The 144179-nt window shown below is 47.6% G+C and overlaps 2 protein-coding genes, 1 long non-coding RNA gene and 1 pseudogene across 16 annotated transcripts in view; 2 read left to right on the top strand and 2 right to left on the bottom strand.

Moving 5' to 3' along the window:
* The window catches only part of KIF26B (kinesin family member 26B), a 286996-nt gene extending 253755 nt beyond the window's left edge, over positions 1-33241 (bottom strand). Inside the window, exons 1-2 of the mRNA XM_036453379.2 lie at positions 32777-33241; positions 31276-31677 (exon numbers count right to left, since the gene is read on the bottom strand). Coding sequence (XP_036309272.1) covers positions 31276-31677; positions 32777-32839 — 465 coding nt within the window. The 5' untranslated portion in view covers positions 32840-33241. The remainder of the gene's footprint in view (positions 1-31275; positions 31678-32776) is intronic.
* A 7976-nt stretch (positions 33242-41217) lies between these two features.
* Positions 41218-43699, top strand: LOC118727600 (annotated as a pseudogene).
* Positions 43700-51215: 7516 nt separating this feature from the next.
* Positions 51216-95674, bottom strand: EFCAB2 (EF-hand calcium binding domain 2). Of its 2 annotated transcripts, XM_036453580.2 has the most exons (7): positions 95334-95667; positions 72789-72873; positions 66419-66491; positions 55873-55952; positions 55228-55270; positions 54997-55063; positions 51216-51629 (listed from the first exon to the last, which is right to left on the bottom strand). In XM_036453580.2, the coding sequence occupies exons 1-7, from the start codon at positions 95362-95364 to the stop codon at positions 51514-51516; spliced, it is 495 nt and encodes a 164-aa protein (XP_036309473.1). In that variant the 5' UTR covers positions 95365-95667; the 3' UTR covers positions 51216-51513. The 2 variants fall into 2 exon arrangements, with proteins under 2 accessions (XP_036309473.1, XP_036309474.1); XM_036453581.2 differs by lacking the exon at positions 66419-66491 and having other exon boundaries at positions 72794-72873; positions 95334-95674.
* LOC118727693 lies at positions 66928-85629 on the top strand. Of its 13 annotated transcripts, none has more exons than XR_006742631.1 (4): positions 66928-67023; positions 79063-79068; positions 83812-83815; positions 84719-84730. It is a non-coding gene; the product is annotated as an uncharacterized LOC118727693 (long non-coding RNA). The 13 variants fall into 13 exon arrangements; XR_004990628.2 differs by lacking the exons at positions 79063-79068; positions 83812-83815 and adding exons at positions 74286-74289; positions 82862-82867; XR_004990632.1 differs by lacking the exons at positions 79063-79068; positions 83812-83815 and adding exons at positions 74286-74289; positions 75054-75059.
* Positions 95675-144179: the final 48505 nt, after the last annotated feature.

Raw genomic sequence — 144179 nt, 5'->3', positions numbered from 1 at the left:
ATGTGGAAAGCTGTTCTCAAACAGTCCTGGGCAGCCCTAACCGGTTTGGCTCAGTAGATAGAGCATCGGCCTTCGGACTGAAGGGAAATAGGGCAGGGTAGTGTCCCCTCCAGTGGCACACGTAGTCTTGGAAACATCTTGCAAAGCAAGCATGTCAAACTCGTGGCCCGCGGGCCCCAGGCCTAATTTATTTGACCCGTGTTGGCCTCTGAGTTTGATGTGCTTGGTGCACACTGCGATGGCGAAGTCAGGAAGGCAGCGGGATGGGAAAGGCTCCAGGAGACCAGAGGAGCTTGTGGAAATGCGGGAACTGAAGCCTTGGAGAGCCAAAAACCTTGAGCACATCATTCTTCCCCCAACTCCCTTACAAGGGATCCTCCTGGGTGTTCACTCACGGGTCCAGAAATAGGAACCACCCCCGTGGCAGACGCATTGCCTGTTGGTTTCTTAAAATTCCGAGCTGCAGTGCATGTGGGAGACACGCAGTGACACTGTCCACCTTGAAGCTGCCCCCACCCCCAACCCCCAGCATGGCCCACACAGCCTCTTGAGCTCCAGTCAAATTTTAATAATGAAATAATTCAAAAAAGAAACTCCCGGAGAGAAACCAAGATGGCAGCATGGCTAAACATCTAAACTGCTGCCTCGCAAAACAATATCAAAACTACAACTGAAAGACAAAATGAACAACGTCCAGAACCACAGGAAGGCTGGCTGAGTGGAAATTCTACAACTAGAAGGAAAGAGGAAAGCACACGGAGAAGCAGAGGAGCTGCAAAAGGCTGAGGTACGGAGAGGTGTGCACAGGCAGCTGAGTGCCTGGCTGGCTTTCTCTAGCGGGAAGGAGACAAAAGCTCCCAACTGTGCTGAACCTCAATTCCGACTGCACTGAACCCCAGTTCCGGGCGAGACCCTGGGAACCCAGGTTTATACAGGGAGAATCTGGACTGTCAGGCAGAAATTCAGGGGAGCCGAGAAAGGCAGAGGTCTAGAGGTGCATGCGTGAGTGCTCGAAGAGAGACTGACTGCTGAGTGACCCGCTGGCTTTCTCTAGCGGGTGGAAAACAAAAATTCCCCACTGTGCTGAACTCCAGTTCCAGGCGAAAATCTGGGAATCCAGATTCATTGGGGGAGAAACTAGACTGTCCGGCAGCGGGCAAAACTCGAGGACGGTTTACTCTTAGAGGTGCTATCAGCGATTACTGAGGGACACTGAGGAACACTGAGACTCAGGAACCTCATAAAGCAGGGCTAACAGGAAGCCAAGACTATCTGCTCGGCCCTGAGACTCCACCCCATCCAAACTGAGCACAGAGGCTTTTTCAATTTTGAAAGTCTTGTCTCACAAAGCTGTCTCCAGCACAGAAGTTCTCCCAGTTGGCTGATCCTCACAACCAACTGGCCTGGAGGTCAATTCTTCCCAGTGATACCAAGAACAATCAAGACTTAACTACAATAAGACTGTGCACATAGACCACAAAGGGTGCACCAAGAATGTCCACCTCAGGTTACTGGGGAGGCCAAGCCACTAGGCCATATAGGAAACCTAGCAAAGAAGGCCACTCTATCAACACAGGGAAGCAGTCAAAATTTGGAGACAAAGAAACAGGTCACAAATTAAAGAACTGGAGGAAAATAAATGACTGGAGATAGAGTTCAAAACCACGGTTATAAGGTTTTTCAAGAATTTCCTAGAAAAGGCCAATAAATTTAATAAGACCTTCGAGGATATGAAAAAGGACCAACTAGAAATTAAGCATACACTGACTGAAATAAAAAATATTATACAGAGACCCAACAGCAGACTAGAGGAACGCAAGAATCAAGTCAAAGATTTAAAATACAAAAAAGCAAAAAACACTCAACCAGAAAAGAAAAAAGAAAAAAGAATCCAAAAAGTTGAAGATAGTATAAGAAGCCTCTGGGACAACTTCAAGTGTACCAACATCAGAATAATGGGTTTACCAGAAGAAGAGAGAGAGCAAGAAACTGAAAACCTATTGGAAGAAATAATGACAGAAAACTTCCCCCACCTGGTAAAAGAAATACACTTACAAGTCCAGGAAACGCACAGAACCACATCAAAACACATCATAATTAAAATGCCAAGAGCAGATGATAAAGAGAGAATATTAAAAGCAGCAAGAGAAAAACAGTTAATTATCTACAAAGGAACACCCATACAATTGTCAGCTGATTTCTCAACAGAAACTATGCAGGCCAGATGGGAGTGGCAAGAAATATTCAGAGTGATGAACAGCAAGAACCTACAACCAAGATTACTCTACCCAGCAAAGCTATCGTTCAGAATTGAAGGTCATATAAAAAAAAAGCTTCACAGATAAGAAAAAGCTAAAGGAGTTCATCACCGCCAAACCAGTATATTTGAAATGCTGAAAGATATTCTTTAAGAAGAGAAAGAAGAAGAAAAAGGTAAAGATAAAAATTATGAACAACAAATACATATCTATCAACAATTGAATCTCAAAATCGAGTGAATTAAAAATCTGATGAACAGAATAAACTGGTGAATATAATAGAATCAGGGGCATAGAAAGAGAGTGGACTGACAACTCTCAGGGGGAAAGGGAAATGGGAGGGTGCGGTAAGAGACTGGACAAAAATTGTACACTATGGATGAGGAGGTAAGGGCAGAGAGTGGGATGGGAACCGGGTAGAGGTGAGCTGTGGGGGAAAAAGAGGAGTAATTGCAATAATTTGAACAATAAAGATTTATTAAATTCAAAAAATAATAATAATAATAATCATGACCAGGCAAACACTCGGGATTCCTGGGGGCCCAGAGGTGTCCCGAGATGACCTATCAGAAGTAATGTGGGTTGCAATTTTACAATGACTGCAGCTACAGAAAGAGGGTCAGAGTCACTCGTCCACACGTTTAAAGAGAAAATGTCAGAACGAAAACCATCTCTCCTCCACACCAGGCTCCCTGCTTCACTGCTCACTGGCTGCAGGTTATTGTTGTTTAACCATCTCTGTCTCCGGCCTAGTTCCATCCGCTCACAGCAAGCAGGGCCTCCATCAGGGGATCAGACATCATGCCCCCGTCCCAGGTGGGTGGGCACCATGGGACCTCCCTGCTGGGACAAACGTCCCTCCCAGGGGCCAGACTGGGCGGGGTGAGGACACACGAACCCCAGCGCTCTCGGAACCGCGGTGGGTACTGGGGGACGCGGTCTCCGATGGGCACCCGGCGAGGGGAAACACCCCATGTTCATCAGTTAAGTGAAAACTCTCCCTCCGGTTGAGGCGGGATGGAGTCCCCCCTGGAGATCACTACACCCAGCTGAACCCCTCAACTCCCTGGCCTGGTCCCCAGCGACCAGCCTGCCCAGCCCAGCACCCCACCCAGTGCTTCATCCACAGCCCAGCGCAGATTCCCGAGAACAGAAAGCACGATTTCCGAACGGCCGCAATCAATCACATCTTCCCGCCTGCGTGCAATCTAGATTTAGCCACTTAGTTCATCTTCATAAACAAGTTACTCATTCAAAGGAAAATAAATGAAATGTTTTGCCTTGAGGGACAGTTTTATTTTTAATAGTTTGGTGCCGTGGCGGCAGGAGAAATAGCCTGCGACTTGAATTGCCTTTTGTTCTTCCGGGACTCTGCGGGGCGGGCTCGGGTGGGGGTGGGGGTGGGGAGGGGGTGGGGGTAGGAGAGAGGGGGGTCGGTCTCTCTGCGTGTCCCTGCCAGGAGCTCACGCTCGCTCTCTGCTTCTCTCTGTGACAGATGCATCTGCTCTTGCAAGGAGCTTCCGCGAGAGAAACAGTGGCTTATCTCCCTAAAATATCGACGCAAACGCTGGGTGGCTCCGAGTCCCTGCGATTGTTATTTTTGAGCAAGCCGTGCCAATAAAAACGGAACTCGAGGAGAAGGAGTCTCTCTTAGAGAAGCAGCAGGCCACGCAGCACCCCGCCGAAGGTGGAAGGTCGGACGGAAGAAGAGGTCATGCCGGGTGACACCACGCTAAGCAAGAAAGCCGAGGGCCAACGATTTCAGATTGTTCTTGAGGCCAAAAGACACGGGTTAGGTAAGTCCCTGAAGGAACACACATGCAGAGATGACGCGCAGAGACGCCCTTTCTGCTATCCCACTCCCCCGGGGCCCAGATCCCTCCTCACAGGACAGGACGCACCTCCGGAGCAGGAACCAGGCCCAGCGACCTTCTGTATCCCCAAGTGAGCATATGCCTGGCACAGAGCAGGCACTGAATGACCACGTACTGGATGAAAGGATGGATGGGTGGGTGGGTGGATGAGCTGATAAATGGATGAAAGGATAGATGGACAGATGAGTAAACAGATGGATGGGTGAACTGATGGAAGGATGGATGGATGCACAGATGGATAGTTGAAATTGAGAGTGATGCAAATTACAAACTCTGAGGGAGCCTGGAAGATCCCAGGAAAATGGGACTCAAGCTATCTATATACATAAAAGCCCGAGCAACCGGCCAACAGGTTGACGGTTTGACCATCTGACTATGATGTGCACTGACCACCAGAGGGCAGACACTCAATGCAGGATGGATGGGTGGGTGGATGGATGAGCTGATAAATGGATGAAAGGATGGATAGACAGATGAAAGAACAGATGGGTGGATGGATGGATGGATGGATGGATAGATGGATGGATGAATTGATGGACAGGTGGATGGATAGATGGACGGACGGATGGACAGACAGATGTGGAGCCCTGTCTGGCCTGAACAGATGGACCCGTATCCAGGAAGGAGAATGCCCCGACTGTGAGGAGACACAGATCAACGGCAGAGAACAGTGTCCTGGGCGTGGTCATTGCCGTGGCTCCTGTGGTCCTGACACTGCATGTGTGAGAACACGGAGTCTAAGTCTCAGAGGCCCTGGGTGGGCGCTGGACGGTACACCCAGGTGTACCTGGGACCCTCAGCCACGGGGTACCTGTCTCCAAGGGCCTCCCATTTATCCGGTTTTCACCAAACAATAAGGTCAGAGTTCACGTCCCACCTCCGTGTCCTTCCTCCCCGGGAAACAGACTTCCCTGCGAACAACATTTCTCCTTCTGGCCCGGCCGGTGTGGCTCAGTGGCTGAGCGTTGACCTAGGAGCCAGGAGGTCAGGGTTCAACTCCCGGTCAGGGCACACGCCAGGGTTGCCTCGATGCCCAGTGCGGGGCGTGCAGGAGGCAGCGGGTCCATGATGCTCTCTCATCTTGGATGTTTCTGTGTTTCTCTCCCTCTCCCTTCCTCTCTGAAGTCAATAAAAACATATATATTGCCGAAGCCGGTTTGGCTCAGTGGTAAGAGCGTCGGTCTGCGGACTGAACGGTCCCGGGTTCGATTCCGGTCAAGGGCATGTACATTGGTTGCGGGCACATCCCCGGTAAGGGGTGTGCAGGAGGCAGCTGGTCGATGTTTCTCTCCCATCGATGTTTCTAGCTCTCTATCCCTCTCCCTTCCTCTCTGCAAAAAAAATCAATAAAATATATATATTTTTTAAAAACATATATATTTTTTTTAATTTCAGCTTCTGGTCCCTCTGCAGACAAAGGAGGAAAACGTTGCGGGAAGGGGTGTGAAGGCCTGGAGGTCTCCAGTCTCGCTGTACAGAAAGCAGCAAACAGCAGGTCCTTTTCAAGCTTCAGAAAAACGTGCGCTCCAGGTGCAGTGACCACCCCATGGTCCCCGGGAGGCAGCCCTGCTCCCTCCTCCCTCGGGGAAACCTGCAGCCCAGTGGAGGGGCCGCATCCTTCATCGTCTGCGTGAGTGAGGAGGGGGCCATCGGGAGGCCCGGAGCAGCCATGCAGGCATCCCCGCTACATACACACTTCTTCTTCTTCTTCTTCTTTTTTTTTAATATATTTTATTGATTTTTTTGGGAGAGGAAGAGAGAGGGATAGAGAGTTAGAAACATCGATGAAAGAGAATCATCGACCAGCTGCCTCCTGCACACCGCCCACCAGGGATGAGCCCGCATCACTCGTGGATCCGACCCACAGCCCCGGCCACGCCCGGCGCTCCGACTCAGCCCTGCGGCCACCGCAGGCCCCTCGCCCGCCCCGACCCCCGGCTGCCTCGTGGGTAAGATGCTGCGGTGGCGATGCCCGTTCTCAGGGTTGTTGTAGAGACGATACTGAGCACATGGTGTGGGGTTACTAAACGTTTGCTACAAACCCGTTCAGTTACCTTTTCCACAAACAGGAATGGCCAGGGTTCCACAATGACCTTCACCCTGTTTGAAAAATGCCTCGCCGTCTCACCAATAGAGCCAGGTATGCCACACCACCTATCCTCTGCGATTTCAAAAATGCATGGGAAAGCCCTGGCCAGTGTAGCTCAGCAGGTAGAGCATCGGCCTGCAGACTGAAGGGTCCCTGGTTCGATTCCCGTCGAGGGCATATGCCTGGGTTGCAGGCTCGATCCCCAGGAGGAGGCGTGCAGGAGGCAGCCGATCAATGATTCTCTCTCATCCTGGATGTTCCTCTCTCTCTCTCTCCCTCTACCTTCCTCCCTGAAATAAAAGCATATTTTTTTTTTAATAATGCATGGGAAATCCTATTACCCACCCCCGTCCCACCCCAAATCAGCCCCGTGCACATTTGAAATTCAACCATGAAGAGAGTCATTCCTTTGGATGAAAAGCTTTGGTTTCTAGGAAAAGGCACGTTCCCCTGGGAGAAATGACAATAATAATCCGAGCCTGTGTCGGCTGGACGGTGATCATTTTCGTCCTTTTCCGAAAACAAAGACAAAAATGTGTGTGATGGCAAGCAGGAACTGAATGGGGGGAAGCTGAGGGTAGCCCTGGAGGGGAGAGGAGGCGGACCTGGGAGCCAGAGAGATGTATGCGTGCACATGCCCGTCTCCATATGCAAGGATCTCGGCCCCTCTCTGGGGGTAGCAGCTGTGATGAGCATCTGCATTAATTATATTCCAAAATATTTGGGATTTCAGCCACACTGTTCCTTCCCCAGAGCCCCTAGAGCTGCAGGAGATTTAAATATTTTGTCTGGGAGATTATCAGAGCTCTAGACAAGATGAGCCAGGCCCAGGAGACCGGAGGGGGTACAGACACGGCTCCTGCCATTCTGCTCTCGGCGGCGGCCAGTCCCTCTCTGAGCACCGGTGACGGGGAGATCCGAGGTGTGGGGGTCTCAGTGACCCTGTATCGGAAACTGAGAACCAATAAGCCAGAGCAGGAACAGCCTGGTGGGCCACCGAGACGGCCCAGCCCTGGTGGGGCTAGGACCACCTCTGCTACTTGTTTGGATCCCACACACGGAGAGCACGTGTGACGTGTGGACACGTGACAAGCGGCTGTGGAGTTGTTGCCGATGGGCTGTACGCTTCATGCAGGCAGAGAGCAGGCCCGGTTAGGTAGGTGACTATCAACAACACCTGCACACGTGCGTGACTTACAGTGCCCTTCAGTAGCTATGTGTGACGGCACAGATAAGTGAATGAACAAGTGGGTGGGTGGGTGGGTGAATGGATGGATGAATGGATGGATGAATGGATGAGTAGGTGGGTAGGTGGATGGGTGGGTGGATGGATGGATGCATGGATGCACCGGGGAATGGAGGAAGGGATGGAGAGATAAAAGAATGGAAGGAGGGATGGAGGGAGAGAGGAGCTGGGGGAGGGAGAGATTGAGGGAGTGAGGGACGGGTAGATGGGTGGGTGGAATGAGACTTACCTAAAGAGACACAGAGAACAGATTATTTAAATCTGGAAACAAAGGAGCAGCCTGAATTCTCCCCTGATTTAGCTGGTTACCCACAACCACCCAGCACACACCTGAGCCCCACGGCCCCGGAGGAAGGGCAGGAGGGAAGGGCAGGGAGAGGAAGGCGGTGGGGTCTGTGTGCGCCCGCACAGGGCATATCCCAGTCACACCACTCTGCCCCTCCTGGTGTGAGGCCCGGCCCCCACCAGGCTCACGTCTGAGACACTTAGATTTGCAACAGATAAGAACCGAAAGCGGTGAAAGTCTAAGGGATGGGGTTTCTGGGTGTAAGGACACGTGTCTTGCTGTGCCTCGTCGCCAGTCCTAACATTCAAATATTAAGAAAATCAAGTTCTAAAAATAAATCCTTAAAAATGAATACCGCGCCCAGCCAAGGGGCTCAGGGGTTGAGTGTTGACCTACGAACCAGGAGGTCACAGTTCAATTCCCGGTCAGGGCCCAGGCCCGGGCTGCAGGCCGGATCCCCGGGGTGGGGCGTGCAGGAGGCAGCCGATCCATGCTTCTCTCTCATCATTGATGTTTCTATCTCCCTCTCCCTCTCCCTTCCTCTCTGGCATCAATAAAAATATGCTTTAAAAAACAAAAACAGCCCGTCCCTGTCCTCCCTCGCCTCTCGACCCTTCCTGCCCCTGGCCGCGAGCAGTGTCTGCAGAGGGCGTGTGCGCGCTGGGAGAACAAGGTGACCGTAATTACATCGCTCTAAAAATCAAACATCAGCCTTCCCGGCTCTTCAAAGTCCAGAAGCAGTGCCCTGGGGACCGGCAGGCCCGCCCCGCCTCTGATCTCCCCGCCCGGTGCCTGCTGCTCCGGGCTGAGTGCGGAGGGATAATAAATGGGTTTAAACTATGCCACACACCAGTTCATTAAAAATAATAACTGCTCTCCGGGAGGCCCGCCGCTCCGAAGAGCTCCAAGGAGCCCGCTGTCTCTCAGGCCTGCACCGTCTTGAGCGTTTCAGCTCTTTGTTCATTCCACAAATATGTGCGAAGGGCCTGCTACGTACGGGCCAGGGACGAGTCAGGGGCTGCGGAGAATTCCAAAATGGACAAGACACACGCCTGCCCTGCAGGAGCGTCCGGGCATTTGCCAGAATCTGTATTTTTTTATTATATTTTTTAATATATATTTTATTGATTTTTTTTTTTACAGAGAGGAAGGGAGAGGGACAGAAAGTCAGATACATCGATGAGAGAGAAACATCGACCAGCTGCCTCCTGCACACCCCCCCACGGGGGATGTGCCCGCAACCAAGGTACATGCCCTCAACGGGAATCGAACCTGGGACCTCTCGGTCCACATGCCGATGCTCTATCCACTGAGCCACACCAGTTCTGGCTGCCAGAATCTTTAAATGCAGAACGAATGAGCGGGAAGCCAGGTTTTTTGTGTTTTTTTTTATCTCAAACGCAGTTTTGCCAGTGTTTTGTGCCTCACAAACAGGTCACCATGCAGACGGGGTAAATAAGATGACATACAGGTGACCACAGCACCTGGGCGGCGCTAATGGAAAGTACAGTTTCGTTGGGTGCGCCCAAAAGAGGGGGTGCTCCCAGTCAGCCATCCCACCAGAGGAGCCGCCATGGCTTCCCGGCCAGGGCGGCCTCTCTGATGGGTGCCCAGGGCCCAGGTGGGCAGAATGAGCCGAGGAGAGGATTCAGATGAAGGAAGAAGCACTAAAAAGAAATTCAAGGGAGAATGTGAGGTCTGCTCAACCACAGCTGTCTAGCTTGGCTAGAACCGTGGTCGGCACACCGCGGCTCAAGAGCCACATGCGGCTCTCTGGCCCCTCGAGGGTGGCTCTTCCACAAAACGCCACGGCCTGGGCGAGTCTGTGCTGAAGAAGTGGCGTTAGAAGAAGTTGAAGTTGAAAAATGTTGGCTCTCCCTTGGGTGGGGCCTGGATGAGGCTGGTTGACCTATTTGGAAATGTCTTTTGTGTGAAGTGTATCCTTGGGCATGTGGAGGTATTATTGATATGAGAAAATGCTAAGTAACTGATTTACTATCTGAAAAGGGATTTACTATCGGGGAAAGGGAGGGAGGAAGAGACTGAACATAAACTGTGCACCTATGGATGAGGACAATGGGGGATGGGGAGGGGGCTGAGGGTGGGTTGGAACCTGGTGGAGGGGGGAAGAAATGAGGAACCTTTGTAATAATATGAACAATAAAGATTGATTTTAAAAAAAATTTAAATTAAATTAAAGAAAAAAAGAGAAACGTTGGCTCTCCAAAGAAAAGCCAGTCGTTGTGCTGTTGGTATCTGGCTCTGTGGACTACAGCCCCTTCACTCTGCCCCTGGTTCCTGCTCCCATGTCAGACCCTCAGCACTCCGACAGGAGTTTCTCCAAGTCCGGAAGAGGAGTCCTCGGCCCCCGTGTTCACTGTCTCCGTCTTGAGCTCAGGAACGTGAATTCATTCCCCACCCTTCGCACCGGTTCCCCCCGGCCCCGAACCGACCCTCCCCATCACCTGCCAACACGTGTCCGAGGAAGTGTTTATTATCAGCCAGTGAGCCAGGAGAGGGAGCTGCCAGCGCGTCCGCTCCTAAATTCCCAGTTCCCTCCCGAATCGGAGAGAGAATGCCTGGGCCTCCTGTGGGTGGGCTGCCACGCAGTTAGGACAGGACCCGACCCGCTACGGACGCTCAGGCTGGTCCAGAGCGAGGCACCACGGAGACACGCCACGCCACCGGCCAGGCACCCCGAGGCCTTGTCCTCCTCTGGGTCAGAGAATTCAGCTGGCAGAAAGGGACCGCGCCTTCCGTTCAGCTCTGTCGTGCTTCTCTCGGGGTTAACGACCGTAAGGATGGCCCTGGAGCTGAGGACGCACTTCTCCTGGGGAATTTGATTTTTTGGTTGTCGGTTTTTGTTAATCCTCACCCGAGGATATTTTTCCATTGATTTTTAGGAAGAACGGAAAGGAGAGGGTAAGACAGAGAGAAACACATCGATGGGTTGCCTCCTGCACGGGGAGGAGCCTGCAACCAAGGTACGTTCCCTTGCCTGGAATCGAACCCAGGACCCTTAGGTCTGCAGGCCTATGTTCTATCCACTAAGCCACCCCGGCTAGGGCTGTTGCATTTGATTTTTGCAACAAAGGTAAGCAAAACAGGTATGAAGACTCCCACGATTCTGAAGGCCAAAGTGAAGGTGTCAATCACCACAGGTGACTCTCAGAGCAGAGGGCGGGACTAGAACCCGCAGGTGTTCCGACCCCTGACCTCTGACCTCGCACTCTCAGCCCTCCCGGGTCACTCTCTAAAAACAGCTCCTGTCAACAGTGCGTTATTGAAATTCCTTCCTCCTCCCAGTCAGGGAGAGGTGGCCTCAGCCCAGGGGAACTGACTGAGGCTGGATCACTGGCCTGGGTGACACCCACAGAAAGCAGAAAGGGCACCCAGGAAGCTGACCTTTCACCCGGGGCCGAGGAAGCAGCTGCCAGCATCTCCACAGCCCAACCCAGCCCATGACGTACGGACGGGAACTCTGTCCACGAAGGCCCGTGGTCGGCAAACTCATGAGTCCACGGAGCCAAATGTCAACAGCACAACGACTGACATTTCTTTGGAGAGCCACATTGTTTAAACTTAAACTTCTTCTGACACCACTTCTTCAACATAGACTCGCCCAGGCCGTGGTATTTTGTGGAAGAGCCACCCTCAAGGGGCCAAGAGCCGCCTGTGGCTCGCGAGCCGTGGTTTGCCGACCACTGACTTGGGAAATGAGCGTAGTTTGGGGGCGGGGGGGGGGGGGACCCATTTTGAGAAGAAGGTTAACATGAGATGTGCAAGTAAACTGGCAGCCAATGAAGTTCCTGATGTCGGTCACTGCCTGTGTCACCAGACTTGCCACATGCCACGCCCCTGCCACGCCCCCGGGCCACGCCAGGCTTTGCAAACAAGAGAGAGAAACCCCAGCGCCCGCCAGCTAAGGACAAAGCTGACCTTCCGAGGAACGAGACAACCTGGGACAGGTGTTTATTTTTTAGTTTATTTTTTAAAATATACTTTATTGATTTTCTACAGAGAGGAAGGGAGAGAGGATAGAGAGCTAGAAACATCAATGAGAGAAAAACATCGATCAGCTGCCTCTTGCACACCCCCCCACTGGGGATGTGCCCGCAACCAAGGTACATGCCCTTGACCGGAATCAAACCTGGGACCTTTCAGTCCGCAGGCCGACGCTCTATCCACTGAGCCACACCGGGGATGGATGTTTGGACTCCGAATAGACACACAGTGGGCCGCCCCGGAGCCTGTCCAGACGCCCTGTCAGCACACTGGTCTCGGGGTCTCACTAAGTGCCCCCCGCCTTCGCCCACAGCAGGCTCTCAGAGGCGCGGGCTGGGTAGAACCTGGATGGGATGGTCAGCGTAACCCCAGAGAGGCAAAAACTGGCTCTGAGAACCAGCGGTGGGTCTGAGCGTCTCCGGTTCCAATCGAGGATCCTATGGTTTCCCGCCTTACCGGGACGCGGATGCCCGGAGACAGGTTTGGGCACAGACGGGCTGTCGGGGCTGAGCAGGGACGCGGGCAACACACACACACACACACACACACACACACACACACACGGCTCCATCGGCTGCAGCAGCAGCAGTCTCTGTGCTTCCCCCCTCGCAGGCCCGGGAGGAAGCCCCCACAAAACCACCCGCCCCTCGTGGCACAGCCTCTGCTCCCAAGACAGCAGGGGCAGGGGCACTCCATCCTGTATAATAAAAGCCTAATATGCAAATTGTCCCCACCACCAGGAGTTCGACCAGGGGGCGGGGCCAGCAGGCCAGCGGCGGGAAGGGAGGTCCCGGCCAGCCAGCAGCCACTGGGGACCCTATGGTGCACTCATTCCGTGCCCTGAGCCTCTGGTGTGTAATAAAGGCCTCTGGAAAGCCCACTGCATCTGCGAGATGCACTGAAAAGCTGCCCACTCAGGATCAACCACAGGGCATCGTTCTGTGCTGAGAACAGATGGTCCATCTTTTTTATATTTTTTTTTTTATTGACTTTTTACAGAGAGGAAGAGAGAGGGATAGAGAGTTAGAAACATGGATGAGGGAGAATCATCGATCAGCTGCCTCCTGCACACCCCCCACTGGGGATGTGCCCGCAACCAAGGTACATGCCCTTGACAGGAATCGAACCTGGGACCTTTTAGTCCGCAGGCTGACGCTCTATCCACTGAGCCAAACCGGTTTCGGCCGATGGTCCATCTCAACGTGCTGCGTACACTCACAGCTCTAAATGTTGGCTCTCCCCTTCTCTATATGCAGGAGGAATTCATAAATTGATTTTTCAATCCTTTCCCCATGATTTTAAAATCAAACGGTGGATGGAAGAACAGTAAACATGAACCAGCTTCCACGGGGTCCGTGCACACACTGTCGGGGTATTGTGTGTGCACACGATGAGTCACGTGTGTATGGACAAATGCCAAGATCAGCAGCACCCGAGGCCAAGCCGCAATCCCTCTCCATTATCACTCCGTCCGCTGTGGAGCTGAGCTGTTTCTGGCCAGGCGCCCGCAGCGATGGGAGACCCGGCCTGGAGCTCACGTTACAAAAGTATTCAAGTTCACCCTGACGGGCGACCACTCCATTTGCTTTTGCAGTTGTGCCTCGAGAGGGAACAACATCCTATGAGGTCACTGCATCTAGCAACTTCCAGCTTGAGTTACGAGTCTTGGTTTGGGGTAAAAACTAAGCCCAGCATCTCTCCTGCCCCTGCTTCCCCCCCGATCCTTGGGGGGCTTGGGAGGAAAACCAGAGGGGAGCTTACGAAAGCTCCTATGGCCCTGGTGGTGTGGCTCAGTGGATAGAGCGTCGGCCTGAGGACCGAAGGGTCCCAGGTTCGATTCTGGTCAAGGGCATGTACCTGGTTGGGACGCGTGCAGGAGGCAACCAGTCGATGTGTCTCTCTCACATCGATATCTCTCTCACTGTCGGGGTATTGTGTGTTCTCCCTCCCTCTTCCACTCTAACAATCACCGGGAACCTGCCCTCGGGCGAGGATTAAACACACACAGACAGAGAAGGCTCCTTCGCCTGGTGCAGGAGGCGGAGAGGTGGGGCCTGGAACCCCAGGAGCAGGAACGGAGAGACAGCTCTATCAGATAAGGACGTGACAGCACGCAGTCAACCTCCGACAGCTCGCTTGGCGGGCTGCCCCGGAGCCACAATGGCTCAATTGTGCCCGCCGCCCGGCCCCCCTCGATGCTCGCCGGCTCTGTCACCTCCGATGCCGGTCAAGAGGCCAGGCTTTCCCGTGCTTCACGCCAAAGGCCTGGAGTCCGTCTCCCGCCTCCGCGCTGCCCGTGACAGCTCCCCCCGCCGCCGACGGGAGAGGTCTGTCGAGGGCCAGCTCTCACGTCCATCTCTGGCACCCTGACTCTGCCCAGCTTTAATGGCCACTCTGTGTGTTTTGTTAAAAAAATAAAGAGCAGCCCTAACCGGTTTGGCTAAGTGGATAGAGCATCGGTCTGCGGACTCAAGGGTCCCAGGTTCGATTCCGGTCAAGGGCAAGTACCTTGGTTGCGGGCACATCCCCGGTGGGGGGGATGCAGGAGGCAGCTGATCAATGTTTCTCTTGCATCAATGTTTCTAACTCTCTGTCCCTCTCTCTTCCTCTGTAGGAAATCAGTAAAATGTATTTAAAAAATAAATAAAGAGCAGAAAAGGAAGTCCAATGGCATTCCAAATCTATCTTGTTGAAACCTGAATGTGTCTGGGCCAAGGTGTTCCTACAGGAGAAGTGAGTGATCAGAGCTCAAAAAAGGGTCTCAGACTTAAGTCGGAGATGACACCGTGAAACCCTTAGGAGAAAAGGTAATAATCAATCTTCATGGCCTTGGGTTGGGCGGCGATTTCTTAGATACGGTGCAAAAAGCAAAGCGATTTCTTAGATAAAAGCGATAAAAGAAAAATTAACAAGTTAGACTTCACCAAAAATAAAACTTTTTTTTCAAATGACATCGTCAAGAAAGTGAAAACATAACTCACAGATTAGGGAAAACACTGGCCACTCCCATCCAATCTAATAAAGAGAGAATATGCTAATTGACCATCACTCCATCACAAAGATGGCAGTACCCACAGTGAGGCCAAGTTCCCAGAAGGAGCCTTAACGAGCAATCAGCAGGGCCCGGAGCTATGCCCTCCCCTGCCCCCCTGGGGCTTGACAGGGACCTCAGGCCACACATCCCGCCAATGTGCCAGCCAGGGGACCTGAGACCATGCCCCCGACCCGGCAGAGCTTGACAGGGAACCTCAACACGCACTTCCCGTCCTGATGCTGGGCTAGAGGAGCACAGGCTGCTCCCCCCACCCCAGCACCAGGCAGGGGGACCTCAGGTGCACCCTCCTGCCTAGCTGGGTGCCCCTGACCAGCAGGGCTTGACGGGGGACCTCAAGGAGCACTCCCAGTGCTGGGTCAAGGGAACCCAGGCCACGCCCCTGCCCAGTGCTGGGTCGGGGGGCCTGAGGCAGCACTTTCCCACCTGGCAGGGCTTGACAGGGGCCCTCAGGCTGTGTCCCCCACCTGGCGGGGCTTGATAGAGGACCTCAAGGCCAGTCTGGGCCAGGGGACCTAAGGCGACACCCCCTGCCTGGCAGGGCTTGACAAGGGTGGGACTGGCTGGGTCTGGATCTAGCCCAATGTGGGGGGAAGAGGGAGCCCAGCCAGGTCTGGGTCTCATGCGATTTTGAGGTACATGTGGTTGGGCGGGGACTTGACTCTGGGTCCCGTGGTGCACCCCAGACTCTGACAGGAGGGAGGTTTTCATATACATTTTACTAATTTTCTTTCATCTCTGACACTTCTATTATAGAGAAAGGGCAAATGGCAATATTACAATAAATTATTTTGTCTAACTAATCCCCTTTTAATGTGCACGAATTTTGTGCACCGGGCCACCAGTATCTGATAAGGGGCTTATATCCAGAGAACATGTGGGTGTGGACACATGGTGCATACACAGATCTTATAACACAGAAACCCACACCTGAAACCATCTGTTCATGTTGACCAAGGTCACCCCAGTCAATGTAATTAACAACTATTTTTTTAAATTTAAAAAAAAATAAAGCTTTTCTGTACCAACAAAACCCAATTTTAAAAAGACAAAGGATTTGGTTAAAAATTTCTCCAAAGGAAACACAGGAATGGTCAACACGCCAATGAAAAGACACTCAGCCTCATTAGCCATCAGTGAAACGCAAGTCAGATCCACAATGCGGTATCACTGCTCAGAATCCAAAGACGGACAGCAGCCACACCGGCGAGCAGGCGTGGCCAGGAGTCCTCACCCGCTCGCTGCTGGTGGGAGCGGACAGGGGCAGACACTTCAGACAATGATGCGGACATTTCTCAACGCGTGAAAAATCCCACTGCCGGTATCTACCCACGGAATGAAAGCTCATGTGCAGCCAGGCCAGCGTGGCTCAGTGGGTGAGGGAGCATCGACCTACGAACCAGGAGGTCATGGTGCAATTCCCATTAACGATTCTCTCGTCGTTAATGTTTCTATCTCCCTCTCCCTTCCTCTTTGAAATCAATGAAGATATTTTTTAAGAAGCTTATGTCCAGCCCTAGACGGTTTGGCTCAGCGGACAGAGCACTGATTGATCTGTGGACCGAAGGGTCCCGGGTTTGATTCCGGTCCAGAGCGTGTACACTCCCTCAGGTACACGCTTCTCTCTGGCCCTGGGGTCCTGGTCAGGAGGCAACCAATCAATGTGTTTCTCTCACATCAATGTTTCTCTTGGTCTTTTCCTCTCTTTTACACTCTCTCTAAAAATCAATGGAAAGCCGAAACCGGTTTGGCTCAGTGGATAGAGCGTCGGCCTGCGGATTGAAGGGTCCCAGGTTCGATTCCGGTCAAGGGCACGGGCCTTGGTTGTGGGCACATCCCCAGTGGGAGGTGTGCAGGAGGCAGCTGATCGATGGTTCTAACTCTCTATTCCTCTCCCTTCCTCTCTGTAAAAACAAAAATCAATAAAATATATATTTTTTTAAATAAATAAATAAAAATAAAAATCAATGGAAAAACATCCTCGGGTGAAGATTCACAACACAAAACAAAAAAGCTGATGCCCACACGAAGACTGTAACACAAACGTTCATAACAGCATTTTCGAACCCACTCAGACGGCCACTGAGGAGCAGACACGTGCCACGCAGTATCCACAGAACGCACGCAAGGCCACCTGCCAGTGAAAAGGCACAGAGGCTGCCCACGGACCCACGCCGTGAGCCTTAAAAACACGGCTTCGAGTGAAAGGCCAGCCACAAAGCCACACTCCGTGCGTGTGGAACGTCCAGAGCAGGCAACTCTGCCACAGAAGGTGGATTAGGGGTTTCCCATGGCTGGGAAGGGGAGGGAGGAGGGGTGCAGGGGGGGGGGGGTGACTCCTAATGGCCACACATTTCTTCCTGGAGTGACAAAGTATTCTAAAATCAGATGATGCTAATTGGCTGCAAAATTCTGGAGATAAGACAAAACCCACTGACTTGTACATTTTTTTTAATGTATTTTATTTTTTTTATTTATTTTTTTATTTTTACAGAGAGGAAGGGAGAGGGATAGAGAAGTAGAAACATTGATGAGAGAGAAACATGGACCAGCTGCCTCCTGCACACTCCCCACTGGGGATGTGCCTGCAACCAAGGTACATGCCCTTGACGGGAATCGAACCTGGGATCTTTCAGTCCGCAGACCGACGCTCTATCCACGGAGCCAAACCTGTTTCGGCTGACTTGTACATTTAAGCCAGGCAAATTTTGTGGCATGTCTCAATAAAGCTATTGCAAAATAAATAAATAAAACCTCCCATTTTTTTTTGTTTGTTTGTTTGTTTTAGTATATATTTATTGATTTCAGAGAGGAAGGGAGAAGAAGATAGAAACATCAATGATGAGAGAGAGAATCACTGGGCAGCTGCCTCCTGCACACCCCCCACTAGGGATCAAGCCAGCAACCAGGCATGTGCCCTGACCAGGGGTTGAACCATGATCTCCGGGTTCATAGGTCAACGCTCAACCACTGAGCCGCACCAGCCGAGCTACATTCTTATTCTTTTCTGGGCAACAGTGTGGCCTACACAAACCATGTCCACACGAAGACCGGTACACAAATGCTCAGAATTAGCAGCAGCTGGCGGGCGGGCCAGGCCCCCTCCTCGCCCAGCTCAGGGGTCCCGTCCCCTCCCTCCGTCTCACAGAGCTGAGAAGTGGAAAATACAAGTCTCACATTTCCCCTGAAATCATCATTTCCCAGGGAAATCAATCTTTTAAAAAATCAAGAGGAAAGCAAAACCAGAAAGCACTTTCAAACCTGTGGCCACTGTCACCATGCTTCCAACCAACCCACCTCCACCTACACACACACACACACACACACACACACTCACACACACTCACATATATACACATACACATACACATAAACACACACATATGCACACACATGTATACACATGTTCACAGAGCGACACGCAAACATGCACACATATACATACAAACACATATACAAATATACGGACACGTGTGCACATGCACACACGTATACACATATATATAAGCATATACACGTGCATGTGTATACACACGTGCACTCATGCACATACACACATGTATACATACACACACACACACACACACACACGTTTCTTTCCGGAACAGAGCCGTGTCCTTTTCACCGGGGTTATAATGTACTAAAAGGACCATTCCTGTTCTCGAGGCTGGGTGTCTGTTTTTCCCCTTTACTGCCACATGTTCCTCTCCCAAGTTCTCTGAGCTCCCGTGACACCATCTTGAAAATTCACACCATCATGAGCCCGGGCCGTCAGTCGGCATCGGCGCTCATCAACCACCCGCCTCCTGAGAAGGCCTGGCCCCTGTGTCCGCCTGCGGGGCCGCCTCGGGGTGAGCACTAATCGCTCCCCACAAAGCCAGGCCCGGGTCAGCCAGCGGGCCATTAGCGGAAACTACTAGAAAGAGGCCAGAAAGGAGGGAGGGGACGGCAGGGCGAAGAGGTTAACCAGCACAGAAGCGATCTGAAGGGGAAACGCGTTTGAATCTGGGTGTGAAGAGAGAGAGAGGAGAAACTTGGCTGCGGAGAGAGCCAGGGCGGTCTGAGAATCCCTCTCCCGCACCCCAGCCGGCTCTCAGGCTCTGCACGCCCACCGGCTGGGGGAAGAGCAGGAGAGAGCCAGCCGGCCCCACACCGTCTCACCCCCGCGGACAGGGATCTGCTGACACCCCAGGAGAGCGTGGACGGGAGAGGCAGAGGCAGAGAGAAACATCGAGGTGAGAGAGACCCGTCGACGGGCTGGGGACCCTGCCACCGAGGTACGTGCCCTCGACCGGAATCGAACCAGGACCCTTCAGTCCGAGGGCCCACGCTCTATCCACCGAGCCTGATCGGCGAGGGCTGGTGCGGACACCTCCTGGGACCGGCTCCTCCGTTTGCTCTCTTTCCCCACGTCCACAGCGACCCGGGACGCCCTGCCCCTGCTTCCGGCGGAAAACCAGCGAGGCGCTCAGGCCTGCAGGGCAGACGCCCAGGGCTTTCAGAGACTCAAATCCCCTCGCCCCGCCGCCTCCCACCGCCAGCACCCGAGGTTCAAGGTGCACACCCAGCAGACCAGGCTTAGAAACCGAGAACCTGGCACCCCGCATTTCCCAGGCCCGCGGTCGGCAAACTGCGGCTCGCGAGCCACGGGCGGCTCTCTGGCCCCGTGAGGGTGGCTCTTCCACAGAACACCACGGCCTGGGCCAGTCTGTGCTGAAGAAGTGGCGTCAGAAGAAGTTTACGTTTAAAACGTCTGGCTCTCCAGAGACATGTCAGTCGTTGTGCTGTTGGTATCTGGCTCCGTGGACGAATGAGTTTGCCGACCACTGGGCTAGGGAAACACAAGCTCCAGCCGCAGGGGCTGTCTCACAGGCGAGCTGCCCCTTTAAGCCATCAGAGCATCTCTTACTGTCTGGCTGGTGGCCTCCCTGCAGGCTGTCCTCGCCGTCCTCACTGTCCTCCCCAGCTGGTCTCCGGGCTGCAGTGCTGGGCCGGGAGGCGGCGGCCGGGCCAGGTGCACACGCACGTGCTCACGTGCTCACGTGCTCGGACACACGCATGTGCACGTGGCCGCAGGTGCTCCAGGCCCGGCTCCCAACAGCTGCGGGTCTGCAGGAGCCGCCGCCCTGCCCTGCTGTCCAGGGAAACACCTGCTTGTCCGTGAGGCCCAGGTGAAGGGCCGGCCCCACCCTTCTCTCCATGCCTGCCCTGCAGCCTGTGTCCCCCTCCCCGCTCCGGTCAACGGTGTCCCCCTTTACCAACGTTAAAATCTGGTCACCTTATCCACGGAGCACGGGGGGTTTGGCCAGAAGCCGGGGTGGCTGGCCAGAGAGCACCCCTGAAAGTCAGTGGGGAGATCCGGGTGCGAGGATGGGGTCAGAGCGAGCTCTGCATAGAGAAGCATTTGCTCAGACAGCCTTATTGGGGGGGTTAGATACGGGGGAGGCAGGGCAGGGTCTGTGGTGCGGACCTGCCTGTCTCAGAGAGGGAACGTTGGGGAGGAGGGTTGACATTTTTCACCTTGTTTTATTTCTCCAGTACAGAAGGAGAGTAAGAAAACGAGGCCATAAACGGAGTCCCTGCTGCTCGGAGCCCGTCTGGGCCCCCGCGTTGTGTTTAGACTCAGACATGAATATAAATTACCGCCGCTGACATGGGAGGGGAGCACTCGCAGGAAGCAGGCAGCTTAAGAGGCCACCTGGGCCGAGGATGAAGAAAAATAAAGTCGGTGAGAACTTCATCGGCCTCGCTGCCTCGTTCGCAGGCCACGGCATCAAGAGCCACAGGGTTCTCTCACAGCCACGTCATGGGCCAGGGAGCTGTAACTGTCGGTCTGAGCCATCAGGGCCCCATCCAGACACCGGGAGGAGGAGGAAGAGGAAGGAGGAATCACAGGGGAGCTAAAGAGGTTTGGGGGTTAAACTCAGAGGGAGAATTTTTTTTTTTTAGGAATGAGGAATACAATGCTCGGAGGTCTGGTGTTCCTGCACTGCTACCCACAGGAGCTCCCCACAAATTATTTCTAAGTCCTAATGAGTATGGCACATTTTTATTTTTTTACTTTTTTTTATTTTTTTACATATATTTTATTGATTTTTTTTTACAGACAGGAAGGGAGAGGGATAGAGAGTTAGAAACATCGATGAGAGAGAAACATTCACCAGCTGCCTCCTGCACACCCCCCACCGGGGATGTGCCCGCAACCAACCAAGGTACATGCCCTTGACCGGAATCGAACCTGGGCCCCTGTCTGCAGGCCAACGCTCTTCCCACTGAGCCAACCGGTGCTGGCTATTTTTATTTTTTTTATATAGATGTTTTTTATTGATTTCAGAGAGAAAGAGGGAGAGGGAGAGAGAGATGGAAACATCAATGAGAGAGAATCATGGATCGGCTGCCTCCTGCACACCCCACACTAGGGATCAAGCCGCCGACCGGGAATCGAACCGTGACCTCCTGGTTCCCAGGTCGATGCTCTACCACTGAGCCACGCGGGACGGGCAGCACATTGTTTAAAATGTAAAGCTAAGTTTAGGCTGTCGGAGAGGTAAGGCAATGCACTTCCTCCAGCGTTCCTTGCCAGACTGCTTTTTTTTTTAAACCCCATTGTCTCTTTGTTTGTTGACTTCTGCTTACAAACAGAGGACTGTAAAGTAAACAGCTATAGGAAGAAGCAGGAAGAATCCTGTCAGTCCATTCGGGGCCCAAATTCCAAAGACAGACCCTCAGCCAGGAGGGTGCTACTGGGACCCTCGTCCGGCACCCGGATGCCCAACCGGGGGACATGCCCGCTGGCCGAGACCTGCAGACCTGGCCGTCACGGCCCTGCTTCGGCCCCTGGGACTTTGTGAGGCATCCCCCTGGAATCTGGGGCTCAAATGGGGCCTTGAAGGTGGCCTTGAAGTTAATCAGAGACAGCACACAGGCCTAGAAGGAGTTTGAAGACCACTCCTCCCACCCTCGTGGTTACTAAAGAGAAAGAAAGTGCAAGGTAGCTGAAACCGGTGTGGCTCAGTGGATAGAGCGTCGGCCTGGGGACTGAACGGTCCCAGGTTCGATTCCGGTCAAGGGCATGTACCTTGGTTGTGGACACATCCCCAGTAAGGGGTGTGCAGGAAGCAGCTGATCGATGTTTCGCTCTCATTGATGTTTCTAACTCTCTATCCCTCTCCCTTCCTCTCTGTAAAAAATTAATAAAATATATATTTTTTTTAAAAAGAAAAAAGAAAGGAAGAAAGTGCAAGCCAGGGAGGCACCAGCCCAAGACCGCGTGCTAATCAGTGCTGGGACCTCTGCACCTCATCTTACCTAAAAGGTTCTTTCTTTCTTTCTTTCTTTCTTTCTTTCTTTCTTTTTTTTCAATGAATCCTCACCCACTGAGTTTTAGAGAGAGTGGAAGGGAGGAGGAGAGACACACAGAGAGAAACATCCATGTGTCTCTCTCACATCATTTGGTTGCTTCTGCACGTGGTCCCAACCAGAGCCAAGGATCGGGGCCCTCGACCGGAATCGAACCCGGGACCCTTTGGTCCGCAGGCTGACACTCTACCCACTGAACCAGACCCGCTAGGTCAGGACAGTCCCTTTTAACCTAAACATCTGGGACTGTAGACAATCTCCAGTGCCTATGAACCTCCCACCCCACCCCTTTACTTCCGTTCCTTTCTCCTGTCTCCTGCTTCCTCCTCCTCCTCCCGCCATGTTCTTCCTCTCCTTTCTCTCCTCCCCCATCTGCCCATGAGCCACAAGCGATGCTCATATTCACAGCTGAGGGAGGGCACACAAGGCCACTTCCTCAGCTGCCGGGTCCAAGATCAAGTCGTCTTCCTCCGGGAAAGACACACAACTGAGCCAGGCAGCTGCCTGTTCTTCTTTCTTTCCTTTCTAATATTTTTCCATTAATTTTTAGGGAGAGTGGAAGAGAGAGGAGTAGACAGAGAGAAATATCGATGTGAGAGAAACACATCGATTGGTTGCCTTCTTCACGACCCCAGACTAGTAGGGCCCAGGCCAGGGAAGACCCAGCAACCAAGGTACGTGCCCTTGACCGGAATCGAACCCGGGACCCTTCGATCCACAGGCCAACGCTCCATCCACTGAGCCACACCAGCTAGAGCTGACTATTTTTCTTAAACAATGGAGGGTGCTAGTTGTTCGCCTGAATTCAACAGTCCGTTTTCTGAATGACATTTGGTTAGGTAGCTCAACAGTGTTGGCTGCTGCTGCTGCTGGTGGTGGTGGTGGTGGTGGTGGTTTCTGATCGTTAATAAATCAGACTCGCCGAAACAGGTTTGGCTCAGTGGACAGAGCATTGGCCTACGGACTGAAAGGTCCCGGGTTCGATTCCGGTCAAGGGCATGTGCATTGGTTGCGGGCACATCCCCAGTAGGGGGTGTGCAGGAGGCAGCTGGTCGATGATTCTCTCTCATCGATGTTTCTAACTCTCTATCCCTGTCGCTTCCTCTCTGTAAAAAAAAAAAAAAAAAAAAAAAAAAAATCAATAAAATATTTAAAGAAAATAAATCAGACTCGATGCCGCTTGACACCCCCCGTTAGGGGGCGAGGGGCGTGGGGAAGGGGTGATCACGGCGCTAAAGAAAGCTCACGGGAAGGCTGATTACAAGACGGAATTACGGCCCAGGAGCAGCTCAGGGAAAAATCCGGAATCAGCCATTACCAACCCCAGACATCGCTCGGTTAGATCCACGGTCGGCAAACTGCGGCTCGCGAGCCGCATGCAGCGTGTGAGCGCGGTTTGCCGCCCTGTGGACTAACGAGTTTGCTGACCACTGCCCTAGACTCTCGATTCCAATCATTACAGGCTGTCGTTGTTCCTTGTGATTGAGCCCCTGTCCCAGTGGTCGGCAAACTCATTCGTCCACAGGGCGGCAAACCGCGGCTCACGCTGCATGTGGCTCGCGAGCCGCAGTTTGCTGACCACTGGGTTCGACGAAGAAGGCCCGGATGTTGGCATCAGTCACTGCTGTGGTAGCAAGGCGGCCTTGAAGGTGGCCTTTGCAGTTCGAGCTTTAAAAATAGAGCCACTGAGAGATGCAAATCAAAACGGCCATGCGGTACCCTCTCACACCTGTCAGAATGGCCAACATCAACACATCAACGAACGACAAGTGTGTTTGGCTCAATGGATAGAGCGTCGGCTTGGGGACTGAAGGGTCCCGGGTTCGATTCCGGTCAAGGGCATGTACCTTGGTTGCGGGCATATCCCCTGTAGGGGGTGTGCAAGAGGCAGCTGATCGATGTCTATCTCTCATCGATGTTTCTAACTCTCTATCTCTCTCCCTTCCTCTCTGTACAAAATCAATAAAATATATTAAAAAAAAAAAAAAAAAAAAAAAAACGACAAATGCTGGTGAGGACGGAGAGAAAAAGGAACCCTCGTGCACTGCTGGTGGGAATGCAGACTGGTGCAGCCTCTGTGGAGGACAGTATGGAGTTTCCTAAAGAAACTGAAAATGGAACTGCCATTTGACCCAGTAATCCCACTCCTAGGAATACATCCCAAGAAACTAGAAACACCAATCAGAAAGGATATATGCACCCCTATGTTCATAGCAGCACAATCTACAATAGCTAGAATCTGGAAAACAGCCTAGGTGCCCGTCAGCAGATGATTGGATCAAAAAACTATGGCACATCTACACAATGGAATACTATGCTGCCATAAAAAAGAAGGAATTCTTACCATTTGCAGCAGCCTGGATGGAATAGAAGAACATCATGCTGAGTGAAATAAGCCAGTCAATGAAAGAAAAACACCACGTGACCTCACTCATTTATGGATGATAAAGAGCATTGTAAACTGATGAATGAAAAGATAGATATAGAGACAGTAAAGCAACAAACAGACTGTCAGATTACAGCAGGGAGGGGAGGGAGGTATGGGGGAGATCAGAGATCCACCGAAGGACTTGTATGACTGCATATAAGCATAACCCATGGATGCAAAACTCTGGGGAGGGAGGGCATGTATGGGAGTGTGGTGGGGGGGGGGGGCTGGAAAGATATGTACACATATAATACCTTAATAAAAAATGGGGAAAAAATAATAAATAAATAAAATAAAAATAAAGCCACTTTCTGTGTAGGAACTAAGCGGAGATTTGAGAGCCAGGCTGTAGGGAAGGTGAGACTTTTCCGAGAACTCCTGGCGGCTGGTAACACACTGGGCCTGAGCTCCATTCCCTGGAAAAGCTGGGCTAAAAGGCCCTTAGCAGCCACCTCGTCTGTCACACGTAGGATATATTTAGATACAGTTCTGCTTATCAGAAAGCTCACTCTGCCCAGAGCCTCTGATAGCAGCATAAAAATAGCGACTCTCTCCACCCCAGCTTCTCAGAGCTCCCCGCACCACTCAGCGCTCTGCGGCCAGCGGTCAGGGCCCGCCTGCTCCCCGCTGCGATGCTGCAGGAAATGCTTCCTGGTGGGGGAGGGGCCTCTGTTTCCAGACTTCTCACGGGGCTGGCTCCCGTCGGAATCGAGGCGATAGGATCAGCAAAGCATAACTGCAGAGAACAGTGTCTGGGAGAGAGATCGCTCTGGACTGGAAGGCAGATAAGCCCCAATGCCTGGTGCAGGCAGCTAGCTGGGCAGTACCTTCGAGCCGTTTATAACCATCACTATGACCACCACCATCACCACGCGCTGATGAATAACGCGATCTGTGACGTGCCAAGGAGCAGCAGTAACGCTGCCTAAATTTTATTGACTTCATCCCTCCAAACGCTGACAAACGACTGGCCTCGGCCCTTTAAAAAAAAAAAAAATCACATTTCTAATGCAATCATCCTATCTGCGGCGAGCGTGGGAGGCATTACCACGGGCCAGGGATCCTCCCAAAGTGGATTGAGCCGCTATAATATTGATAAAAACTGACCCGGCTGGCGCACAACGAAACGTCCGGTGGGACGCGGTGCCGTCGGCCCAGGCTCGCAAAGCCTTACGGAGCAGATCGCTGCCACGTGGCCAGGAATGCCCTTGTCATCCCTCCGGTGTTCCAGACATCTTTCTTTGAACGATCGATGCCACGGGACCTTTCCGTTCCCGATGGTCTCTGCTCGCGGGTCCTCGATCGCGAACCCTTCTGAGACGGAAACGGCGCGAAGGAACCTTCCCGAAAATAGTCACGTGTTCTCGGGTTTCAGCTCGAATGTTCTCGTCCTTCGTGGCTATTCAGAAGGCAGCCTGTTCTATTTATAGGGCGTCTGACCGTGGCTTCTGGGGGGACCTGCTCAGGGGCGTTCTTTTTCCATCCACCCCGTTTGGGAGCTGGGGGGAAAAAATGCAAACGTAGAGATGCGATCTCCCACGTCTAGACGCACCCGGGCCCCGGCTATTTCGAGGCCGCTGCTTGGCGTTTTTAAAGCCGGGACACATTCCTGCCTTTCATCCCGGGGGCCCGGGGGGGCCACCCTTCTCGGCGTGTCTGGCTAATCTGCCTGGTATTTCTGGGGCAGCCACGGCCCCGGAGTCTGTGCCTGAGAACAAATCAGATAGGAATGTCTTCCTGGACCCTTTTTTTTTATATATACATAAAAGGAGATTTTCTTTTATTGATATGGAAATGCACAGATGTCTGATAACCTCTGGCCAGGCTGGGGCGTTCCTGCGGCTCCGGGGAATTCCTGCGGGCTGAGGTTTCGCAGGGCCATCGGCGGCAGGTCGGTATCAGAATGGAGTGATCCTGGAATCGCCCAGAACGGAGGCCCGCGCCTTGGCCCCCGTTCCTGGCGCGGCGCCCCGGCTGTGTCTCAAACAGGAAGGGCGCGCTTGCCAGGGGAGACGAAACGGTTTTACATTTACACATGGAAACGCGGCCGCGGGGAAGAGGGCTGTTTGACTTAAAATCCCAACACTTTGCAAATCACATTCCTTTGTTTTTTTTTTCTCGCCGCTTCCACTTCCCAGTGCCGGAGGAGAACGGTGCTACCCGGGAAGTCCTTTTCCACCGGCCGAGATGGTGGAAACCAGCCCGAGTGTTCTACAGGCTCCCGCCAACCAGGCCCCGGCCCGGCCCGGCCAGGTAAGCTGCCGTCTGAAATGCCAGCTGCCTTATACCGGGGCATTCCTAAGGGTATGTGAGCTCTCAGTGTCACCGTCTACATCCCGGAGTCTGTGTCTTCCTAGCTCTGCCTCAACCTCAACGCACAGCACCAAATCCATTAGCTCTGAGCTCCCCCCAAATCTGGGTCTCCCCCCGCCTCCATTGCCTGCCCCCATTAACAGCACCCCCATCCATGGAGTGGTCACCTGGCTACGAGGCCAGCCAGGCCCCCTGCATGGGCCCACCAGCACTTCATCTCACCATCTTTTTTTTTTAATATATGTTTATTGATTTCAGAGAGGAAGGGAGAAGGAGGAGAAGATAGAAATATCCATGATGAGAGAGAGATCATGGATCGGCTGCCTCCTGCATGCCCCCTGGAGATCGAGCCCACAGCCCGGGCATGTGCCCTGACCGGGAATCGAACCCGGACCTCCTGGTTCATGGGTTGATGTTCAACCGCGGAGCCGTGCCAGCCTGAGCTCACCTGAGCTTCTTAACCAACTGTCCTAAGCGACACAACTGGGGGGACTCAGCAGAGCCTGATACCTACCGGGGCTCCGAGCACGAGAGACCGTATGCCGGTGTGACAATTGGGAATGAGACTGAAAGCAGATGTTTTGTAAGAAAGACCTTACGTTCCATGAGACATAAACAGACCAACCAGAATCCTGCCTAACAGTCTCTGAAGCATGGGAGCACCTTTCTTTCATTTTTTTTAAATATTTAAAGAGAGGAAGGGAGAGAGATAGAGAGCTAGAAACATCGATGAGAGAGAGTCATCGATCAGCTGCCTCTTGCACGCGCCCCACTGAGGACTTATCCGCAACCAAGGTACATGCCCTTGACCGGAATCGAACCCGGGACCCTTCAGTCCGCAGGCCGACACTCTATCCACTGAGCCAAACTGGTTTCAGCTGGGAGCACCTTTCTAACCTTATCTAAAGTAATTTTCTAGACATTCTAACTGTGAGTCCTTTTCTTCCTTAGTGTGTCCGTGGGAACGTGAAACACACCCAGGAAAACCGCCTGACTCAGTGTCACAAGGTCACCTGGGCTGGAGAAAGACCTAACCCCAAACCACCCGAAATAACAAGGCTCTGGAAGGGCTGTCCGGCCTGCCCCGGAGACTCCTACCACCGCCGCCTAGTCACAGGGGTCTTCAAACTACGGCCCGCGGGCCACATGCGGCCCGCAGAGGAGTCTGATCCGGCCCGCCAGGTTTTTTGGGCAGTGAGCGCAGCCGAGGTGTTACAGTAGGAATTAGTAGTTCATATAGTCCGGCCCTCCAGCTCTCTGAGGGACCGTGATCTGGCCCCCACTTTAAAAAGTTTGAGGACGCCTGGCCCTAGAACGTAATACTCTACTTACGAGAAAAATGTTCCCCCAAACACAGCTGAGCATCTTAGGCCAATTACAAAGACGGTTTCTGCTAATCGCCCCTCCACAGCAGGCCTGTATCTTCCAGACGCGCGCTCTGGAGGCCGAGCCACGCGCTGCAGCCACAACGACACGCGTGTTCTCATGAACTCAGCTCCTCCGCGCCTGAGGGCTGCCAGGGTCCCGTTTGCTCATCAACCCAGCTTTGGGGGGGGGGGGGGGGGCGGAGGTCTGGTCTCCGAGTTACATGGGCCTCCAGAGAAGGCTCGAGAGAAGAAGGTTGCAAACTTCAAGGTGCGATGAAAATTGTACCAAATCTGCCGAAACCAGTGTGGCTCAGTGGATAGAGCGTCGGCCTGCGGACTAAGAGGTCCCGGGTTCGATTCCGGTCAAGGGCATGTGCCTTGGCTGCGGGCACAATCCCAGTAGGGGGGTGTGCAGGAGGCAGCTGGTCGATGTTTCTCTCTCATCGATGTTTCTAACTCAGCCAAACCAGAGCGCTCCTGCGTCAGGTGACTCCACAGAACACGATGGAGGGATCCAGGCCCCAGCAGCTGTTTCTTCTTCCCAGCGATTTCCCTCCCCCCCTCCCTCCATGTGAGTGAGCGGGGTGTATTTTGATTTCCCTCTGCACACACAAGAGCACTCAAGCATGACGCTATTATAGGAGTGAGTCCTACAGTCGCAGGAGCAGGCTCAGAGGGGAGACAGGGGAGGGGGGCCAGGAAGATCCACCAGTGAACTTGTGTGCACACATGCCTCACCCAGGGGCACGGACAAGGGCGGGGGGACCCGGGGGGGGGGGGGAGATGGGCATAGGCTGGAAGAAGTTAATAGGGGGGAGGCAGAGAGGAGGACCTATGTAATATTTTCAACAATAAAGATTTTAAAAAATGCATCCTCAAGAATGTTCTAGAATGATGACCTGGAAGACTGCAACTTAGTAGGCTTTCCAAATAGGAGATGTTATCTACCCTGTTTCCCCGAAAATAAGACAGTGTCTTATATTAATTTTTGCTCATTAATAAGATGCGCTAGGTCTTATTTTCAGGGGATGTCTTATTTTTCCATGAAGAAGAATACGGCACACATTTATTGTTAAATGAAAATAAAGGAGATGTATTACCTGTATACGGTACGGTAGTACGGTAGTTGTCAACACAAACCAGACAAACTGTGAATCCTACAGTATCAAGAATTTACTCGTTTATTCAATGACAATCATGTCACCATCTTCTGGAACATCATCATAACAATCCAATTCCTGAATTTCCTGGTGAATTTCTTGTGACTCCATTTCTTTCAGAATCAGTGGACCAAATCTCTCATGTTTAGCCTGGGGGGGGCCTTATATTCGGGGGGATGCCTTATATTTCACTCAGAAGGAAACCTGTAAGTAGGTCTTATTTTCGGAGGATGTCTTATTTTCGGGAAAACACGGTATTTGAGAGCCAAGGTTCTCCCAGAGCGATCCCACGGTCTGTGCTGGTTATCTGTACGCGTTCACCGCGCCCCACACGTGTCTTGGCAGAAGAGTGCGTTAGGAGATGTGCGTGTTGTGGGTCGTGTCTGTACGTCCTCGGTTAGGATACACGCTCCACGCGGACGAGGCCCGGGGGCCCCTGCTATGTCACGGTGGGCTTACCCCGGCGCCTGAATGCCCAGGAGATCAAAGGGCATCGATACGTGATCGCAAGAGCTTAATTAAACACATCTGTGAGCGGAGAAACGGCGTGAACGTGACGGGGCGAAGGAAGCCTCAGCATCCCTGAGGTTTATCTATTCTGGGGGTTTTCTTACCAAACTGCCCCCATGGCATACGGACAACAGCCCGCGGGTTAATTATCATAAACCCGGTCCTCTGGGCGGTGGCGGTCCCTGCTTAGGCTTTTACAGCCCGCGGTGGGGTGTGGTGTTTGCACCCTCAGTGTGTGCGTTTGGATAAGCAGGGGAGGCAAACAGAGCCGGTGTTTCAAGTCACCAAAACGTCCACTGAGCAAACCCTGTCAGCACCGCCGTGTTCCTGATGTTTTAGCCCCGATAAGCGCGCTTTGAAGCACCCGAGTCAATATTGTCCTTGGGGAGCGCTCGGACCCGGGACCCACCGGGCAGAGGAGATCGCATTGTGTTCCAAGGGGGTGGCGGTGCTCGGGGTGCTCTCCCCCTGCACCCCCAGACGGCGTGCATGTTGGGGGGATGCTGGCCTTTGTGACCTGCTGCCTGGGTTTGTGTGGTTCTGGGAGGGAGGAAGGACCGCGCTTGCTTTTCTGCGGAGGATGGCGGGTGGGGTGAAGTGGGGGGGGAAGGGTAGAGGGGTGAGAGGGGTGGGGAGGGGTGGGTTTGGTTGGGATGGGGTGGGTGGGAGAGGTGGGGTGAAGTGGGGGGAAGGGTGGGGAGGTGAGAGAGGTGGGGTGGGGAGGGGTGGGTTTGGGTGGGGTGGGGTGGGTGGGAGGGGTGGGGTGAAGTGAGGGGGAAGGGTGGGGGGTGAGAGGGGTGGGGGTGGGGAGAAACACCTGGAAGAAGGCCGGCAGCCCCGGTGCAGCCCCGGAAGGGAAGACCCCGGAGCGCACACGGGAGTGTCCCCCGCCTGCGCCCCCAAACCCCCAACAAAGGTTTGCGGGGCGCGCAGGTCCAGCAGGACGGCGGGCAGGTGCGGGGATCACAAAGGGACTCCCCACAGTGGGGGGCACAGGACAAGTCACCTGACCCCCACCCAGCCCCCCACCCCCGTGGGCAGTGAGACCCCAAACCGTTAGAAGCCTGCGCGCCCCACGAGGTACGAACGGGAGAGACAGGCGGGGTCGCCCCGACACCGGCCCGCGTCTGCCCCACCGGTACGGCGGCCCCGGGTCCGAGACTGCCCCCGCCCCCACCCCCTCCCCCTCCCCCACCCCCACCCCCACCCCCGCCGCCAGGCTCCTCGGCCGCGGCCCGGCGCGCAGTGGCCGCGGAGGGAGGGCCGGCGCCGGGTGCGGGGTGCGGGGTTCGGGGTTCGGCCCCCCGCCCCGCCCGCCCCGCGCTCACCTTGCCGGCGCCCGGCCCGGGCCCGGGGAGCAGCAGCTGCAGCGCCTGCCTCTTGAGCGCCGCCAGGCGGGCGTGGCAGTTCTCGCACCAGACGCCGCGGTCCGAGCCCGGGGACGAGCCGCCGCCGCTGCCGGAGCCCGGGGAGCCGGTGCCGAAGCCGGGCGAGCCGCCCAGGGAGCCCGGCGAGCTGGTGCCGATGCCCGGGGAGGCGGGGCCCGGGGAGCCGGCGAAGGAGCCGGGCGACGAGGTGCCGGAGCCCGGGGACGGCGTCCCCGACGAGCCGAGCGCCGAGCCCGCGCCCTCGGGGGGCGGCCGGCCGCCCGCGCGCGACTCCTCGTAGGCGCGGCGGTACCAGGTCTCCGCGCTCAGCGCGGCCCGGGGCGGCGAGCAGGCCTCCTCCACCTGCGGGAGACAGGCCGGTCAGAGGGCCCCAACCGGGCCCGAGACCCCGCCCCCAGGGACCGAGCCCCCCAAATCCCGGGACCGAGCCCCCCCGGACCGAGCCTCCCGCCCCCGGGACCGAGCCCCCCCCAAACCCCGGGACCGAGCCCCCCCGGACAGAGCCCACCCAAACCCGGGACCGAGCCCCCCCCGGACCAAACCCACTCAAACCCGGGACCGAGCCCCCCCCCCCGGACCGAGCCTCCGCCCCCCGGACCGAGCCCACCCAAACCCGGGACAGAGCCTCCGAGCCCTCCCGGACGGAGGCCCCGCGGGCCAAGCCCCCCCGGACCGAGCCCCCGCCCCCCGGACCGAGCCCCCCAAAACCCCGGGACCGAGCCCCCCACGCCCTCCGAGACCGAGTCCCTCAAGACCGCCCCCCGGGACCGAGCTCCCTTCGGCCCCCGTACCGAGTCTCCCCCGGCCCCCGGGACCGCGCCCCGCGGTCACCCCGCGGCCTCCGCGCGCCTAAGGGGGTCCCCCCGCCCGGGGCTCCCAGCGCCGCCCCCGGGCGCGGGCGGCGGGGGAATGGGCTCGCTGCGGGGGGTGGGGAGGGGGCCTCCGCCGTTCCTGCAGAGGGGGGACCCCGAGACTCAGAGCTCGGCGCTTTTGGACCCGACAACACCCCGACCCCTCCTCCCCCCCCAGCAAGAGCCCGGGCTCAGGATCCGGGGAGCCGCTATCCGGAGGGGGCGGGGGCCGCGACCTCATTCATTCATTCGTTCATTCATTCGTTCATTCATTCATGCATTCGGGGCGCAGCCTCCGGAGCCTGGAGCCTGCAGGCGCCTGGAGAGGACCCCGAGGAGCCGCGGGGAAGGCGTGGAAAGCCTCCCGCGCGGCTCGGCCCCCCGTTTCCGTGCAGGAATGCCGCGGAAGTTGGAGGGTGCGGGGCAGGGGCAGGGGCAGGGGGAGCGAGGGCTGAGGGTCCCCGCGACAGACCCGCCTCCCCCGCGCAAGCACCCGGCGGCGGCCCTCGGACCCGGAGCCGGAGCCGCTCCCGGGTAGGGGGACCCCGGCTCCGGGAAAGGGGGACCCCGGCCGCCCCGTCCCCACTCACCGCGTATTTCTTGCCCCGGGAGGACACGGCGAGCCGCTCTTTATTCCCGGCGACCGAGTGCATGGTGGCTGCTCCGGAGGAGGCGCGCGGGCCGCGGCTACATCCACGCCGTCCTGGGCCCGGAGGGTCCCCGGGGCGGGGCCGGGGGGCCGTCCTCCGGTCCCCGAGTCCAGGCCCCGATGGGGGCGGGGAGGGGGCGTCAGGGCAGACGGGCCCGGGGGCGATCGCGCCGGTCTGCAGGCGGGTCCTTTCTTCACACGCGGCTCCCCCGCATCCCGCTCCGGCTCTGGCCACACGGCCTCCGCCGCCGCCGCCGCCGCCGCCTCGGACCCGGAGCCCCGGGGTCCCCGCGGCCGCCGGGAGCGGAGCCTCCGGCCGGGCACGTGGCCGCCGCCGCCGCCGCCGCCGCCGAACTGGGCGAGCCCCCGCGGGGAGCCGGTGCGGGCGCGCGCCGCCGCCGCTCGGTGTGACTGAGTTCCCAGAAATTCCCCCAAAATATAAGGATGCGGCGCGGGGAGGAGCCTGGGCGCCGGAGCCAATATGCGCCGCCGCCGCTGACAGCCGCGGAGGCCGGGCCGGGCGGGCGGGAGGGGCGGCCGCGGGCTCCCGGCGCCGGCGGCCGCGCTCCGGGCTCCGCGCTCGGGGCTCCGGGCGCAGCGCGGGGCGGGGACCCGGCGCCCGGCCCGGCTCCACGTTAGGCCGGAGGCCGGAGCCGGCGGGGCCGGGGGGGAGATAGGGGAGGAGGGGGCGTGAACCCGGCTCCCGGCTCCAGGCTCCCGGCGGGGAAGGTGCCGGCGAGCCGCTGCGTCCGGGGCTCGATGGACCCGCCGCGCGCGCCGGGGCCGGGGGGCTGCACCCAAATGCGCCCGCGCCGCCCCCGCCCCCAGTTCCCTCTCTCCCCGGGGAGGCTGCGGGCGCTCTGCCTGGGAGGCCGGGGAGCGGGGCTGTCACACACCGGTCCCCACCCCCCCGCCCTTTGTTCTCCCGGACCCTCCCCTGCAGACCCCGACCCCCCGCCGGCATCAGGCCCTTCCCGAGGGCACCCGCCCAGCCCGAGGGCCCGAGGCCGGGGCCCCACCCGCCCGGCCGCTGTCTGCGAGGTGCCCGGGCGCCCGGCGCCGCCGGGGCAGGCGAGCCCAGGACCGAGGAGGCAGCGCGGGCGGGGAAACTGAGGCAGCGCCGCGCTGCTGCAGCCGCGCGGGCCCGGGGAGGGGCGTGTGCGAGCTGGACTCGGCCTCGCCTGGCCGGGCGGGCCTCCGGCAGCCGTCCTTCCACGGCTTCCCGGGGGCTCGCGGGGTCCCGGAGCGCCGGGCATCGCCCCTTCGCGGACCCCCTCCCTCCACCCCGAGGCGCGGCGCCCGGAGCGCGGGGAGCAGCCCGGCCGCTCCGCACGTGGCCGCCCCGGGGCGTCATTTTCCATCCCCGGAGCCGCGGGGCAGCTGGGGTGACCTTCCATTAACACCGCCGGCGCCTCCGGAGGGCCGGCCCGGGTGGGGACCACGTGGGGTGCACCGGCATCTGGGCGCCCGGAGACCCGGCCCGGGGGCGGGCGAGGGAGGGCGCAGAGGGTGTTGGGTGCCTTCCTGTCCCCGGCTTCCTTCTGTGCCAGGAGGGGCAGGAAGACTGCATCCCGGGGTGCTGGAGCCTGGAGCCCGGGCAACGCCCCCCAAACACACACACACACACACACACACACACACGCTGCCCCCCTCGCGCCGCCATCCACCCGCCCTCCCGCCCTCCGCAGCCCTCGCGTGGGAATCTCAGTCACCAAAGCGAGGACAGGGGGGCAAAATGAAGATGCCCAGGTCTGTGCGGAAGTTTCCTTTCCGCTCCTACTTCCAATGGAAAAGCGATCATATCAAGAGACCTGGGGTTCAAGGGGGAGGAGGGCAGGTACACCTCCAGGCCGCCCACGCCAGGTCCCACCCGCATCCGCACTCCCCGGGAGAAGTGGCGGGAAACAGCGTCGCCGTTATCTGCGCGCTGCTCATCAGCCCAAAAGCAGCGCATGGCCAGGCAACACGCACTCCCGGGTTGAGGGAGATGGACTGCCCGGGTTGAGGGAGATGGGGTGCCCTGGTCGGGGAAGATGGGGTGTCCAGGGTGAGCTAGCTGCGTTGGAGACCGAGGCCCACAGCTTGTCTGATTTGCATTCCTAAAACGTGTTTGGTGAGCTCGGAGCGCCCTCTGCTGATCAAGTTCACAGTCGCAGGCCCCGCAAGAGAGTTTTGATTTGATTTTAAAAAGTGGATGTAAAATTTACAGAGAAATGCATAAATGTTAAGCGTACAATTGTGTGATTCTTATAAAGGTATGCTCCCAGTTAATCCACAGCCTCCATGGAAGTGTAAATTTCCACCACTCCAGAAATTTCTCTCTTCGTAGGCCAGTGGTCGGCAAACTCATTAGTCCACAGAGCCAAATATCAACAGCACAATTGAAATTTCTTTGGAGAGCCACATTTTTAAAACTTAAACTTCTTCTAACGCCACTTCTTCAACATAGACTCGCCCAGGCTTCCCCTGGATTCTTTGTGGAAGAGCCACCCTCAAAGGGCCAAAGAGCCACATGTGGCTCTCGAGCAGCAGTTTGCCGACCAGGGCACTAGGCCCCATCCCTCATACACAAGTACTGCTCTGATTTCTATCACCACAGTTTTGCCTGGTCATGAACTTTTTATTGCTAAAAATCAATGCAACATGTATTTTTCAGTGCTTGGCTTTTTCACTAACTCGAGTTTTGAGCTTCACGTTGTTGCTCGTACCGGTTTTCTATTTGCTGTTTTTCATTCCTTTCCTGCCTTCTTAACTGAAGTTTTTAGTATTCTTTCATCCTTTTCAATCTAATGTTTATAATATGCATATATATCATGGGCTACTTATAGTTAGCATGGTGCACCTATCCAAAAACATAAGAAACTTGCAACAATGTAATTATATTATCTCCCTCTTTTGTGCTATTTTGATATATATACTAAAGATCCAGTGCACAAAATTCATGCATGTGTAGGATCCCTGGCCTGCTATCAAGACCAATTTGCAGGGCAACCAGTGAGGTGATACTGAGCTCCTGTATTGAGTATCTGCCCCCTGGTGGTCAGGGCGCATCACAGCAACCGGTGGTTCCACCATTCAGCTGACTTGCATATTAGGGTTTTATTATATAGAATAATATATATAAAATAAAACCCACAATATAACCTTATCAATTTACTTTTGTCTGTTGTCTTTTGGTGAAATGAGAAAAAATAAATATGTAGTTTTTACATTTTACTCAATTTTATCATTTCTAGGACTTTTCCCCCCTAAAGAAAGAGCCAGCTCTCCAACTGGGTCATTTCCTTGTTTCACTTTCATGTTTGAAGACTAGTTTAACTGGACATAGAAGTCTTGGTTGACAGTTATTTTCCTTTCGGCTCTTTAAAGATGCCATTCATTGCCTCTGGCCTTCCTTGAAGGTCAGCAGTAATTCTTATGGGAATTTTCTATGTAATGTCCTTTTTCCCCTGGATTCTTTGAAGATTTTCTCTTTACCACTGGTTTTCAGCAATTTGATTATTGTATTCCTAGATCTAGTTCTCTCTGTATTTATTCAGGTTAAGGTTTGCTGATTTTCTAGGACCTATAAGTTGATCTGTCTTTCACCAAATTTGGGGAAATTTATTATCCCTTAAGTTACTGAGGCCTGTTTATTATTTCAATCTTTACTTCTGTAGGATGTCTGTTGGTCCTTCAAGTTCACCACCCTTGCTTCTGCTATTTCCAATATTTTTTAAGCCTATCCAGTGAATTTTTCATATTAGATACTTTTAAATGAAAGCATAACCCCAGCCAGTATGACTCAGTGGTTGAATGTCAACCTATGAACCAGGAGGTCACAGTTCGATTCCCAATCAGGGCACATGCTTGATCCCCAGTGGGGAATAGGCAGGAGGCAGTCAACCAATGATTCTCTCTCATTGTTAATGTTTCTAAGACTCTCTCATTGATCAGCTGCTCCTGCGTGCCCCTATTGGAGATTAAGCCCACAACCTAGTCATGTGCCCTGACCAGGAATGAAATGGTGATCTCCTAATTCATAGATCAATGCTCAACCACTGAGCCACATCAGCTTGCCTCTACTTCTTTTCCCTCTAAATCCTTGAACGTGGTTATAATAGCAGCTTTAAATTTCTTGTCAATAATTACTCTGAAAAGCAATGGGAATATGAATATATATACACACACACACACACACATATACACATACACATACATGCATTCATCCTCAAATGAGGATTATCTAACCTCAGGTTAGGTTAACAAAACCCACTCATTTTATGAATGAAAAAATTATATACTGGCCTCTAAAAGCCCAGAGCTTGTATAAACAACAATTTATTTATTAATGCCATTGATATCCCTGGGAGAAAAGTGACTCCCTAACTCTAAGCACAAAATGCAAAAAAAATAAGGTCAATTACCTGAATCAAATTCTTATTCCATGTTCCCTATTGCTTAATCATTAAACCAACATAACTTCTTTGGGAATGCTTCATGGGATTTTTGTATTTTCATAAAATGCAATTTAGCTTGTTCATTATTTTTACCTCAGGAGTCACACTCATTAATTTTATAGCTGAAATATGTCCAAGTCTAAAAGTATGAGTCAGAAATGAAAGTCCAGAATCAGCCTGGCAACTTCTAATTGCTGAGCAGAGGGCAGAACAGAAGAGATCCCACTCCTCTTTAATGTCTGCCTTCTGAAATAATTTCCAGGTCGGCTGCTAGCAGAGGCAGCCGAGTGCGTGTGCCAGAGGCGGCTGCTGCTTCTTAAGATAATTAAAGCAGCTTACACTGTCCATTTGGTAGCTTGATGAATATGCAAACGGTATTTGCATACGATCTACTGGTGTCCTGGGGACCGTATGATCATGTGCGGGCTGCCGGTCGGCAGCAGACTGGTAACTTCCATCTGTGGGCGTGGCCACTATTGTAGGTTAAGGGGAGGGTTGTTAGTCCACAAGCTGAGAAAGACTTTCCACTCTGGGGTTCTCATTTCAGTCCTTAAGCATTTTATCCTCATCAATTCCTTCCAGGCCGATTTCAGTCCAAAGATGATCATTCCGAAGAAAGAGAAAGGGTGTGAACCACGTTTGTGTGCCTCTCCCTAGAGTGATACTTTTGGGGGAGTGAGAGGGTCAGTGAGAAGTGTCAACATATTCAGTCATAACTACTGAGTGCGAAGAGCAAGGCGCTGTCCTGGGTGCTAGGAGGACAGCAGCAGGCCAGACGGAAGGCCTGCCCTCCTGGAACTGGCATTCAGAGGAGACGACAGTCCTGGAGGCTGCAAGTCCAAAGTCAAGGTGCCAGCGAGGTCAGGCTGCAGACGGCTGGCTTCTCCTTGTGCCCTCACATGGTGGAAGGGTCAAGGGCACCCTCCGCCTCTTCTTCTAAAGGAAATCCTGTTCACGAGGGCCCCACCCTCGTGACCTAATCACCCCCCAAAGGCCCCACTCTAGCACATAACAGCCATCACATCGGGGTTACACTTCAACATGTGAACTGGGGAGAACACTTGGGTCCATGACAGTCTCTGTTTTCTTCCTGCTTCTCCTAGGTTCGGGTGCCAGTATCCCAACTTCCCTCCATCGTGCCCATGGGACCTCTGGACCACCCCCTGGGGGTCCCCATGAGGAACACTGAGCTACAAGGCACACTGCACCGTGTGAGAAACAAAACTCTTATTTGGAGCAGAAGCCACAGGAAATAAGCAAATTTCCTGTCATTGTAGAACCTCAGGCGATTCCACCCCATCAGCTCCTCCCCAATCTTCTCTTTCGGGGCATCCTCTCTCCCGATACCCAGTAATTTCCATCGTTTACTACGTCCATTCCTGCCGTCTTCTGAGGATTCTCATTTTCCAGAGTAGAAAGGCCACACTGTCTGTCATGAGCCGGGGCAGTGCAGGGAGTGATGTGCTGGGAGGTGACATGGGCCAGGGACAGGGAGGGGAAGGTGTCACCCCCTTTTCTCCTGGCCCTGGGCAGAAGGGCGTGTGTGGAGGAGGCAGACCTGGGAGAGCGAGGAGCTCTGCTAACTCCCTCCCTGCTCCCCTCTCCCCGTGGCCTGTGCTCTGCCTGCCCTTCCAGGGCTGCGAGCTCTCACTGAGCCGAAGAGTGGTGAACGGAGTGAAATGCCCGAGCAGTGAATGTAGGATGTCCTTCAGGGAGGCAGAGTGCACCTCCCCTGGCCCCAGAGCCTCAGTGGGCCCCAGCAGCCTCGCCACAGAACGTGCTGTGTGTGGGTGCATGCGTGCGTTCGTGCGTACGTGCGTGCATGTGTGTGTGTGCATGCCCATAAAGTCCTCTTTTGGGGTCCTTTAAATTAGCTTTATCCTGGCGTGAGTCAACCATGCCCCTGTTCCTAGCTGAGAGCTTGTCTGCTAGAAATCAAAGCACTCCACCAGCAACTGTCATTATGTTATGGCGGGCAGCCTCTTCCTTCCTCTGGGGTTTCCCGTTCGTTCCTAAAAGCCTAGGAAGCACCCGGGCGGGTTCTCCAGAAGCTACAAGGCGAACCTCAAGGGCATTCAGGCAGCACGGCCCCCTCCCCTGACTTCACCAGCACAGCAGCACACCTGCGACCCTCCTTCCTTCCTTCAGGATTCCCCACTGACTTCCTGCAAGAGTCTGCTCTACAGTTTGAATATCAGAAATGCATGACAGGTGCCACAGTGCATTCGAATCCCCTCTCATCTGTCTGTCCCAGCAGATCTTGGATACTCTTGACCCTAAGGTCTTTCCGTTGCCAACACTGTAAATACAGAGCGGAGCAGGCCCACCTCGCGGTTTCAAACTGACTCAAGTTTTGGTAACCTTCAAGGACCGTTCCTGTGGCTTTTTGCTGCCTGCCCAGCAGTCACCGTTTCCCATTTGCTGCATATTTAAAACGAAGTCAATGCGCTTTAGTTTCACTGTTGTCACTTCCAGTAGAAGGAAGCCAGGCTTGGGAACCACATGCTGAACACAGATTGCTTAACCCGGGCCATCTCTGGCATCAGGCAGAGAAAGAAGCGAAGCAGCCATGCCCAGCGAGCTGCCCGGGAGCAGCTTTGGCACTGACGTTTCTGTCGGTAACATCCTTGCCGGCTCCAGAAGCATTAGCAGCAAGAAGGGAGATAAAAACAAAGCACTCTGTACCGCACAGAACATGGTCAAGGGTTATAGAGCCAGGGCTTTAGTATACAGCTCATCCGTGTGTTTAGTTGATAAAATATTTCAAGGCCAGCTTTTATGCTACTTTGCTAACATTAATCTTTGTGTCTATAGTTTAAGACAAAGAAAGGTCTTAGCCAGATGACTGAGAGCTTTAGAAAAGTGGAAGAATTTACATTTACATACAAAACAGAAGCCAGCAGCCAGACTTCCTTCCCATCTGCCCCCTGCCCCTCTCGGATGGGGCATCGCCACCAGCTGGCTCTGCAAGTTTGTGCAAATGCTGTCTCTACCGGAAGTAGCCCCCCTCCCTGACCACTCGCCTGGATACTAGCTCTCCTTCCTTCAAGTCACAGCTCAGACCTCACTTCTTCAAGTCTGGACGCCCCCAGCAGCCACCGCCATTGGGGCTGGGATTTACCTATTCACGTGTCACTCCCGCACGGACAGCAAGCCCTGCCCCTGGGTGGTGTGCCTCACTCTAGGAAGGAAGGAACTTACTGATGAACAAATAAATGAGCGAGCGAGTGAAAGAATGAATGAGACCCACATCACAGTTGGCAAACAGCTGACTGCAGGAATATGGATTGGTTCTGCCAGGCCCTGCCAACCACCTCCTCAACCTAAGAGCAGGTTGGTTAGGGGGTCAGAGCTTCCGTTTGGAATGACAAACTCTGGACATGGATGGCGGTGACGGTCGCACATTAACGTGAATGTACTTAATGCCCCTGAACTGTACCCAAAATCTGGTTAAAATGGTATATTTTGTGCCAAGTAGTTTTATCACAGTAAAAAGAGTATAAAGAAGTTTAAAAATCAGAGGCTTTAACACATCTCTCTAAACATAAACACACACATTTATTTGTAAAATGTTCAGTACTCTTCTCTCACCCAGCTCTATCTCCTTTATACTCCAATCATCTTAAAGCTGGCCTGAACGAAATAATTAAATGTGGACCATTCATATAAAACATCAGTAACAACATCGTTGGGAAGAGCTGGTATTGACCAGAGGACTTTTAAGACGTCCCCAGTCCTGTGCTGTTGCCTTAGGTGGCTCAGGGACAAAAGGTGTTTTGTTGTTGTTGTTGTTGTTTTTAATATATTTTTATTGATTTCAGAGGAAGGGAGAGGGATAGAGAGAGAGAGAGAAACATCAATAATGAGAATCATTGATTGGCTGCCTCCTACACGCCCCGAACTGGGGATAGTTACAGCTGAGTGAGAGAATACTGAACATACGGAATTTTGGTTTTGAAAGATAAAAAAGTTCTGGAGATCTGCTTCACAACAATGTGAATATACTTAACACTATTGAACTGAACAGTTAAAAATGATGAAGGGGTAAACTTTATGTTTTTTAATCACAATTTTAAAACATACCCCAAATAGAGCCTTAAGAGCTTATGAGGAATTTTTTTTTTTTTTTTTTACCAGTTTGACCTTCTGTTCATAAACTAAGAAGAAACAATAGATACAATAGATCATACCCTGATTTGAGTCAGGGGCTGCCTCTATCTGTTAGAGGAAACTGTCTAGAATGAAAACCACCCTATTGCCTGGCCAGCCTCACGTGGTGCACAGGAAACCCCCAAAGCTTGGGCCTGTGCCAGCTCCAAGGAGGAGACATTCCCAACATCAGTCCCTGCTGGGTCTGTGCCAGCAGCGGCACCTCTGGCCCCACATCTTCGAGGTGCCATGTGATCTGTGACAGGGAGAGCTGAGAATGTGCCAGTCTAACGGTTCCTGTTCTCTGTCAAATAATAAGTCAGGTCCTCCGAATGGAACAGAAGGCCCCGGGGGGGGGGGGGGGGGGATAAGAACTTGCAGGAGAGTTATAAGAGTTGGAGCAGCCTTTAATTTTATTGTTATTAATGGAGACAGTGATGGCATTCAGGCTCAGAGTGCCAGGGCCAGCGAATAGCCTGACCTCACTTTGTACTGCAAAGTGTTCCCTGAATGCACACGCACGTCTTTCCACACCTTGGCCCTGGCTTGGCTCCACCGCTACTTCTGCGATGTGCAGGCTCATGAAACCAAAGCTGCCCTCTGCTGGCCGCCCTGCGCATGGCAGCCTTAGGCTTCACAGCTCCCACATCCAGCCCCCATCAGCTTCCTCTCCGCACGCTTTTCAACCACTAGTGACTGTGCCTGGTGTCTACCCTTTGGGCAGCCAACCTTTTGGGTCCGTTTGCACTTGGGTAGTTAGTGCTGATGCCTGCCCTCTCAACACCCTATTGCTTCACTGCTCCCAGGACCCCGAGGCCTTGATGCAATCAGATAACAGCCTCCAGGGACTTAGAAATGCAACCTTTCGGCTGGAGCAGAAGATGGCGTCTTCGGATGAGCAAAGCCTGGGACGCAGCGAGGTCTTTGCCTCTGGCGGATCCTGCTTCCAGGACGAAAAAGCGCAGGCTCCCGTGGAGCGGAACCGTACAAACAGTGGGAAGTGTAGGTGCAGGCAGAGGACGGAGCCCCCAGCCTCACCCTGGCTGTATCAATAACGATCAGCTCTTCGAAGACAATATAAATGGGACCTCAAGAAGGGGCTGGTGGAAGGTGAGCACTACGTGCTGCTCCCACCACTGTGTGGAGCCACCTGGTCAGCTGGTCTGGCCTAGAGCATGGCCAACCGCCCACTGCACGGCAGGCTGTGGGTTTGCGTGGCATCTGTGAGGTCGAAGTGCACCCAGTGGAACTGCTGCTTGCTCGGCACAGTGATATGGACACACCTCACACCGCTCACTCCAGCCACGCAGACTCCATCACCGAGTTTTGCATACCGCTCACAACCCATGCGTGGTGAGCCCCCAGGAAGAGGCACAGCGTTGGGTCAAGAACACAGAGGGCTCCTTAGAGAGGTTGTGCAACACACGTGTCACAGTACGCGACGCTGTCCTCAAGTCTGGGCAGTTAGTTGGTCATCATGGAGACCCGAAGAAGGATGGTACCTGGCCCAGCCAACAGCCACTTTGAGCAGCAGGCCGAAGGAGAAGGAGGAATTCCAGGGCCAGCCAGGCATTTGCAGTCTCACCACCTGGGCAGCACGTGCTTCATGAACTCAGCCCTGCAGCTCCTCAGCAATGTGCCCCAGCTCACCGAGTACTTCCTCAAAAACCACTATCTGCGGGAGCTCAACTTCTGCAACCCGCTGGGCAGGAAGGATGATCGCAGAGGCCGACACGGACCTGGTGAAACAGGCCTGGTCCGGCCACCACCGCTCCATCGTGCCCGATGTGTTCAAGACCAAGGTCGGCCACCTTGCATCCCAGTTTCTGGGTGACCAGCCGCACGACTCGCAGGAGCTGCTGTCATTCTTTCTGGGTAGGCTGCATGGGGACCTCAGTCGTGTCAAGAAGAAGGAATACGGGGAGCAGTGTGATGCTGCCGGGCAGCCTGATCAAGAAGTTGCTGTGGAGGGAAACCAAGATGGCGGCCTAGGTAAGCACCTAAACTGCTGTCTTGCACAACAATTTTAAAACAACAACTAAAAGACAGAATGGAAATCATCCAAAACCACAAGATAGCTGGCTGAGTGGAAATTCTACAACTAGAAGGAAAGAGAAAAGCTCAGATCAGAGGAACCGCGAAGCACTGAGGTGCAGAGATGCACATGTGCAGAGAGGAAGGGCGGCAGAGTGCCTGGCAGGCTGGAGGGGAAAGAAAGCCCCCGAATGCACTGAATCCCAGTTCTGACTGCACTGAATCCCAGCTCCAGCCGAAACCCTTTGGACCCAGGCTCATGTGAGTGGAGTCTGGACTGTAGAGAAAGGCACACAGGGACTCGGAGACTTGGAGACTCTGGGGAGCTGCAGAGGGCAGGGGTCTGGAGGTGTGGCACAAAGAGGTCTGACTGCGGAGGTTGCCACAGGCTTTCCATAGCAGAAGGAGTCAGAAGCTCCTGACAGCACTGATTCCCAGTTCCAACTATTCTGAAACCTAGTTCCCTGCAAGCCCCTGGGGCACCCATACTCTTACAAGGGAAATCTGGACTATCAGACGGAAACTCAGGGGAGCTGCAGAAGGCAGAGGTCTGAGGCGCATGCACAAGGGCAGGGCTGACAGGAAGCCAAGACTGTCAGCTCAGTCCTGAGACTCCACCCCATCCAAGCTGAGCACAGAAGCTTTTGCAATTTTGCAAGTCTGATCCTATAAGACTGTCTCTAATATATACGGTATCCGGCATAGACACAGCTGATACTCACATCCAATTGGCTTGAAGGTCAATTCCTCCCAGTGACACCAACAATAATCAAGACTTAACTACAACAAGGCTGTCCACACTGTCCACAAATGGGAGCACCAAGAGTGTCCACCTCAGGTAACTGGGGAGGCTGACCCATTGGGCCATACAGGACATCAAGCACACAAAGCCACCCTACCAACTCAGGGAAGCATCGAAAATGAGGAGACAAGAAAACAGATCACAAACAAAGAAATGGAGGAGAAAAAACGACTAGATATAGAGTTCAAAACCATGGTTATAAGGTTTCTCAAGAAATTCCTAGAAAAGGCCAATAAATTTAACGAGACCCTCGAGGATATGAAATAAAGACCAACTAGAAATTAAACCTATACTGACTGAAATAAAAAATATTATACAGAGACCCAACAGCAGACTAGAGGAACACAAGAATCAAGTCAAAGATTTGAAATACAAAGAGGCAAAGGAAACTCCTCCAGAGAAGGAAGTGGAAATTCTACAACTAGAAGGAAAAAGAAAATCTCACAGATCAGAGGAACCGCAAAGCGCTGAGGTGCAGAGACGCGCATGCACAGAGAGGTGATGAGAAAGACAGAGAGGGTGGTAAGCACATCCCCAAGCCTGGAAACGTGGCTGGGGGCAGCCCCCAAGACTCTGGCCCGGAGCAGGCTGGGCCCAGCTCTGGAGTCGCCAGTGGGAGCCGGGCCCCTGCGGACAGCTCTCCTGGACCATCTCACTGGCCCAGAGAGCGTGGTGCAAGCACGTGTTCACCCTGCAAACGGTGAACTCCAACGGGACCAGCGGCCACTTTAAAGAGGATACTCAGGCCCCGCCTGTATCGCCATTGCCGGGACCCAGAGGGAAAAGCTGAGGGCTACGTTAAGCATGACCGCGAGGGGGACATGCTGAAGAAGGCTCCTGTGCGGCTGCAAGTGTGCACTGAGCTCTGCACCAGAGTGGAGACCCTGGACGGGAGAACCCCTGGTACTGCCCAACTGCAAGCAGCACCAGCTGGCCACCAAGCAGCCCCAGCTGGCCACCAAGCAGCCCCAGCTGGCCACCAAGCAGCCCCAGCTGGCCACTAAGCAGCTGGCCCTGTGAACACTGCCTGAGATGCTCATACGCCTGCAGCACTTCTCCTATATCAAGTTCTCCTGAGAGAAGCTGGACACCCACTCTTGTGGAGTTTTCTATTAGGGACCTGGACTTCTCCGAGTTTGTCACCAAGCTATAGGACGAGTCAGCCCCGAGCTGTACAAATACAATCTCATTGCCGTGGCCAGCCACCATGGCGGCCTGCGTGATGGACGCTACACAACATTCGCCCGCAACAAGGACAGTGGGCAGTGGCACTACGTTGATAACAGCGTCTCGCCTGTGACGGAGAATCAGACTGAGTCCAAGGCAGCCTATGTCCTCTTCTATCAACGCCAGGACGTGGCGCGTCGCCTGCAAACCGAGGCCCAGCCTGGCCAACCTGACCCCCAGCACCTCCCGCCCGTGACCCCGCTCCGAGTCCATGGATAGAAACTGAACCGCCGCGGCCTACGGCAGGAAAGGAAGCTCTCAGCTCTGCCTCTCCCCTCCGCTCCTGTCCCCTTCACCGTGCAGGTGCCCCGTGCTGGCATCGCAGGCTCAGTGTGTCCACTGTTCTGGCCGCCTACTGCTCTCTCCCGGAAAGGGGAGGCTGTGTCCTCCCGGCAGTGAGGCCCTGCCTGTGCTGGCCCCTGAGAGCATTGACCTTCCCGTCTCTCCTACATTTATGGTTGTTCCCTTTCCTGTGTCGTTAATGGGGGTGTACTGGGGAGGGGGGGGGGGGGTACAACTCAGCACAGAGTGTATTTTCTTATTGAGACCCTGTACTTTGCGCTGTGTATATATAAAGTGTCCGTGTGTGCCTCGACAAAAAAAAAGAAGAAGAAAAGAAAGAAAGAAATGCAACCTTTCTTTGGAGTTAAATGACAACTCTTTGGAAATAATTCTATTTTTATATGTCATATGAAGCCCTAAATCCCAGCTTAAGAAAATTCTGAAGTTATCTGGTCAGCCCTAATTATTGCAGAAATTAACAAAATTTCTACCTGGCTTACAACTCCCAGTGCAGTGTTATAGAATGACCAAATTTAAGAAACACAGAACAAGCTGCGAATCTGAAGTGTGTGAGTGGTTTCTTATTTTAAAATATACATTATTTTAAATATATAATTTAAATATATCAAATATCAAAATAAACTCAAGCCGAAACTGGTTTGGCTCAGTGGATAGAGCGTTGGCCTGCAGACTGAAGGGTCCCGGGTTTGATTCCGGTCAAGGATATGTACCTTGGTTGCGGGCACATCTCCAGTAGGGGACGTGCAAGAGGCAGCTGATCGATGACTCTCTCATCAATGTTTCTAACAATCTCAGCGGTTGAGCATCAACTTGCGAACCAGGAGGTCACAGTTCAATTCCCAGTCAGGACACATGCCCGGCTTGTGGGCTTCATCTCCAGTGAGGGGCGTGCAGGAGGCATTCTCCCCCATCACTGATGTCTCTCTCTCTCCCTCTCCTTTCCTCTCTGAAACCAATAAAAACACTATTCTACAATGTTCCTATGAAGTAACCTTGAAGAGTCTACTAATACTGTAAGTGGAAGTGAGCTTGAATTCTCCTCTGTGAGTGTTGTCAGCCATGTTACAAGGTAAAACTATGATAGACTAGTTTGATTTGATGAGAAGTAACTAAAAAATATTCCAAATTATCAAGAATACTAGTGGGAAAATATATGTACCTTTACTGCCACTAACGATGACCTTTGCCTAAGTGACTATCACGGTTGAGCTGGTGACCAGCTTAGAATGGAGCCAAGACATTAGCAGAGCATTTGAAGATGGGGAGAGGTGACTAGAGGACTTTGGCTATGTAGTTAATCACAGTAAAAGAATGCCTGCCCTGGCCAGTGCTGCTCGGTGGTTACCTGTAGGGTCTTATGCAAGTTCTTAGAACTCTGCCTGGAACTAAGACTTGTATTCAGAACACATACAAACACTGGCAGTTTGGAAGCTGTGCTTAAGGGCGATACTCAACCCATCCTTCAATGGCTGTCAGGAACTTGGTGAGCAATGGCGAGAAGCTGGTTCAAGGTTTCTGACTGAGGACGGAAGACTTGCTGGCCCGGCGCTCGGCAGAGCCCCTGGGTAAAACTGTCCTGAACCTCAGGCGTGCTGGTCTGGCTAACCTCCCATCTAAATAGCACGTTGCCTCAACATTTCAACCTGGTGAGTTTAGAAAAACAAAACACTGTTTCCACAAATGAATGAGTGTGCTCTCCTGGGCGGGGAATAATTCCTGCTGCTTTAAAAGCACTGGGACGGATCACAGGTTTTTTAAAAAGAAGAAGGATGCAGAGATCTCACTTCCGGGTCTGTATCCAACAGAACTGAGAGCAGGGCCTCAAAGACTATTCCATGTTCTTCGTAGCATTCGTCACAACGGCCAAGAGGTAAAGCAAAGTGAATGTCCACCAATGGATGATGAAGGGGTAAACATGGGGTCTCGCCAACAATGGAATATACTCAGCTCTAAAAGGAAGGAATTCCTGTTCCCTGCCACAACAGGGATGAGCCCTGAGGACGCGATGCCAAGGACAACCGGCCAGTCACAAGGCAAACACTGCCGATCCCACTTGGGAGGCTCGCAGAGAAGCCAGACTCGGGGAGCAGGTGGCAGAGTGGGGCTGCCGGAGCTGGGCCAGGGCAGGGGGCTGTTCCCCGGTGCAGCCTTTCAGAGCTGCAGGAGGAAACGTTGAGACCTAGTCACTATGTGAGGGTACTTAACACTACAGCCGTGCCTTTAAAAGCGGCTAAGGTGAGCAATGTGAAGCTGTGTTTTAGCGCGGTGTCTTACAAAAGAAAGACAAACACCCCCCAGTTTCGCATCTGGAAATAGACTTCACAGTGTCATTAATAGCACCCTGGGAGCAGCCCGCATCCTTCCCCCAGTACCTCAGCAGCGCACCGCCCTCATTCCGAGGTGAAGCAGGACTACCTTCCCCTGCCGCTCTGCCTGCCCCCCCAGAGAGCGAGCCTCAAATAGTCACGTGTTAAAGGACTCTCACTTTTATTCCCTCATTTCGTTTTCGCGCCAGCCCTGTGAGGTAGGCGTTCTTCCCACTTTACAAACTGAGACGCAGAGACGCAGCCCGAAGTGTGGGTGCCAGGCACCTGACAGAAAGTGGCAGAGCCCAGCCTCAACCCTCACCCCTTCCCCTCGACTGCCGCCCCGGGCAGCCAGCGGTTCTCACATCCTGTGTGCACAGCACTCCTGCGGAGAACGGGGCGCCTGGCCTTTCACCAGCAGCCCCCCAGGTGCCTCTGAAGCAGGTGACTGGTAAGCGCGCTCCCAAGGAGCCAGCCGCCACGCCAGGCCCGAGTGGGGCATGCGCACCCCAATGCTCTCGGGGGCAGGGTGGTGACCCCGATATTCTACAAGGAACCGACTGCACAAACACAGACTCCTCCCTGGCACACGCAGTTCTGAGGGGAGGAGGAGAGCAGGAAGAAGAGAAAGACTTAACCACAGTCGGTTCCACGGGAGCAGCACACAGCTGCCCTCTCGACACTCTGTCTGTCCCTCGGCATCTGGCACTTGGACGTTCGTGCACGCCGAGGGGACTAAACCAGCACTGCTTCTGGAAGGAGGAAGAAGACTGAAGTTGGGCCGGACAGAGGAGCACAGGAGGGAGCACCTGACCCAGAGTGAGCTGCCCAGAGGGGTGGGAACCAGCTGTCCTTCCCAAGGCCCCAGAGCCGGGCAGAGCGGGCTGTGCAGAAATCGAGTCACAAGGGTAAGAGAACTCTGCATCAAGCAACCTCCTGCCAGGCCAGTGCCATTCTGACTTCAATTGGATCTTGAGGGCTCAGTAGGTGAATGAGAGGGACAAAATATGAACCAAAATAATCTGAATACAAAGAAAAATGCTCCCTGTGCAAATACATTTATGCTGCAACTAGGAGATAAAATGAGATTTCTATGGACACCTGCGTTGTACTTTTTTGATGGCCTTTAAAAAAGCAACAAATTTGTGCTAATGCTGAAAAATTAATCATATATATATATATATATATATATATATATATATGTCCAGCAACCTGAACAGCAGAACAACCAGAATGACCAGTAGCTATGACATGCACTGCGGCAGCCAACCAGCCTGATCTGGACCCCGATCGGCCCCCTCCCCCCAGCAGGCCTGGCCATTAGGTTCCCATCAGAGTGGACTGGCCGGACCCACCATGCATGAATTCCTGCCCCGGGACTCTCGTATCCATAAAGCTAACCCTTGGGACTCCTTCCTGAGACAGGGTGTGAAGTTTGACATTAGCCAGAACTTCTGAAGAATTCTAGAAGGAGACCTGGGGGCACCCAACCCTGAGACAGCCTAGAAGAACATGACGTCACCATCTGACCATGAAGGGACTGGGGCTACTGCTTTGGCAGAACTGGGTCGTGCAGGGTAACAGACTTACAGAAAATAACTCAGCGCTGTCCTGTGCCCCAAGTCTGAGCCTGGTTTATACATATGAACTCCTAGCCAGGCCTTCCTCCTACTAATCCACTGGTTATTGGATTTCTCCCCAGTGTGTGTCACTCGCTCAACCCCTCGATGTCCAGAGCCAAAGATCACTTTGCCTACCAACCCCAACTGGCTTCTTGGATCTCTGACCTGAGTGAATGACACTGTAACTCACCCACTGTCCAAGCCAGAGACCTGGCACTCAGGCCTGACTCTTCCCATCCACCTAGTCTCGACCCTTCGTGTCTCCTTTCTGTGCTTTAACGAACAATCTTTCTTTCTCTGTGAGCTTCAAAAAACAGTCCAAACTCTAATAACACTAAAGCCCTAACAGCATGGCTAACCTGATCTCCTTAGCGATACAGCTCCTGTTCACCATTCCAATTTCCTCTCTCACATCTTTCAAATCTCACACACACCAAACATGAGGAGATACTTTCAACTCCCAGTTCACTCCCTGCTGCATGACACTTCTGGGAGGTTGGTGCTTGCGGCCCCCTGCTGACATGACTGTGCCCTGCCATCACTCAGTAATGGCTGGCTTTAAGTCTAGTGCTCCTGTTCCGGGAAGCCCTCCACTCCCGCTGTCTCCTGTCTCCCAGGAAGCTCCCGCCAGGCTAGCTGCCTCTGAGGTGCGGCCACAGCCCCTGGATGTGCCCATCGGCATGTGGCTGCTGGCTGGCCTGCAGGTCTCCCTCACTGAACTGTGGTTCACCTTGCAATGCCAGTTCCGACACATGACCCAGTAGTTCTCAGTGCATGTTCCCTGACTGAAGGCACAGTGACAGTCCCAGGTACTAGCAGGCAGATCACAGGCCACATGACTGTTTACATGTATCTACACACATGTAGTGGGTTAGGGTTTAGGGTTAGAGTTTAGGGTGTGTGTGTGTGTGTGTGTGTGTGTGGAAAAGCATGCACAGGAATAATCTTATGGAAGATTATTAAGTTTCCTTACGTGATTCTCCCTTTGCCTGTCACCCGCGCTGTGATGCGTGTGCTTGGATAACTGCTCTCTCACAGCCGCCCCGCCTGCACAGCGTGAGCTCTCATGCTCCCCCCAGCATCAGGGCGATCCGCACACGACAGGGAGTCTGAAAGGTGAGCTTCTAAAGACGGAAGATGATTGCCGCTTCCTTACATGACCGACTTCTATTCAGTCTTCTTTTCTCTGGATTCAATTATCTCAACTCCTTTAGCTCTTCCGAAAAGGGTGACATGCTGGATCAGCGCATTTACATTTTTACACTAAGTTATTATCCTCTCAAACGAGATCCGTAATTGGCATTCATTAGGCATTGATTAGTAACGTTCATTTTCATACCTCCTTCCACACTCAGATTGCCGAGTGCTTCTTGTGGGTCGAAAAGGAGCTTTCATCACGATGCCACTCAGGGTCCATCTGTGGTCACGCCGCTCCCTCCCCAGACCTTCACACGCCAAACCCATGGTCATTCCAGCATCTTCCATTGTGTCAGCTAACTCATTGGACGGTGACCTAGATTTTAGTCCAGAAAATTAACAACCATCCATGGGTAATGTTAAAGTGTTTTAAGAATAGTTTTTAAATAATTAGCAATTTGTCATTCCACGTGCAAGACATACCAAATAAACTTGTTTTAAATTGTTAGGATCATCTTTTAAAAATTAGAATATCTTGAAATAGTTGTCATGAGGAATTAACTAGATATTAAGGAATTGTAAGATATAATATGAATTGAACAAAGATAAGCAATTTTTAAAAATTGTCCTTTCAATTAGAAAGTGAGCCTTTGGAGTGTTTAATTTTCATCTATCACCATCATCGTTATGTAGTCCCTGTAATGAATGAAATTCGATTCTGGACCAATTGCAGCAGACAGCATTTCTTCCATTTCCTCCTGAGAAAAGGGCTCACCTGGCAGGAACAAGAAGGGAAATCATCATTCACAACCCTCTGTGCTTTCCTTTCTCTCTCCACTACCAGCTTCACTGTCACGGGACCCCGTGAGCCCCGTTGGGTGGCTCTCCCTGGGGCCAGGAGCCGCCGGCCATGACAGTCCAGGCTCAGGAGCATGCTGCTGCACCCTGGGCAGAGTGGAGACTTCCTTTACCTTGCAGATGTTATAGCTCAAACAACCCTGGAATCGATCATTCCAGTCAAAATGGCAGAGGCCATGAAGACAGCATGAATAAGGCTGTTTATGTACTTCAATTAAAATTACTGAAATTGCCCAGGAGTAACCTGGCTCCCGGGAGTCTAATTTTTAGTAAGAGTATGAAGAGAGGAGTCAATGATTGCTTCACAAAACTGCTGAAGAGCAGCTAACGGAGACTTGAAACTGTAAGGATTACATCTCGGAATATTCCCTAACCGGGTCTGGCCAACGTGGTGATGGCAGTTGCACCCAATGGCAGATGCCACCCAGCAGGCATTCTGAGCATTCCTCTCTGTTTCTTACAGTTTCGTCCCGTGTTGCTGTCAAACAAAACCAGAAGGTGGAGAGAAAACCTGAGAGCTTTAGTCGATTCAGGTAGCAGCTGAGGGCTGAGGGCCATCGTGGATTTTACCAAGATGAGAAGCCAACTCATGAAAAATGTTGGAAAGGTTATCGACTATTTAAGAAAAACTTTTTCCTGATCTTAAACAAAAATAGAGAAATATCCAAATTGCCACCTTACCTGTAAAGAGTCTTTTTTTTTCTAATTTCTTTATTGATTAAGGTATTCCATATTTTCCTCATCCCCCCATTTCCACCCCAAACCCCTCCCCACGCATGCCCCCACCCCCTTATTGTCTGTGACCACTGGTTAGGCTTATATGCATGCACACAAGTCCTGTCTGTAAAGAGTCTTCTGCAAGCAGGTAAGTTACCTAGTCCCGGGGATCACTGCCTTCTGAGCTTAAGTCACCTGCCTCCACAAACAATGCTTTCTAAATTGGAATTCATTTAATAATCCAGGAACTATTCAAATGGGGATTTTGATGATAATGATGATGGTATTATCAAACAAGGGAATGTGCTGAATTCTTTTGAAATCATGCTTACATCCATAAGAAAAAAAGAATGCCTGCCCTGGCCAGTGCTGGTCAGTGGTTAGAGTATCGGCCTATGCACACCAGGGTTTGACTCCCAATTAAGGGCATCTACCTAGGTTACAGGTTCGATCTCTAGCCCAGAGAGCATCCAATAGATGTGTCTCTCTCACATCAAAATTTCTCTCTCTCTCTCCTTCTACTTCCTCCCTCCCTCCCTTCCACTCTCTCTAAAAACAAATGGATGAAATATCCTCAGATGAGGATTAACAAAAAAGAAAAAGAAAAGAAAGACTACCTGAAATGTTTAAAAGGACAAATTCCTAATCTTATGCCTGACTGTTAATACTAAATATGCTACCAATAAACTTTGGTGGACACAGTAAGTCCTTAAGAGAATACTCATAAACCTCATGAGCACTGGTGCTCACGTGCGCTCGCTAATTTAGCCTCCCTCGCTCCCTGGGAGGACAAAGTGCCATCCCGCTCCCAGTGGAGGACAGCGGCACAGAGGAACGCAGCAGCCTGTCCAGCCAGCGAGTGGCGGGCTGGCCTCCAAAGGCCAGCAGGCCCGCCCCAGGCCCTGCACTCAATGACCACACCTCCCTCAGAACAAGGCCTCGCGCCAGGAAATGACAGAGACCGTCCAGGCCTCCTCGGGCAGCATCTGATGAAGGACGGGAGCCAGACTGCCTGGTTCCAAAGCTAAGCTGCTCATTAGCGCTAAGGTCTCAGGCCCGTCACTGACCTCTCTGTGCCTCAGCTTTCCTGTCTCAGAAACGGAGGTGATCATACCACCTATCATAGGGTCATGAGGATTAAAAAGCTATTTGAATAGTCCTTAGAACACTGCCTGGAACATGTGTGTGTTTCTTAACATTTTGAGATCTTCCCTGCTAATACACATGCCTGTCTGACAATACACATGCCTGACACACACGGACTTCTATCCAGTAGGAACGTGACTCAGTAGTATTTATGTTCATCAGGTGACATCCAGGGTTTTTAGAATGTACATTTTCAAACCATTCATGTTCTGTGGACACTGATCGTTTGCATTGTCTCTGTAGCCAGCATGGTCTGGTCCTGACTTTCCTGTTTCAGTGGGAGCATCACATAATCCCATCCCCCGGCCACAGGATCATTTCTTTTGACTCCGTTCCCATCTGGTTTGGCTCAGTGGATAGAGCGTCAGCCTGTGGACTGAAGGGTCCCAGATTCGATTCCGGTCAAGGGCATGTACCTTGGTTGCGGGCACGTCCCCAGTAGGGGATGTGCAGGAGGCAGCTGATCAATGTTTCTCTCTCATGGATATTTCTAACTCTATCCCTCTCCCTTCCTCTCTGTAAAAAAGTCAATAAAGTATATATTTTTTAAAAAGAGTGTGTGTGTGTGTGTGTGTGTGTGTGTATACAGTTCAAGTTCAAAGCAAGAATCTATGGTCCCAGGTTCAATTCCAGTCAAGGGCATGTACCTTGGTTGCGGGCACATCCCCAGTAGGGGATGTGCAGGAGGCAGCTGATCAATGTTCCTCTCTCATGGATATTTCTAACTCTATCCCTCTCCCTTCCTCTCTGTAAAAAAGTCAATAAAATATATTTTTTTAAAAAGAGTGTGTGCCGAAACTGGTTTGGCTCAGCGGTAGAGCGTCAGTCTGCGGACTGAAGGGTCCCAGGTCAAGGGCATGTACCTTGGTTGCGGGCACATCCCCAGTAGGGGGTGTGCAAGAGGCAGCTGGTCGATGTTTCTCTCTCATCGATGTTTCTAGCTCTCTATCTCTCTCCCTTCCTCTCTGTAAAAAAATCAATAAAATATATATATATATTTTAAAAGTGTGTGTGTGTGTGTGTGTGTGTGTGTGTGTATACAGTTCGAGTTCAAAGCAAGAATCTATGGTTACATGAGCATAAAAAACTGAAAATTCTCGATAGTTCATGTTTTATAGGTGGCATACCTTTTATTCTGGAAATACTCTTAAGTGAATGGAATGCCTTCAATTTATAGAAGTATCATTATACTTTAAAGAAGTCCTATAAAGGAAAAAAATCCATCTCCCCTTAACATACCCTTTTCCTCTTATCTACTACTAAACAGAAACCATCCCAATACCAAAATAATAGGAATAATAAATAACTTTTTAACCAGAATGATTGATTTTAAAGTATCCCCTAGAATTTTTGCATAATTATTAAATTATTAATCACTTAAATAAGTCACTGTTATAAGATATGTAATAAATAACTCTTACCTTCTTCAGTCATATACTTGACCAGTTCTTCCTTAGAAAGATAGCCACGCTTAGTTGGATCTAATACCTAGAGGAAAGATAGAAATAATATTTTTTGTTTGATGAATAGATTCTACATGATGAATTTTTCATATAAATATATATGAAAAATTATATATATATGTATATGTATGTATTGTACACACACACACACACACATATATATATAAAAAAAATCTGGAGCTTACATACCTCAAAAGCTCGAAGAAGGACTTCTTCTGGAATTGGTCTGTATCTAATTATGCAAAAAAAAGACAAATACCACAGTATTTAGTAGTTCAGGCTCTACATAATAAATGATCACATAAAATAAAATAAACACGTACTAGAAAAATAATGCTTCCCTCATTGAACTCTTTTTTGGTTTCTAGATATGAAAGTTGAAAGTATTCCATATCCTTGGAAAATACTTAGTTCAAAATCACTGGCATGTTTAATATTACCTATGAATTTTTTCATCATCATAGAAGTAAGTTTATCTGGGAACAAAATTTTCACAATAAACCAATTATAGTAAGCTAATGCTACTCTTTCTCTAGAAAAATAATTAGGGTTAATTCTTATATATCATTGATAATTCAAAATAAGAACGTTGTTGACTTATGCTTTTTGTAGCTTATTTGCCCTTTAATTACACTTTGCTTATTACCGGTAGATTAATACTGAAGTGATTGATATTTTTAAATTTATACCAACAGGCAAAGTGTAGTGAAAACTTAGAAGGAAGCAATCCTGGGGAAAATACTGGGTGATGATAATATATGAAGTGAAAAAAAAACACAATTTGCAATTAATGTAATTATAGCCATTACTTTACCATGGCACTTACTTTCTTACCTTCTTTCCAGTAGTATATTGGTCATCACTGGAAGAAATTTTTCAAATCGAATGTATCCAGTGGGTTCTTCTTCCTCTACCTAAACAGTCAATATAAAATAGTCACTTAGTCATTCAACAAACACACGGAGCAGCTACCTCTCCCACGTACTGCGCCAAGTGTGGGGATTTGATAATGAGCACCCTTGGGCATGGTCCCTGCTCCCAGAGTTTATATTAGTAGTGAGGAGGTATATTAATCAAAAAGCAACAAAGCTGAGTATCTAATTATACGTTTAGGTAAGCACAATGAAGTAAAGGCGCATGGGCCTATTAGAGCACAAAATAAAGGACATTTTTCTCACCAGGAGACCAGGGAAGGCATTGGTGAGGAAGTCACCCTGGAGCAGATGAATAAAGGATGAGTAGGTCATCAGACAAAGACCGCAGCGAAGAGACTCCCAGCAAGAGGAAATTACATGCACTAAGGCCCTGTGTGATGTGTGCATTAGAGGCCAGGAGGCTGAAGCACAGGGAGCAAGGAGAATGTTTCCAGATGAGGCTGCAGAGACAAGGATCAGACCTTGCAGGGCCTTACTGTCTATGAAAGGGACTTTGGTTGCTATGCTAAGGCCAAGGCGAAATCACTGAAGGTCTCATAGACGTATGTCTGAAAGATACACTGGTTGTGCGTAAGGTGGCTTCTGTAGCAATAAATCTAAGGGTTTGGGTTAGACTGGTGGCAATGGAGTCAGAAGTGGACGGTGTCAGAAACTACTCAAGAAGTAAAATCAATAGGACCTGGTGGGCAAGGATGAGGAAAAAAGACAAGAGTCAAAAGCAGCTTCTAGGATTCTAACTTGCACAAATGGGATGGAGTGTTGTTTTCCCCTGTGAGAAAGAACACTGGATAAGGGGCCAGGTTAGGGGATCAATCACGATCTCAATGACCATGTATGGAATCATTGTAAAACAGCTATTAAACACCTAGATGGTAGCCCTAGCTGGTTTAACTCAATGAATGGAGCATCAGACTGCATACTGAAGGTTCCCAGATTCGATTCCAGTCAAGGGCACATGCCTGGATTGCAGGCTCCATCCCCAGGGGCGGAGATGGGGGGCATGCAGGAGGCACCCAATCAATGATTCTTATCATTGATGTTTCGATTTCTCTATTCCTCTCCCTTCCTCCCTGAAATCAATTATATATATATATATAATATATATATGCATACATATATATACATATATACATATATATATATATACATATATATATACATATATATATATATATATATATATATATATATATATATATATATATAAATATACCTAAATGGTCAACAGAACTTTGTTCTACCACCACTAGTTAAAAGAACACCACACCCAGAAAGAGAATTTCTGGTGCCAGCACTGTTAGATGAGAATGAGAAAGACTCTTGCCCACAGGTTCAACTGTGATGGTGTGGGTGAACAAAGCTCCATCGATCTTCACTTTCATGTCAGGCTATTTACCAGGAGCTATAAATTCTCCACTGCCTCTCAAAAACCCTATTAAAAGGCTCATAAATCCCAACTCAACAGAAGAGCTTTTAACAGATTTATTCTTTGAACAAAAATAAGAAATCTATAGGCCGCTGCTACATGGAACACACTGTCTTCCGAATGACGACTACTTGTTTAATGTTTATACTAAATTCTCGCCTAGTATGAGTGGAGTCCTCAGATTCCACTTTTGGCAAAATATGTCCGCCGTCTAATGATAGAATGAGGTGTTTCAGAATTTCTGAGCCCGTCAGTATATGAACAATTGTCTTCAGCTGCCTCTAGGTCCAAGGCGATCATTCTGCAAATGAATGTTCACGTGGCCTTGATGTGCTTGCCCACAGTCGCACCCAGGATCTTCTTAAAAATAAAATGTCAGCTAAAACCGGTTTGGCTCAGTGGATAGAGTGTCAGTCTGCGGACTGAAAGGTCCCAGGTTTGATTCCAGTCAAGGGCATGTACACTGGTTGCGAGCACATCCCCAGTAGGGGGTGTGCAGGAGGCAGCTGGTGGATGTTTCTCTCTCATCAATGTTTCTGGCTCTCTATCCCTCTCCCTTCCTCTCTGTAAAAAATCAATAAAATATATTTTTAAAAATATTTAAAAAAAAATAAAATGTCAATCTCAAGAGACTACCTTTGGAGGGATTATTTTAAAGTAAAATGTTGAGTTTCTATTCTGATTCCTCAAGAAATCTACTGCAGAGCAACGGTTTGTTTGCTTTCCTTCCCTCCACCCCCACAACCTACTCTAGAGCAAATAGTCTCAGCTGTGAAAGACAGACCCCTTTATTTCACGAGCATCCTCAGCAATCTACAAACGTTTTTAGTTTTTCCAAATGCACTTCAGCTCTACAGCACACCCCTCCCCCCATGAGAATTCATGAACACATGACATGTATGTAATCAAGCCTCACTTGCACCCACTCCAGCTTCCGTACAACTTCCAGCAGCCCTTGGTGCTCTGAACACTGAACACTAGGGTGAACATTCTGTGGGTCAATTGCACAAAAATAGTAAGTTAAAGCACATCTCCAACCAATCAGGATAGCAGAAGAGGCATAAATTTTCTTTGACTTTTTTAAAAAGAGGGATAATGAATAAAAGCCTTGTAGTTCAAAAGTGAAGGAAAAGTAAGTTCATCTTCAACTTGGGCAGGATGTGAAAATATGTCTATGACCCAACACTATGCTCTGGAGGCCATATCTTATCTACTTTTTATACAAAAAGATACATAAGCAGTGGCATAAAACAGGTATATGATGATTCTAAATACAGTAGAATAGACTGTTTTATATATATCGAACACTATTTTGTATTATAAAAGGATTTTTACTATTCAAGTAAACTTTTTAGTTTTAGATTTACAGAAAAGAGATAGCGATTTCCCACATTCCTCCCACCCAGTTTCCCCTATTGTCAACTCTTGCATTACTATCTATACTAATAATCTATACTAATAAGAGAGAAATATGGCAATTGACCATCACTCCATGATGCCCACAGCCAATCAGGAGGGAATATGCAAATTAGTGGGATAAAGATGGGGGTGGCCACAGCCCCTCACCCAGACTGGCTACAACCCTATAGGGTGAGAATCCCCACTGGGGGGCGTGTGGCCGCCGGCAAACAGCCATCAACCCCTCACCAAAGCTAGCCACACTCCCCAGTGGGGTCCTCCACCCCATGGGGCCATAGCTAGCCAGCAAATGCCCCAGCCCCTTGCCCAGACCAGCACCATAACCAGTGGGGACCCCCACCCCAATGGGGGCATGGCCTGCCTGCAAACCACCACAGGCCCCTCACACAGGCCACCCCGCCCCCAAAGGGAACCCCCACACTGATATGGAACACTCTTCAGGGTAAACCAGCCGGCCCCATCTGTGCACCAGGCCTCCATCTATACTAATAAAAGGGTCATATGCTAATTAGGCTGAGAGACTTTCTATGAGACCTTCCAGATGTTCTTCTGGAGAAAGCCATGGTGGCGGGGCCAAGAGGGGAGGGCAGTTGTGGGTGATCAGGCCTGTGAGAGGGGGCCATTGGGAGCGATCAGGCTGGTGGGGAGGGCAAGTAGGGACAAGAAGTCTGGCAGTGGGGCAGTTGGGGACTAGTTGGCCAGCAGTGGGGGGCAGTTGGGGGCAAGGTCAGTGGGGGTGGGGGGTAGTTGGGGACAGGGCAGTTGGGGGTGAGCAGGCCAGCAGGCAGAGTGGTTAAGGAAAATCAGGTAGGCAGGCAGGTGAGTGGTTAGGAGCCAACAGTCCCAGATTGCGAGGGGGATGTCCCAAGCTTCCAGCCAGCACTGGTCGGCTGCTGAAGAAGGGGCCTGTGGGCGGTGGCCACAGATCCGGCCTGAGTGCGCAGGAGGCTTGGGTCACTCGGGTGGCCCCGCTCACAGGGATCGGGCCTAAACCAGCAGTCAGACATCCCCTGAGGGGTCCCAGATTGGAGAGGGTCCAGGCCGGACTGAGGGACATCCCCCAGAATTTCGTGCAACAGGCCACTAGTCCTATCTAGTAAAATGGTAATATTCAAATTAACCATCACTCTGTCACAGAAATGGCAGTGCCCCTTCCTCTCAACCCTGCAGGAGTCCCCCAGTCCCAGAGGGGTAGCTACTGAGAGCAGGCAGCATGAACAGCTGGCAGAATGCTTGCTTTGTTGCCGTGGTGATGATGCAAGCTTTCCATGCCCCGCCATGATGGACTTCTGGGCCACAGAGCGCCTCTGGGCAGAGCGGCCAGGCCCCACAGAGAGTTACTGGTGCACGGATTCATGCACAGAGCTAACAGTAGTACATAAAACTACAGTTGGTTCATTGTCACAGGTAGCAGGCCAAGCTGAGGGCCCCCGCCTCCCAAGTGCATGAATATCATGCACCAGGCCTCTAGTTGATACATAATTATTCCATTAGTTTATCTAAAAGGCATTTTAAAAGATGGTCTATTCCTCTATCACAGAAGAGAAACAAGGAGCAGAGTAGAATAGCTCTTCTGAGAATCTGGAAGCAGGTGTAAGATATGGAAGGATAAGATATGGTTCTATTATTTCTGGTTCAGAATAGTTAATTTATGAGGTCATTAGTACGATCAAACAAATATACTATTTTCTAGAAATGTTTGTTATCCAGTGATGGCTCAATGATTATTTAAATTTCATGTATTGCAATGCCTTTAAGATTTAATAGAAATATATCAAATACTGAACATATATATATACATACATATATAATATGTATATATACACATATAGTAAGCACATAGATAGTGATAAAGATAGAGAGATGTAGAGTAAGAGGGAGTATTTGGGGTTGAATTGGACCTCCCAAAATCCATAGGTTGAAGTTCTATGTAACTGTTTTAGAGACAGGGTATTTGCAGATGTAATCAAATTAACATGAGGACACTGGGGTAGGGCCTACACCACTATGGCTGGCAGCCTTATAAAAAGGGGAAATGTGGCCGAAACCGGTGTGGCTCAGTGGTAGAGCATCGGTCTGCGGACTGAAAGGTCCCAGGTTCGATTCTGGTCAGGGGCATGTACATTGGTTGCGGGCACATCCCTGGTAAGGGGTGTGGAAAAGGCAGCTGGTCGGTGTTTCTCTCTCATCGACGTTTCTAGCTCTCTATCTCTCTCCCTTCCTCTCTGTAAAAAATCAATAAAAATATATTTTAAAAAAAAGGGGGGCGGGGATGTGGACACATAGGCATGTACATAGGAAGAGCACCAGGTTAACAGGGAGACAGTCATGCACAAGCCAGGAGAAAGGCCTGGAACAAGTCCTCCCCTCATGGCAGGACCAAGCCTGCCGACACCTTGACCTCAGACTCCTGACCTCTGGAGCTGTGAGATATATTTACTTACTATGCATGGCACATTTTAATCCAAAGACTCTGAATCACTGTCATCAAGCAGTGATTTCTCATCTACTGGAGATTACCAAAGCAGATAGTCCAAATTTAGAACTGATTTTACAGAGTTGAGAGAAAATGATGCATTTCAGAACTCCTTTCTCAGCAGAAAACTCAATTAACCAACTTATAATGAAATGAAGTCAAGAAAGATTCCCTAGCTTACAGCAGACAAGTTTCAAGGCTAGGAATTCATTGCCATTTCTTCACTTACAGCAAAGTCATGCTGGGGAAACCACTTCACTTTGATATGGGTTAGGGTCTTTAAAAAGTGATGGTGCCTTCTTCATGGAAAAATATAACAAACAGTGTAGTCACCATGCTAGGCCAAGGCTAATTTAAAATATTCTGGTTAAATCCCCATGCCCTAGCTTCTGTCCTTGTTTGTACTAGAGAACATAGCTGCTGTGAAGGTTACACACGATGACATGAAGTGGTAGTGAACCTTGAGAGTCTACTATAATCATTATTTCTGTCCATGGTGCACACACTTTTGGTTTTATATCATACAATGACACCTCCTCCTGAAAGAATCAATTTCTGGTGCTAAAATTTCACACACATCCTCCTGGGCACACCATACAGACCTCACTGTTTCTGCCTCCCAACCACGCAGTACAGCATGGAATGCGGTGAGAATGCATTAAATTGCTGGGCGTATCTACCAGCCCCATCCCTCCCCCTGGACCCCTGCCTAGTGGACAGGGTGCGTGCACAGCAGTGAGACCTCTGCCTCCGCTGTTCCCCCGCCTGCCTCTTTGGAATGATAAGAGGAGCGGTACAGGCAGCCGCCAAACACATCCCTCCTCCTCAAAAGGCAAAAACAAAGCAAACATATCTTGCTATTGCAAACATGTATGAGGCAAATCTAGTTTGTTTCACCTAAGAAAAGGGCTAATGTGCTGAAAAGGAGGTAATGATGGGGAAGTAACATAGACAGCATTTATGAATGCAAATGTATTAAAACCTCTTTGCAGGAAGATCCCCCAGCGTACTGTTTATAGTGAATTCATCTTAAAATATGAGCAGATGTTCGCCTGGAGGCCAAGGCCCTGACCCACTAAGCCAACTTCTCCTGCTCCTAAGAATTATGGGATAGCGCCCTGAGGAGAAGCCCCTGCTCCAGCTTCAGACACCCACAGTCTCTCTGCACCTCTTGCCCAGCATGGAGGAGTGTCGGTAATTATGTAAATATTGTGGGATTTTAAAATATACCTTATCTAGGTGTCAAAGCATGAGGCAAACACTGCTTCTCACTCTCCTTTGGTAAAGGTCAATGTGCTTCATCCATTTTGCGTCTGAGGATCCAGGCACAGGGAGGTGGAGTGCCTGTCCCGGTCCTCACAGGCGCGGTGTTTTGGTGAAACCACAGCCCAGAGCTCTCTGCTCCCATTCCCACAGGGAAATCAGCAGGCCGTCTCCTTCCTCATTAAAGCCTTATTTATTCTAATGCTGAACTCACCGCACAGGTGCAATAAAACACACAGTGGAAATTCATTTCTCCCCAGTGACACGACGATCAGTCAATAAACTCAACTATTTCATGCTTCACAAAAGCAAGATCAGATCAGCAGTTAAGATGGTGTAGAAAGCACCTCCATTTCAACAAGTTCCAGGTCAACAAATAAGATATGCAAATGAATTAACTATTTGTAGTAGTAATATGAAAACCGTAAGGTATTTCAAGTTAAACTCTAAATACCACATATAAAAATCTTAACATAAATCATGTTTCAAAACAAACCATAAATGCAATTTAAAAATAGTTCTCTACCTTGGATATAATAATAAAAATTCATTGACATTTGTCAAAACTATCATATGTATCATATAAATTGTAAATCTGCCTATTTTAGAAAAATAATTTACTCCAAACATTCCAGAGGCGGTTGTGCAAAAATTAGGATAGGAGATTCTTTGGGGTTTTAAGTCCCTTTCTTATTATTGGAAGCATATTTTAAAATTGACTGAATCATCTCTGGGCTAGACCATCAGATTCCAAGAATTAACAGGTGGCTAACCAGGTCACTGATAAAGGTCTCTTCCAACTGTGAGTCTGTACAATCTGGAGCCATGGGGGCATCAGTGGCCATCAAGCCATTAATTTCCCCATTTTACCCTCTGGAAGTGGCAGGGGGTCTTGAGGGGCTCCGCTACACCAAGTGCCTCACGCCCATCAGTGTCAGCTTCTCTCCACCTGGGCACAAGTGTCCCTCCAATCCCCAGGGGTGTCTGCTCCTATTTGACAGAGGCAACAAGTCACACTTTAGCACCATTTATTATTTTCTTCCAACTACAATGCAACTCACTCAGTGTATTCTCAGTACAACACATTCCGCCCAACCCCCACCCCAGCCCAACATCACCTCTTTCTATTCTGTAGTAATGGCTGGTAGCCAATACTAGGTAATCCCCAAGTACCTCAGGTCTACACTGCTTTAGCCCTATCATTTAACATCAGAGATCTATTCGATCCTCCCTGCTTCCACAATGCCAGACGTGTAGGAAAGCTGTTTGCCTAAAGAGACAGATACGTTGAGAACAGTGGCACCATCGCCCCTGCTAGAGTCAGCTCTTTACCCCAGGACCGCGTTCCAGGACAAGCCTGGCCCTGGCCCTCACTGACAGACCTGGCTGCTGATGCTTCCGCTCGCTCTTCCGCCCGCTGCTTGGCCCTGAGGAGGGCTTTCACTGTAACCCTAAGCAGCTCTCTTCTCGATTCCATTCCAGAACACGAGAGGCGGCCATGGTGAGCTCAGAGGTAGGAAATCCGGGGCAGCCAACTCGCTTGCCATCTTCTCCTGGAGATTCCACCCCTGGCTCACATTCTGGCTCTCCCGGACAACAACTGGGGCAGCCATGAAAACCTACTCAGACCTCCAACCGCAGGACCGTCAATGCACGCTGCCTCTAGCCATCAGGTCTATGCCAAGGTCACTCTAGTCCTGTGCTGATCCCAGCCAGGAACGGAGTGGTGGGGACACTAAAGAAGTGCCATTCCTGAGGAGGCGGACTCCTCTGAGGGCCAAGTTTTGACTGAAAATGCCCCACTGCTTTGTTCCCCGGAGCTGCTCAGTCTGAAGCCCCCACTCCTTCCCTCCCTCCTCTCCTTCCCTCTTTCACAGCGTCAGACCTGTACTGTGTCCCGATGGCTCCCCTGGCCTCCCCTGGCTGACGTCCCCCGCACGGGAGTTTTCCATGATGAACCTTTGACCACCTAATGCTCACTGTAGCTCCCCAGCACCCGAAGTATCACAAGTGGTGCCGGCAGAGGCCGGAGGAGACAGGTGATGCGATGTCACTCTCTGCCAAGGAGCAGAAGGATGCTGTGGTGTGGGGGACAGTCTGGCAGTTCACTGCTAAGGGGTTAACCGGAGGTGACCTGGGAGAATCCCAGTGGAGAGAAATGCCTTTGCAGGGGCCATGGTTCAGGCATTTGAAAGATGGGGGTGAACACGGCTACAAATGGGCGAGGTGACTGTGGGCGTACTGATGCCCTGCAGAATGAGGAGGAAGTGAGGGCCAGTGCCAAGCGGTTGCCAAGTACATGTGAAAGCCTGGGAGCCTCTTATCAACGGTGGTGAAAGCAGACTCGGCAAGATATAAAGCAGGTGGTCAACCTCTGCACTTCTTTTTTTTTTCTTCTTCTTTCTTTTTATTATTGAGAGTATTTCAGACCCATTAACAATGTAAAAGCCACTCTTAGCATGCTGTACAAAACAGATTGTGGGGAGGATTTGGCCTATGGGCCACAGATTGACATCCACAAATAAAAGGCATGAAAGTTATGCCCTAGCCAGTTTGACTCAGTAGACAGAGCGTCAACATGCAGACTGAAGGGACCCATGTTCAATTCCGGCCTAAGGCATATGCCCAGGTTGCAAGCTCAATCCCCAGTAGGAAGTGTGCAGGAGGCAGCCAATCAATGATTCTCTCTCATCACTGATGTTTCTATCTCTCTCTCCCTCTCCCTTTCTCTCTGAAATCAATAAAAACATATTTTTTTAAAAGGCATGAAAGTTAGAACTGCACAGCCAAGACCCTCTCAACTGCCCTCCCTTGCCAGGCTGGTTCCTCCCAATTGCCCACCCCTACTTGCCTGATATCCACAATTGCCCTCCCTTGCAGGCCTGGTCCCTCCCAACTGCCCTCCCCTGCTGGCCATCTTGTGGTGACCATCTTGTGTCCACATAGGGGCAGGATCTTTAATCACATGGGGGCAGCTATTACATGTTGGAGTGATGGTCAATCTGCATATTACTCCTTTATTAGATAGGATAGAGGCCTGGTGCATGGTGGGGGCCAGTTGGTTTGCCCTGAAGGGTGTCCTGGATCAGGGTGGGGGTTCCCTTGGGGCATGGGGCAGCCTGAGGGAGGGGCCTGTGGTGGTTTGCAGGCCGGCCACACCCCCCAGCAACCCAGGCGGAGTCTCTGGTATCTGGGATATATTTACTTTCTATAATTGAAACTTTATAGCCTGGAGCAGAGGCTTAGGCCTGCCAGGGCAGATGGAAAGCTTGGCTTCTTCCATTACCAGAGAAACCCAAGCTCTCTGTGGCCACAGCGATCTTGGTTGGGGGTAATTTGCATACTCGCTCTGATTGGTTGGTGGGCATGGTTGGTTAATTTGCATATTACTCTTTTATTAGGTAGGATGCTCCTGTCATCTGTCAATACCCTTTCTGTATATAGTCAGTCCCTGTGGCTACTGGCCCTTTTTCAACTAATGTTAGAGAACACACTACCTAAAGTGGGATCTCACTTGATCTATTGCGTTACTTAATTATAGCCATTTTCTCAGATCTGCTATTAATTCTTCCAGATCCTGTAGCTTGGATAACTCACAGAGCTGCCCTCATGTTTTCATTGCGCCGTTTATCAGTTTGAGCACTAAGCTAAGTGTACAATTTTATCTGTATGTTCCCAAAAATTCTAGTTTAGCACTTCTTAGTTGGGATTCAGGAATCTGTATTTTAACAACTCCACCAGGTGATTCTCATCATGAGAGAAGTTTGGGAAACACTGGGCATTTTACTTTCAGGTGAAAGGTTTTCAATGAGGAGGAGCCGGAGTCGCAGAGTCTGCTGACAAACCTTGCTGGCCACTCACCTCTGCAAGCAGATCGTGCAGCTCTCCTTCGTTAGGGCAGCATCCCAACGACCTGATGATGGTTCCGATCTCTCTGCGGGGAAAGTGGTCAAGAGTCTTAGAACATGCACTCTGAACCTCCTTTTACAGATGAGAAAAAAGTTAAGTAACTCGCTCCAAGTCACCGATAGCCAACATATTCCAGCAGCAGCCTCCATGGGACAAGGGGAATCTCGGGAGCTGTGGAGAGTCTGACCGGAGGGACAAGTAGAACAGGGGATGAGGCAGAAACGAAGTCGCTCGCAGGTGAGAAAAGCAGGTTAATTAGCTTTCTGGCTTAGGAGCAGACATCTCCCCTAAGACTTCTAGAAAGAACAGTCTTCACATCTCACTCATATCCCTGATACCATGATCATGATCTGTCCAGAGGTGAGAAAAAAATACCTCCAGGCTGTCGGGTTAATAGTAACAGAATACAGAGATAGCAAGTTTTTTAAGACTTCCAGGCTCTGTTTTAAAGTGCTTTAAATAGATTGACAGATTGATAGCTCTTTCTCGATTCCGTGGGTGGTGGTGCATGGCCGTTCTTAGTTGGTGGAGCGATTTGTCTGGTTAATTCCGATAAAGTGCTTTAAATATTCATATCCACTTAATCCTCATATTAGCTCTGTGTGGTAGGTACTATTTTTATTGTTTTACAGATGAGGAAAAGTTAGGTAATTTCCCCGATGTTAGTAAAAAGAGGAAAGGAAAGTACTAATTCCACCTGCCTTTTTAACCATCGCACACTGCTAACTGCATAAATGTCAGCTGAGAATTTAATTAGACTTAAAGGATAATTCTTGACTGTAACAGGTGCTTCTAAAGAGAAATCTAGAAAGTCCACCCCATGGGACCCTTGAAGGTGACCAGATCGTCCCGCTTTTGGCGGGACAGTCTCAATTTTCAACAATTTTTCCCACGTCCCTCAGTGTTTTAAAAAAAAATCCCGATTTTTGGAAAGACTGGAAAGATTAAAACGACGTGGGACATGGGGAAAACTGTTGAAAATCAGGACGGTCCCGCCAAAAGCTGGACGATCTGGTCACCTTAGGACCCAAGGATCACAAAGGTATGGTCCAAGATGCTGGTGGCAAATTCCAGCAGGTTATAATTATGCAAAAAGTTCATCAGGAGGCTGATGGACCTTCAGCAGGGCTGAAGATCTGCAATAGATATAGGCATTTCCCCTAACCCAGTGGTCAGCAAACTCATTAGACAACAGAGCCAAATATCAATAGTACAACGATTGACATTTCTTTTGAGAGCTGAAAACCAACTTCTTCACATGGGCCACGAAGTTTCAATCGCACTGCAGAAGCAGAGGAATGAGCAAATGCCTCCTAAAGTCCTCCCCAATGCTCTGATTCTAAGATTATCTTTTAAAATACACACACAAAACCTGTGGCTTGTGTAAGAGAATGCTCTTATTCTCAGAAAATATACATTGGGCAGCTGGAGTGGCTCAGTGGTTGAGCATCAACCTATGAACCCAGAGGTCATTGGTTCGATTCCCAGTCAGGGCACGTGCCCAGGTTGCAGGCTCAATCCCCAGTAGGGTAGGCGATCAATGATGTTTCTCTCTCATTGATGTTTCTATCTCTCTATCCCTTTCCCCTCCTCTCTCTCTAAAAAGCAATATAAACATTTTTTTTTAAAGAAAATATATACTGAAGTATTTCTGGAAAAAGGTCACAATGTCTGCAACTTACTCAAATAGTCCAGCAAAATGAAAATGATCATTAAATAATAAAATGCATAAATGTGCACATATAAGATGTCCCCAAAAATGTACACACATTTTAACAGCTGATAGCTCAATTTTGAAAATAAAATGTATTTTTATAAACACTGCCTTTATAATTATTCAAAGTGTGTGTATACATTTTTTAGGACAACCTTGTATGTGGAGAGAGTCAGAGAGTGAGTCCATGCAAGCAAGAGCTCATTTGGCAAAACGCTGAGAACTGGGGGATCTAGGTAAAAGTGCATAGCAGTTTGGCACCATTCTTTCTATTTGTCTAGAAGTTTGGAATTTTTTATGAAAAGGTGTTTGTTTAAAAAATACACATAAGCACATTTCAATCTCAACAATCAAAACCAAAGTAATAAGGAATAATAAAAGAAATTCTGCCTTTTATAAACTACTTATAAAACAACTGGCTTTTTTGTGTTATACTATTTTTATCACTTTGGCTTAAAATGTTGATTATCAAGGATGTATTAACCTTCGGTTTCACAGTGAGTTACAACCTGTTTACTCAGCACTGTAGAACTGAAATTGAAAACTTGGGAACACTGGATAGATCTATAATGCCACACAGATGAGCTGAGCTGAGGCTGCTCCGGGTCTTCTGTTCCTTGCAGGAAATAAGAATGTGGAGAGAGGGCGGAACAGAGAGGAAGGCAGCGCTGTGAACTGCTCCTGCTGCCAAGGATGAGAGGGGCTGCATGACTGACTGGTTCTGAGCACTGGGCTCAGGCTCTCAAAAGATGAGCAGTTCCCAGCAAAACGGTCAGCGTGACCTCTGGCCCCAGAAGGCTGGCTGATGGCCCTGCCCAGTCACGGCCAAGCAGAGGGTGACTAAGAAGAACATGAACCAAGGACAGAGGTAGAGGAAGGGAGGCAGTGTTTAAACTCTAACAGGCCGTTCTTCTCAAATGTGTGCCTTCCTCAAAAGGCGATGGAATGAGGTGCATTTCTTTCAGGAGGCCTCCCAAGTCCCTGGGAAGAGAGGAAAGGGAATTAGAGCAGGAACACAGATGACTTAGGCTCTCCTGCTCTCATGTCCTGAAACACGACCGGAGGACAGAATATGGTGATCCCGTGAGCTCCTTTCACTCTGCAATTTTGTGTCAAGACCTGGGAACGCAGCAGAGGGGTCAGATAGCCTCTGGATGGAGCTGGGAACCTGGCCATCCTGGGAGAGCCATACAGCTAACTGAGGCGTAGTAAGCTCCCAAAGGTCAGCTAAGGAAAAAGAGCAGGGCAAGAAAAAACAGAGGCCACAAAAACATCAGGCCATTGATTCTTGGTATGAACTACAAACTAAAAGCCATTATGGTTAAATAGTAAGAATGTGTTTCTGTATTGGAGTATACAGACAGTACTAAACATGGAGACAAAGTCATTTCACAACAAATGAGTCACAATAAGTTGCCTAAGAGTGACATCACCATTTGATTTATGTACAGCATTTGGGCCATTTAAATGTGTGAGGGGGATGGGAGGGGCATGTTGATTCTTAGCAAGCCAGCCTTCAGTGTGTGTGGTATCGAGTTTCTGACACAAGGTGGAGCCAGTGCCATTGAGCTAGGTTGTGTGACTTCAGTTTAAGGGCAATCTAAGGTCAAAACGTCAAAAAGTGAAGACCTGATTCAAGACAACTGATGCAATTCTAAGGGAGAAAAGAACCAGCAAAGTATTTTACCCTCTATGGAATAACTGACACTGAGCTAAGTATAAGAGACTATTAAAAGCAATTCATAAGAAGAAAAAAAGCTGTGAAATTATTTTCATTCATTTAATAAATATTTATTGCACACTACTATGTGCCTAGAACCACATATAGTAGAGCAGTCAACACAGAGAAAACTTTGCCCTCAACAAAGGCATTTTTCACAGATCAATCTTATTTTGACAAAGCCATGAAATGAAGTTGAAATAATGGCTAAATCTCATTTGCAGAACTGCTTTGAAAAAAAAAAGCCGCCTTTTCCAAATACCCCTCTAATGAAGTGACATTTTTCTGCTACTAGAGCAGCATTTTTCAACCGCTGTTCCGCGGCACACTAGTGTGCCGCAAGATGTTGCCTGGTGTGCCGTAGGTGCAGACAAGACAAGAATTTTATAATTTTTCACTATTTTGTTTACTTAATATTTCATAATAAAGTAATTATAAAATACTTTCTTTGTGTTTATTTGATTCCTATTCAAGAGAATTACTTTATATATAGTCAATATAGGCACAGAGTTAAATTTTTTAACATTTTCTAATGGTGGTGTGCCTCGTGATTTTTTTCATGAAACAAGTGTGCCTTTGCCCAAAAAAGGTTGAAAAACACTGTACTAGAGTATGTTTTCAGAAAACCCTCTAATTCTAACTTGTTCCATTATTATTTCTTACTCTGTCCTATGTGCTAGAGTTTGCATTCCCCAAAGGAAGAACCCTGGATCTCCTATAGCTCAGGCACTGCCTTAGGCACTGAGGTTACTATCGAGCATTAGACAGACAAGGTCCCTGCTCTAACCATGGAATGCACAATCAAGCAGGAGAAAGCACACACACACTCAAATAAGTACACATGTGAGCTAACTTTATGAGAAAGCACCACCACCATCATCATGATCCTAACTATTAGCTTGCTAGGGCTGCCACAATGAAATAGCATACTGGGTGGCTCAAACACAGCATTTACGTTCTCACAGGCTGGAGGCTGAGCTCCAGGATCATGGTGTTGGCAGGGTTGGTTTTTCTGAGACCTCTCTTCAGACGGCCATCTTCTCACAGTGTCCTCACTTGGTCTTTCCTCCCTGCACATGCTTCCCCTCGTGTCTCTGCCAAATTCCCTCTTTAAAAAAAATTTTTTTATTTGATTTCAGAGAGGAAGGGAGAAGGAGAGAGAGATAAAAATGTCAACGATGAGAAAGAATCATTGACTGGCTGCCTCCCATACACCCCACACTGGGGATGGAGCCTGCAATTGGGTTATGAGCCCTGACCTGGAATTAAACTATGAACTCCTGGTTTGTAGGCCAACCCTCAACCACTGAGCCCGAAAAAGCCTGGAGTCCTTGAAAACCTCTGCACACCCCCCCAGGTGCTGGCGCCATTTGGGGGCTCAGCCCATCTGATCTCCAGATGACCTAATTTATTATCCCTTACCACTTTTGGCTTCATGCAGTCCTCCTTCGGCAACCCTAACATTTACCATATTTTTCGGACCATAATACGCACTTTTTTCCCCCCAGAAGTGGGGGGGGAAAGTCCTTGCGTCTTATGGTCCAAATATAGCCTACACATATACTTTAAAAAAAAAGTTTTTTTACTTGCCCGGCTCTGTGTGGTCTCTGTGCTTGCCCGGCTCTAAAATGGTTCTAAATGCTGCTGTCTACTTTACAGGGTTGATTACATGTGTTTATGACTGTGATGTTGGGTTTTAATGCACATAAAATATTTTAGGACACTATTTGTTTCAGAATCTTTTTTTCTTCATTTCCCTTCTCTAAAAACTGGTGCGTCTTATGGTCCGGAGCGTCTTATGGTCCGAAAAATACGGTACTAAGTCAGTTGACTGAAACATTTTTCATTGTTGTGAAAGGTCTAAATAATTCCAAATTCAGCACTGTCAAATGGCTGCTTGCTGCCCAAGCAGAAAGTTCACTATCCTGGAGTTTCCTTCTAAAGCAATGCTGAGACATTGTGGAGAGACATTACTTCTGTCCACTGTGGCAAACATTTCCATTAAATCTTTCAATGTGTGCAAAGCAGAGTAAGGGGAAGGAACACAGAATGGGGGCAAGGATCCCACAACTTCTATTACACCCATGGATGTCTCCACTGCCTTCTGCCTTTATTTTTTTCTGGTCTCAAACTACTCTGTTTCCTGGTATTCATGTCTTTCTCTCATCATTTTATATTCTTTTGTTTTTGCTTCTTTTTGTTATTTTACTTGGGTCATGTAACCCTCCTTAAGCATTATTAATCGGTGTAATTTCCCATTCATGGCTTGATAATACATATCTACCCATCTATACAAATAAAAGAGAAAGATGCAAATTGACCATACCTTATGTCATATTGTGACGCCCACCAGCCAATCAGGAGTGAATATGCAAATTAACCAAATATGTTGTGTTAATTTGCATACACAGGCACCCAGCAGCTGGGGCGGGGCCTCTGGGCAGCATGGGAAGGCGGGGCCGGAGCGGAAAGAGGCAGCTCCAGAGCAGAAAGGCAGTGCAGGCAGCCAGGGAAAGGAAGACCCAGTCTTGCACTAATCTTCATGCATCGGGCTTCTAGTTTTAAAATAAAATTCTATGCATTCACTCAACAAATATTTACTGAATGCCAACTTTGTGTCTAGCACTAAAGCTACAGTAGAGTTTCTCTAACTCACAGAATTAGTTTGGAACAGGCAATGTAGATATATTCTTTTCACCAGACCATAAAGAATAAGAAGCAGCATGGACCTGAAGCAGTAGTTAGCAAAAGACCTTTTACAGGGCAGCGCAACCATAAATACCTAAAATAGCATGATAAATCCAAGGAATGTTTAAAAAAAGAGCCTTCTTCTATTTTATGAGTTATATCAGTAATTTAGAATAAGAACAAAGAAAGTATTTCCAAACCTCACATCCACTGTATTATTCAGCTCATGGTCAAACACTTCAAAAGCCTCTTTGATTTTTCTTTGCATGTCTGCTACTTGTAGCTCTATAAAAGACAAAAAAAATAAAAATTATTTTACTTTAATTTTTAATTCAATAGAAATTTTTCAATAAACTAGAAATTCTCAGTAAGAAAGAAAGAATTTGGTAAAAGATTTAGAGTAAGTCAAATGGTGCTGGAAAAAACAAAGCAGGGAAGGGATGTGAAGAGTGCTAGGAGTGTGGGTGGGGGAAAAGGGTGGTGTGATGGCTTGGGAAGGCCTACTTCATGATAAGCTGACTTCTATGCAAACCAAAGGAGGGGAAAGAGCCCTATAAATTACTGCAAGAATAGTTTTTAGGCAGAGAGAACAGGAAAGCAGAATGGCAAGAAATAAGGTCAGAAAAGATGAGTTTTGGGGTGGAAGACAGATTCTATACAGGGGCTACATTAAGGATTTTGTCTTTTACTTTCAATGAGATGAGAAAGCACTGAAGGTTTATAGGCAGTGATGTGATGTGATGTGATATGGCCTGGCTTATATTTGCTTTGGCTATTGTGTTAAGAATATACTAGAGCCCTAACTGGTTTGGCTCAGTGGATAGAGCATCGATCTGTGGATGCATGCATTAACAAAGATGGCGGGTTAATTTGCATACTCAGGTGCGGAGTGGCCAGGGGCAGGGAGGGACGCTTGCATCATCGCCAAATCAACAACACAGGTGCCCGCACCGCCCGGCAGCTCCGGGCCTCTGGGCAGCGCGGGAAGGTGGACAGGCAGCTCCAGCCAGAGCAAAGTCGGTGCTGGCAGCCCGGGGAAGGAAGGCCCATTCTTACATGAATCTTCATGCATCGGGCCTCTAGTATTAGGAATAAAAATATTGGTTTGATATAGTCCAATTCTCAAAAGATTGATATCAGCCAATCTTCCCCAATTAGGAGAGCATAATGTTCCATTATTGCTAAAACTGATACAACAGAGACAGTAGGTACAGTAATCTGATTAAGAGCACCAGCCCTGGAGCTAGACATCTAGGCTCAAACTTGGCTCTTCTACATACTAGCAGTGAGATCCTGGGCAAGTGGCTGAGTCTCTGTGCCTGTTTCCTCAACTTAAATGGTGATAATAATAGCATCATCCTTGGAAAACAGTACCGCAGTTCCTTAAAAAGCTAAACATCAAATTACCAAATGACCCAGAAAGTCCACTTCTGGATGAATCAGGTGCTTCAGCAGATGTTTGTATACCAATGCTCACAACAGCATTATTCACAGTAGCCAAAAAGTGAAAACAACCCAAAGGTTCATGGGTGGATGAATGGATAAACAAAATGTGGTATATGCACAGCACGGAATATTTCTCAGCCTTCAAAAGAATTTAAATCCTGATGCATGCTACAAAATGACTGAAGGTCTTCAAGACAGTAAGTGAAATAAGGCAGACACAGAAGGTCAGTGCTGCTTAAGTCCATTTACAGGAACGTAGAACAGTCAAACTCACAGAGAAAAAAAGTAGAACGGCAGCTGCCAGGGGTGGGGTTTGGGAGTACTATGTAATGGGTACAAAGTTTCTGTTTGGGATGATGAAAAGGCTCTGAAAATAGATGGTGGCAATGGTTGCACAACAATGTGTACTTTATGACACTGAACGGCACTTAAGAAATGGTAACACACTGCATCCTAATTCCAATGTATCGTTGGTTATAAAATTAAAGGGCATACATATTACACAATAAAATGGGTTTAACAATTCTAATACTCATTCTGAACACTGTTATCCAACGTTCCAGGTAGTAATGCCAACCAGCAAGCCAAACCCAAACTAAAAGATCATTTTCCCCTTCTTGCCCTTTTCATGAAAATTATAGTCAGACTGACTGTGTGTATTCTTGCCAAAGAATGGCTAAAATACCATGATACCATAACATGTCAGAAAGTTATATTAAACTATTATTTTCATGTGACAGATTAATAAAAGCTTTAGAAATTTTTGATATCAGAAAAATATATTTAGAGTATTCAAATTTAAATGAAGGTATGACTATAACAATTGTCTCCACATGATGTCTAAATAATGGCTATTAGTGATTGCAAAAATATTTGGCAACTTACACTGCTCAAATCAACATTTCAAAACAACACCTGAAACAATGCCTCTGATTTTAAAATATCTCATGAAAATGTAACTTTTATATAGAAGAAAATCTTGAGGATTATTAGAATATATAACAAAGACAGTACCTAAGGAAATTGTTTTAAGAAATATATTTTAACCCATATATTTATTAGAATAAAATGTAATGTAAACAAATGTATAATCATGAGTAAAAAGTCTGTGCTTCTCTCTATAAATTGGTGTAAATTGGTACTGTAGTGGACAGACAGACATGAGCAGAGCCAGAGCAATAGGCCTGGTATGGAATATCGCCAGGGTGGAAAGTCCCGGGTGCCTAGCAATGGGAAAAACCGGGAAAACAAGGGCCTCACCCCCAGGATGGCCTTTCCTCCCCCAGGATACTGCTGGTCTGGAGGTCCAGACCCCCTGACTTATATGTCGATGTTCAGACCCTCCCCTGCCTTGCCTCCCTGGCATGTTGCTAGTCACGTGGCAGCCTCCCTCAGAGGAGAAACAGAGGAGCCTGCGAATAGCCTCCAAGGACTTCATGCAAGCTCTTGCATGACCACTCCCTTAGGCATTAATCCCTCAGGACAGTGAGGTTCTGACCCACATCCAATAACCTTAGGAATAAAGTCTCCCGTCTATTGACAGAGTTTTGGTCAAACCAGACCTCCGTTGTGTTTCAGCTCCAGGCCCAGAAAGGCAGCAAGGCTTACAGAGGGGGTAAGGAAAGGGGGCGGGGCGGGGGGGTGGGGGGGAGAGGTGGCACCACACATGCCATGGCTGACTTTAGGACCGGCTGTGATGGCTCATGACCCCCTACCCTGGCACCAACCAATAAGTTGGGACCACAGCCCTGAAAGAACACCTCCTGGGAAGATGGACATTCCATTGAGATCTTCCCCTGAGACTTTCCCTAAGATCTCCCTCCGCCATTAGAGAGCAAATAAAACCCAGGAGGGAGCACTCAGAGTATGCTCCTGTCTCTGAAGTGTGCCCCTCGCCTTTGCCCTCTCCTTCCCCCAGGCCTGTACATCTCGCTCGCTTTCTCCTAAGTTCCAAAGGCCCATTTTTTGCCTCTAACTTATTCCCTGACCCACACGGCCCAGCTGCTCACTTCTTCCACAGCTCACTTTCTCTACCTCCGTGCCTTTTTTTAAAACTATTTATTTTTTTAATTTTCACCCAAGGGCATGCTGAGAGAGACATTGAAGTGAGAGAAAAGCCAATCAGTGTCCTTCTGTACACTCTCCAACTGGGGGGTCAAACACCCAACACAAGCATGTAATCCAACCAGCAATTTCCAGTACATGGATGACACTCAACAAACTGAGCCACTCCAGCCTGGCCCTCTGTGACTTTCTAAATAAACTTTTGCTTGTAGTTGAGTCTTGGCTCTGAACTCTTTCTTAGCCAGAACTCAAGTACCGAGGTTGCTGAACCGAGGTCCAATCGCCAGTAACATTATGGTGTTATTTCACCGCAAAAGTGCTAACTGGAGTTCATATATCTTCATTAGTTATTAACACACAACAGATTAAGATGTTATACAAATTTTTAGAAACTTCTAAGAAGTGTTTGGCTAATGACAAATTTAGGTCAGTGCAGGAATAAAATCAATTAAAAACCACAGAATCTCAAGTTGAAAGAGAATTTAGATGTCATTTAGCCCTCTCAACTACAGGCAAAAACCTGTCTGAAACATGCCTATGTGGTCATGGACCAGGGTTTGGTTTATTCTTCTCTACTGTAAGGACTTCTCTACTGTAATCACTTTTGTCTTTAAAAAGCATTGTATTGACTATGACCACCACAAATGAAAATGTTTAAATTTAAATTTTAAAAATGTTTACTGAGATCCTAAAAATGTTTTTTAAAGATCCAGACTCAGTTCCCCTTCACCAGGCAAAAATCTTACTTAACCTTAACTCTTGATAAGTCATGTTAATAGAAGTGTAAAGCCTGGCCTGATGGCTCAGTGGTTGAACATTGACCTATGAACTAGAAGGTCAGAGTTTGTTAGGCACATACCCAGGTTGTGAGCTCTATCCCCAGCCTACCTCTCTCTTTCCCTTCCTCTCTGAAATCAATAAAAATGTTTTTTAAAATATAGAAATGTAAAAAAAAGCCGTAATTCATCATTGTGCTCTGGAAATAATTTCTTTCTACAGAACATGTTTAAACTATACCCTTGATATGAGAAACTGGTTGGTTGGTAATCCAAGTAATTCTATTTAATTCACCAGTGGCCCAGTGAACAAAATTCATGCACATTAAAGGGAGATTAATTAGAGGAAGTATTTTAATATTGCTATGTGCCCTTTCTCTATAATAGAAGTGCCAGAGATTAAAGAAAATTAGTAACATGTATATGAAAATCTTCCTCCTGTCAGAGGCTAGGGCAGTGTTTTTCAACCTTTTTTGGGCAAAGGCACACTTGTTTCATGAAAAAAATCATGAGGCACACCACCATTAGAAAATGTTAAAAAATTTAACTCTGTGCCTATATTGACTATATATAAAGTAATTCTCTTGAATAGGAATCAAATAAACACTAAGAAAGTATTTTATAACTACTTTATTATGAAATATTAAGTAAACAAAATAGTGAAAAATTATAAAATTCTTGTCTTGTCTGCACCTACGGCACACCAGGCAACATCTCAGTGTGCCGCGGAACAGCAGTTGAAAAACGCTGGGCTAGGGTGTACTGTGGGACTCAGAGTCAAGTCCCCTCCCACTCATGGTGCCTCAAAATCGCACGAGACCCAGCCCCAGCCAGCCCCACCCCCATTAGGCAAAATCCAGACCCAGCCAGCCCCACCCCCACCAAGCCCTGCCTAGTAGGGGCACAGCCTCAGGTCCCCTGGCCTGGCACCCAGCAGGGGGGAGGGGGCAACCTCAGGTCCCTCATCAAGCCCCGCCTGTGGTGGTGGTGGTGCCACAGCCGCAGGGCCAGCAGTGCACCCTCAGGTCCCCCAACCCAGCCCTGGGGAAGGGGGTGTGGCCTGGGGTCCCCCGGCCCAGGGCAGAGGGAGCAGCCTGAGGTCCCCTGTCAAGCCCTGCCAGGTGAGGGATGTGGCCTGAGGTTTCCCAGCCTGACTCCAGGGTTGGGGGTGTGGCCTGAGGTCCCCTGTCAAGCCCCACAGGGCAGATAGTGCAGGCTCAGGTCCCATGCCCCAGCCCAGCATAACCCAATCTCAGGTCCCTGCTGATTGATCCTTAAGGCTTGTTATCAGAATTCAGCCTCTGCTATTGGCACAGCCATCTTGTGTTACAGAAACCCCACCTATGCTGTGAGCACCGCCATCTTTGTGACACTGTGATGATCAATTTGCATATCCCCTCTTTATTAGCTAGGATGATTACATCTAATTCAAAATCAGAAATAACATCTCAAAAATTAAATTAAGCTAAAATTAATATGTAGGTTTTCAGTAAGTTTTATGAAATTTTGCCAAGCTTAGAGGAAAATATTAGCAATAATACAATACATTTATTTTCGCAGAAATGTCATGTTAGCAGGTGTTCTAGAAAATGCTACTTTTTAATAGAGTGCCCATTTAGCAAAAGTGAAATGACCAAATGTGGAAATAAGCACTTTACAAGATGATCAGATGGTGAAATAATACCAGAAATATTAGTTAACAAGCACACTTTTATTACAAAAGATGCCACATTTCAGACTATCATGTATATTTAAAATATGTTGTATCCTGACTGAAGGTTTGTCAATGTTGATAAAATAAGAATGTTAGAAGCATTTTTTTGTGTTAAACCAGTGGTCGGCAAACTCATTAGTCAACAGAGCCAAATATCAACAGGACAATGATTGAAATTTCTTTGGAGAGCCAACTTTATTAAACTTAAACTTCTTCTGACACCACTTCTTCAACATAGACTCGTCCAGGCCGTGGTATTTTGTGGAAGAGCCACACTCAAGGGGCCAAAGAGCCGTATGTGGCTCCAGAGTCACAGTTTGCTGACCACGGTGTTAAACAGTAAGAACGCATTTATTATGTACACACCATTCCCCATGCATTCTCATGGATGTTTACTAGTTACTAACTCTTCAGTGTACTCTTTCAAATGATATCCTTTATATTAACTTGATTCAGTATCCTGAGTAGAGCCAGGAACCGGTATTTTTACAAAGAACGGCAGAGGATTTGATGAGCGGCCAAGTTTGAGAATCACTCCATTAATTGACAGGGTAGTTTTAAAGAACATCACGCTTTACAGTCAGAAACAACCCCAAACAAATCCCTACTCTAACCTTTATAGACCAAGTGGGCTTGGGCAAGCAGTTTAGTTTCCCTAAAATTCAAACATACTTTTCTAAAATGAGAATAATGCCTTAAACACAGAATAATGTAAGTATACAAGAAAATGTATATAAACGCTTATAATATGTATGTAAATATTAAATAGATGTTAACTGTTAATTAACTATTTTAACTGCTCAAACCATCCACCTCTCCTCCATTCCCTACCTTTGTTCCTGCTCCTCTCTCAAGCTGGTACTCTCTAATTTTTCCCCTACTTTTTTTTTAATACTTTTATTGGTTTCAGAGAGGAAGGGAGATGGAGAGAGAGATGGAAACATCAATGATGAGAGAGAACCATGGATCTGCTGCCTCCTGCACACCCAACACTGGAGATCGAGCCTGCAACCCAGGCACGTGCCCTGACTAGTAATCAAACCGTGACCTCCTGGTACATAGCTCAACACTCAACCACTGAGCCATGCTTAAAGGCTGGGCAAACTTGTAAGCCTATAAGCCACTCTTTCGGTCTCTACCTGCACAGACACCTATCTTCCTTCTTCTTCTCTAGATTAGGCCAACTATTCATCCTCTATGCTTACACATCACTTCTCTTCATTCATGAAATAATAGTCATTGAACACCTATGATATACTAGTAGACATTGAGGACACAGGAGAGAACAAAACTGATGTGCTGACATTCTAATAGAAAATATATTTTTAAAATTACATAAGTAACCCTAACCGGTTTATCTCAGTGGATAAAGCATTGGCCCATGGACTAAAGGGTCCCAAATTCAATTCGGTCAAGGGCATGTACCTTGATCGCGAGCACATCCCCAGTAGGAGGTATGCAGGAGGCAGCTGATTGATGTTTCTCTCTCATCGTTATTTCTAACTCTCTATCCCTCTCCCTTCCTCTCTGTAAAAAATCAATAAAACATATTTTAAAAATTACATAAGTAATTTTCATTGTGATCTAATCATTACACTGCAATCAATTATTTGTGTCTGTTTTTCCCCACTAAATACTAAGTCTTTCACATCTATATCAAGTTCATTTTTATATTTCTGGCATTGAACAATGTCTGGCATAAAGGAGATATTAATAAATATTCTTAACTAAAAAGATGAAAGGCTTAATTAATGAAAGTAAGTTCTGGAGAAGAAAAAAGTAGATGAATTATGAATACAAATGAGGAAAGGAAGGCTCTTCTATTAAAAAACTAAGGGGCACCAGAAAGGAGTGCTGAAGATATGTTTAAAGGTAGAGGCAACAAGCTGAGGGAGTTCAGGTGTAATGCTGACCATTTTTAAGAAAACGAAGCACAATCATCTACTGCAGTGGTTCTCAACCTTTCTAATGCCGCGACTCTTTAATACAGTTCCTCCTGTTGTGGTGACCCCAACCATAAAATTATTTCCGTTGCTACTTCATAACTGTGATTTTGCTACTGTTATGAATCGTAATGTAAATATCTGTGTTTTCTGATGGCTTTAGGTGACCCTGCTAGCAGTTTCAACCTGTGGGTCTTGACTGTAGAGCCTCAGGTTGAGAATCTCTAGCAGAGTCGCCTAAGACCATCAGAAAAAAAATACAGATCCAAATATTTCCTATTTTGAGGGAATTCCTATTGTGTGGATTAGCAGAGTACAATGTCATCTCACTAAAGAAGCCAAAAGGGACAGATCTTCCCTCTCAGTCTTCAGGTAGTAGAGGAATAGAAATGTGACCCAGGCTCAGCCAATCAATAGTCTTGTGCAGGATTTTGAATTTTAAGGAGCTAATACAAAAAAGTAGGGACAGTTTTTTAATTACATATGGGTATGGAAAAAGCAATAACAGCAAGAATTTAGCTAACAGTGGTAGGGCAGTAGTACTGTTAGGGACCGAAATGAAATACTGGGGACTATTTGTAAGAAGTATTATTCATGCTCTGTTAACCATGATTGTTTTATTCTGATTTAAAAAAGCACATTCACCCGCTGTGGCTCAGTGGTTGAGTGTCGATCTATGAACCAGGCACCAACGGTTCAATTCCTTGGCATTTCTTTATCAGTTTTCATGCCTGGGTTGTGGGCTCGATCCCCAGGGTGGGGCATGTGCAGGAAGCAGCCAGTCAACATGTTTCTCTCTCTCTCTCTCTCTCTCTCTCTCTCTCTCTCTCTCTCTCTCTCTCTCTCTCTCTCTCTCCCCCTTCCTCTCTGAAACACATAAAAACATTAAAAAATAAAAATAAAAAAAATAAAGAAATAGAGCCCTACACGGTTTGGCTCAGTGGATAAGAGCGTCAACCTGTGAACTGAAGTGTTCCAGGTTCGATTCCGGTCAAGGGCATGTACCTTGGTTGCGGGCACATCCCCAGTGGGGGGTGTGCAAGAGGCAGCTGATCGATGTTTCTCTCTCATCGATGTTTCTGGCTCTCTATCCCTCTCCCTTCCTCTCTATAAGGAATCAATAAAATATATTTTTAAAGAAATAGAAAGCACATTCTAACCTGGCTGACAGTTGTACACCCCGGGACTTAGGAGTCAACCTTGGACCTGGGTGTCAACCTTGGAATGGGGTCCATTCTCATCCAAGACCTGCCTATTATCACAGAAAGGTTAACAACACTGTTGCCCAAATAAGGATGGCCTGCCCTGAGCCCACATCGCCTGTAACCTCTAAGTAACCATTATTCTCATTGTTTCCCTTTAGCCTACTTTCCCTGTAACCTTTCTCCTCCCCAACAGAAGCAGCTGCTTATGGAGGCTCAGGGCAGATTTTGGTGGATGACGTGCTGCTCTCCCATGCTGCCGGCAACACTGGAATAAACACTCATGTATGACTCAACCCTGTCTCTGCTCAATTGGCTTAAACAGTGACAGGCAGCCTGGACCCACTGGTCATCCAGTTTCAGCTCAGCAGAAGATTAACCAAACTGTCCTTGTAGCATGACCTCAGCTGTACAACCTCCTTGGTTTTTGCTGGTTGTGTTTCCAAGTTCACTCTCCAGATTCCTGCTGATTTTATGAGCTCCCTGCTAACTTCTAATAAATTCCTTTTCTACTTCCACTAGCCACTATCTGTTTTATTTGGCTGATAAATTGGGGGGGCGGGAGGGGGGGGATAGAAGGATTGCAGAAACCAGAGGCTTGATAAGGTCCAACAGCAGGTATTTTAAGTAAGGAAACCGAACACCACTGGCAGTCTGGGAGATTATGGTCAGTTGATAGTATAAGAGTTAGGATTTCAAAGTGCCTCACATGATGTAGATATGAGAATAAGATGTTAAAAAAGAATGGAAATGAAGATCACTGAAGTTGAAAAAAATAAAGAATTATGAAACTACTGTGTTGGATGAATGGCCTACCTGAAGTCATCCAGAATGATGGTGGAATATGGAATGGACAGACATGAAAAGAAATACCAAAGGCTTTGATCAGCAAACAGTAAGCAAAAGGGAGACAGTAATAAAGAGAAAAGGTGAAGTAGAACAAGTTTCAAAGGAAGAATTTTTATGTAAGAATGAAAGAGCAATAATTTGGAATTTGAAGTGGGCTAATTCAACTTCTACTTGAAGGCAAAAAGACATGAGAGAATGACTAGTCTTTACTCTGAAATGGCTCCAAAAGAAGTGGTAGGCCAAGAGAAAGCGGAGATTAAGTTAAGAAAAAGGGATGAGAAGAGTGTTCTACAAAAAGATTACTTGTCCACTCATCTGCTGATGGGCACATGGGTTGTTTCCAAATCTTAGCTATTGTAAATTGTGCTGCTATGAACATAGGAATGCATATGTCCATTCTGATTGGTGTTTCATCCTAGAAGTAGAATTACTCATCAGCAGATGAGTGGATTAAAAAACTGTGGTAAACCTACAAAATGGAATACTACACCGCTATGAAAAAGAAGGAACTTTTACCATTTGCAACAACATGGATGGAAGTGGAGAGCATTATGCTAAGCGAAATAAGACAGTCGGAGAAATATAAATATCACATGATCTCACTCATATGTGGGATATAATGAGCAACAATAATTTGATGAACAAAAATAGATCCAGAGACAAATGGCAGGGGAGGTGGGGGAGTTAGAGAGCAACCAAAGGACTTGTATGCATCATAGTAGCATAACCAATGGACAGACACTGGGGGGTGGGGGCTTGCCCAGAGTGGGAATGGCTGGGATGGAGGAACTGTCAGTGGGAGAGGAAAGGAGACATAAGTAAAACTTTAGACAATAAAAAAAAAAGTATTTGTAAAGAAATTTATTTACATGAAAATAAGTCTCAAGCACCAAAGGACTCCATACACAATAGTGAGAAGACAGTCAGGAGGAAGGGAAAGGACAGGTAAAGAAGGTCAGAGCTATATAAAGAAGGGAACACAAGAAAAGAAAATAACTGGAGATGTCTGCATATGAAACAGAAGTCAAACAGCTGAATATAAATATGCTGAAGAAAATTCACATTTAAATACAAAGGCAATAATCCTATAGAATATTTCCCCTCTTTTACCTAAGGCCCAGGCTCCTGTCTTCTTACTCAAATTCAGATTCAACTCTGGGTCCTCTGGTGAAATATTGACAAGTTAGTTGATCTTTGTAACCTTCAACTGGGGTGGCAGTTCCTTTCAGGACTGTAAATACCAAATGGACAACAGGAGTTGGTTTAACCCAATACTTAGAACCTGTAGGCACTAATAAACACTCACTAGACTATTAAATTCTAAAGGCAAAAGTGACAGAATACCACTTAGATCATAGTAATAATAATACAGAATTTTGGAACCTGAAAGTGAGATGCTGCCATAACAAATGCCAAAAAAATGTGGGAGAGATTTAGAGTCAGGAAATGCTGGCTTTTGAGTATGCTGTAGGTTACAGCTTAGAGGAAAGTGAGGAAAATCATACTGCCAACTATGAAGGGGGGTCCTTTTCATGAATAGCAGGAGAAATATTAACTTGGGAGGTAGAAAATATTCATGATAAACTAAATGGTCTATATAAAAAATTTTCTAGGAAAACTACTAAAGGTGCACCTTAGTTCCTTCTAGCTGCATTTAATAAAACTAGAGGCCTGATGCATGAATTCATGCACCAGCAGGGTCCCTCGGCCTGGCCAGCAGGATCAGGCCAAACCCGGCTCTCCAAAGTCCCCCAAAGGGTACCAGATTGCAAGAGGGCACAGGCCCAGGGACCCCACCAGTGCACAATTGGGACCAGCAAGGGATGTGGGAGATTGGCCAACTGGGAAGGGACCTCGGGAGGGCTCCAGGGCATGTCCGGCCCATCTCACTCGGTCCTGATTGGCAGGAACCAAGTAGCAAGTTAACCTACTGGTCGGAGCATCTGCCCCTGGTGGTCAGTGCACGTCATAGCAAGCAGTTGAGCAGCCTTAGCATATCATTATAATACTAGAGGCCCATTGCATGAAGAGATTCATGCAATAGGCCTTCCTTCCCTGGGCTCCCAGCACCGGTTTTCCTCTGGCACCCGGGACCCAGGCCTTCGCTCCAGCTGGAATCTGCCATCTTTGCTTCAGCTGGAATGCTACTCCTGTAAATCACTTAGCCCTCCACCCTCCTCCTCATAGCAAGCATCCCGTCCCCCCCTCCCCCCTACTCCCGCAACTGGAGCAGCTGGGCAGTCAGCATCTTTGTCCTTCTAGTTTGCATATTCCCTCCTGAGTGGCTGGTGGGGGAAGGGGAGTGATGGTTAATTTGCATGTTTCTCTTTTATTAGTGTAGATTACACTTTGGTTGAATGGCTGGCTCAACGACCAGAAACATAGCATATTAGGCTCTTATTATATAGGATGGAGGAGAAAGATCGCCTACAGGAAAAACTTAAACGAAAAGGAGCCATGAATTGCTACAGTTATGAAATTAACTGCCTCTCCAGATGGCAACAGATGCTAAGATAAAAATGGCTTCTGGGGAAAAATCAAATTTAAGGCATTGGCAGAAAAACACAGCTTAAACATGAAACAAAGTATATGGCTATAAAATCCTCTCTTAAGACCTCAGAAAGATCAAATCTAGCATCTCAGGCATCACACAAACTAGCAAAAGAACCTCTTAGGAGTTTAAGGATGTGTCTCAGAAATCCTTTCAATCAAACAAGAAGGCTTCAAAGGAAGCCTAATATCTCTTAGCTATTTCAGTAGAAGCCCGAAGTAGAGAATGGCTTATCTCAAATAAATGTGGCTATTGTCCAGTAGACAGTAAGATTCATAAGACACACATGAAGATATTAAGATATTTGCAGCTCTAGCATGGACTGAAAGAAGATAAAGATAGCACAAATTGAAAAAAAAATAAAATGAAACAACTGGAAAATTCTTTTTCTTTTCTTTTTTTTTTTGCCAGGACACAGACTATATTGGAGAGAAGAGTACCGCTGCCAGCTGCTTCCAGAGAGAGAGAGTGCGGAAGAGAGTGAGGGCGAAGATATAAGCACTTTTTAAGGGGAGGATAGGGGACAGGGCTTAGGGCACTCCGCACATGCTGATTGGTGGTTTCATGTAAGGCCTATGATTAGAGATCTAGGGACTTAGGAATCAGGGGTTAAGGGTATTTGGCAGGTGCTGATTGGTGGTTCAGTGCTCAGGCATATCTGGCTGCAGGTAGAGTTTACGTCTGTCCATCAACTAGAGGAAGGGAGGATCCAAAAATTCTATTGGCAGTAAACAGGTTTAGAAAATTGCTTAGTTGAAAACATGTACTCTCTCTCATAAAAGGGAGCGGGACACAGAGGGCGAAACCCAGAGCCAAAGGGCAGAGCTAAAAGCCAGCCAGAATCATTTCAGGACAAGAAGACCAAATCCTAATCAAGAACCTTCCACTATTTGCCCACACATTGACTGGGCCTATGTCAAACTGCCACAGAAACCACGGAAAGAGCTTCGACTGGCTAGAGCTGTAACAATCTGAACAAAAACACAGAGGGCACTGAATTATAATTCTAAGTATAAATTAACGTCCACACGTCTGCACTGACATAAAGGAATGACTGAGAAAACAAATACATAGGAGACAGGAAACAAACCTATGCAGAAGAATTCCAAATAATTCTCTGTCCTCAAGAAGGCAAACTCCCCACTCCTTCAGTGTGGCTCTACATAATGACTTCCTTCCCAGAGTCCAGGATGGAAAAGGGAGAGGAAGAGTAAGTTTACAGTGGAGAAACCTGACAGAACTCCCAGCAGGTGATCCCGGTCAATGCCAACAGTGACACAAATTATACCAATATGATGTGAAGAAAATAGCATTTTACCTCTGTGGTCTTCCACCCCAAATTCCATACACGTTTAATTATGAGAAAAACATCACACAAGCTGAAACTGGTTTGGTCGGACTGAAGGGTCAGTCCCAGGTTCGATTCTCGTTGAGGGCATGTACATTGGTTGTGGGCACGTCCCTAGTGGGGGGTGTGCAGGAGGCAGCTGGCCAATGTTTCTGTCTCATCAATGTTTCTAGCTCTCTATCCCTCTCCCTTCCTCTCTGTAAAAGATAAATAAAATATAAAAAATAAAAAAATCACACAAATTCCCTTCTCTCTCCCACTGTTCAGAGAAATTAAATGAGATGCCCAAGTAAAATTGGGGGTGGGGAGTAGGGGGGGAGAAGCAGTGTCCAGAACATCAAGACCTGGTCTTTAGACTCAAAATTTATTGCTGCATTTAAAAAATAAATTATTTTATTACATTCAGTAATATACTTCTAAGAATAAAATACCCAGCAAAATATTAAAGAATCACAGCATGTGAATATCATCTTTTTAAATGGGAATTTCCAAATTGCCTTCCAAAAACACTATACCAATTTTTTAAAATATATTTTTATTGATGTCAGAGAGGAAAGGAGACAGAAAGAGATAGAAACATCAGTGATGGTAGAGAATCATTGATTGGCTGCCTCTTGCATGCCTCATACTAGGGATCGAGTTTGCAATCTGGGCATGTACCCTTGACAGGAATCAAACCCAGGACCTTTCAGTCAGCACGCTGATGCTCTATCCACTGGTAGAGCAGGGCCAATGGACCAATTTTTATTTTATTTTATTTTCATTTTGGGTGTGCTCAAATTTCCATTTGATTTTTTTAAATTGTGATAATATATAAAAAATTAACCATCATGCCCTATCTGGTTTGGCTCAGTGGGTAGAGCATCAGCCTATGGACTGAAGGGTTCCAGGTTCAATTCTGGTCAAGAGCACATGCCCAGGTTGTGGGCTCAGTCCTCAGTTGGGGGCATGCAGGAGGCAGCTGATCAATGATTCTCCTTCATCACTGATGTTTCTCTCTCTCTCTTCCTCTCCCTTCCTTTCTGCAATCAGTAAAAACATATTTTAAAAAATTAACCATCTTAACCATTTTAAGTGTACAGTTCACTAGTGTTATTAAGTACATTCACATTGTTGTGCAACCAATATTTTCAGAACTCTTTCATCTTGCAAAACCTCAACTCTACACTTATTAAATAACTTCCCTTTTCCCTTTCCCCTGGCAACTGCCATTCTACTTTCTGTTCCTGAGTCTGATTACTCCAGGTACTGCAAATAAGTGAAATTATACAGTACTTGTCTTTTTGTGAATGGTTAGATTCACTTAGCATAATTTCAAGATTCAACCTTGTGGTAGCACGCCAGAATTTCCTTCCTTTCTAAAGCTAAATAATATTTTGTTGTATGTGTATAATACATTCTGTTTATTCATCCACTGGGACACTTGAGTTGTTTCCACCTTTTGGTCATTATGAATAATGCTGTTATGAACGTTGGGTATACAATTACCTATTCCGAGTTCCTGCTTTCAATCATTTTGGGTATAAACCCAGATGTGGAATTGCTGAATCATATAGTAATTCAATCTTTTCTTTTCTTTTTCCAGGAACTGCCATACCATTTTTCATAGCAGCTGCACCATTTTCTTTATTGACTAGAGGCCCGTGCACGGGGCGAGAGGGAGGGTCCGTCAACTCAATCTGCACCCTCTCCAATCCGGGACCCCCTCGGAGGATGTCCGGACTACCTCTCGCAATCCAGGACCACTAGCTGCCTGCCTTCCTGCCTGATCACCCCTAACCACCTCTGCCTACCTGATCGCCCCTAACCACCTCTGCCAAGCCCCACACCGGGACCCAGGATCCCCTTCTCTGGCTGTTGCAGGCCCTCGGACCCGTGCTTCTCTCCCTCTGGCTGGCTGCAGGCGCCCAGGACCCGGGTGGACCGCAGCTGCAGGGGACGTGGGGCGGCGGCTTCCCCCAGGCCACAGCTGCAGGCGCTCGCGAGCACAGGTGGGCGGCTGACCCTCTCCAGGGCTGCAGGCGCAGGTGCAACCGTTGGCACCCGGGACCATGGGCCGGGCATCTTTTCCCTGTCCCAGGACATAGTCGCAGGCACTGGCACCCAGAACCACAGGGCCACAGCCTGTCCCAGCCAGGGCTGCAGCCTGGCTGGTCTCCATTCCTCTCTCGTGAGCTCATTTGTGCTTGAATGGTCCCCATTCCTCTCTGGCGAGCTCATTTGTACCTGGCTGGTCCCCATTCCTCTCTCCCCAGTATTGAGTGTCTGAGCATTATGGCATGAACACGCGATGAACATCTGCATATTAGCTCTTTATTATATAGGATTTTAGAGGGAGGGAATGTAGAATGATGGAAGTGGAAACCTGGGTATGTGCCCTGACTGGGAATGGAAACCACCACCTTTTGATGTATAGGAGAACGCTTCAACCAACGGAGCCACACCACCCAGAGCAAGCTGTACCGTTTTATATTCCCACCAACAACATACAAGGGTGCCACTTCCCCACATCTTCATCAACACTTCTTTTAATAGTAACGAATCTAATGGGTCTGAAGTGGTATTACATTGTCCATTTGATTTTTTAAATAAAGAATTTTTTACAAATTTTTATACATCAAAGATAAATTTAAATCCAGTTTTTCTCCAAACTTTATTAATTCTAAATTAGAGGAAGTTAAATTTCAATAAGCTAGTTTTTTTCTTTAGTTAGTCTCTACCTAGAGACAGTCTAAAACAGGGACAAAACTTGTGAAATGGCCCCAAATATATGTATAAATGCATCATATGTGATCAATAGTTGGTAAGACTTGGATTTAAGTTTTTCTTGCTCCTTAGATTCCATGTCTAATAGCTGTTCCCTAAATGTAGCAAGCACTTCCCTTCCTATTTATCCAGCATTCCTTTAGTGTCAGGCATTGGGGCAGGGACTGAGGATATAAACATGAATAAAAAGACACTGTCCCCATTACAACAACATTATGGATACATACTAGAGGCCCGGTGCACAAATTTCGTGCACGGGGAGAGGGGGGTCCTTCAGCCTGGCCTGAGCCCTCTCGCAGTCCGGGACCTCCAGTGGGGATGTCTGCCAGCCAATGAGAACTGATCCTGATCGGGCCTAAGCTGGCAGCCAGACAGCCCTCTTGCAGTCCAGGGCTCTCAGTCTGGGACCCCTCGCTCCTTAGCGCCTGCCTGCAGTGGAGGAGGGAAGGGCTCCTGCCTCTGCCACGCCCCCTCTGGCCAGAAGCCAGGCTCGCTGCAGAGGCAGGAGAGGTCCCAACGCCGCTGCGCTCACCGGCTGTGAGCCCGGCTTCTGGCTGAGCGCTCCCCTGTGGGAGCACACTGACCCCCTGGGGCAGCTCCTGCATTGAGTGTCTGCCCCTGGTGGTCAGTGCGCGTCATAGCAACCGTTCATTCTGCCATAATGGCCGCTTAGACTTTTATTATAGATAATTATTCCCAAAATACATTTGAAGGACCTGAGGTTTACTAGGTTTAACAATCTTGGCTAAGATCAGATAGAGGTTGGAAAAGCTAGAATTCAAATTCGGGTCTTACTCAAAAGCTCACTTTTTCTACTATTTCAAATCCTATTCTGTACTATCAACAGTTCCCTTTCTTAAAAAGCAATATTCACCAGTAATTTCTGGGGGTTTTTATCATAGATTTCCAAATGTTAGGTTTTGACAGGTGAGGCATGATTACAGAAAAATAATAACAATTATGATGATAAACATGTAAAACCTTTTCCATCTAGGAGTTAATAACTAAGTCGGAGGAACTTTACCAAGCAAAGCAACAAAGAATATTTTAGTACAAACAAAAATAGTAAATCCTAAAGAGATCTTCGAGTATTTGAGGCTTACTAAAAAACTGTCATATCTTCCAAAACTCACAAGCCTGCCAAAAGTTAGAATTTTATTTCGTTTCCTAGGAATGATTTGAATTACAAACAGAAGATCCTTCCAGTCCTATAATAAAATTCTCTAGGCAACAGAACCAATAAAATAAGATGTAAAGATCCAAAGAATCTGTACTGATTTTCCATTTAAACATTTTTTAATCTAAGACAAATTAAATTATAAAATGTTGAAGCACAAAAATACTACAAGTAAGATTAGCAACTTCAATAAACACAATCTTATAGGAAAATTTTATACATAGAACGTAAGAGCCCTTGCCATGGAGTTAACTTTTTCTAACCAATACTGGGGTGGGCAAAAGTAGGTTTTTGCTTATTCATATGGAAAAAAACATGCAAGTTATGATTATTACAATAGCGTTATTAACTCAAAAGAATGTCACAACTGTAAACTTACTTCTGCCCACTCCTGTATTCTCAATACTTAGATTAATCCCTAAATGTTGAAGAAAAGCTGGATATGATGGCTACTGAAAAACTTAATCCTCCTTTCAGCTTTAAAAATAAATAAATAAATAAATAGCTCTAACTGTTTGGCTCAGTGGATAGAGTGTCGGCCTGCAGACTGAAAGGTCCCAGGTTTGATTCCAGTCAAGGGCATGTGCCTCGGTTGCGGGCTCATTCCCAGTGGGGGTGTGCAGGAGGCAGCTGATCGATGTTTCTCTCTCACTGATGTTTCTAACTCTCTATCCTTAATCCTTCCTCTCTGTAAAAAATCAATAAAATATATTTAAATAAATAAAATAAACCAAAAAAAACAAAAAACCCTTAAGATTATAGAGGAACTATTTAAAACATTATTTCTACAAAGAGGACTTTTGTAATTGCTTTTTAAAGACAGGCCAGTGAATACTTGGCTCTCAAAAACATGTTTGCTGAGCGACATGAAATAGAAGCATATAACTTATCTGAAACAGAGGGGGGAACCCTAAAAATTGTTTTATATACTTAGGAATAGAGTAAATTTTGAGGAAACAGCAAGGAATGCTTTGGTTAAAACATAAACACATTAACTCAAATGATCTAATTCAACAACTCATGATTTCCTACCATGTGCTGGGCACGCTGCAAAACACTCAGAAAATGGCCCCACCTACCGGATCGTATCATGCAGGGGTCCTCAAACTTTTTAAAGTGGGGGCCAGATCACGGTCCCTCAGAGAGCTGGAGGGCCGGACTATATGAACTACTAATTCCTACTGTAACACCTCAGCTGCGCTCACTGCCCAAAAAACCTGGCGGGCCGGATCAGACTCCTCCGCGGGCCACATGTGGCCCGCGGGCCGTAGTTTGAAGACCCCTGGTAGGGTCATGGATATATCCTCCAAAATTAACCTTTCCTTTGTGTGAGTTCATGCTCATCAAGCAACTTTTGCAATATAAATTCCCCCTCCCCAAAACTTCATATCGCAATGCAGAGATGAGCTTTCTGGTCAGTGTATCAACGTACCCTACTTACCTTAATAAATCATTACGCAGGTTTGCACTTCCCTGTTCATAACTTTAGTTAGCTTGAGTGAATCCCAAAACCTGACAATTCTGATTAACTGGTTACATGTCATTTCTAAACCTTCAGAGCTGAAAATCAACTATAGGAGTGGAATGTCCATGACCATACAAAGATATCGTAAATGAGTCCCTAGTCTATCCTCAGACTACACACCTTCATTTCATCATGCTCCTCAAAATGTATTAGTTAACTACAACATCGTTAGGAATAAACGAGATACAGCATAAAAGTGCTTCTCACACTTTAATGTGCACTTGCAGATTTATTAAAATGCAGGCTCTGACTCAGGGCTACCGAGAGCCTTCAGTTCCGACCAGCTCCCAGGGACGCTGGCTGCTACCCACAGCCCAGGAGGGGATGTCACACATCTGGCACAGCATCTGGCACAGCATCTGGCACCCAGGCTGCTCAGCCCAGCTAACCGTCCCCTTTCATTTCTGACGTCTTATTTCCCTTAGGGATCTCACCCTCCTTGGGAGAACAGACCTTTTTTCACCTTTGTATCCTCCAATCTGGTAGGCATTATAGCTGTACCAATTGAATGAATGGCATCCAGCTCTTTTCAAAATCATCTTTTATTTTTCAATTACAGTTGACATACATTAGTATATTAGTTTTAGGTGTACACTGTACACCCCAGTGAGTAGACATAACCTACTAAGCGATCATACGATAAATCTTGCCCCCATCTGACACTCAGCTTTTTAGTAGTCCTTCTTCTACAGACTTGCTTCCTCCTCTGACTTTATTTTAAATAGAAAACTATTTTTGAAAACTGAAAAAATCAGGAAAGCTTTTGACTATTTTACTTACCTTTCTTATAAAAGGTAAAGAAAAAAATTGTATGTGCAGCTTAATCCAGCACATTTTCTCATGCTGATCTAATCAAATCTTTTTTTTTTTAACTCCATCATTTACTTAATTTTTCTCCTAATTATTTTTCTGCTTGCCTGAATAAGAACTTAATAAAAATTAAGTCATTTGGTTTTCTGGGAAGTTTAAAATTAACCTAAAACAAATAAATATATATGTATATAAAACTGTATTGGGATATAATACTTTAAAGCAGCACAATAACATTACAAGGACATTTTAGGAAAGGTAACATGTATAAAACAATTCTGACTTTCCAGGCTAACGGTACCATTAAAAAAGAAAAACAAACAACAACAAAAATGCCGAAGCCGGTTTGGCTCAGTGGTAGAGCATCAGTCCGTGGACTGAAAGGTCCCGGGTTCGATTCCGGTCAAGGGCATGTACCTTGGTTGCGGGCGCATCCAAGGTGGGATGTGTGCAAGAGGCAGCTGGTCGATGTTTCTCTCTCATCGACGTTTCTAGCTCTCTCTGTTTCTCCCTTCCTCTCTGTAAAAAATCAATAAAATATATTTTAAAAAAAAAAAAAGAAAGAAAGAACAGCCTGTTTATCAATTGCTAGATCTTTGGCTCAATTTCACTTGTTTCTCCGCTGATTCCTCTGAGATCGCCTTGACCAATGACTCTCAGAACTGGTGTTTTCACTTGTAAATGTTAGTTGTCAACCTGAAACCATTAGTTCCAAGCTGAGAAAAACGGTGTTTTGGCGGGGTGTAAGCACTCAAGAAAGGAAACCAATGCAGAGGGTGTTTTGTTCTTTTCCTTTCTAAAAATATTTATCTTTTTTATGTAACTTTTGCAATAAGTCTGACAACTGCCAAATATAAACAGTCTATTGTTTTGGGGAACTAACAGGACGGCAACCAAAGATCGGGTTTGTGCCCTACCCGGTTTGGCTCAGTGGACAAAGCATCCACCTGCAGACTGAAGGGTCCCAGGTTCGATTCCGGACAAGGGCATGTACCTTGGTTGCGGGCACATCCCCAGTGGGAGGTGTGCAGGAGGCAGCTGATAGATGTTTCTCTCTCATCGATGTTTCTATCTCTTTCCCTTCCTCTCTGTAAAAAAAATCAATAAAATATATTTAAAAAAAAAAAATGCCCTCCCTCCCCATAGTTTTTCCTCCATTGGTTGTGCTCATATGCATGCATACAAGTCCTTCCGTTGATCTCTTATCTCCCCCATATCTCCCTCCCCTCCCTTCTGTAATTTGACAGTCTGTTTGTTGCTTTACTGCCTCTGTATCTATCTTTTTTGTCATCAGTTTACAATGTTCTTTATTATCCATAAATAAGTAAGCTCATGTGGTGTTTCTCTTTCATTGACCGGCTTATTTCACTCAGCATGATGTTCTCCTATTCCATCAAGGTTGCTGCAAATGATAAGAATTCCTTCTTTTTTTTTTTTTTAAATATATTTTTATTGATTTTTTACAGAGAGGAAGAGAGAGGAATAGAGAGTTAGAAACACTGATGACAGAGAATCATCGATCAGCTGCCTCTTGCATACCCCCTACTGGGGATGTGCCCGCGACCCAGATACATGCCCTTGATGGGAATCGAACCTGGGACCTTTCAGTCCCCAGGCCGATGCTCTATGCACTGAGCCAAACCGGTTTCGGCAAGAATTCCTTCTTTTTTATGGCAGCATAGTATTCAAACTGTAAGGAGGAGGGCATGTTTGGGAGTGGGGAAGTGTGGGGATTGGTATGTACACATATAATATCTTAATTTAAAAAAAAAATTTTTTTTAAAGGATCGGGTTTGCAAGCATGCTGCTGCATGCAGATAAACGTGGGTCATGGCTTCCACCTCCACACACCACATTCATCAGCCCTCCGCTCCCCGTGGCCACGAGCCCGCAGTTCACCCTCCCACCGCGGGGGGGGCGCCCGCGGCCGTGGCCATGCCCGCGCCCGCGCTCGTGCGCGCCCCCGCCCCGTTAACTCTCCATCTTTATCCAACGCGTGTCGTGTGTTTGTGTAAAAAGACACACCAGCCGGTGGCGCAGCAGACATTTCGGAGGCCGGCGGCGGGCGGCGCGGAGGGGCCCTGTGACCTCGGGGCTGTCCGCGTCGCCCCCCCCCCCTCCGAGTCCCCGTCCGGGAGCCAAAATGGTGGCGGCGGAGGCCGTGGCCCGGGCGGGGCGGGGCGGCCAGAGAGGACCCGCCAGCGGTCGGCACAGACCGTCTCCCCCGGTCCGGCCAGAGGCCCACAGCCCGGGCAGCGGCCCCGAGAGCCCGAGCGGGGGTCCTGGAGGCGGGGCCCCGCGACCGCGGGCAAGGACGCCATGGAGGCCTCGCCGCCCGGCGCCTAGGCCGCAGCCCGCGCAGCCCCCGGGCTCGGTCCCAGGGGGAGGCCGAGGGAAGGGGGCGGAGGCCCGGGAGGGAGGAGCGAGGACGGGGCGGGGCCCGCGGCGGGAGGCGGGAGCCGGGAGGGCGGCGTCCCCCGCAGGCGGCCCCTCCGCAGTCACCGGTCCCGCGGCGGGAGCCTCAGGCCGTGGGGGGCGGCCCGGGTCGCGGCGGCGGCGGCGAGGGCGGCCTACCTGAGGTTTCCTTTTCTTTCTCGTCCGCCATCTTGTGCGGAGCCCGTCGCCCGGGAGACGCCCGTCGCCGCCCGAGGATGCGGCGTCCTTACCCGCTTCGTGCCCCGCGGCGAGTCGGGTCTGAAGCGCCCGAGGCCTCGGAATCCCGAGGGGCGACGACCCCGGCCGCGGGGGGTGAAGGAGGGGGGGGGGTGCTCCGAGCTCGCGCCCCCCCTCCCCACTTCCCGCCCCGACCCTCCCAACTCCCGCGAGACCTCAAGTCCCGTCCATCGCCCGCGGCCCTGACTGCAGTCTTTCCCTGCAGAACCCGAGCCCTCGTTGGTTTAGTCAAGCTCCGCGCGCCTCGGTCCCCAGGTTTCTGACCCATTTGGAGACATCACAGCCCTCCCCTCCCTTGTAGTCCCCTCCCATCCTGATGGGACGACTTAGCGTGGCTCGATTTTATTTTTTTCTGCAGATTTTAAAATGCATGGAAGCTGGGTGCAGCACGGCCACTCCGAGGGGGTGGCCGAGCTCCCCCGCCTCCTCGTTTGCTCCCGTCCCGTCCCAGGCCCGCCGCCCGCTCCCAGGCCGGTGGCGGCGCAGCCGGGACGGGGGCTGCACAGGAACGGGCGGTGCGGGAGGAAAAGAGCCATGAAGCCGCTATGACCCAGAGGAGAGGCATGGCTGCAGGGACACGTGTGAAAAGGCGCTAGCATCGCGTCGTCGGGGCTGCAGTTTCTGAAGCAAAATAAAAGGTTCTCATGGCAACCAGAGCGTGCCCGTGTTGTGATGACTGTCACGCATGTGAGGACGTTCTTGGCTGTGAAATGGGACACCTGACCTCCAGGGACTGGAAAGTTTTAGGTCCCGCTTTGCTGAAGCTTTGCAGCTGGAGCGTGGTGTTAAGTTTTGGTCTCGTTTTTAAGAATACGTTCACTATTAAAAAAAAAATAGTTTCTCTTTAAAGTGGTTTTTGGGTAATTTGCCTAATGATGAGGGTCAAACGAATATATGTTAAACTCATCTTAGGTGATCGTAAGTGCATAAACTGTTCACTACATTTTAAGAGGCCTTCCAAATGCAAGTTAATCAGTATTCCATGGTTTTAAGTTTTTACGCCCTTTTTTATTGATGCTGTTTCTGTAGTCTCTCACTAAACCCTAAAGCAAACTATTATTCTTTAGTAAAAGTAAGTTTTTTATATGGAAGATATTCTGTGGTGCTGTGATCAGCATTCTCTTTGAAACTGAATGTAAATGAGGAAATCATCACAAAATGGCTCATATTAGAAAGTAGATATTTATATAACGGGAACACAATTGCGTACAGTAAATGCATAACACCCCAAAATGTGGGAAAGCAATCATTAATATTTCTATTTAACTTTCACAGTCATTCTGGTCTAGTTACTTGGTTTTTTTATTTTTATTTTTTTAAATATATTTTCATTGATTTTGTACAGAGAGGAAGGGAGAGAGATAGAGAGCTAGAAATATCGATGAGAGAGAGAGTCATCGATCAGCTGTCTCTTGCACACCCCCTACCGGGTATATGCCCGCAACCGAGGTACATGCCCTTGACTGGAATCGAAACCTGGACCTCTCAGTCCCCAGACGCTCTATCCATTGAGCCAAACCGGTTTTGGCTAGTTACTTGGTTTTTTAAAGAGCCCCTCTTGCCTTACAGACAATGAAGGGTTCTGGCCTCAAGTTTACTTCCTTCCCTCTGCGCCTTCCCATGTGCTGTGTGCAGTTCCTTTTTTCTGGAATGCCTTTCCCTTCTCTCTCCTCTCCCAACTGTCACCATCCCAGTCACACACGTGGTTCCCTCCTGATTGTCAGTGACCTCCTGGAGGTCAGGGGCTATTTGAAGCTTTCCCTGTCTACAACCTCTCTCCCTGTCGTCCTGTATTCACGTCATACAGCCTCGCACATAGATCTGTAATGACTTCGTTTTGTTAAAAACAACATTCAGCTGAGTCAATTTGAAGATCTCATCGGTTTTATTAAACAGTTCATGAATCCAGCAGTGTCCCATCTAGCAACTAGAAGGAAGCTCTGATGAGTTTACAAAATGGGAGATTTTATAGATGCAAGAAGGTGGGACTAACAAGTTAAAACAGTAAATTCCCATGGCTGGTTTGTCTCAGTGGGTGGAGTGTCGGCCTTTGGACTGAAGGGTCCCAGGTTCAATTCTGGTCAAGGGCATGTACCTTGGTTGCAGGCACATCCCCATGGGGGGTGTGCAGGAGGCAGCTGGTCGATGTTTCTCTCTCATCGATGTTTCTAGCTTTCTGTCTCTCTCCCTTTCTCTCTGTAAAAAAATCAATAAAATATATTAAAAAAATAAAACAGTGAATTATTTCAGGTAATGACACGGACTGCTTTAGATGATGGAGTTCACCATTTTCACTTTGTGGCCCCTTATTCCTTGAGCTCTAGACCCAGCTTCCGGACTGAGGATACATCCCTTCCCTGGACACTTCATATGCAGTGTCTTCCCTCTGAGGGAGATGCTGCCCTTACCCATAATGCAGTAGCTTTACCCTGTGATCTCCAAAGGGAAACCTTATCAGGATCAAACAGAACACCCGTGTGGTTTCATTGCCGTTATAACAGTAGCACTTTTCTAAGGACTTTGTTACATTCTCTCTTTCAATCCTTAGGAAGCTGATATCCTGGTTCTAGTGCTATGCTGCTACTTTTTTCTTTTTTAACACTGCTCCTTTATAAATATACTAGAGGCCCGGTGCATGAAAATTCATGCTCTGGGGAGGAGGGGTCCCTCAGCCCAGCCTGTATCCTCTCACAATCCAGGGCCCCTCAGGTAGGCTTTCTTGGCCCCCACCCTCACCCCCTGACACTGCCACTGCTTGCCATCTGTGCAGCGCAGCCCCCCCTCCCCTGCCACGAGTGGCCTCCCTCTGCAGGCCACAGGCTGGGATGCAATGGCTTGGCTGGCCTGGGCCTCCCTTTTTCTTTGCTGAGGGGCGGGGCCAGCCCTGCAAGGGGCCGTCTGCCTATCTGATCAGCCCTAACTGCTGGTCTGCCTACCTGATCACCCCTAACCCCTCTGCCTGCCTGCCTGATTGTCCCTTACTGCTTGCTTGGGGGCAGGGCCAGCACTGACTTCCAGTTGGTCAGCCTCTGGTCATTACTGGCCGTTAAGACCCAGGGTTTTTATATATTAGGATCATTGTTCTATTCCATTATTCCATTTAGCAACCTGAATATTTCTAAAAAACTGCTAAGGGCAAAAATTCTGGGGAAGATTAGTCATCTTCCTCCCTCCTTTTTTTTTTTTTTTTTTTTTTTTTTTTTTTTTTTTTGGCTTCAAAATATCATCCAAAACAACTGTCAGGGTCCCTTAGGGACTTGAAGGGAACCAGATAATGGCATGCACGTTGTCCTTGTCTGCCCAGAAAAATAGTTAAACTCTGGGCCTGGCTTTTGCTTGGCAGGAGAAGAGGGGGAACTCCCTCATCTGCTCACCTTCTCTTGCCCGCCTGCCTTCCAGCAGGTTCCATCCTGTCATCATAAGGGAGAGTTGTGTTAGGTTCCTGGTGCTGGACAAGAGCGTTTTCAGTGCCAGAGCCCCTTTGGGCTTTGCAGGGAGGCCCAGAGCGGGAAGCTGGGACTGCAGCTCCGTGGGCAGCTTATAAGTAAATCTTAGTGAAACCACAACTTTTTAAAAAATATTCTTTAATTGATTTCATAAAGGAAGGGAGAGATAGAAATATCAATGGTGAGAGAGAATCATTAATTGGCTGCCTCCTGCACGCCCCACACTGGGGATCAAGCCTGCAACCTGGGCATGTGCCCTGACCAGGAATCGAACCTTGACCCCCTGGTTCATAGGCCAATGCTCAACCACTGAGCCATGCCGGCTGGGTGGACCCAGAACTCTTTAAAGCATTTGGAAAATCACACTCCTGGCCCTATTTCTCTCAAAAGCATGTTTCTTTCTGTTTCCTTAAAATCACATCGCCAAGGCAAGTCATTGCTTAATTCATTACTTAACCATTTCCTGTCGTAAGGTGCATTTTCAGGGACACTCATTGCTAAGCAAATTTGGTGAGTCTCTGTTCTTCACTCATTGAAAACAAGACCAGGAGGATTAAAAATGGCAGCAGAGTAAGTGAATGCTGCACGGACATGCTCCCAGGAACAAACTGGAATTACAACTAAAACACAGGAAAACTTCCTGAATAATTAACAGAAAACTCGCCGGAAAGAACTCTGATACCCAAGGACTCAAAATGGAGACCACATAGAAATGAGTAAAAGGAGCAGAGGCTCGAAAGTGCTGGCCAGGTGCCCACAGAGAGCAACTGAAGTCCTGGAGAGAGATCTCAGCTGTGAGGGGTTGCCACTGAGAATTCTGGGATCTAATCGCCAAGCTGGGCCCCCCAGCAGAGAACACCAGAACTCAGAAGGCTTACCCACATAATGTCTGGCTGTGAAAAGCAATGGGGTTGTTGTCTGCCAGGGAAGGAGGGCTGGAATTCAGGCACCCTCTTAAAGGACCAATGCACAAAATTCCCTGTGGAGCCACCCACTTTGTGCCCTGGCAGAGGGTGGGTGAAGTGGACTGGAGCTGTGAGAGCAGAAGCCAGGACTGGAGACTCAGGGGATAGAGCTCAGAAAGCAGACACCCCAAGTTTCATGGACTGAGTTATTCCCTCACACAGTGGAGAACATCTTCCCACACAGACATTTGCCTTGCCTGGGGTGAAGATAGTCAACACACCCTAATGGAAAACACCTTGCCCTGAGGCCACTTCAAACACTATAAATAATATTTAGCCTCCAGGAAGAAGTAACCACCCCACCCTGTCGAAAAAACTCTCACCACACCTGAGGACAATTTCCTGTAGCCATTCAAGTCGGAATCCTATTAGTCTGTAGGCAGAGGCAGTCTCTGGAGGCCTTGAGTCTTTGCCTGATCTAATTAGAAATAGCGTTTGACACTGTCCCGCACTAGAGATTGAGAGGTGTAGAGGGTCAACCTAATACATAGTCACAAATCCAAACAGACAGCCAAAATGAGGAAACAAACAACCCTCAAATGAAAGAAAAAGAGAATTATCCAGAAGAAGAGATGAGTCAAGCAGAGATAAGAAATTTATCTGAAACAGAGTTCAGGGTAATGATGGTAAGGATGCTGAACAGCATGAAAAAATATATATAGTAACTATGAAAAAAAGAACAGTAAGAAATAAAGAATGACATAACACAAATAAAGAATACATTGGAAGGAATACACAGCAGATTAGGGGAAGCTAAGGATTGAATCAGTGAATTAGAAGACAGGGTTGAAAAAAATCAATCAGAGAACAAAACAAAAATACATATAAAACAAGAGGACAGCTTAAGGAAGCTGTGGGACCATGTGAAATGTAACAACATTAGAATAGCAGGTGTACCAGAAGAAGCAGAAAGGGAGAAAGGGATAGAAACTTGTTTGAAAAAATATTGGAAGAAAATAAGACCAGGAAGGTGAAGAGCAGGAGCTGATCCAGAGACTGAATAAATGTTTATGGTTGCTCTTGTAGCCCATTTCCCCTTAAGTGGGGGGAAATAGAGGAAAAGTGTGGAAGGCTTTGGAATGATTTTTTTAGTTCTGGCTCCAGAAAGAAATCTTTGAAATGAAGTTTAATTGATGTTAACATTTACGTTAGGAAATAACCCTTATAAAAGAACCAAGCAAATTAGTCTTAGGAAGTAAATGGACCCATTATTGAACTTTATTCTAATACTCATTAGCTATATGACTTTGAACCAATTGACACATGAATGCAATCTAGACTTCCCCCTTGACTTTTGGCCTGACTTAATTTCTTTGTTCTAAGAGTTTGTGACTCTACTGGCTCTAAGACCAATAGTGACTCTTTTGGGAGCATTTATTTTTATTTATTTTTCTTAAATTATTATCTGTGTACATATTTTACCATGCCCCCCCCCATACATACCCACCCTCCCCAGAGTTTTGTGTCCATTGGTTGTACTTATATGCAAGTATACAAGTCCTTCCGTTGATCTCTTATCTCCCTCATATTAGGAGCATTTACTATGCTCTACTGACTCTTAGTCATCCCTATAATCCTATCAGAAGAATACTAATATGATCCCCATATTAAAGGTGAAGAAACCAAGACTTAACATCCCCAAGTTTCTTTTCTGATGAAAAAGCTGGCTTTTCTCCTGCTGGGTCCCACAGAGCCTCTCCTGAGGGTCTGCCGAAGAATCTAACCCTGGATACCCTGTACTGCACCCCAGGGTCCCAACCTGCTCCCCTGTCTCCCAAAGGGGCCATTGTCCATCCAATGGGGTGAGGAGGGGATGCGAAAGGGGCTGGGGCATCCCAATCTGTCTAGCTCCACTTTCCTTGCTACCCTGGGAGCATTTGTTAATTGAATGTGTTGGGGTGATGTTGGTTAATAACATTATAGAGCATTTTTTAAATACATTTTTATTGATTGCAGAGAGGAAAGAAGAGGGAGAGAGAGATAGAAACATCAATGATGAGAATCATTGATCTGCTGCTTCCTGCACGCCCTCTACTGGGGAGTGAGCCTGAAACCCTTCATGTGCCCTTGACCAGAATCGAACCCAGGACCCTTCCATCCACAGGCTGACACTCTATCCATTGAGCCAAACCAGCTAGGGTTGGAGCACTTTTTAAATGTTCAGGGTTTCATTGTAACCTAAAGAAACGGGACAATAAAATTAACAAAAGGGGATGTAATGAACATTCTGGAATCTTAGAAAACATTTACAGATGTGGTTCTTGATTCTTTTCTCTTTTATTTTAATTTAAATATATTTTATTGATTTTACACAGAGAAGAATTGAGAGGGATAGAGAGTTAGAAACATCGATGAGAGAGAAACATCGACCAGCTGCCTCTTGCACACCCCCCACTGGGGATGTTTCTGTAACCAAGGTACGTGCCCCTGACTGGAATCGAACCCAGGACCTTTCAGTCCACAGGCCGATGCTATATCCACTGAGCCAAACCGGTTTGGACGAATCTTTTCTCTTTTAATCACCTATCTTCCCTATACCCTCCTCCGCCTCCACCCCTGGCCCCCACAATCTCCACACTGTTGTCTGTGTCCATGAGTTCTTTCTCTTTATTTCTTCTTTTTTGCTCAATGATTCTTGACTCTCTCTGAGATGGTAAGAGGGTGTGCCTGGTACCTGTGGCTCTTCCTTCACCCTGCCATTCCTGCTAGTACCTCACTCATTTTCCTTCCCAGAGTTTACACAGATCAATGCTAGTTCATGTGGCTCTTACCGGACAAAAGAAAAATAGCCTTGGGGATAAATAAATAGATAGTTATAGATGAACTGTATATGGATTTTTTTTAATTGCCATCTAGTATCACCAAATAGATGCTGAAAAGTAAATTTGTCCTATTATCTTGTGTGATAGGTGATTCCAGTACCCTTCGCAGCTTTAGAATTGAGAGAATAGCTCAGTGCTGGGCCTCACTCTGATGCTGTGGGCCTGGCCTGTGCTCAGGGCCCCCTCTTACCCGCAGTAAAATGCTTGTGAAGGACAATCAGGTGAGACTAAACATTCTTTTTTTTTTCTTTTTTAATATATTTTATTGATATTTTACAGAGAGGAAGGGAGAGAGATAGAGAGCTAGAAACGTCGATGAGAGAGAAACATCTACCAGCTGCCTCCTGCACACCCCCTACTGGGGATGTGCCCGCAACCAATGTACATGCCCTTGACGGGAATCGAACCTGGGACCTTCCTGTCTGCAGATCGACGCTCTATCCACTGAGCCAAACCGGCTTCGGCGAGACTAAACATTCTTGCGAATTGGAAGCTAATTCCTTGATCAGGTTTCACATTACCCAGTAACCTCCCTAGACCACAGATCGGTAACTCCTTCTGATAAACTACACTACACTAATAAAAGGGTGATATGCTAATTAGGATGACCATCTGGACATCCTTCTGGACACAGCAACTGGTGGCTGCCACTCCCCAGGGCAGACCTGAGGCTCAGCCAGCCATGCCCAGCTGCGAGGGGGGACCCCAGATTGGAGTGGGTGCAGGCCAGGCTGAGGGGACCCCTTCTCCCCCTTGCACAAATTTTGTGCACCGGGCCTCTAGTCACTAAATAAAACAGTACAAATGGGCCGACACCGGTTTGGCTCAATGGATAGAGCGTTGGCTTGGGGACTGAAAGGTCCCAGGTTCGATTCCGGTCAAGGGCATGTACTTTGGTTGCGGGCATATCCCCAGTAGGGGGTGTGCAAGAGGCAGCTGATCGATGACTCTCTCTCATCGATGTTTCTAACTCTCTATCTCTCTCCTTTCCTCTCTGTACAAAATCAATAAAATATATATTTTTTTTTTTTTTAAAAAAAAGTACAAATGGGCAAAGATGAAAAGCCTCTCTTCACAGGTTTTGCTGGGTTTCTGTTACACTTCCTTGTTTTCCAGGTCAGCTGTATTTTTAAGAAGGGAAGGTGTGAGATTGGGGGGGAGGGGGTGGTGAATGCTGGTGGCAGGAGAGGTGAGAAAGGAAGTTATTTTTAGGAAGGCTTGGATAGAAAGGCAAAGTCTGCTCTGCGTAGAGGGGGAGGGGGGGGGCAAGCCAAGGGAAAGCTGGTTAGCTGGTAGAGGGTAGAACTAGTTCGCTAGTCCCTCTCATGTTTTCTTACTCATTCACAATCCTAATGAAAGGAAGGCAGCTGCTGACTCCAGGGCGGGGGGGGTGGGGGGGGGGGGGGGAATCTTGTTCGCTTTAGCCGCCCTCCCCATCCGTGGAGAAGGAACACTCACCCAGCCTTCAGAAAATATTTATGAAGTTTGTATAAAGTATGAATGAGGGACGGCCTGCCAGGCACAGTGGGGAGCCCGCAAACAGGCAAGCGGCTTTTAGAGCCGGTAGCGTTAAGCCGCAGTCTTGGCTTGGGCGCTGTTTTGTCCTTAAGTTTACTAAGTGATGGACCCACAACACTGAAACACTCACCCTCCCAATGCTGCCTTCCCCTTCGAAGGATGTGCAGGGCATGCTAATCCCTTACCATACCGCAGCGTGCCCAGCTACAGGATGTGATCAGTTACCAGTTATCCACAACACCATAGAAGGGTGGTGGATTACATCCACTTATAACGTATCTTTAGGTATTTTGATGAAACCCATTCACTGGGTTGTTTTGTTTCAGCTCCCCAAACATTAATTCCCCAGAGGTATCTGCTGCTTGTTTCTAAATTCCTCACAACCCACAACAGCAAATAATCTATTGCTGCCCAATTCTCTAGAACGTCTTCCCTGACTGGCTTCTCTCTCTCTCTCTCTCTCTCTCTCTCTCTCTCTCTCTCTCTATATATATATATATATATATATATATATATATATATATATATATATATATTTGAAATTTTTAATAGTTCTTTATTGTTGAAAATATTACATATGTCTCCTTCCGTCCACCCCCCAACCCCGCCCCATTGACCTCCTCCCAGCCCCCACCCCTCACCCCAGGCCTTCACCACCCTATTGTCTGTGTCCATGGGTTATGCTTATATACATTCAAAGTCTTTGATTACCTCTCATCCCCCCTCTCTCCCCCACCTTCCCTCTGAGATTCCGCACTTAGTTCACCAGTGCATTTTGTTTCTTAGGTTCCACATATGAGTGCGATCATGGGATACTTGTCTTTCTTGACTGGCTTATGTCACTCAGCATGATACTCTCCAGGTCCCTCCATGCTGTCTCAAAGTGTAAGAGATTCTTCTTTTTTTACTGTTGCATAGAATTCCATGGTATACATGTACCACAGCTTTTTCATCCACTCCTCTGCTGATGGGCATGTGGGCTGTTTCCAGATCTTAGCTATGGTAAACTGTGCTGCTATGAACATATGAGCACATACATTCTTTCTGATTGGTGCTTCAGATTTCTTAGGATATATTCCTAGAAGTAGGGTTACTGGGTCAAATAGCAGTTCCATATTTAATTTTTTTAAAAATATATATATATTTTATTGATTTTTTACAGAGAGGAAGAGAGAGGGATAGAGAGTTAGAAACATCGATGAGAGAGAATCATCAATCAGTTGCCTCTTGCATACCCACTACTGGGGATGTGCCCGCAACCAAGGTACATGCTCTTGACCGGAATCGAACCCGGGACCCTTCAGTCTGCAGGCTGACGCTCTATCCACTGAGCCAAACCGGTTTCAGCCATATTTAATGTTTTGAGGAAACTCCATACTGTTTTCCATAATGGTTGCAGTGATCTGCAGTCCCATCAGTAGGGCCTGGGGTTCCCTTTTCTCCAGATCAGAGGCATCTGTTCTTGCATTTGTATTTTTACGGAAAGGCTTGCTGGATGCAGGGAGTCATTAGTTCAAGTTATAATACACATCCATCTATCACGATCTTCCTCGTGTTTGTGAAATAAGATGCTGTGATTTATTGTTAAATATCTTTTTATTGATTTCAGAGCGGAAGGGAGAGGGCTAGAGAGAGATAGATTCTCTTTCAATGATGAAAGAGAATCACTGATTGGCTGCCTCCTGCACATCCCACACTGGGGGGTTAAGCCTGCAACCTGGGCATATACCCTGACCGGGAATCGAACCCTGACCTCCTGGTTTATAGGTTGACGCTCAAGCACTGAGCCACGCCGGCCAGGCAAGATGCTGTGATGTAAGGAAGCAGATTTCATGGCTTCCTCCCTCAGTGATCACACCCACAGCTGGAGCTCCCCAGCAAATGAAACACACACACACACACACACACACACACACACACACACACAAACCTAACTGGGTGCCGCGGACATCTGTGAAGGAGGGGATCAAAGGACAGTCGAAGCTCCATGCTTTCTCCTGAAAGCTCTGGGGAGGGGCCCTCACGCAGGGATAGGAGTTTTTCCCTGGCAAGCCAGTCCCCCTCTTATCCCCCCCCCTTTCAGATGGCAGGACAGCATGTTACCCCGACTTTCTAAGCCTGTTACTGTGAATGTGAGGGGCACAGAGGAAGTGGTCATGAAGGTAGCTTCTGTCCCCATCCTTTCTAGTCATCTACGGTCTAGCCATGTGTGCATCCGCACTCCATACATTTTATTTATTTATTTATATATATATATATATATATATATATATATATATATATATATTATTAATTTTCTACAGGGAGGAAGGGAGAGGGATAGAGAGCTAGAAACATCGATGAGAAAGAACCATTGACCAGCTGCCTCCTGCACATCCCCCACTGGGGATGTGCCCGCCACCAAGGTACATGCCCTTGACCGGAATCGAACCTGGGATCCTTCGGTCTGCAGGCCAACGCTCTATCCACTGAGCCGTACTGGCCAGGGCCACCCCAGACATTTTAAACTTTATCCTCTCTCCTCCACCCAAAGATCTGAAGGAAATGCATGTTGCTGTCGCTTATCCAGTAGGTGTTAGGCAGTGCGGAAGCCTCCACATTGGCGGGTTTCTCAGTGGTGCTACCGCGAACAAAAATATCCTCGCTTGCTTATTTGCATAGGTATACACGCATGTGTCTGTGTATCTTCTGCGGTGGAGAAGGGATAGACCAAGTGTGAAAGGGAGAGGAATGATTTTATACAAATGCTAATCAGGGCATGCCTGCGCTCCTCTCTTTGTTGAAACCCCTGTCCCTGCTTGCCTTGACTTGGTGTCGTAGATTGGATTTCTGCTCTGGCTATGTTTAGAATCTATTTTTAATTTGGCCAACTGACTTCCTAGGGAGCCACGTGAGTGTTGCTATTTTTAAAGACATGATAGCTGTCCCCATTGGAAGCCCTAAAGGAGATCTCTGTATGTCTATCCCACTCCACAGCACATGTCCCAGGATGATTGATAAGCTAATGATTTATAAACAAACAAACAAACAAATAAATTGCCTACTGCGTGTCAGGCTATGTGCTTTCATATACTTTCTCATTTCAGACTGAAAAAAAATCCTGTGTTGCTAGAGACGTCTTGCCTTACCAGGAGCCCTTTGACTCCGTGTCTAATCATGGAGCTATAGGCCAAGTGGGATGAGTGTGGGTATTAACCCTGGTGGGTCCCGAGTTCAAATCCTACCCCTGCCACTAGGACTGTGAACTTGGGCTGTTACCTAACCCCTCGGAACCTCAGCCTTTTCGTTTACAAAATGAGAACAACAACACATCCTTTTAAGGTGTCCTGATGATGTATTGGCTTGGTGTAGTAGTGTATTTGGCTGTCTACAGCGTGTGGCACAAAGCAGCAGCACAGCCGAAACCGGTTTGGCTCAGTGGATAGAACATCGGTCTTTGGACTCAAAGGTCCTGGGTTTGATTCCGGTCAAGGGCATGTACCTTGGTTGTGGGCACATCCCCAGTAGGGGGTGTGCAGGAGGCAGCTGGTCGATATTTCTAGCTTTCTATCCCTCTCCCTTCCTCTCTGTAAAAAATCAATAAGATATATTAAAAACAAAAAAACAAAAAAACAAAGCGGCAGCAGAGAGCAGGTAGTTACCGTGATTTTTTTAATTGCTCTGAGTTTCTTCACGTCCTGGGAAGGAAAAGAACAGAAAAGCTCAAAGCGCGTGGAAGAGGCGTCTGGGTTACAGAATCACCGGCTGCTCCTGGCACTGACGCTGCGGCCTGGGCAGGCTCCATCTGAGTGGCGGGAAGGGACTGCAAAGCCCCATGTGCCACTGGGCAGCTGCCAGGCCTTCCTGTTGGGCCTTTTGCCCCCTGGCAGTGCTCAGCCGGCTGCTGAAGCTCCTGAGTGAGCTCTGGTCACTGTTTAACAGAAGGTGTGTCTCCGCCTGCCTGCTCTCTGCAAAAGTTCTGTAGGAGCAGCAATGCATGCACACTCCGAAAGGGAAACCCCTGGCTCTCGCGGCTACATCCAGCTGGGTCTGGTTCAAACCGCCCGGTGAAGATGTCAGCATGCCTGTCATGGTCTCCAAGAGAACACCTGGATGCTTTCCAGATCAAAGGCCGGTGTTCTCCCGGTGGTCTGGGGCTGTACCTTCTTATGACTTTGACTTTTCCCTGAATGTCAATCTATAATAATAAAAGGGGACTAGCCAAGACCGGTGTGGCTCGGTGGATAGAGCGTCGGCCTGCGGACTGAAAGGTCCCGGGTTTGATTCCAGTCAAGGGCATGTACCTTGGTTTCGGGCACATCCCCGGTGGGGTGTGTGCAAGAGGCAGCTGATTGATGACTCTCTCTCATCGATGTTTCTAACTCTCTATCCCTCTCTCTTCCTCTCTCTTCCTCTCTGTAAAAAATCAATAAAATATATTTTAAAAAATAAAAAATAAAAATAAATAAAAGGGGGAATATGCTAATTAGACCGGAGGTCTTCCAGACATCATTCCAGACGTCCTTCCTGATGCAGTCGGGGCCGGAGAAGCCAGCTGGGTTCCCGGGTGCCTGTGGGTGGCCTGGGGGAAGCCAGCCAGGGTCCAGGGTGCCTGCTGGCAGCTGGAGAAGGGGAGGCCGGGGCCTGGGTGCCGGAGGGAAGCTGGTGCCCGCAGCCAGGGGAAGGAAGGCCAATCTTGCATGAATTTTTGTGCATCGGGCCTCTAGGAGAGTTCTAAGAGGGTTGGTCTGCCTCCTCCTGCTCAAGTGGCTCCTTCAGTAGGGTTTTCTCTGCTGGCTATGCTGGCCTGTCCTGTTAGGAGACTCTGACGTGTGTGGGTTGGGCAAAAGTAGGTATACAGTTGTTTGCATAGAAGAATTTTATTTTATTTTATTTTATTTTTTTAATTAATTTCTTTATTGATTAAGGTATCACATATTTGTCCTCAACCCCCTATTCCAATCCCCCATCCCAGTATTGTCCTCAACCACTGGTTAGGCTCATATGTGTGCACACAAGTCCTTTGGTTGATCTCTCCCTTTTATCCCCACCCTCCCTCTGAGGTCCAACAGTCTGGCCCATGGCTCCTTATCTCTGGGTCTGCTCTTGTTCATCAGTCTATGTTGTTCACCATTTCCCCTAGATGAGTGAGATCATGTCCTGCTGGAAATATACTTATAAGAATCAAAAATGAGACAAGCAATAATGGTTATGCTGAAAGGCATGGGAATCAGTAGTAAGCTTCTTTCTGGACCACTAGTTCTTTTGAGACCCAATTTCAATGTCAAACAGTTCCTTACGTGTACATGTCAGCAATGATACTTCTGTTCTGGGTGGTGGGCACATGGTGGTAGCATGGAAGAATTTTGGCTCCTTTCGCTTGGAGCAGGCGTTGGAGACCTGGGCTGCTGAGCTGAGAGAGGAAGGAAGGAAGAGGCCTGACATGTATTGGGTATTTATTTCTGTCCCAGGAACTTCACAATGGAGATAACACCGCTTCACCAGGTTTATGAGGAGGAAGGGACTCCTCCCCCCAAGACGATGTTTGCTTAGCGTTAAGTTCCACATGGAGTTTTAAAAAGAACTGATTTATATCACAAGTCATTTTCTTCTAGTTAGCTGAACAAACTGCAAAAACAAGGCGTGGGTCACCCTGCCCTGTGTGCAGGAGACCGGACGATCAGTGAGTATTCCGGATGCTCCACGGAGGGGCCAAGCCTTCTACCGGACAATGCACTTATAATAAGAAATATTTAGCCAAGACCGGTTTGGCTCAATGGATAGAGCGTCGGCCTGGGGACTGAAGGGTCCCGGGTTCGATTCCGATCAAGGGCATGTACCTTGGTTGCGGGCACATCCCCAGTAGGGGGTGTGCAAGGGGCAGCTGATCGATGTCTATCTCTCATGGATGTTTCAAACTCTATCTCTCTCCCTTCCTCTCTGTACAAAATCAATAAAAATATTGTATATATTAAAAAAAAAGAAGAAGAAATATTTGCGGAGTACTGAGCTGTCATTTTCATCATTTGGTTCTTGTGCTTTGCAAATTCTTATGGACTTAAACATTTTTTGTTGTTGCTATTGTTGTTGGTGTTGCTGTTGATTTTAGAGAGAATGAGAGAGAAAAACATTGATTTGCTTTTCCGGTTATTTATGCTTTCATCAAACCTACAACCTTGGCCTATGGGGTTGATTCTCTAACCAACTGGGCTACCTGGCCAGGAACTTATGGACTTTTTTTTTTTTTTTTTTTTTTTTTAAATATTTTATTGATTTTTTTTTTTTTTTTTTAGAGAGAGGAAGGAAGAGGGATAAAGAGTCAGAAACATTGATCAGCTGCCTCCTGCACACCCCCTACTGGGGATGTGCCCGCAACCAAGGTACATGCCTTTGACCGGAATCGAACCGGGGACCTTTCAGTCCACAGGCCGATGCTCTATCCACTGAGCCAAACAAGTTAGGGCTTATGGAATTTCTTACGCAGTTATTATATATAAACTACTCAGGTAGTTTATTCGCTGTTCCAGAACAAGGATTTTGGCTTTCATTTCCTGGTGTTTCCCAAATCACCTAATATAGATCTCTCTCCTAGTCGTCTGCTTCATAGCAGTTGCTGGGACAGTGAAAAGTCCCATGATGCCATCTAATACCTCAAGACTTAAATGTTTTCTAAACAAGTATTTTTGCATGAGATTTTAAAACTGAAGGACTCACTCTTGGTGTCTGGTCTAATTAGCACATTATACTTTTATTATTATAGATTCTTTTTCCACAAATTAAAAAGATTTAACTATTATTTAAATCAGAATATATGCACATGGCACAACATTTAAATTCCTTCCTGTCCTCCACTCACCTAAAATCCTTGCCTAGATACAGTTGCTAGTTTATTTCTCTCTACTTCTAAAAAACCACATGCAAATGTGTACATTCTTTGATTAATGTCCTGTTACTTTCCTCTGCGACTAACCAGACCAATGTCATAGTATTTAATTTTTTCATAATTCTGTAAAAAGTCCTTATTTTACATAGAAAGTTCAGAGAAAATAAAATTTCCATTGCTACAGATTATAAAGAAAATAAGCAAAATGACCACATTGCATATTTTTAAAATATATCTTATTGATTTTTTACAGAGAGGAAGGGAGAGGGATAGAGAGTTAAAAACATTGATGAGAGAGAAACATAGATCAGCTCCCTCCTGCACACTCCCTACTGGGGATGTGCCCGCAACCAAGGTACACGCCCTTGACCGGAATCAAACCTGGGGCCTTTCAGTCTGCAGGCCAATGCTCTATCCACTGAGCCAAACCGGTTTTGGCCACATTGCATATTTTAAAAAAGTAGAAAACTATAGTTTTATTGAAGTTAAAAAAAAAACATTTTAAAATTATTTGATAATACTGATTTGCAAATCTCTGACTCAAATCTTTTCGTGAATTTATAAAGGAGTTGAAAAAAAAAAAACCACACTAATTTCGCCTTCCTGGAAATCCTTCTCTTTCTACTATTTTTTCATTTGCCAAGTCCAAAAAGTAATACTCTTTTAATGTACTATGCCTCATTCTCATAACAACCTTGCAAGATTGGATTTGCTGTCCTCGTTGGAGAGGAGAAACTGAGGCACTGAGAACTACTTGCCACGAGTTCACAGAGGTGAGTGCAAAGCTGAGGTGCGCCTCGCCCTAATGATCCGCAATGTTGTTGGAAACACAGACTCTCCTCGTCTAGAAAAAGGGTGGGAAGCTGGCAATGGGTGGCTAATTTCGTCAAGGCACATGCCAGCAGCCTGAATACACATGTGTAAACAAGCCACGGTCATAGAAACTAGATAGAAATAGATTTAGGTGAGTGATAATGAGTAAAATAACCTTATCCTTTAGTAGGGGTGTCAAACTCAATCAGAGAAGGGGCCAAAATCTAAAATCCAGCCTAAATCGCGGGCCGAATGGTTTACTGAACAGTCATAAACTGTCATTGTGATGGAAACGCAGCGGAGTGCACTGATGACAGCGCGGTGCGGGCCACATTGCAAGGCCTGGCGGGACAGATTTGGCCCGCGGGCCTTGTGTTTGACACATGTGCTTTAAAGTGTTAATTAGCAGCTATTGTATTCCCAAGAGTAGGTGTATAAGGCTTCATCTTTGGCCCTGAGCTGATCAACAATTTATTAATGCTTGGGACCAGAGTAATGACTATAATATGGTAGGACATATAAACACCAATTGAATGAATGAATGAATGAATGAATGAATGAGGATGTTTGTATTATGCTGATCCTATCTTCAGCTGTTACAAAGTTTCAGGTCACAATAATTTATATCAAATAGGAAATTTAAGATTAAAATATTATAATAGGCAAATGAGATAGGTCAAGGCTAAAACAATGCAATTTGACACAGATAAATGTTAAATCCTAAACTTGGGCTTTCACAGTCAATTTCACAAGGAGAAGACATGGGCGGTAAGGCTTAAAGTGTGACTTAAAGAAGGAGAGAGGAAAAAAGGATGAAGAAAAGAAGGAAAGAAGGAAGGAAGGAAGGAAGGAAGGAAGGGAGGGAGGGAGGGAGGGAGGAGAAAGAGAGCAAGGACGATTTGTACTTCTGTGGATAAGACCCTCAAAATGAGGCTAATAATATGATGCAACTACTGAATGAGGTTAACAGACAGGATATTTCTTATGTTTTCTCTACAATAGTCAGACTCTACCTGAAATATGTTTTGAACTCTGGATTTTTTGGTATGATGGGAACAATAGCAATATGTTTTGTTTTCTTTTGTTTTTAATATATTTTTATTGATTTCAGAGAAGAAGGGAGAGGGAGAGAGAGATAAAAACATCAATGATGAGAGAGAATCATTGATCGGCTGTCTCTAGCATGCCCCCACTGGGGATCAAGCCCACAACCTGGGCATGTGCCCTGACCAGGGATCAAACTGCGACCTCCTGGTTCATAGGTTGACGCTCAACCACTGAGCCACTACAGCCAAGCAACAATAGCAATCTGAAGAGAATCTATAGGAAAGTGGATTTGGTGGTGAGCAAAGTTAAAACTGTGACACATGAAGAATAGTAATGGTACTAGGAATTTTAGTCTAGAGAAAAATAATTTGGAGGAACATGACAACTATTTTCAGGAACTTAAATGGTATTTGGAAAATATACTTAAAGGATGTTACTATTATAGATTCACAGCATTTGAAGAATGGTGAAATATATATATATATTTTTGGGCTCTCTATGCTATTTCATTGGTCTCTATGTTTATCTTTATGCCAATACCACCCTGATTTAGAAATCAGGAAGAGTGAGTTCTCCAATTTTGTTCTTTTTCACAATTGTTTTAGCTATTCAGGGTCCCTTGAGATTCCATATGAATTTTAGGATATTCTTGGGGGGGAAAATGTCCTTGGTTATTTTAATAGGTATTTCATTGGATCTGTAGATCACTCTGGGTAGTATTGACATTTTAACAATATTAAGTGTTCCAATCCATGAACATGGGATGTCTTTCCATTTATTTATGTCTTTAATTTCTTTCAGCAATGTTTTGTAGCTTTCAGTGTAGAGATCTTTCCGATCTTTGGTTAGGTTTATTCCTAAGTATTTAAATTTTCTGATGCTATTAGAAATAGAAATGTTTTCTTAATTTCCTTTACTAATTTTTTTCATTGTTCATGTATAGAACGAAAACAAAAATTAGATGATGTGTATCCCAGGTATACAGAGGTAATATGTACTAGTTATCGATACTTTGTGCCATAGATATTGTGGCCTATGAGCTGGGGACATAGAGATGAATAAAAACAGGTACACTGAAGAAAAGAATTCACTGTGTTTGGGAAACATGATTTAATATCAGCATTATTTGAGGGACTTTTGCCTCAGCAGTCAACAATATCCTGCTTTTTCTATAAGCTCTTGTACTCATCATCCTAGCTTGTTTACCAACTTAGTTGGGTATTTTTCCCAGTCAGTATCAGTGAGTCATTTCACCTTTTGGGTTTTTTTGTTTTGTTTTGTTTTGTTTTGTTTTTTTGTTTTTTTGTTTTCAGTATTGGAAGAAGATAACTGACAAAATACTATGAGAAAATTTGTAAAATATTAACTTCTGTGATCCAATATGACAAGTTTTTAAAAAACCAGTAGCTTATTTATTCTATTTGATCAGTTTGTATCTTTACTAGAGCATTTGGGATTGAATTAGTGGTATGTAGAAACTAAGTACATGAAACAGTGAAGCAACAATTAACAACAGAAAAAAAAAAAACCTACATAAGAACTAAAATGTCATTAGCTGTGAACTCTATTTCCACAGTCAAAATAATGTACATGGTTGTTGACCAAGCGTAAATGAATCAAGAGACAAACTTTTATTCAAGGGTTTTTATGATTTTCAAATAAAAAAAATAAAAAAAAACACAACTAGCCCTAGCCTATTTGGCTCAGTGGCTAGAGCGTCGGCCTGGGGACTGACGGGTCCAGGGTTCGATTCCGGTCAAGGGCTCATGCCCCGGTTGTGAGCTGGATCCCTATAGGGGGCATGCAGAAAGCAGCCAATCAATGATTCTCTCTCATCATTGAAGTTTCTATCCCCCTCTCCCTCTCCCTTTCTCTCTGAAATCAATAAAAATATATTAAAACAGCCGAAACCGGTTTGGCTCAGTGGTAGAGTGTCGGTCTGCGGACAGAAAGGTCCCAGGTTCGATTCTGGTCAAGGGCATGTACCTGGGTTGCGGGCACATCCCCGGTAGGGGGTGTGCAAGAGGCAGTTGGTCGATGTTTCTCTCTCATTGATGTTTCTAGCTCTCTATCTCTCTCCCTTCCTCTGTAAAAAATCAATAAAATATATTTTAAAAATATATATATATTAAAAAACACACACACACACACACACACACACACACACACACACACACACACACACACACAACTAGAAGATACCAGAGTGTTCCCAAGGAGAAAGAGAGTTCTTACAGTAAAAAGCACATTCTCGAGGGAAGAATTAGCCTCTGGTTAGTCAGACGATGATCTTCCAAATGCAGGCAATCTGGTGAAAGGTCCTTAGGTGACCCTGAATTCTTCAGATGGTTATCTGCAGGCTATATATGGATGCACCCGTGCAAACGTCCGTCCTCAGGCTGAAGTACGATAAGCATCATTTCCTCACATTTCAGCCCACTCTGATCTGAACCAGTTTTGCCAGCTTGACGTTCTGACTCTACTTTAGCTAGACTGACTCCATCTTGTTTTCTTCAGCATTCTCTCAGGGTAAACACGATGCTGTGACTATATCCGGAAGAGGGGAGAAAGGGGATGGAGCAAGAGCTGGGAGCCACCCTCCATGAAAGAAAACAAGGTTTCAATAACCAGAAGAAACAGTTAAAGGAACCGGACACGACCACCTCAGGGGAGTGGGAACAGGGCTGTCCAGCTGCCTAGGTGTGGAGTCAGGGTCTGTAGCCTGACCCTAAAGTGTCTGGGCCATCTGTCTCCACTCTCCCCAGCTTATCTTATCTCGGGATTTTTTTATTTTTTTTTTCCATCTTGAACTCTGTGTTCCAGTCACGCACTCTACCTTCTGTGTCCCTCGGACCTTTCAGAAACGTCATGGGCCAGCCCCAGATGTTCCCTCTCCTATCTGCTCTCAAATCAGACAGTGTAATTAAGGGGCACTGGAGTGAAAATTATCCAGTGGAAAACACTAAGAAACACAAAACTGTAATAGATGAGGAGATCAGCCATGGGTAGGTGGAGGGCTTGATAAGCTGAGAAAGAATGTGTTAATGGGAGGATGGTTTATAGATGCATCTACAAAAGCTAAGTGATTGGGTCATTTGATATAAATTCATTAAGCACCCACCGTATATCAAGTACCCTGGGAGAATAGAACAGCAAGAGATACAGTTAAATACCAGGAAGTCAGAGGGACAGAGGTATTAGCTAGTTTAGAGGGCCAGAACGTTCTAGAAAAGAAGAGCCAATGCACAAACAGGAATATTCATCTATTAAGCACACGTAATCTTTGTAAGAGGGACACCACGGGCTTGCTGATGTTGAAGAATGGTTTACCTAAGATCCATTTTCTGTCAAGCTCTGGGCTGGTTGCCTTAGAGTAGGGGTGTCGAACTCAATCAGAGAAGGGGCCAAAATCTAAAATCCAGCCTAAATCGCGGGCCGAATGGTTTACTGAACAGTCATAAACTGTCATTGTGATGGAAACGCAGAGGAGTGCAGTGATGTCAGCGTGGTGCGGGCCACATTGCAAGGCCTGGCGGGACGGATTTGGCCCGCGGGCCTTCTGTTTGACACATGTGCCTTAGAGCCATGGTCAGCAAACCGCGGCTCGAGAGCCACATGTGGCTCTTTGGCCCCTGGAGTGTGGCTCTTCCACAAAACACCACGGCCTGGGCGAGTCTATTTTGAAGAAGTGGCGTTAGAAGAAGTTTAAGTTTAAAAAATGTGGCTCTCCAAAGAAATGTCAATCGTTGTCCTGTTGATATTTGGCTTTGTGGACTAATACGTTTGCTGACCACTTTCTTAGAGTATCATTTCTGAACCATACTAAAGCCCAATGAGATTATTATTATTATTATTATTTCTATTTTTCAAATGAACAAACGGAGGCTCACCAAAACCAAGGTCTGCCGGGCAGTGCAGAGGCGAGATTCGAACTCTGGTCCAGCTGGACTGCCCATTCTTCTGCCACCACAGCCCACAGCCTTCCCAGCCAACTACATCATGCTTACCAAGCAACCTTCTCATTAATCTGACATCACGTGTAGGAATAAATGCTCTAGTTATCAACGAAACCTCACTTTTCCAGGCAGTGGGAATAATCATAAAAATGCTAGCTACTACCATGTTGAACATTTGTTCTGTGCCAGGCGCTGTGCTGAGCACTCTACATGCATGAAGTGTAAACTGCTGTGTCCATTTTACAGATAATAAAATGAAGGCAGCCGAAACAGGTTTGGCTCAGTGGATAGAGCGTCAGCCTGCGGACTGAAGGGTCCCAGGTTCAATTCCGGTCAAGGGCATGTACCTTGGTTGCGGGCACGTCTCCAGTAGGGGGTGTGCAAGAGGCAGCTGATGGATGATGATTCTTTCTCATTGATGTTTCTAACTCTCTATCCCTCTCTCTTCCTCTCTGTAAAAAAATCAATAAAATATATTTTAGAAATAAATAATTAAATAAACAAATAAAGCCAACCTCATAAAGTTATTGTGGGGATGAAATGAGTTAAATGCCTGCAGAGCGCCTAGCACGGGCCTATGGCATACCTGTGTCCCTGCTCAGTCACAGCCCTGCCTCACACTCTGCGACCACAGCTGGCAGGTGGCTCGCCCGTTTCTGAGTTAGCCAAGACTTAACTTATGGCGGTGGCGAAGCTTCCTTCGAGGGTGATTTCTCTATTAAAATAAATTCTGAGCGTTCTGTCATGCAATTCTCAAACCAGAGGGATCAACAGGCAATCTTCCCCCATCTACATCACACCGACTTTCTCCACCCAACTAGATTATTTTGAAACAAATCTCAGATAGCATATAATTTCATCCATAAATACTTGGGTGATGTATCTCTAAAATACAGTCTTTTTAACATAACCCATCACTCCATCTGAATTTTCTAATGATAATTCCTTAATAACATCAAAAAGCCAACTAACATTAACATTTTATTATATATCATTTATTTTTAATATATATTTATATTGATTTGAGAGAGGAAGGGAGAGGGAGAGATAGAAATATCAATGATGCCGGGACCGGTGTGGCTCAGTGGATAGAGCGTCGGCCTGCGGACTGAAAGGTCCCGGGTTCGATTCCGGGCAAGGGCATGTACGTGGTTGCGGGCACAGCCCCAGTGGGGGGTGTGCAAGAGGCAGCTGATCGATGATTCTCTCTCATCAATGTTTCTAGCTCTCTATCCCTCTTTCTTCCTCTCTGTGAATAAATCAATAAAATATATTTTTAAAAAAAGAAAGAAATATCAATGATGAGAAAGAACCATTGATCGGCTGCCTCCTGCATGCCCCACACCTGGTATCAAACCCGCAACCCTGACCTCCTGGTTCATAAGTTGATGCTCATCCACAGAGCCACGCCAGCCAGGCCTCTCATACATTATGTCTTACAGCTTCAAAAAAATATATATATCAGGATCCAAACAAGGTACGAATGTTGCATTTACCCGATGTCTTTGCAGACTTTTCCAAACTATATATAGGTTTCACACGCCCATCCTTTTCCCCTTTGCAGTCTATTGCTGAAGTAAGTGAATAGTTTGTCCTCCGTGTTTCTTACCTTCTCCATTTTGCTGATTGCTTCTTCATTATGTCATTTAACATAAGTTCCTCTGACCCGGAATATCTTGCTACACCAGAAGCAAAGAAACTGTCAAAGACTTCCGGGTCATGCAGAAGGGTCACTAGCCGAAAGGGGCTGTTTCGAGCATTCAATACATAAGTAAATAAATGGCAGCATATTGAGATATAGCAGGCGTGATGCTATCCACGGATTTGCAGTCATGTTCCAAAAATAGACTTTCTGGTCACCTTTGAAAGATGGGAAGGAAACAGCTCTCTATGCCAACAATGAGTAAATAAAAACAAAGAATCAAGCACTGATTCTGTCTTTTCTCTAGGAGCTTTTTCTCGGGTCATCAAAGAATTGATGAGAAGAGAGCCTTCTAGTAAAGAGGGATCACATGATACAATTGTAACATTGCCATTTTGCAATCTTTAATGAATAAACTCTCTAATAAGGGACTATCGAGGGCCGATAAAACCACAGTGGGAGAGCCGAAACCGGTTTGGCTCAATGGATAGAGCGTCGGCCTGTGTACTGAAAGGTCCCAGGTTCGATTCCGGTCAAGGGCATGTACCTTGGTTGCGGGCACATCCCCGGTAGGGGGCGTGCAGGCGGCAGCTGATCAATGTTTCTCTCTCATCGATGTTTCTAACTCTCTATCCCTCTCTCTTCCTCTCTGTAAAAAATCAATAAAATATATATTTTAAAAATAACAATAAAATAAAATTAAATAAATAAAATAAAGGCAGGTGCGTTAAAACAGTCCCATAGGTAAATGTGCCCACACCTCCTTATAAAACCATAAGGACATGCCAGCCCATGCCAGGGTAGCTAAGCTGTTTGGGCATTCCTCTCCCTGTGTTCCTCTCCCTTCTTCTCTCTCTAAAACTCAATAAAAATATTAAAATAGCCCGACCGGTTTGGCTCAGTGATGGAGCGTTGACCTATGAGCCAGGAGGCCACTGATTCCACGTCAGGGCATAGGCCCAGGTGGCAGGCCCGATCTCCAGTGTGCTGCAGCAGCCAATCAATGATTCTCTCTCATTGTTGCTGTTTCTCTCCCTCTCCCTCTCCTTCTCCCTCTCTTCAATCAATTTTTAAAATATTTTTAAAATATTAAAATAAACATTTGCACTTGTTATGAGTATTCCTTTTTTAAAAAATTTTTTTTATTGATTTTTTTTTTTTTTTTTTTTTTACAGAGAGGAAGGAAGAGGGATAGAGAGCTAGAAACATTGATGAGAGAGGAACATCAGTCAGCTGCCTCCTGCATGCCCCCCACCGGGGATGTGCCCGCAACCAAGGCACAAGCCCTTGACCGGAATCGAACCTGGGACCTTTCAGTCCTCAGGCTGATGCTCTATCCACTGAGCCAAACCTGTTAGGGCTTGTTCTGTCTCTTTCAATAAATATTTATTTAAAGGGCGGGCGGGAATTTCAGAGCTGACAGGGCTTTTGACGGTTGATGTGTGTGGGTATCTCTTTTTGCCTTGCTCTACAAGATAAACTTGTGTTCACACACACACACACACACACACACACGCACACACCATGCCTCGGCAAGCTGGCTTCTGCCAGCAGATGCATCACTCAAGATCCCCTGTCCTGCGAAAGGGACATGGAGCCGCGGCTCTGCCAAGCCCACAGCGCTGGGCCAGCTCTGCAGCCCCACACGTGCGGCTCCGGGTGGATATGCGCCCGGAGCTCAAGGGGCTGCCCATGCACGAGGGGCTGTCAGGGGGCTGTGCCCGGCTCCTGGGGGGCTGCGCCCGGGCCCCAGGACTGCAGGGCCCAGGGCACAGGCTGTCCGCCGCTGAAGCCAGAGCATCCTGATAAACCCACCTCCAAATCCTCAGGGCCAGATTCCCATGGTTCATTCTCCAGGAGCACACTCTGTGGTCCTGAGCGCAGGCCTGCTGACTCCGGGATCATTGTAACAGAGAACTTCATTACATGCATTCTGAAAACCACAACCCCACACACGGCCAGTTGGCAGGAGGTGCCGAACATAGTGCACACTTAACTGGAGTTGTTTAAATTGTTTAAGGACTCCACTTTCTACTAAGAACACTGGTACTTTTTATTTTTTTTTTAAGTATATATATTTTATTGATTTTTTATGGAGAGTCAGAAACATCAGTGAGAGAGAAACATCTATCAGCTGCCTCCTGCATACCCCCTATTGGGGATGTGCCCGCAACCAAGGTACATGCCCTTGATTGGAATCGAACCTGGCACCTTTCAGTCCGCAGGCTGATGCTCTGTCCACCAAGCCAAACCGGTTAGGGCAGACAATTATGACTTTTAACACTAGGTTAATAACGCGAATTTTGTAATCAAAGAAAATTATTTTCATTGTGGACTCTCTTGCCAGATGTCCCCATTCCTCCCCTTGTCACCCCCTCCTCCCAGCTCCCACCCTCCCTCCCTCTGGCCATGAGCACTGTTACCTGTGTCCGCGGGTTATACATGTCTGCTCTTTGGCTTCCCCTTCACCTTTTTCATCCAGTCCCCCCTCGGCCCTCCCTTCTGACAGCTGTCAGTCTGTCCCACGTAACCGTGCCTCTGTTTCTCTTTTGTTCCTCCGTGTATGGTCTTCATCGATTCCAATGAGATCATGTGCTATTGTCTTTCGCTGGCTGGATCATTTCATTGGGCATCCCAATCTCTAAGTCCATTCAGGCTGTTGCAAAAGGTAAGATTTCCTCCTTTTTTTTACGCCCTTTGTATGGGGTCTCTGTGCCATTTTCATGGAAATGTGGCCAATGCAATTTCCTTTAATGGTAGCATTTATTTATTTTTTTAGTAGAGTGGGATCCACATTGCAGCTGAGTGTTAGCTTTCCTGACGTGTATATGTTGAATCCGAAGAAAAGTGTCCTTGTGCGGGACGAGAAGTACAGGGCTGGTCTCTCTGTTTGCCATCAGCTCAGGGCAGAATACTTCTTCCAGGCCTGACACCCAATCCCCCCATGATCACAGATAGGGCCGCTGAAAGCTTTTCCCACAAAGCAGGAGACAAAGAACTTTCTAGCCGCGTCTAACTTTCATTCACAAAAGTGAGAGGGCTGGGGGGTGAGGAGAAACGCTGCCCTGGGGGGCGCTATCGAGTGTCCCTGAGCCACATGGGAAAGGACGGTGAAGCAAAGAGAACCGTATGTAGGGTAAGCCCAGGGCAGGGCTCATTCGAGCGAAGGTGAGCTCTGACTGCGGGGAACTGTGTAAGGGATGTTATTGTGTCCAACTGCGTGGGACCCGACCTCATGGGAACAGTGTCTATGCAGCCTCTGCCATCTCTAAGCTAAAAATAAGCTGGGCCTGCCGAAACCGGTGTGGCTCAGTGGATAGAGCATCGGCCTGCCAACTGAAGGGTCCCAGGTTCGATTCCGGTCAAGGGCATGAACATTGGTTGTGGGCACACCCCCAGTAGGGGGTGTGCAGAAGACAGCTGGTTAATGTTTCTAACTCTCTATTCCTCTCACTTCCTCTCTGTAAAAAATCAATAAAATGTATGATATATATATATAAAAGCTGGGCCCTAACCAGGTTGGTTCAGTGGATAGAGCATTGGCCTGCGGATTGAAGGGTCCCGCGTTCGATTCCGGTCAAGGGCATGTACCTTGGTTGAGGGCACATCCCCAGTAGGAGGTGTGCAGGAGGCAGCTGATAGATGTTTCTCTCTCGTCGAGGTTTCTAGCTCTCTCTCCCTCTCCCTTCCTCTCTGTAAAAAAAATCAATAAAATATATTTTTTAAAAATAAATTAATTAATTAAAATAATAAGCTAGAATGAAGGGAACGGTAAGACAAAATTCCTTCTGTGTGCTATATCTGCATATTCTTTTCTCCCACCAAGATGCCTGACCACAAAAGCTCTTTTATTTTATTTTTTTAATGTATTTTTATTGAAGAGAGGAAGGGAGGAGAAAGAGATAGAAACATCAATGATGAGAGAGAATCATTGATTGGCTGCCTGCTGGGCACCCCACACTGGGGATCAAGCCTGCAACCTGGGTATGTGCCCTGATGGGGAAATCAAACCTTGACCTCCTGGTTCGTAGGTCGAGGCTCAACCACTGAGCCACCCGGGCTATAAAAACTTTCTTTTATAAAATAGTATAATAGCTCTTAGGGGATAAGGAGGGAAAACATATATATTATAGCAGCTGTCATTTCCATGTTTTTGTCTTTACTGCTTTGTTAGTGGTGCTTATACCAGAATATTATTAATTACTTCACCCCACTCATCATCTCAGCTTTGAGTTTGTTTTGACAACCAAGAGGAAATATTATTAGAGCTCTGCCTCAGAGAAATCCCTTATAGTTAACATTTCAAATGTATATTTCACAAGCAACTGTTGCTAAGGACTTTTGTTTAAAAGGTAAAAATGTGAAGGCATGGTGGAGGTGGGTAAAGGGGGTGGGAGAATGGGAGAGATCTGTAACATTATCAACAATAAAAAAATATTAAAACAATAATAAAATCCTATATAATAAAAGAACAATATGCAAATTAACCGTCACTCCACTACACCAAAAACCACACCCACAAGCCATGCCCACAAGCCAATCAGAGCGAGTATGTAAATTAACCCAGCCAAAATGGCTGCAGCCACACAGAAAGCAGGAGGGAGGCTTGGGTTTCCCAGGCGATGGAGGAAGCCAAGCTTTCCACACATCCTGGCTGGCCCAGGCCTCTGCTTAAGACTACAAAGTTTCAATTGTAGAAGGTAAATAAATTCCAGATACCAGGGACTCCGCTTGGGTTGCCAGGGGGCGTGGCCGGCCTACAAACCACCACAGGCTCCTCACCCAGGCTGCCCCATGCCCCAAGGGAACCCCCACCCTGATCTGGGACACCCTTTGAGGCAAACCAGCTGTGCACCATGTGGACCACAAAATGGCCACCACAAAATGGCCAGCAGGGGAGGGCAGTTGGGAGGCATCAGGCCTGGAGGGGAGGGCAATTAGGGGTGACCAGGCCAGCAGAGGAGCGAAGTTGGGGGCAAATGGGGGTAGGAGAGCAGTTAGACATCAATCAGGCTGGCATGGGAGTGGTTAGGGGATGATCAGGCTGGCAGGCAGAAGCCATTAGGAGCAATCAGGTAAGATTGGCTGATTTATTTTATTTACTAGAGGCCCAGTGCACAAAATTTGTGCACAGGAGTGGGTAGGAATGTCCCACTCCTGTGATAAAAAGGTTTCTGATTCAACTTGATTCGTTTTGGTATGAGCCGTGGACAATAATGACAGATTATGGAACACAACAACAACAGCCAAGAAGCCATTAGGAGCAAGGCAGGCAGGTAAGCAGTTGGGAGCCAGCAGTCCTGGATTGTGAGAGGGATGTCTGACTGCTCGTTTAGACCCGATCCCGGTGGTCTAAATGGGCAGTTGGACATCCCTCGAAGGGGGTTAGGGTTAGGGTTAGGGTCCCAGATTGGAGAGGGTGCAGGCTGGGCTGAGGACATTCCTACCCACTCCTGTGCACAAATTTTGTGCACTGGGCCTCTAGTAAATAAAATAAAATAGCCCAACCAGCGTGGCTAAGTGATTGAGCGTCAACCTATGAACCAGAAGGTCACGGTTCAATTCCCAGTTGGGGCACATCCCCAGGTTGTGGGCTCGATCACCAGTGTGAAGCGTGCAAGAGGCAGCCAATCCATGATTCTCTCTCATCATATAGAAATAAAATAAATGGTAAAAATGATGATTCATTAAGGATCATCCTTATCATGACACCAATACGTGTGGCATGGTTTCCACTCTCTCCAGGGCATCAGGAAGATGGTGAACTCCTCAAGGTCACGGCCATCCCCTCTTCTTTCTTTCTTTCTTTTCCGTGTCCTGGAACCCTGCTAGGACTGCAGGATGTACTCAGAGGGTATTTGTTAAATAGAAAAAAAGGTTTCTGATTCAACTTGATTCGTTTTGGTATGAGCCGTGGACAATAATGACAGATTATGGAACACAACAACAACAGCAAAACATTTGAAATCTCAGCTCTGCCAACTGTGAGAGAAGAGGAAAGTCTTATCTGAGAAAACAGAATTTGTCTTGAAAATTAAATATAAAGAGCCCACACAGTATAGCTCAGTGGTTGAGTGTTGGCCTATGAACCAGGAGGTCACAGTTCAATTCCCGGTCCAGGCTCATGTTGGTGTGTGGGCTCGATCCCCAGTAGGGGACATGCAGGAGGCAGCCAATCAATCATTGTCTTTCATTATTGATGTCTCTATTTCTTTCCCCCTCTTGTCCTCTCTAAAATCAATAAAAAAATATATTTTTTTAAAGTTTATATAAAAATAAATAAAAGAACTAAAGCCTAAAATAAATAAATTAAGCACAGAGCTTGACTTCATGGCACATCTTTGTTCACAATGAAGTGGCTATCTTAATGGAACATAAAAAGTTCATTTATCATGCCATCTTTGAAAAAAAAAGTGTAATTATTAGCTTAGAAGATTTTTTTAAAACTTCAAAATAACCTGCTTTAATTACAGATAAGTAAATACCATTGTCCTGAATTAATTAATTTTAGAATAAATTAGTCTTAACGTATACCAGTACAGGACATTACCCTATGCCTAATAATTGGCCAGAAAACAATGTTCTTGTTAATGACAATGTGCATTAATCTACATTGAATTCTTTGACATGCAAAGTAGTCATCAACTCTTAGAGCTCGGAGAATCTTGGCAATCTCATGCTCCAGCGTCTTCAATGTATCAAAAAAGGGATTGAGCAGGGACCGGTTTGGCTCAATGGATAGAGCGTCGGCTTGGGGACTGAAGGGTCCCGGGTTTGATTCCGGTCAAGGGCATGTACCTTGGTTGCGGGCACATGCAAGAGGCAGCTGATCGATGACTCTCTCTCATCGATGTTTCTAACTCTCTATCTCCCTTCCTCTCTGTACAAAATCAATAAAATATATTAAAAAAAAAAAAAGGTAAACTCTCAGAATTAAGATGTGCTCTGCAATGTGCTATTATTAAAAAAAAAAAAAAAAAAAAAGGAATTGAGACGAAACCGGTTTGGCTCAGTGGATAGAGTGTCAGCCTGCAAACTGAAGGGCCCCAGGTTCGATTCCAGTCAAGGGCATGTACCTTGGTTGAGGGCACATCCCCAGTAGGAGGTATGCAGGAGGCACCTGATCGATGATTCTCTCTCATCGATGTTTCTAACTCTCTATCCCTCTCCCTTCATCTATGTAAAGAATCAATAAAATATATACTAAAAAAATATAAGTTTTAAACTTAATCACTGCTATAAATGAAACCAACATGTATGTCAAATGTATTTGAAAAATTAAGACATTAAAAATACAAGTTTTCGAGAATCCCTAATTAATAATAATTATAATAAGCAGCTATAAATGTTCTCAGATTTGTAAAAGCATTTTTTAATATATATTTTTATTGATTTCAGAGAGAAAAGGAGAGGGAGAGAGAGACAGAAACATCAGCGATGAGAGAGAACCATTGATTGGCTGCCTCCTGCACACCCCCAACTGGGGATCCAGCCTGCAACCCAGGCATGAGCCCATGACCGGAAATGAACCTGGGACCTTTCAGTCTGCAGGCCAATGCTCTGTCCACTGAGCCAAACTGATTTCAGATGTTTATTCTTAAAATTTTGCACAGAACCCTAAAATATGTAACAGAGAAAGCGGGCTTTACCTGATTGAAGCCGAAGGAGAGAGTTCCAGCAGCTCAGCCCTCTCTTCGTTCCTGTCCTGGAGCCTCTGAGGCCCGCCAGGAAAGTCAGTGGTTAAAGGAATTTCTAGAAATGGCCAGGATGAAGGCTGGACAGGCAGTGACTGCAGTGATTGTGGCTGAGCTGCCTCAATCTGCTCACAACCAGGGTATTCACCTCAGCCTGACGGATTCAGCCGTGCCACGCTGGGCTGCTTAAGTTCAAAGGCTCTCAGCACCTCTTGGATTTGAAGCTCTGTGTGTTTTGCTTGCTCTTTTTCTCCCTGTGGCCTGGTTTTCGAACCGTAAGGTTCATAAGAACCCTGTGGGGGGCTCATTGCAAAGGCTACTCCCCTTTTGCATCCCCATAACCTCTTCGTCAGTGAGGCCGGGGTACCGTTCATCAGTCTGTACCTCTAACAGGTGCTTCGAGTGAGTAGGGGACCCCAGTTTGAGAAGCACTTCTCTGGAGCATCTCATAAAACTTGGCCCACTCCTGTCCAGCATGGCCTGGTGGTTGAATGTCGACCTATGAACCAGGAGGTCACTGTTAGGTTCCCGGTCAAGGCACATGCCCAGGTTGCGGGCTTGATCCCCAGTGTGGGCTGATCAATGATTCTCTCTCGTCATTTGTTTCTATCTCTCTCTCTCCCTCTCCTTTCCTGTCTGAAGTCAATAAAAATATACTTACAAAAATCATGGAACTTATGTATAACTAGAGGCCCTGTGCATGGAATTTGTGCAGGGGGGGAGGTGTCTCTCAGCCCAGCCTGCACCCTCTCCAATCTGGGATCCCTCAAGGGATGTCCGACTGCCCACTGGGATCAGGCCTAAACCGGCAGTCAGACATCCCTCTCACAATCCAGGACTGCTGGTTCCCAACTGCTTGCCTGCCTGTCTGCCTGATTGCCCCTAACCACTTCTGCCTGCCAGCCTGATCACCTTCTAACCACTCCCCTGCCAGCTTGATTGATGCCTAACTGCTTCCCTGCCAGTCTAGTGACCACTAACTGCCCTCCCCTGCAGGCCTGGTCACCCCTAACTGCTCTCCCCTGCAGGCCTGGTCACCCTTAACTGCTCTCCCCTGCAGGCCTGGTCCCCCCCAACTTCCCTCCCCTGCTGGCCATCTTGTGGTGGCCATCTTGTGTCCACATGGGGGCAGGATCTTTGACCACATGAGGGCAGCCATCTTGTGTGTTGGAGTGATGGTCAATCTGTATATTACTCTTTTATTAGATAGGATAGAGGCCTGGTGCACAGGTGGGGGCCAGTTGGTTTGCCCTGAAGGGTGTCCTGGATCAGGGTGAGGGTTCCCCTTGGGCGTGGGGCAGCCTGAGTGAGGGGCCTGTGGTGGTTTGCAGGCTGGCCACGCACCCTGGCAACCGAAGCTGAGGCCCTGGTGTCTGGAATTTATTTACCTTCTACAATTGAAACTGTAGCCTGGAGTGGAGCCTGGCCTCCTGCTCTCTCAGTGGCTGGCAGCCATTTCTGTTTGGATTTGTTTACCTTCTATAACTGAAACTTTGTAGCCTTGAGTGGAGGCCTGGGCCAGCCAGGGCAAGCGGAAAGCTTGGCTTCCTCCAATGCCTGGGAAACCCAAGCCTCCCTCTGGCTCTCTGTGACTGCAGCCATCTTGGTTTGGGGTTAATTTGTATACTCGCTCTGATTGGCTGGTGGGTGTGGCTTGCGGGTGTAGCGGAAAGATGGTTAATTTGCATATTACTCTTCTATTATATATTTCTTCTTCTGAATGTAACGTAATTTTCACTGTATTGATTGAGAAGGGGTTTCACATTTCAAGTCCTGATGGTAATGCAAATTATAACTACTAATCCATAAATCCACTAATGTGTTTTAAATCAGGATGAATCTAAAGTCTTTGGACCAAAATGAGACTATGTGGGGCCTTATGAAAAGTACTCTGAGCGAGAGGAACTCTAATAAGTAATCACCTGGAAAACCAGTAGTAAGGGGGGGAAAATCAAAGGAATCTTCTTTCATGTGACACAATTTTTCTATTTGAAGTCAACAACTGACATATTTAATGGTAAACACTATGGACATTCCCTTAAATCTCTGGAGCAAACATGAAGGGTGTGTACTGTCACTATGGTTATTCCATGTTGTTCTGGCAGCTTTAGCCACTCTGAGAGATAATGAAAAAAAAATGAGTTTAATTATAGGAAAAGAAGAGGTTGTCATCTTGTTTTCCTCTCTTTTTGCACTTGCTATATCTGTGTGGTTGGAAACTCCAAGAGAATCAACTACAATACTATTGGGAAGAATGAGATAATTCAGCGAAGGGACTGGTTATAGGATCAGTCTTAAAAATAGTTTCCCTTTGCCGAAGCCGGTTTGGCTCAGTGGTTGAATGTTGGTCTGTGGACTGAAAGGTCCCAAGTACGATTCCGGCCAAGGGCATGTGCATTGGTTGTGGGCACATCCCCGGTGGGGGGCGGGGGGTGCAGGAGGCAGCTGGTCGGTGTCTCTCTCTCATTGATGTTTTTGGCTCTCTATCTCTCTCCCTTCCTCTCTGTAAAGATAAAAAAATCAATAAAATAAAAATAATTAAAAAAATAGTTTCCCCATAAGCTGGTTACAGACATAATGGAAAAATGTCCAATTTAAAATAGCAACACCCTGGCCAGTGTTTGAACATCGTCCTATGCACTACAAGGTCGCTGGTTTGATCCTTGGTCAGGGCACATGCCCAGATTACAGAGGAAACCGATTGAGATGTGTGTTCTCTCTCTCTCTCTCTCTCTCTCTCTCTCTCTCTCTCTCTCTCTCTCTCTCTCCTCTCCTCTCCCTTCCTTTCTCTAAAATCAATTAAAAATGTCAATCAATCAATCAATCAATAAAGCAACCAGAAAATGCCTAGGTATAAACAAAATTAGAAATGTTAGGAGTCTTTAGGAAGAAAAGGCAAAACTTCTCCTGTAACACACAAGAGATTAGAAAAAATGGAGAGGCATGTTAGGAAAGAAACATCCGTTCTCATTAGGAAAGAGCTAAGGTTAAAATTGTTTATGCACCCCAAATTAACCTACACACTTAACTAAGGATCAACAAAAAGGCCAAAAGAATTCCATTAGCAATTAGCAGAGTGATTCCAAAATCAATCTGAAAAAGAAAATACGTGACAATATCCCCAAATATCTCTGATAAGGAACTTTGACATTCACTCCTGTTCTATTTCTAACTTTGCAACGTAGAGCAACATTGCCTCCGTTTCATTTTCCTTTTCTAGTTGGTAAACTGAGGCACAGAGAGGCCTCGTGCTGTGGTTGCCATGCTCTCTCTGCTCAAGCAGATGTCTCCAAAGACATTCGATTCCTTCTACCCATCATCTTCATGTTTTTCTTTTTATTTCACCACATTTTTTATTCAGTACCTAAATCTCCCATAGAAATGATAAAAACTACCCAAACATCACTTCCTGCATGTCATCATGGTGCACATTCATCTGTTTCTTTTTTAATTTTAAAAAATATTTTGATTTTTTTACAGAGAGGAAGGGAGAGGGAAAGAGTTAGAATCATCGACCAGCTGCCTCCTGCACACCCTCTACTGGGGTTGTGCCCTCAACCAAGGCACATACCCCTGACTGGAATCGGAGCTGGGACCCTTCAGACTGCAGACCGACGCTCTATCCACTGAGCCAAACTGGTTAGGGCTCTTTTAAAAATATATATATCATTTATTGATTAGAAAGAGAGAGATTTGTCTTTCCACTCATTTATGCATTCATTGGTTGATTCTTGTACATGCCCTAACTGGGGATTGAGCCTGCACCCGTGGTGTACTGAAACAATGCTCTAACCAACTGAACTACACATCCAGGATTATCCCTGCTTCTCTGATGGTACTTACACACCCCAGTCACTGTCATTCTATCTGGCTCAGCTTGCAACCCACTTTTATAGCCTGCAGTTATTTCTACCTTTTTTCATGCTGTCCTCGGTCTAGAAAACAATACAGTTTTCCTTGCAAAGTTATCTTCACAGAGACTCTGTGCTTTACTTATATTTTATCACCTTAATCCTCTCATGTTTCAGTGTTTGTTTGTTGTTGTTTTTTTATCAATTATGGTATTACATAATTGTCCTCATCCCCTTTGTCCACCAACCCGATCTGAAATAGCATGGCTGACATGTACACATAAGGAACTCTTTGACATTGAAATTGGGACTCAAAAGAACTGTTGGCCCAGAAAGGAACTTACTACAGGCTGATTCATTTGCCTCTCAGCATAACCATGATGGCTTGTCTCAGTTCCGGATCTCACAAGGGTATTTCTTGGATCCCATGATCTCACACATCTAGAGGAAATAATGAACAACATAAACGGATGAACAAAAACAGACCCAGAGAAAGAGAAGCAGCGATCAGACTCTCAAACCTCAGAGGAAAAGTAGGGGAGGGTGGGGGTAAGGGGAAGAGATCAACCAAAGGACTTGTGTGCCTGCATTCGGGCCTGGCCACTGGCCAAGAAGAGCAGTTTTTGTTATCTTTCCTTTCAGAAATAATCCCTCTGGACCTTCCAGATGCTGATGTTCACGTGAGTCCCTAACGGGTTTACCGCTCACTGCATTTCCCAAACTTCTGCGACCATAGGACCCTTTCCTTAAGGATCATCTGAAAGGAGTATTTTGTGTTTTTCTTATTGTTGTTTGTTTTATTTTAAATCCTCAACTGAGGATATTTTCCCATTGATTTTTAGAGAGAATGGAAGAGAGGGGGGAAGACAGAAAGAAATATCGATGTGAGAGAAACACACCGATTGCTTGCCTCCTGCACAAACCCGGACCAGGGTGGAGTCTGCAGTCAAGTGGCCTTGACTGGAATCGAACCCGAGACCCTTTGGTGCACAAGTCCATGCTCTGTCCCAAGAGCCAAAATGGCTGGGGCTGAGGGGGCTACTTAGGACACAGATGGAAAAGAGACAGGAGAGTCAGTCCAGTTGAGGTTAGTGTATATATATATATATATATATATATATATATATATATATATATATTTTTTTTTTTTTAATTGATTTTTTTTTTTTACAGAGAGGAAGAGAGAGGGATAGAGAGTTAGAAACATAGATGAGAGAGAAACATCCATCAGCTGCCTCCTGCACATCCCCTACTGGGGATGTGCCCGCAACCAAGGTACATGCCCTTGACCAGAATCAAACCTGGGACCCTTCAGTCTACAGGCCGACGCTCTATCCTCTGGGCCACACTGGTCAGGGTCAGTGTATTGCTCAGTGGTTTCATCCCTGTGAGGCTGAGAGAGCCTCTTCCCTGGGCTTCTGGCCCCATGCTCCACGGAGGCCAGTCTTACCTGAGGAGCCTGAAGGCTTGTACACTTCCCGCCAGCTGGCCATGCCCACCTCCCTCCTCTGAGAAAGAGGCAATGATTTCCTTCTCTTCCCTCTGAAGGGGACGTGCAAGTCCTTTCCACGGTAGGTGTGTCAAGTCTGCTGCCCCAGGCCTCCCTCCTGACACCCCGCTCCAGCCCGAGGGAAGGGAGTCCTGTGAGCTGCGAGTGGGCGGCCTGTGCTATTCTGGGCCTTTCTCTCCCGCTGCCAGCAGAGCAGGTGTTTCTCCCGGAACCTCACTGCTGCCAGGAACCCCGCGGACTCCTGCCTCCTGCTCAGCACTTGTGTCCTGGGCTTCACTTCTCCGTCCTTTCCCGCGGCACGAAAACACGAAGCAATCTGTCCGACCATCCACCATTTCCTCTCTGTCTTCACGGGGCAAGAAGCACATTAGAACTATGTCTTCTTGGTATTTAACGTGGAAGTGTTTCCCCCAAAGACAAAGACTGAATAATATTTTTATAAAATATGTTTTATTTTATTTTTTTACAGAGAGGAAGGGAGAGGGATAGAGAGTTAGAAACATCGATGAGAGAGAATCATCAATCAGCTGCCTCTTGCACACCCCCTACTTGGGGATGTGCCCGCAACCAAGGTACATGCCCCTGACCGGAATCAAACCTGGGACCCTTCAGTCTGTAGGACGATGCTCTATGCACTGAGCCAAACCGGCTAGGGTGTACTTGGACTTTTCAACATCTACTTAACACACACACACACACACACACACACACACACACACACACACACAATTGCCAGACTAAAGCACAAAACAGAAACAAAGTTATTTTTTTTTTAAATAAATATTTATTGTTCATATTATTACAAATGTTCCTTATTTCCCCCCCCCTACATTGCTCCCCTTCCCCAGGTTCCCACCCCACCCTCTGCCCTTTCCCCACCCCCCATTGTCCTCATCCATAGGTGCACAGTTTATGTTCAGTCTCTTCCCACACCCCCACTCCCCTTTTCCTCAAGAATCGTCAGTTCACTCCCCTTCCATACCTCTGATCCTATTATTTTCACCAGTTAATATTGTTCATCAGATTTTTTAATTTCTTGATTTTTAGATTCACTTGTTGATAGTTATGTATTTGTTGATCATAATTTTTATCTTTATCTTCTTCCTAAAGAACCCCCTTCAGCAATTCATATAATTATGGTTTGGCAGTGATGAACTCCTTTAGCTTATTTATTTATTTATTTGTGAAGTTCTTTATCTGGCCTTCAATTCTGAGTGATAGCTTTGCTGGGTAGAATATTTTTGGCTGTAGGTTCTTACTATTCATCACCTTGAATATTTCTTGCCATTCCCGTCTGGCCTGCATGGTTTCTGATGAGAAATCAGCTGACAATCATATGGGTGATCCTTTATATGTAACTACCTGCTTTTCTCTTGCGGCTTTTAATATTCTCTCTTTGTCTTTTGCTCTTGGAATTTTAATTATGATTTGTCTTGGTGTGGTCCTCTATGGATTCCTTTTGTTTGGGGTTCTGTGCTCTTCTTGGACTTGTAAGTCTAGTTCTTTCCCCAGGTGGGGGAAGTTTTCTGTCACTATTTCTTCTAGTATGTTTTCAGCATCTTGCTCTCTCTCTTCTTCTGGGACCCCCATAATTCTGATGTTCGTTCGCTTGAAGTTGTGTCAGAGATTTCTTACACTATCTTCAACTTTCTGGATTCTCTTGTCTTCTTGCTTCTGCGGAGGACTGTCTTCTGGCTCTTTATGTTCCAAATCTTTTACTTGATTCTTGCCATCTTCCATTCTGTTTTTAGGACTCTCTATAATATTTTTTATTTCAGACAATGTATTCTTTATTTATAGTTGATCCCTTTTCTTATCCTCATAGGTCTTGTTTATTTTATCGGCCTTTTCTAGGAAATTCTTGAAAAACCTTATAAGCATGGTTTTGAACTCTATATCCAGTCATTTTTTGTCCTTCATTTCTTTCGTTTGTGATCTGTTTCCTTGTCTCGGCATTTTTGCAGCTTCTCTGAGTTGGTAGCCTTAAAAGTCTCTGTGTTCAGCTTGGATGGGGCTGAGTTTCAGGGTGGAGCCTACAGCCTTGACTTCTGTCAGCCCCACCCTATGAGGTTCCTGAGTCTCAGTGTTCCTCAGTGTCCTTCGGTACTCGCTGCAAGCACCTCTGAGAGAAAGGTGCCCTCGAGTTTCGCTTGCTACCAGTCTAGGCTCTCCCCCAATGAGCCCAGAACTGGGGTTCAGTGTGGTTGGAAGTGGGGTTCAGCACAGTCCGGAGCTTTTGTCTCCTTTCCGCTAGACACATGTGTCAAACACAAGGCCCGCGGGCCAAATCCGTCCCGCCAGGCCTTGCAATGTGGCCCGCACCGCGCTGTCATCACTGCACTCCGCTGCGTTTCCATCACAATGACAGTTTATGACTGTTCAGTAAACCATTCGGCCCGCGATTTAGGCTGGATTTTAGATTTTGGCCCCTTCTCTGATTGAGTTCGACACCCCTACGCTAGGACAATCCAGCAGCACAGTCAACTGTTCTCTGCATGCAATGTGCGCACCTCTGGAACTTCCTTTCCCTGCTCCCCTGGGTTTCCACCTTACAGCCCAGACTCCCTCCTATGTGTCTGGGTCCCCAGGGTTTCGCTCAGAACTGGGGTTCAGTGCTGTCGGAACTGGTGTTCAGCACAGTCCAGAGCTTTTGTCTTCTTCCCACTAGGGAACACCAGCCAGGCACTCAGCCTCCCCCTCCTCTCCGGCTCCATCCTCTCTGGGCACATTGTGTCTCCGTACCTTAGGCTTTTACAGCTCCTTTGATTTTCCTTCTGGTTTTCTCTTTCCTTCTAGTTGTAGAATTTCCAGTCGACTTTCCTGTAGTTCTGGGTAATGTCCATTTTGTATTTTAGTTGTATTTTTTTGAAATTGTTGTGTGAGGCTGCAGTTAGGTGATTACCTATGCCGCCATCTTGGTTTCTCTCCAAAACAAAGTTATCTTAAACAAGGCTCTGTCTGGATTAGTAATGCTACCCTTGGCTCATTTTCTAAACATCTACCTGCATAAGCCACCAAAATTTTCCAGGACAGAACATTGAAATTGGGCCTGTGATTGCTCAAGGCATGAGTTATCAGCCCCCAAATCTGTTCCCATTCAGGACGTTGCATCCCTGGGCCACTGACATTCCTGAGAAGCTTCCACTACACCTGATACACAGCCCAGGACCAGGGCCTTGCTCCTGCAGCCAAGTTTGTTGGTCAAGTTCGAACTTGTCTCTGAAGCAAGAATGTCAGTTGCAACTATACAGATAGAAGCAGGATGCGGAAGAGCTATGACCCCCAAAGTATTTACTTAAAATGTTTCATGGACGTCAGGGCTGCTCACTTCACTGGAAATGATGTCTGTGATTCTCTAATTGGCAAGATCACAGTGTATCTGGGAATCCGGATGGGAACTGTGCAGAGGTGAGTAAGGTTTCAGTGACTATGTAGAGCAAAGAGTTGATTCTAAACATTCTAAAAGCTGTTTTCAAAGAAAACAAGGGCATAAAGAAAAACAGCAAAGGTGAGAGTGGAACACACAACACAGGATCTCAGAAATTCCACTGCAAATATAAAGGCTTAGGCTAGTCTTCAAAAAGAATACAAGTCAAGCCTTAAACTGCTTTGGCCCAGTGGATAGAGAGTCGGCCTCCAGACTGAAAGGTCCCAGGTTCGATTCCGGTCAAGGGCATGTTGGGGGATGAGCAGGAGACAGCTGGTCGATGTTTCTCTCTCATGGATGTTTCTAGCTTTCTATCCTCCCTTTCTCTCTGTAAAAAAAAATCAATAAAATATATTGAAAAAAAAGAATACAAGTCAAAAACATCAGAGAGAGCCTTCGCCAGTTTGGCTCAGTGGATAGAGTGTCGGCCTGTGGACTAAAGGGTCTCTGGTTTGATTCTGGTCAAGGGCACATGCCCGGGTTGTGGGTTAGACCCATATGAGGTGTGCAAGAGGCAGCCGATCAATGATCCTCTCATCATTGATGTTTCTCTCTCTCTCTCTCTCTCCCTCCCTTCCTCTCTGAAAAAACAGCTGTGACATGGGAAGGAGTTATAACCAAAGGACATGGGGTAGGCCTTTCCACACGGAAAAAAAAAAAAAAAAAAAAAAAAAATCCATTCCTCTGGAGACCAAACGGGCTACAGCACAGAGCCCAGCCTTGAGGCTGGAAAAGGAAACACAGTGTCCACACAGAGGGCCATAGCAGAGGTCAGAGGAGCACTTAGAAGCAATTTGTTAGAACGATGAGTCCATGAATGGCTGTGACAGGGATTAATATCCTCTATTCCTCTCTGAAGTCAATATTAATACAAATATTTCAAATCCTTTAGGGTGGGCCCTAATCCAATCTGGCTGGTGTCCTAAGAAAAGGAAGTGTGGACAGTGGGAGAGACACCAGATGTGTGTGCACAGACACAGGCCCCGCGAGGACACAGCGAGAAGACCTGCAAGCCGAGGAGAGATGCTGCAGAAGAAACCAGCCCTGCCGGCACCTTGATCTTGGACTTCCAGCCACCAGAGCTGTGAGAAAATTAATCTCTGCTGGCTCAGCTGACTAGGACACTGTTTCACCACAGTATGCAGTTTCTAATCCGAAATTTCCTCGAGCGGTGCTGAAGCTGAAGTATGTATCTGGTGTGACTTTGTTGGCTAACCCACAGGGGATATGGAGAAAAGGGCACATTACCTGAGAAACCTTCAAGGCAGGGTCAAGACTTTGGACTTCAGCCCTAACAGGTTTGGCTCAGTGGATAGAGCATTGGCCTGCAGACTGAAGGGTCCCAGGTTCGATTCCCGTCAAAGGCATGTACCTTGGTAGCGGGCACATCCCCAAGTAGGAGGTGTGCAGGAGGCAGCTGATCAATGTTTCTCTCTTATCGATGTTTCTAACTCTCTATCCCTCTCCCTTCCTCTCTGTAAAAAAATCAATAAAATATATATTTTTAAAAAAGACCTCGGGTCCTAACCAGTTTGGCTCAGTGGATAGAGCGTCGGCCTACAGACTGAAGGGTCCCAGGTTCGATTCCGGTCAAAGGCATGTACCTTGGTTGCGGGCACATACTCAGTAGAGAGTGTGCAGTAGGCACCTGATTGATGCTTCTCTCTCATTGATGTTTCTAACTCTCTATCCCTCTCCCCTCCTCTCTGTAACAAATCAATGAAATATATTTTAAAATATAAAAATAAAAAGACTTCAGACTTCGGTTTTCATTGGAGAAACAACTGCCCTCATCACCTTTAGGACCGCTAAGAAGCATCTCAGACTCCTGCCTGCAGAGGCAGGAGGGAAGCAACACCCTCGTCCCCCTCCCCTCCCCCCCCCATTTCCCCATGATTCACATATTGATGTTAGTCCCAGCAGGGTCTTTCAAATGCACAGGTTGGTACAAATTTTTAATGAGGTGTATTAAAATAAAAGATGCAAATGAAGAACGCACTGCCTGGTGGATTTGTTTATTTTTCCCAGGCATGGGAAAGAGAGTTCTCTGGGCCTCCGATGCCCTCATTAAAAAGGAAAACACGCTGAGACGGGGAGGTGGAATATAAATGACAGACCCGAGGCCTTCGCTGGGACGCAGAAGGGGCTGGCTGGCTGTCAGGCTGGCCTCCTCTTTGGTGCCCTCTTTGGCTCCCGAAAAGCAACTTTTTAGGATAAAATTTGTTTAAAAACAAAATTAAACAACCAACTGTAATAAAGTGAAATGGTAAAATAACGTTCTGAATATGACCTCCAGAGGGGCCAGAATAGGGAAAATTGAAGCAGGAAAATGTGTCCGTATAGACTTGAACTGGGTTTTCTGTAGAGCTTTGAATAGCACTCTTAAGACCTCAGATTTTACTCTGTAGGCATGATGAGGCGTCAGGCGTCGAGGAGGCAATACTATTGGTGGTTCAGGAAGTTATCTCAGAAAGCCGGAAAGAGGGCATTGTGGGACGGGCAGAGTCCCAGGAGAAGGGAAAGATGAGGAGGTTTTATAGTCCAAGAGTGAGATCCAGGGCCCCGAATGAGGGCAATGGCTGTGGAAACTGGGAAATCTTATGGATTATTCCGAAGATCCTCGAAGTTATAAGCAAAAGAAATAGGTGATTTAGCAAAACACGTGGGGCTAAGCGGAGAGAGCTTTCAAAGGTGACGTGAAGGTGCCTGGCTTCGATCCCGTATTTGTTTCCTAGTACTGTGAAAACAAGTTGTCACAAACCTAGTGTCTTTCTTTAAAAATATGTTTTATTCATTTCGGAGAGGGAGCTTAGAAGCAGATCAACCAATGGACACAGACAACAGAGGGGTGAGGGCATGAGTTGAAGGGTTGGGGAAGGGGGGGTAATGAGAGATAAGGACACATAGGTAATACCTTAATCAATAAAGAAATTAAATAATAATAATAATAATTTAATACCAAGAAAAAAAAAAAGATAGAAGCATCCATGATGAGAGAGAATCATTGATTGGCTGCCTCCTGTATGCCCCCACACTGGGGATCGGGCCCACAACCTAGTCATATGCCCCGACTGGGAATTGAACTCCTGGTTCATAGCTCGACCCTCAACCCCTGAGCCACACCGGCCAGGTACAAACCTAGTGCTTTAACACAACTTGGTTATCTCCCATTTCTGGAGGTCAGAGGCCTGGCACGGGCTAAGTTCAAGGTGTTGCCGGGTTGCTCTCCTTTCTGGAGGGTCATGGAAGAATCCATTCCCTTTCCTTGTCCAGCTCCTAGAGGTTCATGGCCACCTTCCTCCATGTTCAAGGCCAGCGATGGCAGACTGAGCCCTTCCCACCTGCATCTCTGACCCTCCCGGTGTCACATCCCCTTCTCTGGCCAGCCCAGGAAGGTTTTCCACTTTTTAAAGGCTCATGCGATTAGACGGGGCCCACCTGGATAATCCTACCTAATAATAGAGTTGTATGCAAATGAACCATCACTCCACTATACCCACAAGCCATGCCCACAAGCCAATCAGCGTGAGTATGCAAATTAACCCAACAAAGATGCTGGTTAATTTGCATATGAGGAGGGAGGGAGGAGTGAAGATGGAAGACAACATAGAAGGAAGAGGGAGGTGGCCGAAGCCGGTTTGGCTCAGTAGTAGAGCGTCGGTCTGCGGACTGAGAGGTCCCAGGTTCGATTCCGGTCAAGGGCCTGTACCTTGGTTGCGGGCACATCCCCGGTAGGGGGTGTTCAAGAGGAAGCTGGTTGATGTTTCTCTCTCGCAGATGTTTCTAGCTCTCTATCTCTCTCCCTTTCTCTCTGTTAAAAATCAATAAAATAGATTAAAAAAAAGAAGAAGAAGAGGGAGGGAAGGTGGAAAGTAAGGTGACTGCGGCTGCTGGAGGGAAAGCACTGGCAGCGCATGGGGGGCGGGGCGGGGTGAGGCACACAGCCGTGGTGGCAGTGCGTGTGGAGACGGTGGCGGTGGCCTCAGGCACAGCCGGGTGGGGTGGATGGGGCTGGATGGATGGGGCATCTGTCCCACCTGCCCAGCCCTGCCCCGCCCTGCCCCTCCCTGCCCCACCGCAGTGGGAGAGGTGGGGGGCGGGAGAGGTGGCAGTCGGGGGGGGGGGGGGGGGCCAGGGGGGGAAGCCCGCTGGAAGTCTTGCAGGAATATTCCTGCAACAGGTCCCTAGTCTGATATAACCTTCCCCTCTCAAAGCGAGTTTTGAACATCTGTGAGGTTCCTTTTGCCACCTAACCTAAGGTAACACAGTCACAGGTTCCGGGAATTAGGGAGTGGACAGAGTGCACATGTTAGGGAGACATCATTCTGCCCATCAAAAGGCAGAGCCTTTCAAACTAACCCATTAGTGGGCCGTGAAATCAATTTACTGGTAGTAGAACACTCTCGGCATTTTTCTTTAAAAGGGTACATAAATTGCTGAGACCGGTTTGGCTCAATGGATAGAGCATCGGCTTGGGGACTTGACTGGGTTCGATTCTGGTCAAGGGCATGTACCTTGGTTGCAGGCATGTCCCCAGTAGGGGGTGTGCAGGAGGCAGCTGATCGATGACTCTCTCTCATTGATGTTTCTAGCTCTCTATCTCTCTCCCTTCTTCTCTGTACAAAATCAATAAAAATATTTTTTTTTTTAAAAAGGGCACATAAATTAGTAGACTGCAATGCATGTAGTAAGTATCAATGTTTCTTGAAACTTCAATTTCGTCTTTATGTGTTAGTAATATCCATATGGGTTTTCTGAATTGTGATGTAAAATGCATTTCTAACTGAAGGTTATGGGCGAAGTGTTTGAAAGCCATTGACTTAGACAAGAGGATGACGAGAGGTGTTAAACAAATAGAACATAATGCTAACACTAACATTTACTGAATGTTTGCCATGAGCAGTGCCTGTTCTAAATGCTTAACATTCATTAACTTACGTAATCTAAGTGCCCAATACAGTGGATACTGCCATTAGCTCCGTGTTGAGAGGGCGGAAATGAAGATGCATTGAGTGTCTTGCCTAAAGTCACACAGCCAACTAAATACCAGGCCCTCCAGCTCCCAAGACCATACGTTAAACACCGCTCCTCTGCAGTGTCTAGCAGCTCGCAGGGCCTGAGGAGGAACATATTCTTGCTAACCTGCTACCATGAGAACCTTGGCCTCTGCAGAGAATAGGAAATAGGAAAATCTGCCTTAGCTGGTTTGTCTCAATGGATAGGGGGTCGGCTTGGGGACCAAAGGGTCCCAGGGACAATTCCAGTCAAGGCCACATAACTGGGTTGCTGGCTCGATCCCCAATAGAGGGCATGCAGGAGGCAGCCAATCAGTGCTCCTCTCTCATCACTGATGTTTCTATCTCTCTCTCTCCCTCTCCCTTCCTCTCTGAAATCAATTTAAAAAAAATTTTTTTAATAAATAAAATAAAATTGAAACACCAATCATTGCAGAGCAGAAAACAAACTTCCTATGTAACTCCAGGTATGGGTATGTATTGGGAGAAGAAGGGAAAGAGCCTCTCAACCCAAAGCGTGCAGTGAGCTCCCCTGCCCAGGCTGATAGCCTGAATTTCACCCTAGGAGTTAGAGCATAAGTGTGACATGCACCACTAAGGCTAATATGTGTGAAATTAATATTATTTTCTTAGCATTAAAAGATTTACCAATTGATAAGTAGTCTTAGAAGAGAGACATGCAATATGCCATGTATTATAAACACAAATATGGAAACTATATTTTATCTCAATGAAAGCTATTCTGCTTATTATCATAACAACTATTTTACTTATCATCGCGGCAATCAAATAACAATGAAGTGGTGAATCACCGTTCTTTTTGCTGTGGAAACGGGAGGAAAAAGAACCCTTGGAGAAAGGGTAAGAAAGGAAAGATATACAATGCTCATTTTTCTTCTTTACCAATATGTCTCAAGGCTATTAACTTATCAAAAACACTTAAGAAATCTTATTCCCCCATGCATACAATGAAGGTAACAAGAGCTACCCCGGAGTCGGGGAGAATTTGATGAGGTGACATACACAAAAAAGTGTTTTGTAAATTATAGGATGCTAAGATGTAAATTAACTATATTTGTAATTGTATTTACTTATCAAACTTTGATATAATACTTAATACAAGCCTGCATTGTTTTTTTTTTTAATATATTGATTTTTTTACAGAGAGGAAGGGAGAGGGTTAGAGCGCTAGAAACATCAGTGATAGAGAAACATTTATCAGCTGCCTCCTGCACGCCCCCCACTGGAGATATGCCCGCAACCAAGGTACATGCCCTTGACCGGAATCGAACCCTGGACCCTTCAGTCCGCAGGCTGACGCTCTATCCACTGAGCCAAACAGGTTTCGGCCAAGCCTGCATTGTTTTAAATGCTTTGCAAATATTAGTTTATCTAATGCTCATGAAAACTCTGTGAGTATCTCTTATTATACACACTAAAGGCCCAGTGCATGAAAATTCGTGCACTCGGGCGGGGGCAGGGGCGGGGGAGGTCTCTCAGGCTGGCCTGCTCCCTCAGGGGATGTCCTACTGATGGCTTAGGCCCATTCCTCACGACCTGGTGGGCCGATCAGGGGACGGTGCCAGCCAGCAAGTGGCCAGCCCTGTTTCTCCCCCCTCTTCCTCCCCCCTTCCTCTTCCCCCGACCTGCAGGAGGTGATCTTGCAGGCTGATCAGGGGACCGCGAGCAGCAGGCCCTACCCCCCTAACCCCACCCCTTCGCCCTTCCACCACTGCTGGTTGCCACCTACAGGTAGTTCCACCGTTCGGTTGATTTGCATATTACATTTTTAAAAAATATATTTTATTGATTTTTTTACAGAGAGGAAGGGAGAGTATCGGATAGAGAGTTAGAAACATCGATGAGAGAGATACATCAACCAGCTGCCTCCTGCACACCCCCTACTGGGGATGTGCCCGCAACCAAGATACATGCCCTTGACCGGAATCGAACCTGGGACCTTTCAGTCCCCAGACCTACGCTCTATCCACTGAGCCAAACCGGTTTCGGCTGCATATTACATTTTTATTATATAGGATTTTATAAATGAGAAACAGAAGCATAGAAAGATTAGGAAACTTGCCTCCGTTCATACAACTAGTAAGAAAAGGAAAAGGATTCTGTCTCTAGCAGCCTGTTCGTCTGTGCTCTTAACCTGCTCTGCTACGTTGCCTCTGTTAGGAGTACTGGAACGAGAACTCTGCCTACGTGTATACAGAAGTCAAGTGGGATCTCTGGCTTCAAACCCAACTACTGTCCCTCTCTCCTCCTTTCCATTGAAAGCCAGGGTCTGTGGGAGACTTTGCTCCTGGCAAAGTCAGACCCTAGGCCTTGTATATGGACTATTCTTCATCCTCTCATTAGCCTCATGCTTTCAATGTTCCCTTCTCTTTATAATGCTTCTTAATATTTTATTGTACAGTATCTTCTCATCTACTTTCTTATATTGTAAAAAAAAAAAAAAAAAAAAAAAAAAAAAAAAGCTGGCTTTTTTTTTTTCCTGTGGAAAATAAAGGAAGCAATGAGGAAACATGACCACCATTCAAACGACAGCCAATGGACAAATAAATTGGTATGCTATTTCTTTCTGGAGTGAGACATGTAACACCCTCAAGGATGCCTAGAAGGCAGCGAGTTCTCAGGATTCTAAGGCACGGACTCACCCATCTTCTGCTAAACTGGCCTGTCCCCAGTAATCTTCCACCTCACGCTCAAGTGTAACTCTTTTCTGGGACTTGGATGTTGTCAAAGGTATAAAGCAGCAAATTTTGGAAAAACGTGAAAAAGAAATTGAGGGAGTTGTGCTGATTCTGGCAACAGAAAGTCGAGAAGGAATGGCTGTTAACATAAAGGAAAGGAAAAAAGAGAGGAAAGGGTGAGAGTGAAGGGGATCCTGTGATAACATGAGATACTGTTGGCGGAAGTGTGATGTAATGGAGAAAGCCCTAAACAAACACTCTATTATTTGTCCTATTTTGATTTAACAAATATTAACTGAGCACATGAGTGCTAGCTTCTTGGGATATAAAGATAAATAAGATCTGTCTATCTAGTTAAAACACATGTTATAGCCCTAACCGGTGTGGCTCAGTGGATAGAGCGTCAGCCTGCAGACTGAAAGGTCCCAGGTTCGGTTTCGGTCAAGGGCATGTACCTTGGTTACGGGCACATCCTCAGTAGGAGGTGTGCAGGAGGCAGCTGATTGATGTTTCTCTCTCATCGATGTTTCTGGCTTTCTATCCCTCTCCCTTCCTCTCTGCAAAAAACCAATAAAATATATTTGTTTAAAAAAACACATGTTACCCACAAAGGGTGATTGAGATTGACTGTTGAGCATATTTTATATTTACAGACTATTAAATAAGTCCAAGGTACACCTTTATATTTTACCCAGAGTGGACACTCTATGAATATCTCCTGAATTGAAATATTGGAGTTGGGTAGGAGCTGGCTAACTGCTTATGCATTCATTCAACAAAATGTTTTATTGTGGTACAATATCCTAGTACATAACATAAAACTGACCGTTTAACCATTTTTACGTGTGCAGTTTAGTGGCATTAAGTATGTTCACATCATTGTGTAATCATCACCCCCATCCATCTCCAGAAGTTTTCCATCATCCCAAACAGGAACTCTGTGCCCATTAACCAAAATCTCCCCATTCTCCCCGTTCCAACAGGTTTTCATATAGTCCTTCCTTCAACAACTATGTAGTGAGCACCTAAGATTCAGCTTCCTTCTCCTCCTTGTGGGAGGTCTGGGTTACAGGATGAAGGAACAAGGCAGATTTGCTCTCTCCTCCTCAGTGACACACAGTCTGGGGATGGAGGGGAGCAGACCAGTAACAACAAGCAGATGAAGAGCTAATATTTGCTAAATGCTCCCCCTCCCTCCCAACCTGACAGGCAGAATGTACAAAGGATACGCCTCTAAGGTAGGTGTGAATTAACAACAATAGTGTCAGGAGGTACAGGCTGCAGGACATAACTGGGTCAGGGTGTCAGGGTGAGCGGGCAGGGCGGGGCGAGGATGAGCTCCCGACTCCACTGCAGGGCAGGGCGTAGTTATCCCTAGCCCTCACCCAGCCAATCAGGGTTAGCCGAGACAGTGACATCACCACCGACCGGAGTGACCGGAGTAAAACCCCTGGACTGGGCAAAATTCGCTCTCTATTCC

The sequence above is a fragment of the Pipistrellus kuhlii genome, unplaced genomic scaffold (genome assembly GCF_014108245.1).
Source record: "Pipistrellus kuhlii isolate mPipKuh1 unplaced genomic scaffold, mPipKuh1.p scaffold_m20_p_25, whole genome shotgun sequence".
Lineage (NCBI taxonomy): Eukaryota > Metazoa > Chordata > Mammalia > Chiroptera > Vespertilionidae > Pipistrellus > Pipistrellus kuhlii.
Note: the sequence above shows the minus strand (reverse complement) of the source record. Positions and strands in the feature narration are given on the sequence as shown.

Coding starts and splice junctions, on each gene's coding strand:
- EFCAB2 (XM_036453580.2), bottom strand. CDS start 95,364: ATGGCGGACGAGAAAGAAAAGGAAACCTCAG. Junction 55,271..55,872: donor AATATACTACTGGAAAGAAG/GTAAGAAAGTAA, acceptor TTGCATAATTAG/ATACAGACCAATTCCAGAAG. Junction 51,630..54,996: donor CAAGTATATGACTGAAGAAG/GTAAGAGTTATT, acceptor TGTTCCTGCCAG/GTGAGCCCTTTTCTCAGGAG.